General features: G+C 46.9%; 2 protein-coding genes across 5 annotated transcripts in view; both read left to right on the top strand.

Moving 5' to 3' along the window:
* Positions 1–42,864, top strand: part of TRIP11 (thyroid hormone receptor interactor 11) — a 62,588-nt gene extending 19,724 nt beyond the window's left edge. The window contains exons 6-21 of one of the 3 annotated variants that reach the window (XM_024568319.4): positions 1–110; positions 1,668–2,033; positions 4,893–4,933; positions 5,514–5,597; positions 7,846–8,058; positions 8,652–11,666; positions 14,749–14,889; positions 15,497–15,690; positions 18,855–19,018; positions 20,117–20,220; positions 24,255–24,354; positions 34,867–34,948; positions 35,775–35,889; positions 36,322–36,438; positions 37,681–37,822; positions 40,919–42,864. The exon at positions 1–110 is cut by the window's left edge and continues 56 nt beyond it. In XM_024568319.4, the coding sequence (XP_024424087.2) occupies positions 1–110; positions 1,668–2,033; positions 4,893–4,933; positions 5,514–5,597; positions 7,846–8,058; positions 8,652–11,666; positions 14,749–14,889; positions 15,497–15,690; positions 18,855–19,018; positions 20,117–20,220; positions 24,255–24,354; positions 34,867–34,948; positions 35,775–35,889; positions 36,322–36,438; positions 37,681–37,822; positions 40,919–41,139 (5,209 nt within the window). In that variant the 3' untranslated portion in view covers positions 41,140–42,864. Of the gene's footprint in view, positions 111–1,667; positions 2,034–4,892; positions 4,934–5,513; positions 5,598–7,845; positions 8,059–8,651; positions 11,667–14,748; positions 14,890–15,496; positions 15,691–18,854; positions 19,019–20,116; positions 20,221–24,254; positions 24,355–30,505; positions 34,836–34,866; positions 34,949–35,774; positions 35,890–36,321; positions 36,439–37,680; positions 37,823–40,785 lie in introns of those variants that run through there. The other 2 variants (XM_045201265.3, XM_024568321.4) reach the window with 2 other exon arrangements.
* A 13,537-nt stretch (positions 42,865–56,401) lies between these two features.
* On the top strand, positions 56,402–130,361 carry FBLN5 (fibulin 5). Of its 2 annotated transcripts, none has more exons than XM_024567786.4 (11): positions 56,402–57,043; positions 60,928–60,982; positions 62,154–62,205; positions 64,739–64,996; positions 101,081–101,203; positions 104,279–104,395; positions 108,340–108,459; positions 113,606–113,728; positions 115,025–115,151; positions 120,996–121,191; positions 129,337–130,361. In XM_024567786.4, exons 1-11 carry the CDS (start codon positions 57,027–57,029, stop codon positions 129,496–129,498), a joined length of 1,350 nt encoding a protein of 449 aa, XP_024423554.1. In that variant the 5' UTR covers positions 56,402–57,026; the 3' UTR covers positions 129,499–130,361. The 2 variants fall into 2 exon arrangements, with proteins under 2 accessions (XP_024423554.1, XP_024423553.1); XM_024567785.4 differs by lacking the exon at positions 56,402–57,043 and adding an exon at positions 57,257–57,550.
* Positions 130,362–142,823: the final 12,462 nt, after the last annotated feature.

The following is a 142,823-nucleotide window of genomic DNA, read 5'->3' as shown; positions in this document are numbered from 1 at the left end:
TTTACAAAATGCACATCAACAGAAGTTGACAGAAATAACTCGTCGGCATCGAGAAGAATTAAATGAGTATGAAGAACGAATCGAAGAACTGGAAAACCTGTTACAACAAGGTTACGCATTTCATTAACTTAACATGTGAGGTGAAATGCTAAGTGATGAGCCTGCACTGTGCGGTCAGGGCGCTGATGCAGAGGTGGACAGAGCTCTAGAGAAAGAGTAACCGGCCAGTCCTGCCCCTGCCGGGAACTTGCAGGGGCACCCGGCGCACAAACGGGCAGGTCCTGGTGCCTTTGTGGTGAAGAGTTACCGTACAGAGACTGCTTTTGCACTGTTTGATACAATTTCACTTTCTTTCAAACCCAGATACATAGACTTTTTAGTGTTTGATTCAGATATCTTTCCCCAACTATTTACATTTAAATGCTTTGCTAAGTATATGTAGTTATATGAGTTTTTCAGACTTAAGGTTTTTTAGAGCATTTTTAGTTTCACAACAAAATTATGAAGGGTGAGGTGTCCCTTCTCTCCCCTACTACCCCCTCCCCCCACAGGCATATTCTCTCCTACCATCAACATCACTCTTCAGAAGGGTACTTTTTTTTTAAACCAAGGATGAAACTATATTGACACATCATCAACACCCAAAATCCATAGTTTATTTTAGGGTTCATTCTTGGTGTACATTCTGTGGATTTGGGCAAATGTATAATGACACGTATCTGTCATCATAATGTCATACATAATATTTCCACTACCCTACAATCCTCTGTATTCCACATATTCATCCCCCTCTCTTTATCCCCTATAACTGATCTTTTCTTTTTTTTTAAGATTTTATTTATATTTTTAGGGAGAGTGGAAGGGAGGGAACAAAAGAGGGAGAGAAACATCAGTGTGCGAGAGAAACTGATCGGTTGTCTCTCGCACACCCCCAACTGGGCGCCCAACCTGCAACCCAGGCACGTGCCCTGACTGGGAATCGAACCAGCCACCCTTTGGTTTGTAGGATGGTGCTCAACCCACTGAACCATACCAGTCAGGGCTGCAACTGATTTTTTTATTGCCACCTTAGTTTTGCTTATTCCAGAATTGTCATAGTTGGAATGTTATAGTATGTACCCTCTTCAGATTGGCTTCTTTCACTTAGTTATATGCCTTTAAGTTTCCTCCACATTTTTTCATGGCTTGATAACTCATTTCTTCCTAGCACTGAAAAATATTCCATTGTCTGGATATGTTTCAATTTATTCATTCACCTACTGAAGGACATTTTGATTGCTTCCAAATTTTAGGAACTATGAATCAAACTTCAATAAACATCCTTGTTGGGGTTTTTGTGTGTATATAAGTTTTCAGCTCCTTTGGGTAAATACCGAGGAGCATGGTTGCTGGATCACAAGATAAGAGTGTGTTTAGCTTTGTAAGAAATCACGAAACTGTCTTCCAAAGCAGTGTGCCATTTTGCATTCCCATAAGCAGTGGGTCAGAGTGCCCGCCGCTCCACACCCCCACAAGCGTTTGTTGGTGTCACTGTTCTGGATTTTGACCGTTACAGTAGGAGTGTAGTGTGACATCATTGTTTTAACTTTTTAAGCCTTCCAAATTCCGAAGTCTGTGTTGTATATAACAAGCTATTTAACTCTTGGTACATGTGTTTGTGGTTCTAGGTAGCTCAGGAACTGTGGTAACTGATCACTCTAAAATCCATGAGATGCAAAGAACTATTCAAGTTCTACAAACTGAAAAAGTAGAGTCTACAAAAAAAATAGAAGAACTTGAAAATACAATACAAGACATATGTAAAAAATTATCTTCTTCTGAAAATGACAGAGAAGTTTTGAGGAAGGAACAAGAACGACTAAATGTGGAAAACAGACAAATAATTAAAGAATGTGAAAGCTTGAAACTGGAATGTAGTAAATTGCAACCTTATGCCATGAAGCAAAGTGATGATGTGAGGGAAGAGGACAGAATTCTTCCACAGAATGCGTCACTTGAGGAAGAAGTATTCAGACTGCAGCAAGCATTGTCCGGTATAAAATGTTTGGAGTTCATTGCACACTAGTTGTTTTAGAGACAACCTCTTTCTATACCTGGGTACTTTGTGGAAATGGAATATTCATGGAATTGACTGTGGAATTTGAACGGAATTGTTTGGTTTAGATTCAGTGCCATAATAGGTCACACATAGGAATTTTCTACTAAGAAGGGTTAAGTATTGGCTAGTTGTCTCTTAACCTCCTTTCCTCATCTTTTAAGTATTTACATGGGACTCATTGATTTAGGAGGCCATGTAGATTTCTGAGAAATGTTTGTATAGACATTTCTTGGGAGGAGAAACGGGTCTTTTTCTGTTTATCTATATGGAACCAAATATTTCCTGTATGAGAATTCATGAGCGCCCAGACCCTCCAGTTAGGGAATCAGCCTACCTTCTTCAAAATTTTGTATTGTATTTTGGAATGATCTCTTGAATCTGAGCAAACCTGAGGATGATAAGAGCTGTAGGTCTTCCACCATTGTCCATGATCTAGATACTTCGTTACCATTCCAGTGCTCCATGTCACAAAACGCAGGCAGGAACTGAGCTGGGCCAGGCAGCAGCATGCACTCACGCCGGGGAAGCGCAATGCGAGCTCTTCGGTAGGAACGCTGCACTGTACCCTCTTCTCACAGTGTGAACTCTCACTCCACGAGCTCATTCACTCCTGCTCCGGAGCCCCTACCCCGTCTGTACTCCTCGCCTCGTTTATCATGACTTCCTGACCTGGATGGCCAGCCCTCTATAAATTCAAACCAAGTAAGGTTCAAAGTAAAGCTGCCATGCCCCTGCCCTTGTGTTTTCCCTGCCTTGGTAATTGGTAGCATTTACCAGTCTCCCAAAGTAGGAAATTTGAAGTTACCCTTAGCAAGTTCTGTAGGTTCCGTTTCCTTAGCTTCTCTTGGTTCAGTGACATTTCGGTATTGAATCCCAGAGGGGCTCGAGGGTGTCTCATAGGCACTTTAGTCCTGGGAGCTGCCACAAAGGCAGAGGGCAGGCTGTGCAGTAGGATTCTGCACTTTCTTGTTGGGCTTCCAAGTAGCTCTGGTCTTTTCAAAATAAATGTATCTATTTATTGAACGTATTGGGTGATCCATATGAATCTACTGCCCTAGGCCTTTCCCTATTTTTCCATTTTTACTGCCACTGAAGAACTTCAGCCAATCATTATATATAAACATATATATATATATTTTTTTTTGGCCTGGTTAACTTTCATAGTCTGAATGAAGCAGGATAGCATGGTGGTTAAAAACATGATGGAGCTGGGATCCAGTTTTATCACTAACCAGCTGACCTTTTCTTTTTTTTTTTTTTTAACGATTTTATTTATTTTTAGAGAGGGAAAGAAACATCAATGTGTGGTTGTTCCTCACATGCCCCCTACTGGGGACCTGGCCCATAACCCAGGCATGTGCCCTGACTGGGAATTGAACCAGCGCCCCTTTGGTTCACAGGCCGGTGCTCAATCCACTGAGCCACACCACCTAGGGCCTAACTAGCTGACTTTGAGCAAGTTAATTAGCATCTCTGTTTAGGTTTTTTCATCTATATGGTTGTGATAATATTCTTCATAGTTATGATAGTAGTAATAAGGGTTTTATGAGTTACTAGCTGCAAGGTTCTCTTTAGAGTAGTGTGTAGCCCATAGTAAGCATTATAAAAGTGTTAGTTGTTACTATTCTCTGTTCTTGATCCCTTTTCAAACAGTTTTTTTTTCTGCAGCCAGAATGATTTTTCAGAAATGCAAAGCTGGTTACTTTCCTGACTTTAGTACTTTGCGGCTCCCTGTGAATTTCAGGATAAAGTTTAAACTTCTTAATCAGTTATATAATGTTGTAATGATTTGTTCCCTGTCTACCTCTTCAGTTTCAATTCTTCCTTTTCTAACAGTCTTGAGTTTCAGCCATTTTGAACTTTCTACATAGCTCTTGAAGCTGGCAATGTTGTCCCTTAGTTCTGTTGCCTTTGCATGTACTGCTTTCTCTGTGTAGAGTGTTTCTCTTTTCACTGACTCTTTGCATATTAAGATTCGGTACAGGTGTTTTATTCCCTCGGAGGCACCTAGAGCCGCTGCTTCCCTGGCCACACCAGCACCCCCGACTCCCCACCAGCCTGGATTAAGAGTTTGCCCTCTCTGGTCCCTTAGCACCTCGTGCTCCCTGATTCGCCCTGCAGTTGCTTGTCTTTCCCTCCTGCTCCTCGAGAGCCAGCACGAACTAAATTTCCCCATTTTGTTGTCTAGCAGCTGACCTCATATTAAATGTTCAGTGTTTCCTGTGTAAACATTGAATGAATTACTTCAGCTGAACTCTTGGTATTCTGTCTTTGGGTTCTCCTAGAACCCGTTCTACTTATGAATACATCTGGAATACCATATTGAGTGGTCTTTTTATTAGTAGTCATGTTTAAGTCACTTCAGAGAATTGGTAGATTATTGTATTGTTGTATAAATATAAATTTGTATTTTTAAGTATTCCCCCCCCCCCCAGGTCTTAGTCCTTATGCTGTTCCTTCTACACAAACTAATCAGCTCACTTTGGAACAGTTGTAATTGTTTTTATCAGGGCAGTAACTCACGATTCACTCAGAATACAATTATAATTCTGCCTTACGTTGTTTCATAAAATTGGATTTTGACATTGTTTTAACTGGCATTTATATTATGATTTCTTGGAATGGTAAAATACAAATGCAAAATAAAAATACACTTCATCTAAGAACACTGAGGGCTTACAAATTGTTCTTAAAATATACTTTATTTGGGTCTCATTTCTGAGTTTAATTTTAGGAGATAAGTATTAAGTTATTTTAAAGAATTTTAATGTCAGATCCATTGTTTTGTTTACAGATGCTGGAAATGAAATAACAAGACTGAGTAATTTAAACCAGGTAAACTCATTTTAAGAGAGAAAGCTTTTGGCATTGGCTTACCAAAAAATAAGTATTTTGATTATTATAGTTGCTTATTTTGTATTTTGTATTTTTATTTTTTTATAAATTCATGTGACTTTATCCTAAGAACGCTTGTCTTAGTAACTTTATGTTTGCTCATTCATAACACATTTTTTGCGTCATATATTGACAATTTTAAAGGTTGCATAATTGGAAAATGCAAGTATATTTCTTTGAAGATTAATTTGACTAATGTTATATTTGAAGCAACAATGGAAGCCAATCCTCTATCAAAGTGAGGAATGCGTTTTGATTTTCCTTTATGATAATCAGAGAGTTGTTTCTTTTTCTCATGATTACAGGTTATTTTGTAAATGTATTTATATGTATTTTTTCAAATGTAATAAAGAAATCTTCTTTACAAATGTCTATAAAGTGAGTGACCTGCTTTTGCTTATAATTCTTGTATATCACTAAAGAAATGCTGAGGAGAAATGCACAGTTGTATAGCTTGCCCGCTTTCTTGTAAACTTGAAATTTCCTGTTATTTGAAACACTGTTTTTAACATGTTTATAGGATAATCTTGCTGAAGACAATCTGAAACTTAAAATGCGTGTGCAAGTTTTAGAAAAAGAGAATTCCCTGTTGAGTGAAGAAAAGGTGGGTGTGATGAAAATGGGGGCAGCGTTGCAATGGTGTGTGTATTCTGAGTCAGTCTCAGCTACGGGCCCGTTTCTACCAAAACGAGTGTTTAGTTCTTAAGAGTCCTGAGGATAAAGCTGATCTCATTGATGATTGCGAGGCCAGGTTGAAGTTCAGAGTATGAGAGGCTGGCCAGAGTTAATGTTTAGAGATAAGCCAGTAGGCATGCAGATATGAGCAGAAAGGTAGGTGAAGGTTCTTTTTTGGTTTCAGACGAAGACCTGACAGCAGCAACACACACAGGTGGGTCGGGAGTCTGGGGCGGCTTACCTGGCCCAGAGTGTGTCTGGTGTGGTGCACAGGGCTTTCTTAGGGGGAGGGGCAAAGAGGGACATTCTCAGTGGTGGAAATAGGGTCTCTGACATATATTGGTAGCAAGGATAGAGTAAGATTCTGTAATGCGGTGTTTGGGTGTGGGGAAAGGTAATTTTATGTTTGTACCACTTGGGGAGCTAATTCCTTGACTAAGGCAGATGATAGGACAGTGGTAAGCTGGTATTTATTACAGACAAGTGTCTCAATTCAATTTAAGATCTTAATTTTTTTTTTTAAAGTAACATAGTTACTGATGTACATATTCAGTAATTCATTCTGAAAAACTTCAGACAGTGCAGGCGGACTATCCATACTTCTGTTGGCTGCCTCCTTCCCGAGGCCTTCTCTCTCACCAGTTTCTTATATATCCTGCCAGACTGTAGCTATGCATGTATGATTGCTGTGTAATTGTTTAAACACAAATACTAACATACTGTCCATACAGTTCATATGTGCGTTAACATACGTAACATAGCCTGGGACAATTCTTAGTTGCGTGAGCTGTCCTGTTCGTCGTAGTGTCCTTGTGCCCACTTTGTATGCCCCTGACACGCCAGCCCTGTCTTGCAGTCCTCTTTTATTACTGCATTTTAGGTGTTTCCTCTGTCCTTTTCCGCCCCCAGTGCACTCTGCTCCCTTCGGTTATTTCTTTCTGTGACTGGCCCAGGACTGTTGGGTAGTGCGCAGGTCTCCACACATATCTGATAGGGCTCGTAACTGTCTCGTGGTATTTTGGGGTTCTGTAGCTATTTCTGATTGCTGTTTCTCCTTTCTTTTGATGTCGAGTGCTCCATTGTAACTCTTCCTTGAGTTGTGTCTGCTCACTGGTTAAAAATGCTGAAAGGCTGTATGTAATCTTAAGATCCACCTGAAAAAAAAGTTTTCTCGTTCTCCTAACTTTACAAATAGCTCTAAAAAGACATAGGACAGTGCTGTTTGCATCGTTCAGTTGGAATTCAGAATGGACTCTTGTGTTGGGAGAAGAATGAGAACTGGGAGGCAGATGTTCTAATACAGTTTCCATTTGTCTCTTTTCTAAGGCTTATATTCAACTATAGAAATTTGAGATTCTTATTCACTTTAATGTACATTCCATAGAAATTTGATTTTTAAAAATAGAGTAATGAAAGAAGGCATTGCAGCACTATCACAAACATAGAGGTTGGAATAATATTGAAGCATTGAGAACTGTCCTGCTTCTTGGACTTTGGAGGGAAAGCATTAAATACCAATAGAAGAGAACATAAATGCACTAAAAAACACATGTAGTATATCTTTACAAATGTTGTTTGGGAAAGGAGAACCTCGTATGTGCTCAGGTTAGAAGGGAAGGAAAAGAAGGAGGTTACTTTCTTGGGTGAAGAAAAGGTTTCATGTTGTGACAGAAGCCCGTTAATACAGGAAATTCCTTTAATGAGGGAAAAGAAGCCTTTATATTCTAATTAGAGAGAACAAACTTCAGAATGAACGGGTGTTGATTTTTCATGTTTCTGTCGGTGGCTGCTGGTGGCTGGCTGTTGGGAAGTGGAAGCTGAGAGAGCCAGGAGGCTTGGCTGTGTTGGGAAGCACGTTGTGGCCGGAGGGGCGGGAACAAGAGTAGCAGCGGTGGGGGTGGGCTGGGGGGTCTTGGATGCCAGAGTGTCTCTGTGGAGAAGCCGGAGTCAGAAGGCGAAGTTAATAGTCGTCGACTCCTGCCTAGGGTTGTAGAAATGTTTTGCATATGGATGAAGGCTGTGGTTTGTGAATTTGATATGTAATTGCTGCAGTGTTATTCAATACTGTTTCTGACACAGCATTTAAAATTGATTCCCAAGTTGTGTTTATGTTTTTACTCTCAGTGTCTCTTCCTCCAAATGATAGTATATGTTGTTTTCTTCCTTTTTCATTTAAGGAAGAACTTCAAATATCACTTTTCAAACTAAACAGTGAACCTGAGGAAATTAAAAGTACAGCTGTAGAAGACATGGATTTGGAATCGAAATTACATGACTTAAGACATGATTTGGAGGCCAAGGAACGAGAACTCAATCAGAGTCTTGCGGAGAAGGAGATCCTGGCAGCCGAGTTGGAGGAACTGGATAAGCAGAACCAGGAAGCTACAAAGGTAAGAGTGCTGTGCTAGAGACAGCGCCGCAGGACGTCTACTCCGTAGTCCGAGTGCCAGATTAACCAGCAGGGGTGATGGGTGTGATTTAACTTTGTGTTTTAATGATGCTTTAGTTCACTGATGCTCTGGTTGTAGAGGTTGGCGAACTTTTTCTGTAAAGTGTTAGAGAGTAAATTTTTTCACCTTTGCAAGCCATACAGTCTCAGTTGCAGCTGCTCAACTTTGTTGTTATAATATGTAAACAAATGCGCGTGATGCTCTTCCAATAAAACTTTATTTACTACAACAGGCGGCAGGCCTGATTAGTCCATTAACTATGGTTTGTTGACTCCTGCCCCATGTTTAACAGTTGAAATAAACAATGTATATCTTTTACCTTCTTTAGTTTAAATGCTCATCTCTAAAATGATAAAATAGATTTGCTGTAAAGCATAGTAGTTTTGTGGGGATTTTTTGAAAAAGAGTTTAAGAAGGATTAGAAATATCTGAGGATTACTATTTTATTGCGTCTGAAATTTTATAAAATTTTCTTTAGGTACTAAAATGAGAGAATGTTTTAAAGTTAACATGCTAATTAATTTTTCTTTCAGCACATGATTTTGATAAAAGATCAGCTATCAAAACAACAAAATGAGGGAGATAACATCATCAGTAACCTGAAAAAAGGTCTAAATGATGAAAAAAAGAGAGTTCATCAACTAGAAGATGATAAAATGAACATTACTAAAGAGTTAGATGTGCAGAAAGAGAAGTTAATTCAAAGTGAACTGGCCCTGAATTACATGCATTTAACTAAGCAGGAGCTAGAGGATAAAATAGAAAACTTAGTCGATCAACTAAGTAAATCACAAAACAATAATTTAAATATCCAGAAGGAGAACCTTGAACTTAAAGAACACATTAAACAAAAGGAGGAGGAACTTTCTAGGGTCAGGTATGAGTTTACTCAGCCTCTTAATCAAGACTCTGACAGTAATTTTAAGGATGACTTACTTAAAGAAAGGGAAGCTGACATTAGAAACTTAAAGCAAAATCTTTTGGAAGTAGAACAGCTCAATGAAAATTTAAAGAAAGCTGCTTTTGATCTCAAAATGGAGAATGAAAAGTTGGTTTTAGCATGTGAAGAGGTAAGACATCAGTTGGAAGAATCTGTTGCTGGTAACAGTCAGACTTCTCTAGAAAAAACCACTGTTTTGGAGGCTCTGAAAATGGAGAAAGGACAGTTGGAGGCAGAACTGAGTCGGGCTGAGAGGAGGCTGTTGGAAGAAGCACACAAGCACGAGCAAACCATTGAAGAGCTGGAGCGTGCGCGCCGCTCGAGCGCTGCTCTGCAGCTGGAGCAGGGGCGCCTGGTGCAGCTCAGCCAAGAGAAGGACTCTGAAATAGCAGCTCTCAGAAAGGGCATTGAGCAGATAGACAGCGATCATAGAGCGACCCAGAGCATTTTGTCTTCTAGTTTAGAAGAGCGGAAGCAATTGGCACAACTCATGGACGAGAAAGAAATTGCTATTGAAAAACTTAAAGAGAGAAGTTCGGAGCTCCAGGAGCAATTAGATAAATATACTGAGGCCTTAAGAAAAAATGAAATTTTGAAGCAAACCTTAGAGGAAAAAGACAGAATTCTCGGATCTATGAAAGAGGAAAACAGTCACCTAAAAGAGGAACTGGAACGACTCAGGGAGCAGCAGAGCCGAGCCGTGCCTGTGGCAGAGCCTAAAACCCTGGACTGCATTACAGAGCTGGAATCTGAGGTGTCGCAACTGACTATAATAAAGGATAACCTTGAAGAGAAAATAAAACATCATCAAAAGGTAATTGAAGATCAAAACCAGAGTAAAATGCAACTACTTCAGTCTTTACAGGAGCAGAAGAAGGAAATGGATGCGTTTAAATACCAGCATGAGCAAATGAACGTCACGCACAACCAGCTCTTTTTAGAGAAAGATGAGGAAATTAAGACCTTGCAAAAAACAATTGAAGAAATCAAAACCCAGTTGCATGAAGAAAGGCAGGGTGTTCAAACAGAGAATTCTGATATTTTTCAGGAAACAAAAGTTCAGAATCTTAACATAGAAAACGGAAGTGAAAAGCATGATTTGTCTAAAGCTGAAACTGAAAGGTTAGTAAAAGGAATAAAAGAGCGTGAATTGGAGATTAAACTTCTAAATGAAAAGAATATATCTTTAACTAAACAGATTGATCAGCTGTCCAAGGATGAGGTTGGGAAACTAACTCAGATTATCCAGCAGAAAGATTTGGAGATACAGGCTCTTCACGCTAGAATTTCTTCAACTCCCTACACACAGGATATCATGTACCTTCAACAGCAGCTGCAGGCCTTTGCTCTGGAAAGAGAGCAACTGTTAGCTGTTCTGAATGAGAAGACTAGGGAAAATAGCCATCTAAAAACAGAGTATCACAAAGTGATAGATATAGTTGCTGCCAAAGAAGCTGCCCTCATTAAGCTGCAAGATGAAAATAAAAAATTTTCCACTAAATTTGAAAGTACAGGCCAAGATATGTTTCGAGAAACTGTTCAGAATTTATCACGTATCATTCGAGAAAAAGACATTGAAATAGATGCATTAAGTCAGAAATGTCAGACCTTGTTGACAGTTTTACAGACGTCCGGCACTGGTGACCAGGTCGGCGGCATTAACAGCAATCAGTTTGAGGAGCTTCTGCAGGAACGAGACAAATTAAAACAACAAGTAAAGAAAATGGAAGAGTGGAAACAGCAGGTGATGACCACAGTGCAAAATATGCAACACGAGTCAGCCCAGCTTCAGGAAGAACTTCATCAACTTCACGCACAAGTTTTGGTTGACAGTGACAGTAACTCAAAGTTGCAAGTGGACTATACTGGTCTGATCCAAAGTTACGAGCAGAATGAAACCAAACTCAAAAATTTTGGGCAGGAACTAGCACAAGTCCAACACAGTATAGGGCAGCTCTGTAATACCAAAGATCTTCTTTTAGGAAAACTCGACATTATTTCCCCTCAGTTTGCTTCTGGATCATCGCTTACTCCCCAGTCGGCAGAGTCTCTTAGAACGGTTAAGTCTGAAACGTTGAGTGACTCTTCTCAGCAAGAGATAGAAGAGCTCAGAAAGTCGCTGGAGGAAAAGGACGCAACTATTCAAACTCTCCAGGAAAATAATCACAGATTGTCTGATTCAGTGGCTGCCACCTCAGAGCTGGGGAAAAAAGAACACGAACAAGCAGGTGCAGAAATTAAGGAGCTGAAGGACAAACTGGAGGTTCTACAAAAGTCACTGAAGGAGAAAGACCTCCTAATCAAAGCCCAAAGTGATCAGTTACTTTCCTTAAATGAAAACCACACTAACAAGGTAAATGAAAATGAGCTGCTGAGGCAGGCGGTAACGAACCTAAAGGAGAGAATACTAAATTTAGAAATGGACATTTGTAAATTAAAAGAGGAAAATGAAAAAATAGTAGAAAGAAACAAGGAAAAGGAAACAGAGTACCAAGCTTTACAAGAGACAAATATGAAGTTTTCTGTGATGCTGCAAGAAAAAGAGTTTGAGTGCCACTCCGTGAAAGAGAAGGCTCTTGCCTTTGAGCAGCTACTGAAAGAAAAGGAGGTAGGTCCTGGATGGCGTGTTGTGTGTAGAGGGTGACGGGGGGTGGGGGGGCTTGTTAGTGCTACTTTATGGATGTTGTCTTTGAAGGGGATATGAATTTGTTCATTTAGAAGTACTTGTTTCAGGTATTGTGTTTCATTCTAAATAAATATTCTTCAGAGGCACCTGCAAGTTTCTTTTCCCAGTTATTAGGTACTTCCAAATATTTTTAAGTACTGGGTTAATTTTTTCAGCCTGTGAAGTAGAAAAGGTTAGCAATGAATATTTTCCTTCAAAAAATAGAAATGTGTTACAAGAGGAGAATTTGAAGTTAGTACCAAATTTTAGGCATATTTCAATAGGTGCTAATAATGGTTAACATTGGAGAAGTTTTTAATAAGAACGTAATGTAACGAGAAGCTCTGTGAAACAAATACACACAAGTCTTCAACAATCTGCGGTAAGAAATACAGCCCTGGCCAGGTGTCTCGGTTGGAACATTGTTCTGTACACCGAAAGGATGCCGGGTATGTACCTCGGTTACGGGTTTGATTCCCAGCTGGGGCGTGAACAGGAGGCAACGGATTGATGTTTCTCTGTCTGTCTCTGCCTCTCCCTCTCCCTCTCCCCCTCCCTCCCACCCTCTCTCCCTTCTACTCTCTCTAAAATCAATAAGCATGTCCTCAGATGAGGATTGCAATAAAAGGATTTTAAAAATATATATGTTTTACCCTGTGACATAGTAAGCACTTGTGTGCGTGTAAAACTGAAAAGTTTCAGGAATCAGAAATTACCCTTACTATATGTGATGCTCTATTTAAAAAAAAGGAAGTGCTGGATGGCCCATTAAATTGACTTCTGTGAATCAGTGAGTCATAACCTGGTATTAGCCCAAAGTTAGCCACAAGAAGTGCTTTTCATGTGGTAGACTTGTTAAATACTGTAATCCCAGCTCTGTCCCTGGTGTGACTTTGGGTGTATTTTGACCTTGTTGGTTTGTTTCTTCAATCATAAAATGGAGGGTTGTAGTAGCAGTTACATATTTAAAGTACCAGGAGTTTGGGCATATTTAAGTCTTTACATGCGGTTGATTTTGATTGTAATAAGAATATATTGAAGACCTCGTAGTACATCACACTCTGGTAATGCTTATTACTCTGACTTCTTATGGTATTAGTAATAGAAGTTTGGAAAAGAAATGAGAATATTGAACAAGAGCTTCTTGAATGCTTAAGTGCTGCCGGGCACAAGATACAAAATGTTTCACTTCTTTTGCCAGTTAAGTTCTCTCTCAGAGTCTTGGATGGAAGTTTGGGAACACTTCATGTGCTGTTCACTTTGTAAGGGAGGTCATTTTCCCCTTTGCCATCTGACTGAGTAGGTACGCTGATAGTGTCGAGGTGTTCTCCCTTAGGTGCAACTTCCTGGCTTCTTGTGGCACTGGTCTGCAGTTGGCGTGACAAAGATCTTTCTGATGCTCTCTAACCAAGACGGGGCATGGTGTCTTAGGGCTGCAGGTTGTAATGGAGGAGTGTGGGGCAGTGAAGTGTTCTTTTTTAATACGCTTTTTCCTTGTGTGGTTTTAGCCTCTTGTACAATTTAGTTCTATTTCATTGACATTTATAGATCTAAAGTGTACGGGTTTAATTAAGACTCACCTTTCAGGAAGGTCCCTAAATTGAAATTAAGTACTGTGTGACTTGAAGGTAATTAGTGTAAATTTTTCCCAATACCCTATGTAGCTGAAAAGTACCTTTATTATATTTTGAATATAATAAATAACATCTCTTTTTTTTTAGGGTGAAAGGGATGTTCTCAATAGGAATCTTTAACTCTTTAATTTTTCAATCATTTGTTCTTTCTCTGTAATATGGAAAAAATTTTAATTGAAAAACTACTTGGAAACTGCTGGCCTCCCTATCGAAGAGGGAGTGTTGAGATAAAAGGAACAGATGGTTTTATGTTTTGGTTTAGCTTAATTTATCTTGGGGGACACATTATATATTAAAGAAGTGGAAAGTTTCCATGAAAATTTGAAATAATACCTAACTATAAATAGATTCATATGATAAGCATATTTAAATAGCCTGTCACTTTCTTGTGCTTTTCAGAAATCCAGCTATCATCTTAATTTCATGGCCCTACTTTTGCAATGGTTATCTTTTTTTTTTAAAGGTTTTATTTATTTTACTTTTAGAGAGAAGGGAAGGGAGGGAAAGAGAGAGGGAGAGAAACATCTATGTGAGAAACATTGATTGGTTGCCTCTCACTTGCCCCCAACTGGGGACCTGGCCTGCAACCCAGGCACGTGCCCTGAGCGGAAATTGAACCGGAGACGTTTTGGTTCTCACTGGTGTACAGTCCACTGACCCACACCAGCCAGGGTGCAGTGATTGTCTTTTTTCTGCTGTCTTTAATAGATTATACGTGTGTGGAATGCAGTCGAGAATAAATTTCCCCATACAGCAAGATAATGTTCCAGAGTTGCTTTCGTTCATTAACTTGTTGCCAAAGTATTCTTTAGGGTAGGCCGCGCCTGTGAAATGACTGGCCTGCGCTCCTTGGCCAGCACGCCGACACTTTCTCCAACAGCAGCTGCGGATGCCCGAGTGACGAGTGGGGGACACGCACTCTCACACTTTTTTCAGTGGTTTTGGGTTCGTGAGCACTGCTGTTTAGGGGAACTCTGAAGAGAGTGGGTCTTTTGAGTTCTTTAAAAAATATTTCTAATAAACTTTAAGAATTGTTTGAGATTATTAGAAAAGTTACAAAGACAATGTAGAGTTTTCATGTACCTCACACCACATTTCCTTTATTACATTACACTTGTGACAACTACTGAACCAGTGTTGATACATTACTGTTAGCTGAAGTTCACACGTCATTGGAATTTCCCGGATTCTCACGGAACAGCCCCCTGCTCCGGGAGGCGCCCAGTACATCGCAGCGTGGTGTGGCGTCTAGAGTCTTCGGGCCCCTAGACTGACCGCTTCTCAGACTTCCCTTTTTTGATGACTTTGACATGGTTAGCTATGTTTTAAAAATAATTAATTGCCTTTTTAAAATGTATTTTATTTAAAGCTGAACTTATTCTTTCCTAAAGGGTGAGACTGGGGAGTTAAACCAGCTTTTGAATGCAGTTGAGTCAATGCAGGAGAAGACGGCTGCGTTTCAGCAGGAGAGAGACCGCGTCACGCTGGCCCTGAAACAGAAGCAGATGGAGAACGGCGCGCTGCAGAAGGAGGTGCGCTCTCCCTCTAGGGAAACAGTGCTTTCAGCACTAGCTCTACCAACGTGAAGTCAGAAAACTGTAAAGATTATCGCTGAAAATGAATTTCCTTCATAGAGGACTTCTGCTGAGTCTTCCTCTCGTGTGCTATGGTAGAATTTGGAACTCCCAGAATGCATTTTATTTCATTTTTCAAAGTGAGAGTCGTGATCTAATCGTTCATGTTGTACACCTGAACCTAAAATACACCTTGACTTTTTAAAATAAAAGAGTGAAAACCATGACATATCTTAGATATAAAAAAAAAATTCCCAATCATAAAATATGGGAAAACTGAGACTTACTGAAAAAGTGGCTCTGTGACAAGAAGCCTAGTGCTTTGTATTACCCCGTTTTCCATTATAGCCACGGGACTGAGGCCTTCCAAAGTGAGCCTTCCAAATGAATATTCAGGATGACCTCGGGAGACTTCTTTCCTAGCATAAATACATCTTCCAGTATGAGAAATTAATATACAGTTAATATACTTCAATAATGGGGAAATTTTTGATAACAGTGGCTTGTGGGATAGAGGGGTGGGAGCATTTTATAGAAGAAAAATAAAGCAATGTCCTCTATCCAGGTTCAGCATTTACGTGACAAAGAACTACGCTTAAATCAGGAGCTAGAGAGACTGCGTAACCATCTTTTAGAAACAGAAGATTCTTATACCCGTGAAGCTTTGGCTGCAGAAGACAGAGAGGCTAAGCTAAGAAAGAAAGTCACAGTGTTGGAGGAGAAGCTAGTCTCGTCCTCTAATGCAATGGAAAATGCAAGGTAACTTTCTCGTTTGCTTAGCCTTAGCGTTAACCCTGCGCTTCTTGAGTTTAAGACTCAATAAGCATTTTTCATATTTTACCTCATTTTATTCTCACAAAATGTATGATCTCTGTTTTACAGATGAATAAACTTAAAGAGGTTTACTAACCTTCCCAGGGCCAGGCACACAGCGTGCCTGGGGGTTTCACACTCAGGGTTAGCTCTTAACCAGATCTGGCATTCAGAGTGAGGGCCTCTGAGTCTTAACCATCACCCTGGGTAATTGCTTCTCATAGTTTTAGAAGTTTAGACTTCAATACCAACTGATTTAACTGGCTTTTCTGACTCTAAAAGAAGTAGTGTAATTAAATTGGCATCATTTTATTTTTAATCAAGTGATCTAAGGTTGAACAAGGTTTGGCTCTAAGAAGGGAGAGAGTAAAGGAAGTAGCAAGGTAAAGACCTAGGTTAGTGTGAATTAACTCTTGGTTTATTAGAACTTTTGAGTAGCCAGGTCCCTACTTATATAGTTAAAATTTTTATTTCTCTCAAGAAAATGTCTTTTTCCTTATTACAAAACGTATTTTTCACTTAAGGAAAAGCACATAAACCAAAAGGATACAAAGCCACAGTCCCACCCACCCAGAAATAATCTTTCTCTTTGTGTCTTTATGTGCTTTGATATATTTGTGTATATATTATATTTTTTTAAAGCAAACTAGAGGTCATATATTCATACTGTTTTGTAACCTGCTTCTGTTAACATGACTGCCAGTATACATTAAGCCACATGTTTCTGCCGTATCATTTTATGGCTACATAGTGTACCATTTTGGGGATTGCCACAATTTCTTTAATCCAGTCATTTATTATTGGACATGTGGAGTATTTCAACTTTTCAGAATTACTAAGAGTGCTGTCATATTTTAAGATAGGTATTTTTTGTTACGATGACAGGTTATTTCCTTGGTACAAAGTTTTAGAAATGGGAACTTGGTTCAAAGGGTATTTTTAAAACTTTTGAAATATATTTCTAAATAATCTTACAGAAAAATCATGTCTACTTTTATTTCCATTACTGATATGCACGTATTTTTACTTATGCATTTACTGTGCATCACGCTAAAGGAGCAATGAGAAGAGAATAGATACGTCTGTCTGCAAAGAGCTGTGGGCCCACAGAGACCATACTTCAGAGGGTGGACCGCTCCCTCACATTGTAGGGAGCGTCCTCACTGCCTCACACTCAGACGGCAAACTTGTGTAAGATGAGAGCAGCGGAGGATCGTTTTGTATGCGTTCCACATAGACAGAAATGCCAAGGCGTCCTCGGGCTGTGACATTGCTGTCTCACTTTTCGGGCGCTCTTTGCTCTGCCCTCTTTCATTTGCCCGTCATAGTAGTTGCCAGAGAAACCGTCGGTATTGGAAGAGCTGTGATCTTGGTACTCTCCTTTGTAAAAGCCCGGGTGGACCCATGGTTTGGTTCCGGGCCGTGTTCCAGCTCAGCCTTATTTCTTACTGTAGTCCACCTCCAACCAAACAGCATACTCAGTCCTCCAGATACAGCTGCTGTTTTTCTATTTCCTTTTCATTTCCTATTCTTTCTTCTACCTTAAAGTGGGCCTGATCTCGAACAGTTTGTCTGTTAATCTCACCTAGTCTTCCAGTAGCATTTCCTGCATAAAGAATGCTTTGTGTAGCACCCCGCTCCTCAAGTCCAAAACCAAACCCTGGGGTGTTTTTTTTTCCTTTGACCCTGCATAATATTTTGCGTCTTTGATAAGGCGCTTACATTTTACAGGTAATTGTTGACTCATCTTACACTTTCTTCCACCCAATGGAATGTAAGGTCACTGAGGGGAGGAAGGATGCCATTTATTTTGTGCCCTTCCCACAAGCATATATTCTTACGCATAGATTAATAGATTGTCAGCAAATACTTGTTTTGTAAGTAACACAAACCAGATCATGGTGTTTGAGTCTTTCCCTAACAACAGTACCGGGTGGTAAACTGTTAACCTCCTGAGTGGCATCACAGCTCATTTCATCTCTACAAAAGCCCTTTCAAAAAGCCCTTTGAGGGCTTTTCTAGCCAGCAAAGTTGAATAAAACTCAGGGACATTTGAGGGCAGTTGTCTGCTGTTTACCAACTTACTGCTCTTTCCACCAGAGGGTGCTATTGGGTAACATTTCTTCAAAGTACTAATAGCTGTTCTAAATGGGCTTTGACGGGCTGCCCTTGAGGAAGAATTTCACTGGATTATTAAAAACTCAGGAAAGACCTGCAGTCTTTTGTATGTAATAATTATACATTAAGGAAGTACATCAGTGACATAAGCCTGCATAGGTATATCTCTTAGGGAACTTTATCATTTGGGGCAGTTGTAGGGGTTATTTAATGTACAAGAAAGTTAATGGTAAAAAATAATTAACTAGTAATCAGAGCAGTTAATCAGTGCTCTCACCTTAGGAAGGCTGTGATTTCACATGTTAAAAGCAAGGGGGTGTCAGAATTCATTGCTCATTGGATTTGGAAGCTGGATAAAATGATTTGCGAGGTTTCTTAAGACTTACACTTTGATGATAAGTTACATTCTAGAGTTTTAGCCTGGAAACAGGAAAGTTGCGGGCTATTTGTAAATTTTTCTTACGGTGACATTTCTTGTCTAGCCCTGCACTGTCTTTAAAGTGATTGACATTAAGTCACATTCACAGGAAGGAGGGTTGCGTTAACAAAAATAGGGAGCACAAAGATCAGAGGCACTCCAAGTTTCTTTGAAATCTGACTTCAATGTAATGTAATAGAAATAGGGGAGGTCAGATTCACGGAGACAGAAAGTAGGATTGTGGTTGCCGGGGGAAGTGGAGTTACTGTTTATTGAGTGTGGTGTTTCGGCTGGGAGGAGGCCAGGAGTTCTGGCGGTGGATGGTGGAGAGGGTTGTGCAATAATGTGAATGTCCTCAGTGCCACTGAACTCTGCACTTAAAAGTGATTAAAACAGTGAATATTGTGTGTATTTTACCACAATAATAGAAAACTAGGGAAGAGACTTCATCTCATTGAAGTTATCTAAATAGTGTGAAATCTAATTTGCATTTAATCCAAAAGTGCAGGGAAGATGTTTCGTCTTGTAAAGTGCCTAAATAAAAGCAGTTTGATTGTTACTCTTTTGTTTGAAGCCATCAAGCCAATTTGCAGGTAGAGTCACTGCAGGAACAGTTGAATGTCGTCTCCAAGCAAAGGGATGAAACTGCCCTGCAGCTTACTATGTCTCGGGAGCAAGTGAAGCAGTATGCTCTGTCGCTGTCCAACCTGCAGATGGTACTGGAGCACTTCCAGCAAGGTAAGCGTGTGGTCAGTCTTCCGGTGAGGTTATCGGGAGGTTTGGCTTGTTCCAGTGATGTTTCAGACTAGAATTGGGGAAATGGGCGTCTTTGAAAGGTTGCCCAGTTGTACAGGGGAGGATATGTAGCCATTAACCAGTTAATTTAGACTGTTTACAGTTAAGACTAGAGAACGTAAGCTGTATATAGTAATTACTAAAATTTGTCTTAGTATCACATGACCAGTTAAGCGTGGGGAGGCTGTAAGGGTAACGTAAAGAGGATGCTCCTGCAGTCATGCGTGGAATGCAAAGGAAGAGAGTCACATGCAGGAAAGATGGTTCAGTTTTGAGATCCCAGGTGGAGGTTGAACCTACTTAAAGAGTTGATTATCAGTAATTGTTCTCCTTTGAAAAATTGCGGAACCTGTTCTTAGCTCTTCATCTATATTTTGAGGTAACTGTTTTCTAGTCCCAGTGGAAAATAATTTTTTGGAGACACAATAACGATAACCAAATATGCTTTTTCACATCTACTTCCCCTCCTCAGAGTTACTCCCCTCTGAGATCATTTACGCATCCATTTGTTTATTCATACATTTAGTAATTTTTGGCAGTGAATTACCTGCTGGTGGGGAGCAGGAGGGTGATTAGGGGATGTGAGGCTAGGAAGTAACAGGAGTTTCAGCTTTGCGCCCAAGTTAAACTCTGAACTTGAACACTGTGGACCTTCAGGGTTACTCATATGGTTGAAATCTTGAATTTCAAGTTTAAGTGTTTTCTAGATCCACTCTACATAATACCGAAGTGAACATGTGTACGAAATAGTGTGGGACTGAGGCCGTAGGGAAAGCTTTGCTCCAACTATTTCCTCCAACGAGGAAATACTTGAGTGGAGTTCTGGAGGGAGGGAAGAGTTTGTGAGAAGGCCCAGGTGGGGAAGGGTTTAGGCAGAGGAGACTGACCTTGTTACCTTAATTCCAGTTAAGACCGTCACTGAGGCATGCATAATTGTTGAGACATATGAACTGTTTCTGTTGAATTATTAAAATTTCAAGTGGTGTAAAACTCTAATTTTATCACGATTGCAAAATACTATGTAACTTTTTTCCTCTTTAGAAGAAAAAGCTGTGTATTCTGCTGAACTAGAAAAGCACAAACAGCTGGTAGCTGAATGGAAGAAAAAGGCAGACAGTCTGGAAGGGAAACTGATGTCCGTACAGGTGCGTTGAAATAATTTTCCCTGTTACATTATTATTTATGAAGCAATTACTTGTAGAATCGTCATCCTGAAAATAATTTCCCGAACAGTTACTTTAGTTTGAGTGACTGATCTGTCCCCCGTGCCGTGGCATCCTAGTGAACAAGGTACTCAGGATTTTCCTCGTGTGACTAACAGCAAATAGGAGGTGGTAGGGTACCATATTGTAATTTGGGGGCACAGGTGAGTATTTTAGAGATCAATGAAGAAAAAACAAATTAATCTACAATTTTAACTTTATAATTTTCTTTTTTCAACAAAATATATTGGGTACTTTATTTCACATGGATTGAAATAATATATGTTACCCCATTAGATCTTTTTGGCAGCATAATCCTTTAAAATATGTTTTCTCTTTATTCTACATTTTATACATACAAAAATTTATATATAAGATAGAAACAAAATGAACCCTTATGGAGAGATATGACACGAAGTGACTTGCTTTTACATTTAGGATAAACTTTTCTAAGTTTGATTAGATTCTGGTGATAACCGGTGGAAAATAAAATTTGTGTACCTGTCATTGGTGATGCATATGCTATTCAGGTGCATTAATATTCCAAATAAGTGAAGGCATAGTTCCTATAAAGTTTTGAAATTGTTAAATATTGCAGAACTGTCTGCAGAACAGTATGTAAGTAATATGTATAAAATACAAGAACAGGAACGCAGCAAACGCCCACACACCCCCTGCCCAGTGTGGGGGACAGAGTGCCGTCCCTTGAGGTTCCTCGTCCCACCCTTCCTTACCGCCGCCGCCTCCGGCATGTTGTTTACCAGCCCTCGTCGTCATGTGTGCTTTCATCGCGCACGTTTGTATCCTCAGACAGTGCGTGGTGTGGTTTTGCAGAGTTGTGAACTCTGTATAAGTGGCACTTTGAACTATATGTACATCGAATAATTTTCCTGAGGCTTGTTTTGCTTAGTAGTCTGTCCATGAGTTTCAGCCATGTTGCTGTGTACAGATTGTTCGTTGTTTTTACTGCTCTATTCATTGCATGAGTATATAATTTATTTACCCATTTTATTGATGAAGACATTTTCATTATCTGCTCTTCAAACAGTGTGGTTATGAACTTCCTCGTTCATATCTTCTGTACGTATTACAGGAGTATCGTCCAGATGTGTGCCTTGATGGGAACTGCTGAGTCGGGATATGTATGAGCAATTTCTACTTCGTTAGGTGGTGGCACACGGTTTTCTAAAGCGGTTGTGCTAGTTTATCCCTGCCAGTGCTACGCAAGAGTTCTCGTTCTATGTCCTTGGCAGCACTTGGCATTATAAGATTTTTTTTTTAAAGATTTTATTTATTTTATTTTTGGACAGAGGGGAAGAGAAGAAGAGAGGGAGAGAAACATCAGTGTGTGGCTGCCTCTCACACTCCCCCCACTGGGGACCTGGCCCGCAACTCAGGCATGTGCCCCGACTGGGAATCAAACCTGCAACCCTTTGGTTTGCAGGCTGGCGCTCAATCCACTGAGCCACACCAGTCAGGGCTATAAGGGTATTTTTAACTTTTTGCCAGTGTGGTAGGGACAGAGGGCTCTCTTCTTCTGGTTTTAGTTTGCATTACTAATGAGGTCATGCATCTTTTTTTTTTTAAGATTTATTTTATTTTTGGAGAGAGGTCGAAGGAGAGAGAAAGAGAGGGAGAGAAACATTAATGTGTAGTTGCTTCTCACACCACCCTCCCCCCCTGCAACTGGGGACCAGGCCTGCAACCCAGGTATGTGCCCTGACTGGGAATCGAACCTGAAACCCTTTGGTTCACAGGCTGACGCTCAATCCACTGAGCCACCCCAGCCAGGGCGAGGTCAAGCATCGTTGAATGTTTATTGGGCATTTATGGTTACTTCCTGGTCAGCTCATTAATACATTAAAAAAAGTATTTTATCCAACACGTTTAGTTGCTTTTATTGGGAGCAGAGTATCTGGTCTGTCATATTGTTCGAATAAAAGTCAGATCTTCTTTTTAAACTAGGTTGTTTTTTTTTTAACTTAAAATGTAATATATTTAGAAAAAGTAAAATTAATCAGAAGAAACAAAAGGCAATTAGTAAAGATAAAAGCTGAGATTAATGAAATAAAAACCAAACAATGGTAGAAAGAGTAACAAAATCTGAATATTAATTTTTGAAAAAGTTTTAGTATAGTTTTAGCTTTAATAATTTATTAAATATAAACAAAATTAGGTTAAAATAGCATTTAAACTTCTTTTTCACAAGGTTTGGTGTTGTGGATTTTGAGTATTAAATCTTCATGTGTGACGCGTGTGTGAAGGCACACGTTGGTACGTACGATACACACACCTCTGAGATCTAGTGTTGTCAGCTCCACGAGGAGCTGACGGTGTGACTGTGGGGCCCGGCCGAGCAAGTCCACACTGTGGTCCTGGCAGTCAGAACACAGAGGTCGCAAGTGTGCCAGCCGGGACTCGCAGGCACAGGCCGAGCTGTCGTCCGCAGGTGCTTCGGAAGGGCCAGCGCCGGTGGGACGGACTCCAAGGGCAGGGGCCAGAGTTGCCGTCCGCAGAAGGAATTCCTTCTGTGTGGGTGGAACCCTCAGGCCTGCTTTCAAGGATTTTCACCTGGTTCAGTCCGTTGAAACTGGTCCGCCCTGGGTATCCAGGATCATGTAGGTGCCTTCCTTAAATTGAGGAGAGGCTTTGATTATATTTACAAATACCTTCACAGCACGATCTAGACTCAGTGTGGTTGAATACTGGGGGCTACAGTCTGTGCGAGATGACACATCGAAAAAGGTACCACATTCTGCTTCAAGATGGCAAAACTTGACCTGAAGTTTTCGTGAGTGAATACTCCAGAATAGCTGAGAAAACTGTGCAGAGGAACAGCACTGAGGAGGGGCTTACTGAGCACTGAAGCAGAGCCATGAAGCAGCACCATGCTGACTGGGTTAGTGGGAGAGATGGGAAATTCAGGAACAGAGCTCAGGATAGATTTGAGAATTTAAAACTAAACCATAAACTGAACTAATTTAAGGGGAAAAGATAGATTATCTAAGGAATGATGTGGGTACAACTGGCTTTCTATATGAAACGAAATAAAACTGGACCCGTTTCACACCGCACACAGAGTTAAATTCCACGCGTAGCAAAGCGAGGGTGCTCAGCTGGAGCGGTGCTGGAAATCGGGGGTGTCTGTGGTCATTTCAGTGACTGCATGGGTTTTCCTGGCATTTGTGGTCAGGGCCAGGACGGTAAAAACACTTCCATTAAGAAACGTTATTTTAAAGATGTAGCTATTTTTAGAAGTAAATTTCTTACAAGCAAATCTGGAAGACCGCACGTGCAGTGTAGGGGCAAGGAGGAGCCTCAGCATGACTCAGCCTCAAAAAGGTGTGAGCGCAAAGGAGAGCACGTTCGCCCGCGTACAGTTCAAACACTTGTGCACGCGAGAATACTCAGTAGGCAAACGGCAGATCGGGCGAGTAGTATTTTAGCACCACTGACGGGCCATCTCTCCCATAAAGTGTGCTCTCACAGACTGACGGGAGGAGGACAGCTCGGTGGGAAGATGGGCAAGGCACGTGAAGAGGTTTCCACAGAAGAGCAGATCCGGCCATTGTGTAATGGTGAAAAAAATGCTCAGCCTCACCGGCAGTTAGGGAAATAAAAAGTACTCACGAAACATCAGTTTATACCCATCAGGCTTACAGAACCTAGAGCATTTGTTGCCGTCATTTTTGACTTTTCGTATCTGCTCTTTGTAACTTTTGTTCTGTACTGTCACTCTTTTTATATTTGTCACCATGTCTTTTTGTATTGCAGCCTCTTTTCCTAATTAGTTCCTCTAAAAAGGGACAGTGCTGTGCTGTGAAGCGTGGGTCCCGTCTTTGCCACTCAGTTGCACGATCTTGCCCAAGTGCACCAGCGGAAATGGGGAGGGTTGACTGACTCCAAGGTGTCTTCCGGCCCTATAGTTTGTGAAATAGTTCTGACATGCTGCATTTCAATTCCCTTCCCTTCCTCAGGAGCGTTTGGATGAAGCAAATGCTGCGTTGGATTCAGCATCAAGACTCACAGAGCAGTTAGATTTAAAGGAAGAACAAATTGAACAACTTAAAAAACAAAGTAGGTTTTTTTCCTTTTCCTTTTTTCCTGCATACTAGTGTTGAATCAAATGCCTTCCCCCATGCATTAGTAAAGTTGAGTGAGACCAACTTCTGTGGGTGGGTGACGTCCATTTCCACCTCCCATAACCGGTGTGCTTCCATTCGAATGTGGTCGTAAGTTAACCTAGCGAAACCAGAGTCATAAGTTGGCCCTGCCTGTCCAGTTAGTTTTCCTTGGCATTGAGGCAGTCAGGCTGTGTTGGCCACCACCCCGCTGACCATCAAGGGGGCTGATATGACTGACCTGACCTCTGAGGTTTATGACCTCTCCCTAATCAGTCTGTGTTCGTCGTCCCTACAGCGGCCTGCTGTGTTAGAGAGTGCAGTGTTGTCTAGTAAAGGGAGCGTCTTGTGTGATGAATGCCAGGGCATGCCTGGCTTTACCTGCAGGCCACTCCTGTCATAAGCCCTGTCACTTCCCTGAGTTGGGTCCTGTGCTTAGGGTTGTCACCTGGGCCTCAGATAAGCAGGTGGCTCATAAGTGCTTTGTTGAATCTAATGTGACAAAGATGGCATGTCCTCATTCAGTCTCTGATTTAAGGGTCCCCAGGGATGTAAAGCTTTCTAGGGCTGCCTTTAGTAGTTAACCATGTAACGCTATCAGAAGGTGTAGGGGAACCTAGAAACGCACCACCTTTTGGTGTCTGGGGTAGTCACAGTCATACCAAGGCACGTGATTAAGGAATTAAGAAATATCACCTAAAATAATACAGAAATTGGAAACAGCGAACCTGGAAGGAGATGACGCAGCAGAGATACTGTCAGACAACAGAAACAGCGACCTGGGCGCTGAGCAGGCAGGAACCTCTGAAACCCGGGTGCCAGAGGACAAGCCAGAGTCCGGCAGGCGGCAGGAGACGAGAGATTTTTAGGAATACAAAAAGATAAGGTTGGTCATGTGAGGTGGTTTTCCTCCAGGAAACTTGAATCTGAGGCAGATTACTGGCCAACTAGAAGTCCTCTGTTCGCTGTGTACGACCTGGCCAGCCTGGCGATCGTGAACCCCGTCGGGGGCCTGGACGCGGGCTGACAATTGCGTATGGGGGGGCCGTGGACGTTTTATGTAACACGTACTGTGTGTTGGGTCTCCTTTCTTTCTTTTTTAAAATTTTTGTTGTTACTCAATTACAGTTGTCTGCCTTTTCTCCCCATCCCTCCACCCCACCCTAGGGTCTCCTTTCTTTTACTCTTCACACGCAATCTAAAGTAGGTGGTGGTAGTTGCATTGTATGAGTCCAAGAAGCTGAGATTTGAACTCTGGTCTTTTACCCTTGGCCAAAGTCATGTTCTCTGCGTGTTTGCCATATTCCTTCCTGTCAGCAAAGGGCACTGTGTAGTCTGAGTTATACTTGCTCTGGGCCTCTCCATCTCCTTTGAAGAGGGACGGTCTCTTCTCTGCTGTGCCCTGAGTGTTGAATGGCTGCCTGTGTCTGGAGGCGGGATGCACTGGGAAACCAGTCTAGGTAGGTCTTGAAGGCCAGTGCGGCCGCAGCGTTATCTGGAAGACTTAGGGACAGCCCAGAGCGGACCCCCGGGCCCCGAGGGGTTAGCCCGAGGACCGCTGCAGCACAGCGCTACACTCGCGGAGCTGAAAAGGCAGTGTTCTGAAGCAGCCCCTCGGTCTGTGGCAGCGCAGGGCCGAATGTCATGCTGTTGCAGTGTCTGAGGCCACATCCCCTTTTGGACATCTACCCGCGTCATTCCCGGTGGGTAGTGGTAAGAACAAATTCTGTGACTTACTGGGCTTGATAAACATGACCAGTGGCCCTTCGCTACTTAGGGCTTTCTCAGGCACCCATTTCAGCACCCAGTCGCAGTGGGGCATTTTCAGATTTGGTTATAAATGACAAGGCTTAGGTGGCCTAGACCCCTATTCATATAAAAAAATTACAATTAATATTCATTGTAAGTGTATAGTAACATTGAGAGTCGATGTTCGCTACAGAAAAAGCCCTAATGATGCTTTTCCACTGGTGCTCGGAAGGGCAGGCGAAAGGCCAGTGCCACACAGACGGGAAGGGGAGCAGATAGGCTCTGTTATGTCTTCAGCCCTTCTTGCCCTTTGCAGCTCTTAACAGTCTGCTCTTTTATTACCTAAGTGCTTGATATTGCTTTTGTATCTCCGAACACTGGTGTGATTTTATTTTCTCAAAGCTACACTCTTGATTTGATAATATAAATAACACTTTGATTGGCTTGGTTGTTTCAAAAGAATCACTGTATATTTTCTTTCATAGATCATTAAGTACTTTAAATGTTGATTGATGCTGTAATACTGTACTTTATTTTTAACACAAAACTTGGCCAGACAGCAAAAATATTTGCCAGGAGAAACAATTTTGAAAAGGACAGATTGGCTTTTGTTGCAAGAAAGTACATAGAGACTTGAATCGTAGAGGCAAAGTATTGTTTTATTCCTAAGCATCTGTAGACTGATGATTAGTTGATATGCAGTTTCAACATTTAAACAATATTAGGAAACTCATTTTAAAAAGTGATATTTTATTGGAAATGCTGATTATGTCATTGCTACCAGAAATGAGCTGATTCAGTCTGGTCAAACATGAAAAGGGAGCTGTTGCGTATAACACCAGTGTTAAAACAGCAAATTGTTGGTGATTTCAGTCATTCTTAGAAGACATCATTGTTGGTGCCGTGTACGTGCAACTGTGCGCATGAGCTCAGGGTGTTTGCAGGCTCTGCATGGAAAGTAGGAAGGTGCCTTATCAGGCGTTAAATAATTAATGAGAACCAAGTACTTGGCTTCATTTTCAGTGTTGCATGAGATACTGGATAGGATCCCTTTTATTCAAGGAAAAAAAATACAGAACAGAATGTAGAAACACCACAGGTTCATAATTTAAGGCAAGGGTGCACAACACTGCTTATAAGACAATGCATATTTAATTCCTCAAGAATCCCATGGGGTCAGGAACAGTCCAAGGGCGGGAGGAGCTGGAGCAGAGCCCTACATCGGTAATTTCAGGGCTTTCACCCCCAAAATGTAAGAACTTTCTCTCTCTTCATCCCCTGCCCCCTGTGGGAAATAACAATGAAAGAAAACCCCAAGATGATATAGGTGCTATGTTTAATAGATAATGTTGGCTAGTAGAAGAATTACTGCTTTCCTTCCTTTTAGAAATTATTCTTGCAAAGTTTTACCTGAAAGTACTCTTTTTTGAATAGCTCCAAAGACTTATTTCACATATCATCCCATACTTTTACTGATTTTTCTATGAAACAGATAGGACAGTGTCTTTCATTAACTATTCTGAGTTGTTCAGAGTTCATAATTTCTATGGAATTGTCACTCACGGGAAAATATGCCCCCTGGGGAAACCTAGACCACACCCGAGCCATTGACAGGCGCGTCACCTTGCTGCATTTGTGGCCAGCTTTTCCCTCTTTCACCTCCTGTTCTTTGTCATCATTCTTAAGATAAAGTCCTGTTTAAATGAAGGCAACGGGATAAAACTGAAATAGTACAAAATACTTTTTGTTTTGATAACTATTATTCAAAAGAGCGAATTTTGTGGTACACAAAGAAAAATAAGTTTCATAAACAAGTTCAGATTCTAGCATTGGGAAAATCTTTTGGCCTGTCTGCTGGTTTATACCCATATCTTCCAGGGCCCCATAACTAATATTTTTTTAAGGAAGGTTTGGTGACTGCTTTTTAAAGTAAGTATGAGTTGAGAATGGAAAGTTTTCTTAGAGTGTTTTTTAAAGAAAATCTAGAATACCGTAAAAATGAGACCTAGTAAACCTGCTGGGGCATTTTAAAACTACAAATATAAAAGAAGTTTAAAATATTTTTCATGGAACTGACTTTCTGGTGTTGGATGGTAGAGTTTTTATTTCAAATAAAGACATTCCGTTTTCCAGGACATGATTTATACAAGAACACATATAATGTCCTATTGAACATAGGCCAAATGCATTCCCAGACGCTTTGTTACCCAAACCTTTTGAGGGATTTCTTTATAGATGTTTTTGGCAGAAGTGGTGATTTTAGAGGAAACATATAAGAAATACCAGATGCAGTTTTCTGAATTGCCATAAATGGTTAAAAAAATTATTTGTGATGTTATAAACATCTGGGTATACTACACAATGCCAAAATTTTAGTTAAGAAAAAAGTTTCTATCAGTTAGATAAATAATTAAGCCCTTTTCAACTTAATGGTTCTATTTTTACATGTGTGTTCTATTAATTCTTCCAAGTATAAAGGCAAAAGGAAGTTCTGTAGAGATGAGAATGTTTTGAATTAATATGTTTTGTGTATTTTCCTTCATATGGTTGAGTAATTCAGAGCATAAATCATTTATTTCTTTTGTCCTGCGTTCTGTTCTTCCTAGATATTCTCCCCTCCCAGAGAGAAATCAGTCATTCTTTCATTTATTTATCAAAAATTCATTGTTTGCTGTGGTGTGTTACCAAGCGCTAAAATAGGCACTAGAGCTACAAAATAGGGGACAGGTTGACAGGCACAAAGGGGAAGACTACCAGTAATTCCATACATGCAACAAATTGTTTCAAGAGGAAGGAGCAATCCCTTCTACGCGGTAATGGTGGTGTGGATGGGTAGAAAGGCTAGTGAAGGTGTACTTGACCTCACTCGACTGAGGAATGGCTATAACCGAGCAGACAGGGAATGGGGGAAGGACATTCTGGATGGAGGGAGGAATTCATGTGAAACTATGTGACCAAATCTGGAAACTGGGACTAGTATGACCAGAGTAACATGCACACATGTGTGCAGTGTTGGTGTGGAGTGCTGAGTGGACGGAGGTCAGAGTGGTTTGCTGTGTGAAGAAACACTGTGAGTGTGGATCACAAACACAGATTGTGAACAACTGGGGCCCAAATTATAATCCGGAAGCGCAGGTAGGACTGAGTAGAGATTGTGGTGAATTGGAGAGTTTCCTACAGGAGCAGCAAATTCTCGGCCCCGCTCAAGTCCTGCCGTAGAGGAAGGTGGGCCCAGTGTTGCCCAGTCTTCAGGTCTTTCAGGAGACCCAGGAGATGTAGACTTTTATGTGAGTTATTCCAAAGTTTTTAAATCCTTGCCTGAGGATTTGTTTATGGATTTTGAGAGAGGGAGAAACATTGATGTGAAAGAGAAACATTGGTTGCCTCCCTCCCATGTGTGCTCCAACCACGGATGGAACCTGGAACCCCCCTGCGTGCCCTGCCCGGGGGCGTGAGTGAAGCTGCAGCCGTGGGGTGCATGGGACAGTGCCCCAACCAACTGTGCTGCCTGGCCGGGGGGACATGCTCCACTTTCTTAATGTGACAAATAATTCAAGGTTTCTAAAAACCTGTGTGGCCTGCACATAACCTTTTGGGGGGCAGATTTCCTCTGCACTGATTTGTAACAGACAGCTTTCAGAAATGAGTTAAGGTCCAGTCTGCAGCCTAGAAAGCCTTTTGTCATTAGTGTGTTTTCTACAGTGATGATGATAGTAAGTGGCAGAGTTATTACAGTGACTTGACTTTCCACTGAAAGATTGCCTTCCTTTTTGAAGGGATATGGCTGGGCTATGTGAACCTTTAAAAATTAAATGTATAACTTGACTCACATTAAAATATTTTTGTTTTGATACAGAAAATGTAGTACAAAATATCAGAATTCATACTAGAGTATTGAAGGGAGAGGGTAGAGAGAAAATAAATTTGATCTGGTTAAATCAAAAATGTATATAGAGCCTCTGCCAGATGCGCACAGTAACTCTGATTGGACTTACGGACAATCCAGTAGACCTCAGCATCGTTATTCAGTTTAATCGCTGGCTCTTATCTGGTAGTAGGTGTGATTATGGAGGACCAGAAAGTGCTCACCATGGACTCTGCACCTTAAAATCCTGTCCGACGGGGTGGAGCGCAGTGAGCTAAAAGACGGAGCAAATAGGGCTTGTCTTCAAGTGTAAATAAGTGTAAGGTGCCTTTAAAAAAATTATTTGGTGTTACAATGACAGTGATCTTGTATAAGTTGAAATTCTCTAATAAAAAGACCATCCGATTTCTTACTTTGATTCTGTTTAATTAAATGAAGAGACTAAATTTTCTTATATCAGACTGGATGTATTAGATTGAAATTTATTTTTTAGGTGGGGAGTTCATGTAAGACACAAGACCCAGCTTATTTACTGACATATCTGTGAGTGGAATCATCTTTCTAACATTTTTCCTGCTTTTGATGCCTTTGCGTTGGTTCATAAAGATGACCAGGCGACATGGAGAAGAGTTGTCCATGTCAATGTTGACCAAGCGATACGTGTTATTGATCATTGGGTAGGGCTAGGTTAAAGATGGTGTTTTAAGAAATCAGATAAATGAGCACCAGCCCTTTATTAGCACTTCCCTGTTTAGAAAAGCTGTGTTTAATCACTCCGACCCTCTGGGAGCCCTTTGAGATAAGCATGCTCGTTTTACAAAACAGGCAGCAGAGGCTGGCCCTGGTGACAGGACCCTGACCCCTCTCCCAGTCTGTGACAGGGCCAGGATTCCTCCAACGCTGTCTTCTGGCTCTGGAGTCCTGCTGCCACCACCATTCTCTTCTGAGTCAGGTGACTGTCACGACTGAGTCCAGTCCACGCGAGCCCAGTCACGAAACAGCCACGTGACTTTGTAAGGAGTGTGACCTAACCTTACGATTTCTCTGAAGACAGTGTTAGAGTGCAGAGTTAATAATCACATTTAAATAAGATCACAAATAAGATGTAAAATTGTGATGGGCTAATCTGTTGCTTGGATTTTAAATCGAGTGAGGACAGTCGTTGCGCCACCCCCAGGCGCTGCAGAGAAGAAGCTCTGATGGGGAGGGGGTGTTTTAGGGTGTCCTGTCTTCAGAGTAACTCTTCCCTCAACTCGACGAAACTGCAGTTGCTTTTGTTGCTCAGCTTTAAAGTGTGCCCCCCGCCTTCTCTCTTTTTTTAACTTCCAAAGTATTTTTTTGGCGTCTTAGATTATTTCACAGGGATATTGTATTTGGCTAAAACCCCATTTGTGAATAACCATATTTTTTCCTGCCCATGTAAATACAGTTCTGATTTCAAATTGCGGTTTGCATTAATGTTCAGTTTTGTGGAGAAATATTTAGAATCTCCGATGGGAGGAAAGTCACGGCGCCTGAAGAGAAGGTCTGCAGGAACTGGACTCACTTTTCTAACCCCTTCCTGGTTAATTCCAGCCTTCCGACCTCTTCCCCCAGAGCCGGAGGGTTTTCTCTAAACTTAGATACCAGAAAGCATTTAGGCACTGCTTGGGTTTGAAACCACCCTGTGCGTGCCCGCAGCTGTGCAGTGACCGCTACTCCATCACATTAGCTCCGGACTAACCTAGTCTGATCGTGGGTGTAAGGAATGTTCACCCTGATATTTTGGCCTTAAGGATGTTTGGACCCTACCTTTCAGAACGCAGTGATTTTTAAAATTTATTTATTTTTAGAGAGAGTGGAAGAGGGGGAGAAAGGGAGGGAGGGAAACATCAATGTGAGAGAGAAATATCAATCAGTTGCCTCTTGCACAAACCCCACCTTAGGACCAAACACAACCCAGGCTTGTGTCCTGACTGGGAATCGAACCTGCAGCCCTCTGGTTTATGGGACAGTGCTTTAACCAACTGAGTCACACTGGCCAGGGCAGAACACAGAGATTTTTAATCAAGTTTATACCCATGTTAATGAATTTTTATCAAGAAAACATTTTGACAAACTTTATTATAAAGACAGATTTCTTGGTCAGTTTTTCATAGAGCAAAGTTATGCTTTTCTGATTTTACTAGAATCAGCTCTTTGTGAATTTTACTCTGAGTATGTCTATCATTCAGTTTTTTCTTTTTAAATAAAAGACAGTATTTGCAGTGGTTATATCCTGGTTATGCTCCAAAGCTGTGCTATCCAATACTACGCAAGTCACACGTATAATTTTAAATTTCTTAGTGATCACCCTAAAAAGGCAAAAAGATACAGGTGAAATTAATTTTAATAATATATTGTATATAACCAACATGTCAGGAATATTATCATTTTGATACATAATCAATATAAAGAATCATTAATTTTACAAGAAAGTGGATAGGAGAAGGGACATCTCAGAGAAGGGAAAGGTAGAATGGGAAAGTTTGACGGCTGTCTCTCCGCTCCCTTTCCGCAGCCTGGGGATGGAGAAAATGAGAAGACTGGGCTCCTGGTTGCTCCGGCTCTGCCTTGAGCTCCTGAGTGGGATGGGCGATTCTGAACGCTTCACTTCCTTGCCACTTTTCCTCCGGGTAGCTGAGTCCTATTTATGTCTGGACTGCGGTGCTTTAGAATAGAACAGGCCCAGCGAGTGCCATGTGTGCGGGGTGTGTGCGCACTGAGAATCTAAAACGTCTGTGACTGACTCCAGCTTTAGTGCTGTTCTCCTCCCACCGCCATCCTTTTTTAATGTCCACGCTTAAATTTCCTACTGGAAAGACAGGAAGGGAAACTGTAGTAGATTTTCCAAACACAAACCTCACTTTTATAATATGGTTATGGCAACCATCTCTATTTTGGTAAATTAGCCCATTATATGAATTACATTTTGTGATTCAGATTTTTGCAATTTAGAAGACCCATAAGCCAAACTGGATCTTTTGTGTATACATTTAGTACTATACATAAGTCAATTTTAGGCATTGTACAGACAAAATGAAAACATAAAGCACATAGACCTGGCTCAGTCTGTCAGCAGAAGCTCCTTGGAGGGAGTGACCTAGGAACTAAGACGCGAAGGGTGACTAGGAGATGATAGGTAGTGCCGATGGAAAAAGAGCTTTGCAAGCAGAAGAAAGATCTTTCACAGAAGTCTTGCAGTGGGACTCGAAAGTCCAGAATAAACCGTGCTTTCATATAAGTCAGTAGATCTTGAGCAAGGGTGCCGTGTGGCGCTGGAACGACTGGATGTCCGTCCGCGGGCACAAGCTCGGGGTAGGGCCCCTGCCTCGCACCGTGCACAGAAAGTAACTCCAGGCGGGTCGTAGACCCACATCTCAGAGTTACAGCTGTACACTTTCAGAACAAAGCGTAGGAGTCAGGCGGCAGTTTCTTAGCTATGACACTAAGAGCACACGTGACAAAAGAAGAAATAAACTGGGACTTCAGCAAAACTAAAAACATTTGTACTTCCAAGGATACCATCAGAAAAGTGAAATGAGCCCTGACCGGAGTGGCCAGTTGGTTCGGCCGTTGTCCGGCAAAGTGAAAGATTGCCAGTTCGATTCCTGGTCGGAGCACATGTCTGGGTCGCCTGTTAGGGCGTGAACAAGGGGCAGCCAGTTGGTGCTTATTGCTCACATCAATGGTTCTCTCCCTCTCTTCCCCTTTCTCTAAAAATAAGTAAATAAAGTCTTTTTAAAGATGGAGAAATGACAGCCCACAGAATAGGGGGAAATATTCGCAAGTCGTATCTGATGAGAGAACTCGTATCCAGCTATGTATAGGAAGTCAAATGTAAATCAAAGAATAAGTTTGTGGGAAGAGGTCAGAGCATCTTGTGTGGGTGTGTTTCTTGATTTAAAAACACAGAGCTCTCCTGCAAAGCAGTCTTCTTCGTTTCTTCCAGAATGAAATTTGGGGTCTGTCTTGAAGTTAATAAGCATCTCCTTCAGCTCACGCTGCCCATGTCTGAGGTACTAGGTGTGAACTCCATGGGTTTGGCTGAGCGCCCCTTAGTCTAGGAATCCCTGGCCCCGAGGCCTGGCTGACTTTGGGAACAGGATATTTCCTGTTGAAATTCTAGACTTTGCTTTTAATATTGCTCAGATTCGAACTATTCCACCAAGATTTTACAGATTTTGCTTCCTTTTTGAGCGAGAATTTTAAAATAGTCCAAACATCCGTCTGAATCAGTCCTAAATTATAGTATCTTGATCAGTACGTTAGAATCAGTGACACAAATTATAATTTGCAATTTACCCGAGAATTTGCCGTATCAGCTACATCCCAAGCCATGGTCTTAGCTGTGATACTTTTCTTAGCTCACTGAAAAGTAGAGTCCAGCCAGGAAAATGGAAAAAGGAAAATCTAAATTTGTCCTTTCTATTTCTTCCCATTTAACATTTCTCTGGAAATGTTTCATGCAAGGAAGCAGTGGTGAAAAATCTCTTCTTTGCTATTAAGGTTCTAAAGACAATGAAAAACTTTGGGGGATTTTTAAAATATCTGCTAGAGAACGGATTACTTTATTGGTTTATGCTAAACCATATGAATTAATGCACACGCTGGCTTCTAGGTACTTTCTGTACCAGCAAACCTAGTTCACTGAAGAGGTGGACTAGAAGGACTAGGTGGTCAAGAAGAGGTGGAATGGAAGTAGTTGAAGATCCCTAATTGGAATAAATGCATATATTCAAAATTCACCGTGAAGATGTCTTAAATCTCATTACATATTCATCCAGACTATTTTAATCAGTTAATGACTGTCTCTACTCACATGTTTTAAAACAGATGAGCTCCGACAAGAAATGCTGGATGATGTACAAAAGAAATTGATGAACTTAGTAAACAGCACAGAAGGAAAAGTAGACAAGTATGTTCTGCCTTTTAACTGTCATATATTTTATGAAGAGTACTTTTATGGTAAAAACCTGTGCATGTAGATGTTTACGTATGATTAGGTTTTTTAAAGACTTTTTCTTACGTAGTGATAAGATGTAGGTAGTTTTAATGAGGGGTCAGTAGAATAACTTCTCTGCTCTTGGCTTTTCAATAGAGTTTTCCAGCTCAAATTATTTTTCTTAAAACCATATGGAAGAGTCAAAATATCACCGCCCTTGTAAATAAAAAAGTGTATTCTTACCATTCTTTTTTTTCTCTTTACTATCCTTAAAGGAACATATTTTGCTCAAATGTACTAGATCTAGATTTCAAATGAATGAAATCTAGGTATATATGTAGTATATCATTAATATTTTAAAGATTTCCATATTATTAGCAAATTTTAAATAAGTGTGAATGGGGAAATATAAGCATAACCACTAAGCACACAAACTGTCATTACCCCCAAAGGTGGGGAGAGAACAATCTAAAGTGTCTCCTTAAGGGTGACACCAGTGCAGACAGTCACGGAGTGGGACTGATGGTGACCATCTCAGCTGGTCATTTGGTCGAAGAATGTGGGTGACTAGTAAGTTACGCTTTGGGAGTATACATTTCGGGCTGTTTGAAATAGTCTTAATTAGAGATGGCAAGACTTTTTTTAAGTGTTACTTCAAAATATATTATTGTTTAGTGCCTTTTATTATTATTTATGTATGATTAAATATTCATGTGTTTAGTGTTTATTACTTCAGTACCCTAAATACTGGGATAGCTTGCTAAGTAAGCTCGAGCTGTTTCTGCCTCCATTTTTGTAGAATCCTGATGAGAAACCTCTTCATCGGACACTTCCACACACCAAAAAATCAGCGTCATGAAGTGTTACGATTAATGGGAAGCATCCTGGGTATCAAAAGGGAGGAACTGGAGCAGGTAACTGAGTAATGAAAACTGTTCCGAATGCGATTATAACGAAAACAGTGGCATCGTACACATTTTCTTTCACTGTACATTGCGTAACTTTTCCTGATGGAGTTTTTTCAATAATGTGAAAATGGAATCATTTCATACTACAGTGAAGGGTGGACTTGTTCGATGTGTATAATATTAGAGTAAATATTCTGTAACTTGTACTCCACCTCGTTTGTCAGACTGCTGAGATTCTGAGCGGTAGTCTCGACCTTCATTCAAGGCGGTGCTGGGGGCCATCCCGTTGCATTTGTAGCCCCTCTCAGTAGGAAACGTTTCCTAGGAACTGGACGTGAAAAGCGTGCTTTGCTACCATCTGAAACCATGTAAAAATGGCTGTTATTTTTTTCTTACTTTGTACTGATGATACTTTTCTGTTTTCAAATAACTTTCCAGTTGTTGAATGAAGATCAGGGCGGCGTCACCAGGTGGGTGACTGGGTGGCTTGGAGGAGGATCGAAGAGTGTTCCCAACACGCCTCTGAGGCCAAACCAGCAGACCGTGTTCAACAGTGTAAGAGCTGCTTTCGTTTTTGCTGAGTAGGAGTGGTAGGGTGCTCGTACGTCACGTTCATTTGCAAAGCGTCAGATTTCTTTTTCAGGCTGTTTTATACTTCCCTTCACTTGAAGTTTTGGAGACTGAGATCCAAAAATGTAATTAGCTTAAGGATAATAAGGCAGCTTCAATAAGTTTATTGCATATAGGTTTTATTTTAGCTTTTTATTTATATAGTACTTCTGTTTTTCAAAATACTATTTTTATTTGTATTTGATATGATCCTGCAGGCACACAGTCATTTGTCTTACTGCTAGATTACGAGATTCGTAAAGACGGAGCTTGTATCTCACGCATGTAGGTGTCTGCCTAGTCACTGAGCCAGTGAGTGTAGCGGGCGTCTGCTTTGTGCCCAGCTGTCCTGAGCTCTCGGGGGGGGGGGGGGGGGGGGGGGGGTGGCGGCAGCAGCAGACCAGACGAAGTGCCTGCCCTCCGGGAGCTTCCACTCTGGAGGGAGGAGGAGGCCGTGGGCAAACGTCGAAAATGGTGCCCGTGGTGTCTGTAGTGGGCCTGAGATGAGTGCCAGTTGCATCGAGCAGCACTGTGAGGTGGAATGTGGTTTCTTTATTTTATTTTTTAATAAAGAGGAAACTGAGGATACGTGACCTACTTACAGGTAGCTAACAACAAAACCCTATTTTAAATTGAACGGCATAAAATTTGTGATTTTTGATAATTTGAAAGAATTTATGTACTTGACTACATAAATATTTATTTTTCTTTACTTAAATCATTTTTTAATTACAATTAATAATTAAGTAGGTAAAATGGAATAGCATAAAATTTAAAGGAAAGGTCAGCACTACAATGTTTTAATCTGATCAAATTACTTGTGAGCTTTTGCTACATTCATTGGTTGGGTGTTACTTTAGAAAAATAGAAGTTTAATATTTGTTCTCTGTCAATATAAGTTTTCATGTCTGTAAACAGTTATTAAAATGATTGTAGCATGTGGCTGATTCTGGTTGTAGGTTTATAAAGTGTTGTCATCAAAGACTAATTAAGTGAAAGGTTTTACTTGATGCCTATGTAACTAAAGTACTAGCACTTTTAATCATTCATAAGGCTTATTTATAAAAAAAATGATTCAGATGCCATGATTGGTTTATAATATTTAATTAGAGTAGTTAGTATATTTTCTGAGTGCTAGTGAATACAATTTTAATATCTGCCTAAAATAAACCAAATGTTTTTTCTTAGTCTTTTTCAGAACTTTTTGTTAAATTTCTAGAAACAGAATCTCATCCGTCCATTCCACCACCAAAGCTTTCTGTTCATGACATGAAACCTTTAGATTCACCAAGGAGAAGACTAGATACAAATGTACCAGAAAGTTACAAAGGTAAAGCTAGATATTTATTTTTTTACCATTTACAAAGTTAACTGTTTATGATTGTTTTACAGTGATACTAACTAAATTTTTGTAGTTTTTTTGAAAATGTACAATGGCTTCTTCCAAAATTCCAGTAAGACATTATATTTTGGCTTCATATAGTCTGTGGTAACCTGATACTTAATTGGTTTAGATTAATTTAAACAATATGAAACATGTTCCCTTTGTATGTTGGTATAATTGTTCTCTGTCTGTATAAGCCACTTCGACTTCCTGGCACTCTTTTTAGAAGAGATGGTGAGGTGGTAAGTCTTCGCTTGGTTACCTGTTTCCTTTTCTCACGAATGGTGCTTTTTTCTAGTCAGGGAAGTGTAGTTTATAGTTAGAGAAAGATTTTTTTTCCCCTCTGAAAATCTAAGTGTTATGCTCAATATCTAAACCTTAGCATGTTAATAATATTTATTATAAGAGTAGTTTAATAAACGGGCTTAGACTTCCAAGAACATTGGGAAACGTTCTTATATGTTGAAAGATCTGCCTAGAAGCAAATGGTTTGGTGGTAAGTATGCACCACATAATTTTTTATTCCACTGTGTATGAGGGTCTTATTTATATTCATATCCCCTATATTAGCATGCAGTAAAATTTCTTAAGTTGAAATTTAAGTATATATCCTTTAGGCTGTAAACAAATTCTTTATTGTAAACTCTTTTTTCCTGAGATCTTTATATTTTAACTCAGACTAACATGTTTGCTAGTTGGACTGTAAAGGTATATGTTAGTATATACTCTTTTAAGTTTTATATCACATCAGTTACTTAAATTTAGATAAAATTTTAAATTTATATTCTGAAATTTAAAAAATTTACTTAGTCATTCAGACAAATAGTTACATTTTCTTGAACTTTTATAGAACGAGAAAGTGGTAAAATTAATTTGTTGTTTAGTTACAAGGTTTGGATGCTAAATTTAGTGAAAAGTCTTAACTTTAACAGGTGTAGATATAAAAAACACTTTTCTTTTTACATTAGGTTCTAGCATCTTAAGGAAGATTCCAAAGGTCATTATGGTAGAACCTCCTCCTCCTTTCCTTGCTTCTCCCCTCTCAGCCCCTTTGCCTCTCCTCCCTCTCTCCTACTCCCCCCTGCATTTACCAAGTCCTGTGTCCAGCTGGGTCTGTATTGGTCAGAGACAGAAGCCACTGTTGTTCTGAGTTGGTCCAAGGTGTGCATGAAGAAAAGTAAGCGTGGTCTCTAATCCTGGGTTTGGAAGTGTGTGGCTGGGCTGGAGCTTCCTCAGCAGCACACAGGCTTTCCCAGAGTTTGGGAAGTTGTTCCCGGAAAGTGCGGCTTGGGACCCCACAGCTGCTCATTGAAAAGTAGATGTGACGAGTTTGTCTCAGTGCTTTCTGCGCTTGCTGTAGAGGTCTTTGATTTGAGTTTCCCATTCCCGAAGTGGGCCCTTCAAGGGATTGCTTTCTCTTTTTTAAAACAATTCTTTTTTTTTTTTTTTAACTTTATTTTTACAGAGAGGGGAGGGAGGGAGAAAGAGAGGGAGACACCGATTGGTTTCTTCTCACACGTGCCCCAACCGAGGGACCAGTTCACAACCCAGGCACGTGCCCTGACGGGGAATAGAACTGGCAACCTTTCGGTTTGCAGTACGACACGCAGCCACCTGAGCCACACCGGTCACGGAGGTTGCTTGCCGCTTAACAATGAAGTTGTTAGAGGTCTTGGGTACTAAAGCAGAATTCAGTACACTAAGACGTTAGGCATAAACTGAATACCTATTCCAGTAAAAACTAATTGTTCAGCCTAACTTTGTAGAGAAATAATGTATTTGAGAATTGTTTTCAAATCTTTGAATGTCTAAAAGACGACAGGGTAGTGCAGCGATTTCCACCCGGCATGCCACAGGAATGGTAAAACGTGCGTTCCCCGACCGCCTTTCCCTGAGGTTGTCAAATAAGAAAATGACAACAGCCAACACAGCGATAGTCATCCAGTGTGAATGAATCAAAATCATACCTATTTTTTGTCAGATCGGCAAAAAAATATTTTTTTTGGTGTGTCGCAGAACTTCAGTAATTAGTGTATACGTGCCCTGAGTGCAAAAGGTTAAAATTGCCGAGCTAATGTAAGAAATGTATTGTTTTTAGTTTGGTAAATTAATATAAAGCTGATTGTTATCATTGTAATGTGGGTGCCAGTTATTTTCATTGTCATCGTAATTATTTGAGGAAAACCAAGTTCTAAAGTCCTTCACCTTTCAGGTGGGTAGTTAAGAGTTTGCCTTCTAACTTAAAAAACACTTTTTAAAAAGTGGTTATAGTGTGGGAGCTAAAAAAAATAACTTTCCTCTCACCTTCTGTGTTCTTTCATCTGGGCCAATCAAATTAACAGACACAGATCAACAGGAGAAAATCAAGTTTCTAATATATGTGCATGGGTATTCGCCTAAGCACGGCAATTCCAAAGACAGGCAAGGCTGGGTACATTCGGAGATTTCGGACAGCAGAGAGGGGATGGCATAGGGCCCGAGATCTCCAGAGTGAGGACGGCCGAGGAGGAGCGGGCACAGTGGCGGGGAACCCTTGCTGGCCACTTGGAGACGTGGAGATGCTGGGGCGTCCAGCTGACAGGCCCCCCGAGCCCGCTGACTCGTGTGCTCCATTCAGAGGGGCTGCTGGGGCGAGGGCCAGACCGCTGTGCCCCTTAGGCGGGAAAGCGGGGAGGCACTCAGCTTCTCTCTGAGTTTTTTCTTAATTACCAGCTTAAAAATCAATGTCCTGAATGGCACAACTTTTGTTGCCCTTTAATAGTAAATGAAATCTATCAGTTCTGTGACTTGTACGTAGATATAAAATGGGGATTAATGTGTTTAATGAAGTATTATTCAGTCAAATATTCTTCTCTCCCCTCTTCTTTCTCCATTCTTTCTCTTGTCCTTCATTCTTCTGTATTTCATAGGCCCTGCTTATTAGACCCAGAACGCAGCGGCATATGAATTACATTTACTTACGGGCCAAGTCCGGGAGCCTAAAACACATGTGTTAATTAAATGGCGTAGAGGAGACTACATAATTCCCATTTTGTCATTCAGATATGACAGAACCCAGGTCTGGCAGAAGAACAGACGTGAATCCGTTCTTGGCAACCCGCTCCGCGGCTGTGCCTCTTCTGAACCCCGCGGGACTCGGGCCTGGCGGGCCCGGGCACCTTCTTCTGAAGCCCATTTCGGACGTGCTGCCCACGTTCACGCCTTTGCCGGTGTCGCCAGACAACAGTGCTGGGGTCGTTTTGAAGGACCTCCTGAAGCAATAGACGGCTCTCAAGCCAGGAGCAGCAGACATAGCACTTTAAAGAAACCATGAGCACTACGTGGATGTACTTTATCACAAAGTGGCCTTTCGGAAAAAGTCATGTATTTGTCCGCACTTGTACTTTCTCTAAACTTAATAAAAATATTCTTAATACTTTTAGAAATTGCAGGTGTCACAGGAGGAAATGTTTGCTATATTACTGCTTTTTTCCTTCTCTGATTTGACCCAATTTAAGCTAGAAACATTTAATTTTTTTTATCTTAACAAAAATAGAAAAATAAAAAGACAAAAATACTAGTAGCTATATATCAGCTTTTAATTTTTTTCTCTGATTTTCAAATTCATTTAAGCTGGTAGAAACCTGTGCTTTGTCTTTTAAAGATAACCAAGAGATTTACCAAAAAAAGAAAAGGAAAGGAAAAGAGCAGCGGCTCACCTGCAGAGCGCAGGAAACTGATGTCAGGTGTGTGTTGGTCGTCTCCAGGGGGCTCGCTGTGGACGGGCCGGGAGCCACGTGGTCCTGGGGCACACAGGTGTCTTGAGGTGGGGTGCTCGTGCACCCTGGGCTCCCTGCAGTTTCATCTCGGGCCAGCCCGCGGGCTGCCCAGCGCTGTGGCCCAGGTGCACTACATGACCCCTCGGGTGGCCTCCTCCCCCGGCCCCCAACCCCTGGCAACCACCAAGCACTGTGCGGTTTCCAGGGCTTTGTCATTTCGACAGTGCTGTGTAAAGGGAATCAAACGGGCTGTGACCTGTTGAGATTGACTTTCTCAGTGTGTCCATTGCCCTTGAGATCCCTCTGAGTGTTGCATGTAGGGTATCAGCAGGTGAATGCTATTGATACCGGTTTGGTTTTAGGAGCTGATGGGTCTTTATAAAGGTATCATCTTAAAGCCAATGGTCTTCTCACACAACTCGCACAGGAGTATAAAATCGTACAGCTGCATTCACGGAACTCCCAGTAGCAATATCACTAAATGTGACCCTCCTGCCCCGTCTGAGGGGTCTCCGTGAGGGCTGCGGTGGTCCAGAAGTCGTCCGTTCTCCCTCGGGATCACCGAACACAGGGACGTTACTTCAACACCGGCAGCAGGTGTTGGGAACCTAAGAATGAAGGAGAACATCTCTAGTTTTTTATAAACCCATCATGGAAAATCCTGACTTGGAACTTAATCAGGATGTTCCCATTTGTATTAGTTGTCGATGTTGCATATTTAAAGACACTTCTTGGAAATTTTGTAAATTTCAACATGCCTTTAAAGTAGAAACATCTGTATAACAAGGAAAGGTGAAATGATGCTAATCCAAACATGTAAATAGTCCTGGCTTCAGCCAGGGCAGATTTGATTATTTGTAAATTTTGCTGTGACTAACTGTACACTTCCTACTGTATTTAGAAGATTGGAGATCTTTGTGTATGGACGGGCAAAACTGGTTTTTCTGACGAATGTGGTAACTGAGGCATTGCTGCTTCACAACATCCTGTCTCCTGAACTAATTTATTTATGCCGCCGTTCTTCAGTGTGCGTTGCAGGAAGTCGTCGCACCGGTTCCACGTTAGAACTGTCAGACTGCCTCCCGTCTGTTTTCCCCGTTATTTCTCTCATGAAATCATGACCCGTGGGTTTTATACGATCCTTTCAAAGACATTTTCACTGATCGTCCTAAATTATTTGCTACTTGCCATTGAAGTTTCATTTCAGTGTGGAGCATCTGAAATAAAAAGTTTCTAAGTTAAAAAAAAAAGACACACGATCCTTCATTTTGGAGAAGTAGAAAATGCAAACATTTTTTCTTTTATTTTGAAAATTAAAATTTAAATAGTGGGTACTTAAGTAGCATGTCATCATATTATAAATGCCTTTTATGACATAGTAAGTATTTCCCTCCCTACTCAAAGCAGCCTGTTCCCCGTTCACCCCGTAGTTTAACACGAGTTTGAAAGCTGTTACGGGCAGATTGCGCATCTGAATGCCACAGCGTGATCTTCCGTGGCTGCTGTGCACTAAGTATGGGTCCTTGGACGGAAGCTGTGGTGCCTCACGTTTCAGCTGTGTCATCGCTGAAACTATAGCTCACCGGTATGCGCACTGTGTGTTGATCTAAACCAGACATAACTCAATCTTTTCTGAAACTAAGTTGTGTAAGAGATGCACCATCTGCATCTGCTCAAGAAACCTTTTTGGTAGCCATAGAGTGATGAAGCATATAATTCTAATGTCAGCAATCGGGCGCTGCTAACGAACTTTCCTGCAATATTGTAGCTACAGTGAGTTCACTGTTTACTTCTCTGCAAACAGGAGACTGTGGTTGAATTTTGCTTTAGCTGCCACAGTTTTTCACAACATTCCTAGTGGCTTTCAATACTGTAATAGAAAATCCAGCCAGACATTGAATGTGATATTTTTAGTGCAATTCTGTATCATATGGTCGGTTGAGTTTTAGTTCCAGCTATTACTGCTCTAAAAGAAAAAACAACAAAGGAGGAAAAGAAAGAACTTCCTTACAATCAGCCAATTAAAATATTTAATACTCCCCTCCCCGCCAAATAAAGCCTCCCGTTCATTTTAACCTTTTAATGGTTAATGGAAAGGGGGGAAAAGACTCAAAATACTTACTTAATCAGTAGGTGGAAAATGAAAAACTCTTCAGGGACAGGGGAGTGATGAAAATTACTGAGCATGTGCTAGGCATCAAACTTTACGCATTTGAATTTGATTGCTAAAGCTAATGAAGGTTTTCCTATGTCCAAGTATCTAAAACATCTTCCACCAAAAAATTAATTTTGTAAGAATCAAGTCAGTTATACTTGATACTTATTTCATAATTCCTATGGAAAAAGTAATGGCACTTTTAATGTTCTGACATTTGTGATGATTTGCCAGTGTTTTTTTTTTTTTTTTAACTTAGGTTTCTGTACTTAAAATTGGTAAGTTGTCTTTTGATTTTTAGGGAAATAACTAAATGAGGGAAATTAACAGCCCATCCGTAAGATCGGGTTGTGTTTTATGGAGCTAAAGTCAATGCATATCTGAATTTCTCAGGAGCACTGCAAGGCAGGAAAAAAACTCCAAGTAAAAATGATATATGTGAGTTGGCCATGTCTTCATCCACAATTAAAAAAAAAAGATTTTTTAGCAAACAGCTGCTGAGTTTTTCTTTAGAAGGGGAGAAATGACTTACACATGTTGTTTATAAGAGCAGTTGATCAACTGCCGAAGCTAATGTCTTCACCGGATGTCTGCTGTGAGGGTGCTCTTTGAGCCTTGGAAGTGTGAAGTACGAACAATTTCATAGATGCTTAACATTAGCCGTAAGCCTTTTCTTTTTTTAACTTCAAAGGTGATATTATGCATCATTGGGCTCTTGGAGTTTCTGCAAGATAATCAAGTCATGTCTTCAGTGTCTTCATTTTTTTCTAAGATGTGGCGCTTGAATGTTTTTAACTATTCATACGATGGCAGCATTGGAAGGAACATGGGTTTTAAAGTTGAGAGGTGGATTTGGTTGACCCTTTCTGTGGGACCTTTAACAAAATTGCTTTGACTATGGGACTGATTTTTGTCATCTCTGAAATAACCTACATAGCAAAATTGGGTTGGAAGGATCCAAAGACACATTCATTCCTGGTACTTGTTAAATGAATACGCGTACCACTCGGGGACAAGTGTCAGGAGTCGAGATTACTGCCAAAAAGTGCGTAACGATGCCACTTCTGCGGCGTGGAGTGTTAATCAAAGCCAAGACCTGTGTCGGGAAGGTAGGGAGAGGTCAAAGTGTGGAGCGCTTGCGGCTCTGGTGGCGAGGAGCTTTAAGAAGGCTCCATTGGATTTAGGGGCCAGGGAGGAGTTGGCTTTGACTCAGAGCCGTGTTGGCGGAATGGTGGGAGAAATAGCGGGACTCTTAAGGGAGCTGAGTTAGGTGATGAGCAATTGGAGACAGTGTCTGTTGGCAAGTCTTCTGAGAGATTAGATGGTGGGGGGAAAGAGGACGTTAAGAGAAGTGGGGTGGGGGAGAATCGGTGTAAGAGGGGGAGGCTTAAGCGTGTGCACATGCAGATGCTGATGGATGGAGAGTGCAGGGGAGAGCTCCCCAGGAGGAGAACGGAGAGACTCCAGACACAGGTGGAGGGGTTGGCCTTCGATAGATCTCCTTGATCAGCACAGGAGTGATGGAAGAAAGGGAGAGGCCCACAGCGGGTGGATCTAGGAGGAGGGAAGTGGGAATTCTCTGTGAGATTGGCAGGGAACTTCATGGGCTAAATGTGAGGAGCCTGGGGAGGGTCCGAGGCTTGAGAAGTTCACAGTGAAGTGGGAGAGACAGGCTTCTGTCCCCATTACTGGAGAAGTGTGGGAGGAGCTAGGGCCCTGACTCGGTCCTGGCAGACAGATGGGAGGAGGGGGTGTGGTGGTTTAAGGAAGTAAAGCTTGCACACTCAAGGAGGAAGCGAGCTAGCAGTTAATGTCCAACGGTTCTTGCCCTAACCAATTCTAAGGGAATACAAAAGGTTATTAACCCGGACTTGTTTTCCTGTCCTTGGGGCTTAGGTCATGTGAATATATGATTTAGCAGAAGGTTTTACTGCATTAAATGACATGCAGTAAATGACAAACAAATATTGGTGTATTTAAAAAGGATCCAGTAAATTAATAGTCCTTTTTAAATACACCAATATTTGTTTTGGAGATGATGAGAACTTCAAGAATGTTAATAAGTGGATCACTTAAGGCAAACATTTGAACCCTTAGTTCTCTGCCTTGGCTACTTGTGCATCAAAATTTTAGCCCTTTGGGGTTAAGAAATTAATCATTTGCACTATGATGATATTTTAACTGTGATGATTTTCAGCTGGGACTGTTTTTACAAGAGCTCTCCTTTTCAGCCCTAACATACTTTAACTTCAGTGAACTATTTCTGACCCTCAAAAATTAAATCCCGATGATTGAAAATATTTGTGAACTTAATGTAGGAGTTTGGTAAACTTGTTTCCTAGCTATCCTTGGACTGTTAAAAACGTGAATATATTATTCTTTTGTTTGTGGAATATAAGGCATTTACATGTCGGGGGCCGTTAAACTGTGAGACGTTTTCCTCTAACAATGGTGAATCGGTGCATATTCTTGAATGAACACATTTCCCAAAGGGCGAGGTCCACGCCAGATGGTGAAGCGAAACATGATTTCTTTTAAAGAAAAGAATTGGAAGCAAAGTAACATAAATTTGCTTCAGGTTTCCTCTGCAGCGACTTCCATTTCGCTGCATTTTAAGAACCATGGTGTCATCTGTGAGTTAACACATTCATCCCTTTATAAAAGGGATTTTCAAGCGCTCCCTGAATGAAAATGGGGTGGTGGTGATAAAGTTACAAATTCTAGACTAATGAGGTAATTTTTTATTTTTGAAAACGTATATGGAATGTGTAGTCTTTGAACAATTTTGGAGTCATTTCAAAGGCATTTCCCTAAAGCATTTAGCAAGCCTCGCGCGCGCACGCTGGCCACCAGAACAGTCTGGATGTGTGCGTTCACCCTGCGTTGCGCTCTCGGGTGGCACTGGCCAACTGCAGCTCCTGTGTTGAAAAATATCGATAGTAAAAGTCCATTCTCCACAGAATTGCTCCTCGAGAAATGGACTTCCATTTTTTTAAATGTTTTCACTCGATTTTTTCTTTTAAACATAGTAGCTTTCCCTGGTGAGGTCATTTCATTTCTGCGGTCAGGCTTTGATTTGTGTGTGTCAGATATTTCCGTCATTCGAGAGTAAACAAGGCGGATATGAGGAGGGACAGACAGCTGGCCACGGCCGCGTAAAGAGGTCAGCCAGTCCCCCCCCGCCAAAAAACAAGTGTTGTAACCAAAATGGTCAAAAACAACCATTTGGGGGTTTTGGTAATTGCCTTTGCAGACAAGACATTGAAAACTGTTCAGTTTTGAAAAACTTCTAGAGCTTCAGGTAAGAACCACTGGAGTTTGCAGCCTTCCTGCCTGAGGCCCCCCAAGCCGCCCCCTCTCCCCCCCCCCCCCAGCATCCTGGTTTATCCAGCACCAAGCCAAGTCTGAAAAGCAACAGCTTTGTTGCCTGAGGGGTGAACTCCACAGCAGGGGACGGGGTGCGAAGGGGGGGGGGCTGTGCAAAAATTATGACTTTGTCAGTCAAAAGTGGTGAGCTTGGAAAGAAATGTGGAGAAAATTCAGCTTTGCTAGCCTGAGGTTGCAATTCCAGGTAGGGCGAATGGCTGACCAGTGGAAATTTAAAGAGGAAGCCCTGGAACTGAGACAGCCATGAAGGGTCCTGGCTGATGGGAAGAACTGACTCATGCGCAGGGGGGAACAGGAAAGCCCACCGGGCAGAACGGCCTCAGCCAACAGCAGCCTGGCTTGTGTACGTTTCTCAGTCAACACGCAGATCCATTGGCAGTGGCCGGAAGCCACGTGGGCTCTCCGTGTTCAATGAGCACAACCTCCTGCTGACCATCAAGCCACAAGGCAGCAACCTCTGGGGGGCCAGAATGAGGGATTAAAATAAGGATATAAAAAGAGCCATGGCTGGATGGCTCAGCTGGTTGGAGCATCAACCCGATATGTCAAGTTTGCTGGTTCGATCCCTGGTCAGGGCACATACAAGACTCAAGGACATGGAACAACAAATCTCTCTCTCTCTCTCTCTCTTTCTCTCTCTCTCACATCAGTAAGAAGGAAAAAAAAAAAAAACAGCACAGACATCAGGAGCCACACTGTCCTGTGGGGAAGATGGCTTCCTCAGTTTAAATCCAAATTTTAAAAATCAGAAAAATATATCAGAATCAATAGTTGCTACATATAATCTAAGTTGTCCAGATTTCAACCAACAACTATGAGTAACGCAAAGAAGAAAGTGTGATCCACACTCAGGAAAAAGCCAACCGAAAAGAAACCAAAAAGAAACCGGGTTGGCCTGAATGCTAGGTTGAGCCCAGAGATGGCAGAGTGGTCTCAACACAAAAGTCAAAGGCAGGTCTGTTCGAAGGGTGCGAATGAACACTTGTGTGTTCCTTACTCAGCTTTATCAAATCTGAGTGTTATGCCATCTTAAAAAATGTTTGACTTTTTATTAGAGAAAATTTTGTACATAGACACAAGTACATGGAACAACACCCACCTCAGCAATTCACAGCTCAGGATTATCAACTGTTATGTCATCCTTACCACCATCCGCTCCCTCTTGTTGTTTGGGAAGCATTTACGCCTATCCTAACACTGCAACCAGGAGCCAGTCTTGCTACATTTTGTGGACAACAGGTACGATCCTGCAAAGGTGTGCATCTCCGGTTCCTGAACTGTCCAGGAATGTTGTTGAAATTTAATGCCCCATCTGGGCACATAGAGAATCTTACATGGTCTCTCCTACATGTGGTGTTAAAAGTCTATTCTTTTGTGCAATATGGCGACATACTATATGATAGTAGCATATATTTTTTATTTTTATTTGGCAGAATTAAGACTGGGCAGCGTAATGTTTCTTCCAATTATGGAGGGTGTTGATTTTACTGGTCTGGTAAATTCAAGAATCTGGGAACCACTGTCGTATGTGGATTGTAAATAGGAAATGAGGTCACTTGAACATCCTACTATTATAAAAGTTCTATTAAATATTAACTTTCCCCCAACCCTCAGTATACATTAAGTGTCAGAAAACTAACAGACAAAAACGAAACAGAGACAGCACATAGAATGCCAGTAGCTGTTTCCTCGGGTGCATCTCTGGGGCTCCACGGCGAGGAGGAGTGTGCTGGCCTGAAGTCTTTGACAGTCGAGCTCTCCCACGTTCCACGTGAGTCTATGTTCAAACCCCAGTTCAAACAAGCCACGCAAAGAGCCCAGGGGTTTTCATGAGTCGCCGAGTTTCCCGAGAATTCCGAGCATGTGCAGCGGATCCTGGCGTCTTGAGCAGGTTGGTTGTGGGGGAGGACAGTCGGGGAGGACAGCTGGGGAGGGTGTGCGATAGGCAGAGATGTCCCCGGGCAGAGGTTCAAACACCTGCTCCGGGTCCCTGTTCTGCCTCTGACGGTACAATCTTCGTTAAATCAGCCCCTCTGGGTCTTCGCTTTCACATCTGTGCAACTGGGTGGCAGTACACAGTTTATCAGTTCAGGGCTCAGTCATTCCTCCAGGCAATGATCTCTGTAACCCCCTGGACTGACGAGGGGGCTCCCTGGACACTCCTTGGCCTGTGCACACCTGCTTGGCTGACAGGCACTCACAGTAACAACAAAAGAGGAAGTTTCCTAACCTTTAGTGAGGACCTACTGTGCCTTGGTACCTGCTAGGTGCTTTATGAACACTATTTCCTTTACAACACCGTGATGTTATTTTTGCCCCCATTTTATAGCTGAAAACCTGAAGCTCAGCAAGGTGAAAAACTTGCTTAGGGTGCTACATCTGCCAGGACTCTCCAGAGAAACAGAGCCGGTATTTTTAAACATTACATGCATTTAACATAAGCATGACACAGAGGGCAGAAACCATCAAGGATGGGATTAAGACATGTAAACATATAGAAATGTAAATGTATGCATTGCCAAAACCGCCATAGATGAAAAGGTAAAAAAAGACAAACTGAGAAAAATATTTGTAACATATTAAATGATAATGGGGACATCTCTTTACTATAGAAACAAAGACAGGCAAAGTAAATAAGGATAATTGGTGTCTCTTGAGGTTTCCAGCGGAACCAGCTGCTTGTTCTCTGATGTCCATTTTCTGCTTGCACAGTAAGAGAACTCCAGATTTTTAGCTAAGTAGGTTCGTGATCTCTCAGACCAGACATCTCCCAGTGTCCCTTGCAGCTAGATGTTGCTACAAGGGACTGCTCCCAAATGTAGGTGCGGTGGCGGTGCACCATTTTGGACCTTGTAGGACATCAACACTTTAGAGACTGCTAGGCAGCAAGATAGAAGGAGCCTGAATCTCTGGAACCTTAAAGGAACAGAGCTGCCCAACTAGCCCTCGATCACCAACCTACAGAATATGAGAACATGAATCATTTTATCCCAAAAAATACCTGTGGAGTTATTTCTATCGAAACACATACCACCATCACCACCACCACCAACCACCACCCAAAACCCCAAACCAAAACCACCACTGGGGAATCCTTTTGACTTTTGTATTCGTTCACAGGGAGTGAATGAGTTACCCTGACTGGGTGCCTGGTAAGTCAGGAGAGGAAGTAGATTTAGGGAAATATCTCAAAAGGAGTTGAGCGTTTGGGTCTGCAAAGAAGGAGGGAAGTCAGGGCTGATGAGAGGGATTCGAGTCATCTGCGCAATGCTGGCAGTTTACGGAAACTATGTCCCACAACACCTGCAGGATCCACGACTATTTCCACAAGAAGACTGTGAGAAGAAGAGAGGCTGGATTTAACTTTGGGGGACTCTTTAGCCAGGGAGGGGGAGAAAGAAAAGAGGCTGGGCAGAGTCGTAGTGAGCAAATCAGGGTACCTTAAAGTCACGGGCATGAGGGGAGAAGATGGATTATCAATGGCGGAGTCCTTCAAAGAGACAAAAAAACAATTAAAGATGAAGGGCATGGTTTTTGGCCACGAGAGCACCAGGAAACTTAGGAAGCATCATTTTGGGTAAATGGTGGCGACATGACCAGATGTCAGAGGATTTGGGTGGGACTAGTTGGTGAGGAGGTGACCGACATATGTACCCATGTGTCAAGGATACTAGCTGTGCAAGCAGGAGGTCAGAGGAAGCAAGTGTTGACTCGGAGAAGGAATACACGCATATCTTCCAAGAACTCCTTGTGGTTGGTTAATTGGGCTCAATTAACCGTTGCTGGCAGAGGCCTCTCACACACTCAGTGTTTTAGTGCAAAGCACAGGCTGAGCCGCTAGCCTCCTGCACAGGGTTCCTGCCATCTGAGCCCACCCTTATGAAGAAGCTCCTGAAATCATCCTTTGACCAATAGGACTGAGACTTGCCCTGTCTAATTGGACATGCAGAACTACATCCTCATTTGCATCTTTACTAACCAATCAGAGCGGCTCCATAATGACCATCAGGATGTGTGATTATGACCAATCAGCAAAGTGCTATTGGATCCATCAGACTGTGCAAATCTGGATTCCTCATTTGCATAAAAATGGACCAATCAGAGACTCAGGTGAGACTTTATAAAAAAAGCAGTCTCCCCTTTATCTCAACAGAACCTACTATGGTTTCCCCTGGAGGCTGCATCTCCCAGGTTTGCAAACTGACTACCTGAATACTTTCTCCCTTACTGCTCCCCGTATTGGGGATTACTGTTGACATTATTGGGTTGGCCAAAAAGTTCGTTTGTTTTTTCTGTAAGATGGCTCCAGTAGCACTTAGTTGTCTTGAGCTTCATTTGAAACAATTTTGTTAGATTGTGTTGTGACAGCTGTCACATCAGTGTGCATTTTAAAAAAAACATCAAAATTGGTGAATTTTTGTGCAGACATTTTAATACTGAAGAGGGAAGAAAATAGGTAACATTTTTGGCAAATTACACTTTATTATTTCAAGAAAGGTAAAAACGTAACTGAAACACAAAAAAGATTTGTGCAGTGTGTGGAGAAGGCGCTGTGACTGATCGAATGAGTCGAAAGTGGTTGGTGAAGTTTCGTGCTGGAGATTTCTCCCTGGATGATCCCCCATGGGTGGGTAGACCAGTTGAAGTTGACAGCAATCACATTGAGACGTTAATTGAGAATAATCAATGTTATACCAGGTGGGAGACAGCCGACATACTCAAAATATCCAAATCAATAAAGTTATTGGTGAAAATGAAAAAATCTGTCTGATATTTTATGGAAAAAACCATACAGACCTTTTGGTCAACCCAATAGATTGGTGCCAGTGAACTTTTGCTGGTACAAGTCATCATAAACTGGAAAAATGAGGGCTCTAGAATCGAAGGGGCTTGGTTTAGGCTAGAGTTTTGATTCCGCACTGTCTGTGTGGCTGTGATGTCCCTCGGTCTGTTTCCTCATGTGCAGAATGGAGGGTGTCCTATTTGGTAGCAGCCTAGTGGGGGTCAGAGGAGAGGCTGTGTGTAGAGTCTAGTGAACTAACGTCCCCTTCCCTGTTTCGCCTTCTCTCCGAGAAAGGCGTTCTGATGTGATTATTTTGGACAGTGAAAAAATAAACAATTTAATATTAATAGTCAAAATATACCATCACATCTATTAATTTTGTGAAATTTGCCTTCAACTTGAGGCACCATATTTAAAAACAATAGCTCATCTGTTTTCCAGCCCATGCCACAGTGGGGAAATGGAGTTTCACTGCGGCCAGGAAAGTCCCGTTCAGCAGACGCTAACCTCCAACATTCACGTTACAATTCACACTTTGTGCAGTCGTTCTGTAGCTGTGATGGTATTTAACTCCAATGGTGGGAGGTGGGGTAGATGTTGGGGTCTCTATGTTGCAAATAAAACATTAAAAAAAATAACACTTAGTAAAGGAAGTGATGATCTCTTGAAGCCAGCAAGGGTCCCTTAGCAGTCCATGCTCTACAAACCTCATTTTCTTTTTTAAAACAGAGTTGCTAGATCAGGAAACGCTATCGATAATGTGCATTTTGATGTTAGCTGGGCATCTGATAAAATCTCCCGCCAAGTCTTTGTGGACAAGACGGGGAAATGCAAGCTGAAGAGAGAAGCTGGTGGCACCCCAACTTAGAACATCAGCACCGGCCCCAAAATGTGGAAGAAAGAGAAGTGGGTCAGTGCCAAGCTGGACGGAGGGCTTCATTCTAGCACCTGACCTGGTAAATTTTTAAAAGTTAACATTAATTTTGAGAGAGAGATCAAGTGCTGTTCCACTTATCTATGCATTTGTTGATGGATTTCCCACAGCTGCCCTGGCCGGGGACTGATCCTGCAACCTTACTCTATCAGGATGACGTTCTGGCCACCCGAGCTGTCCGGTCAGCGCTGTCCGGGCACATTTGTAGTGGTGATTGTGACAAAGTTAAAGACATCATTACCAGCAGATCTGTAGTTGTCAAAGCTGGGAATAATACTTAATACTTTAGATAGTAAAATTCATGTTGAAAAAGATTTGGAACAATGGACAAAAACTTCACAGGGACACATGCAAAACTTTGTTTTCCATTAAAAAAAAATTAGCAATCCAAGTACGGGAATGAGGAGATGATGTTAAGCAGCCTGTGTCCTGTGGACTGTTTTTGTTGGTGCAGGTTCAGTCTGAGCTGAGAGGGTGAGGCAGCCAGTAGAAGGAGAGGCCGTCCGGACTGCAGCAGGGTCGCACGCTCACAGAGGGCCCGTGGGGAGGACTGGGGTATTCAGCTGGGGAAAAGGACACCAGCTCCAGTACGAGGTGGAACTGTTTTCACAAAAAGGAAGCTGGTTTTGCAGCAGAGAGAGTAGCTCATGGCTGCAAGCGGGGCCTGGGGAAGGTGGTTACACACAGGGAAGTAGGTTTGGGTTCAACACACAATTTTCTAACAATTGGAACTGTCCGACAGAGAGTGGGGCTGTCCTACTGAGGCTGTGATTTCCTTGTTCGTGGACGTGGGTAGTGCAGTATGTACTGGCCATTAAAGATGTTTCGGAAAGGGGTGTGTAGGGGTGGGGATGTGGCCACAGTGACGGCCATGAGGATGACTGACTGAGTTTATTCCCTCAACAGCCCTGCAGGTTAGTACTATTTCTATTTGCAGATGAGGAAATGGAGATGCTGAGAGGTTAAGTGACGTGTCCAAGGTCACCTGGCAGGTAAACTCAGACCCCAGTCTTTCACCTCTACCCTTGTTCTTTCCCTTTTATTCCAGCCCTACTGTTTTAGGACGGAAACCGTCTCTGGGGCCGTGGACAGTTCTGCTTTCAAGATACTGTATTTGCTCATGTAGAAAATGGGCACATTGATACCCCTCCCTCTGGCCCCTTAGGAAGGTTGATGGCATGCGTGAGGTGATGGCTTGTACTAAGTCATTTAAAACCCTCTCTGCCCCTCCAAAGAGCCCTGCCTATACAGAGTATATTTTTCAATAAATTAACCTCATATTTTGAATAAGTAATACATGCACATACTACAAAATTCAAATCATACCAAATAGTGAGCAGTGAAGAGCAAATTTCCCTCCCACATCTGCTGCCCAGCCAGCTACCCAGGCTCCTTCCTAGGAGACAGACAATGCTAACAGTGTCTTGTGTTTCTACATACACACAAGCAAGAGCTTGTGTGCCTGTATTTTCTCCAATAACGGCACGCTTTAGACACAGGTCTACAACTTACCTTTACATTTGTTGCCATGGTAGGTTGATTTATATGAACTTACCAATATTCTACCATTTTGACCTACAAAATATATGGGAAATCCTTCAATATCGGCACATACGGAGCTGCTTCAGTGTTTGTTTTTTAATAAAGTATAACAGGCAGAAGATTTCATAAATCCCAACTGTACACTTCCCTGTAGAATGAGCACCCAGAGGCCCCTGGGGCCCCTTCCAGTCACTGCCCCATTTTGATTTCTGTATAAATGGAGTCAACCAACAGGCACTCTTATGCGTCTAACTTGTTTTCATCGGTTGCACAGTCGTCCATTTCTGGAAGTCCCTTACTTTGGTGAACTCTGTCGGTGCCCCAGTGATGGGCGTTAAGGTTGTTTACAACCTTGCGCTATTGCAAGCTTTGGGAACTGTGAACCACCTCGTAAATACAATGCATTTCAGAAACGTTTTATGATGGGAAATTTCCAATATGCACAAAGTAAATAGAATAAATGGACACTCAGTTTGGACAACTATCAACATTCCGCCATTCTTGTTGTTAAAGTAGTTTTAGAGTACCGCAGGGCTAAAAACAATGAATTCTTTTCCTCCCACCTTCTAAAGTCTTTCAGCTGGGCCAATAATCAAATTAACAGAGACACATTAGCAGTAGAAAATCAAAATTTTAATGCATGCGAATGGGGAATTCGCACAATCATGAAACAACCGTTTCGTGTGAGGCAACACTGGGTACACGTGGCGCTTTGGACGAAGGAGAGAAGCAGGGAGCGGAGTTGAGCTTTCAGAAGCCAGACTGTGGTTTAGAGGTAGGTGAGGAAGACTGGAGCACATGTGGCTGATCCATTCTCGCTCTCCCACCCAGAAACAATGAGACGCAGGGGAAATCTAGTAAACAGGCCCCTGGGACCCCCTCTCGCCCACCATACTCAATTCAAATTAGGCGGCTGAGGTGAACCTCCTAAGGTTCCCTTCCTGGAGAGAGAAGTTTTTCCCTCTGGATCTGTCAGGCAGCCAAGGGGGGAGGGTCCACATTTCTGAGTCTTTTCTTAATTAGCAGCTTAAAAACCAAAATCCCCAAAGGCAGCCTCAGGGTGGCAGAACTTTGGTCCCCTTCAGTACAGTTCCATTTACTACCCAGAACTTGCCCTCTGAGAAGGCTTGACATGCAGCCTTCGGAGGCTCAGCTGTGGGCCCTTGGGGGTCACCTGACCCCTCTCCACCGGGCTAATGAGCTTCCTAGGCAGCGGGCCGCTGGCGCTGACCCTCCTCCCGGCTGTTCCAGCTGTAGGTGTGGCTTTGCTGAGGGCCCCGCGGGAAGATGCAGGTGGGGAGGGAGGCGCTTGGACTGCTGCCATCTCGCTCTGGTCTCTTACAGAATAGTGTCTTTGGTAAGATTTCATTTGATGAAAAGGGTTCGAATGCTTTTCTTTTTTTAAGTGAGAAAAAAAGTTTGAAGCCACCGATATAATGAACATGAAGAACTTTGCAGAGCGCTTTTAGGGTATGACGGTCATCCTGCTTTCCTGGCTGGCCTTTTTGTCTCTTTCAAAGCACCTTTTCTGTTATTAAAATCACTTTCCAGCCAAGGAACGCTTTTTTTTTTTTTAATGAAAAAAGTTTTGTTTTGGTTTTAGCTTTATTGGGATATAATTGACACATAACATTGTGTAAGTTTAAGGTGTGCGACGTGTTGATGGGATCCGTGGACACATTTTAATTAAAGCAAGAACGTGCCCGGGAGGCTCTCGGGCTGACGAAGGGCTGACGGCGGGCGCGGCGCGTCCGGGGAAGGTTTGCATTGCACGAGCTGATGTCTTCAGTTAGCGTCAGCCAGATTCCGTCCTCCACCCCTTCTGGAAAATCGTGAGTTCCTGTCGCTTACTCCAAGCCTCTGCCTCATTGGTTCTGGTTTCCTAATAAATCATAAGACTCGAATCCCTGTCGCGGCGTTTGTCATGAGGTCAAGTTATTGGAGAGGCGGCTAACTTTTCGTGGGTGTCCCAAAGCCAAAGGGTGCTGGGGTGCTGGACCCCCTCCCAGGCCGCGGCCGCGACCGCCCAGCCCGGCGGGGATGTCCTCCCTGGGTGGGAAGTAAAGGGTCAAGAGGCCCTCCCAGCACCCCCCCCCCCCCCGCCCCCCACTCTCCGGCACTTGCCCGCCAATCGCCTCCAGCGGAGATGCCGGGACCCGAGTGCGGCTGCTCGGCCCCGGGGAAAGGGCTCTCCTCCCAGCGCTGAGCACTGGGTCCTGGCAGACGCCCCAAGATTGTTGTGAGCGCTGTAATCTGAACCAGCTGCGTCCAGACTGAGGCCCCATTTGCATTGTTTAACATACTTAGAAAATGAAGTGTTCATTTTTAACATTCCTCCTCCAATTGGTTTAATGCTGAATTACTGAAGAGGGCTAAGCAAAACCAGGTGCTCTCGCTGTGGGCTCTCCAGTGGCTGGGAGGACCCAGGCTCTCCCCTCGTCCTCTGCACGGCTCGCTGTCCCCCCTGGAATAAAATAGCAGCGAGCCCCACGGGCCCAGAAGAGGCCGAAGTTCAGGAACTGCTCCGAGGGTCCCGCGCGACGAGCTCTTTTCCTTCCCCGCTTTGCTTCTCCGGCTCACGCATCTTGGACATGCCAGGATTTAAAAGGTAGGCTTTCCCCTCCGGACTTTTTCCTCCAGGGTCTGGAAACCTTCCCGAAAACCTGATGCGTGGAAAATGGCTATGGACTGATTCAGGCGGTGTCAGGATATTGGCAAAGGCATGCGCTAGTGATGCAATGATATTGTTAATTATAAAAAGCTGCGCCTCTGTAATTTTCATCTTGAAGCCTTCTTTTGGGAGTGGTGTTTTAGAATCCAGTTTCAGAGTCAGCATCCGACAGAGGTCTGCGAAAACCTCAGAGCTGGGTTCCTCTTTCTCTTCGGAAAGGGCAGCAACTTAGTGTGCCGTTTTTCCAAAAATTTATGTATTTTTTCAATCTGGGAGAGCCAGTACTGGTTCCCGAGCAATTATTTTGCTGCATTGGCTATTGGACAAGTGAAGGAGGGGCTGCACATCCCGGGCTGGCTTTGCCCCTTATGTGGGGTCCAGGAAGGGCATGCGACCCAGAAGTCTCAAGCCAATGAAAAGTGGGGACTGCAGACAGAGCTACATGTAAGCAAACATTTTTGCTATTCTTTAAGAAAATTGTAACTCCAGGCAAGGAATCCTCAAACTGTGAAGAACTCTATCTAGATTGTATCTGCCCAGTCTATACTGAGCACTGTCTTGAAAACGTAGCTGCTTTAGACAGATCGTGTGTGGGCACATATGCTGAAAACCAAGCGGTGGTAGTGTCATCCTGGATTGGGGACACATAGCCCTGAGATTCTGCTGGTCTCTCTGGCTTTCCCCACAGTAGCTGGGGTGGTGCACAAGGTGGGGGGACCCACCTGTTTTCCAAAGTCCCAGGGACCAGTTAGGAGCACCAGAGGCTTCCTAGTACTCCTATAGTTAGTTAAGTTTTTGTACTTTGCTAGAGTTTTTCATGACAAGGTGCAATTGTTTCTGACGAGGGAGAGCGGCATGCCTGGGCATTACTTCAGTTTTTAGAAAACCTTCTTAGTTCGCCTAGAGCTGACCTGGCCCCCAGGACCCAGCTGTGGCTTTTTAGGGGGCTGGGCTGGAGGCTGGCCTTCACAGAGGGGACCTGTCTCGGGACCTGTGTCAGGACCGCTCTCCCGCCAAAGGGAACAGGAGAGTCAGGAGTAGGGGGAGCAATGGGGTGAGCGTGCCTTTTCCACTAGCTCTTGAAGTCCATGGCATTCTGGCTACCTGTTCAGTCTCCAACATAAACGAGACAGGGTTTTATAACCAACCAAAAGAAAACCTCATGTGAAGAGACAGGAAAACATTGAAATTCATAATATACAGCCTGGAACATAACCTTGTTATTGTTCTTTCATTCCTTCCAGATATAAATCTGGCTGTCGCAAATATCACAAAGCCCTGGGATTTGGCTCTGTGCTTTATAAGGTCAGAGCCGTCTCCAGCGCCGTAGAACTTTGGCTCATGCACACGCTCAGATGAAATAAAAACTTGTGGGTGCTCAGGGTCTTTAGTCTTTGGATTGGAGACTAGATGAAGGAAGTGGGCTTACATCTTCAGCGCCACATCAGGCTTCTGTTCCCTCTGGATGCCACCTTAATCCCAGGGTACTTAATTTGGGTCCTTGGGTTCCAAGTACCCAAAGCTGTTGATTCAGATGAGCCTTGTTTCATGAACTGGGTGGCTTTGTAGTCTACTGACCACTCTTGTTATGAAAGGAGGGATTATGCAGTGGAGATTTATTTGACAGGAACATGTCACTGAATCTAACTAGGTCCTATGTCCCACTGCTCTGCTGAAGAAGCCTTCAAGATCACCTCCTCCAGGAAGCCTTCCCTGACCTTCCTTTCCCTAACTTCCAGCCTGGCTCTCATGGCACTCAATGGGTATTTCTGTCAGTGTCCTAACCAAAGTGTGTAGATGTTACTGATTCATGTACCTCCCCAACCAGCTCTCCAGGGCAGGGATTGGGTCCTAGTTTTGTAGCTCTTCTGCCTAAGGTCCACACCTGCAAGTAGTTGCTCAATAAATCCCTGTTGAACTGGATAATAAAAGCACCAAATAAAGCTCTATATTTGCATAGATTTTGTTTTTTACCATCTTAGCCATTTTAAGTGTCCAATTCAGTAGTGTTAACATTCACATTGTTGTGCAACCAACCTCCAGAACTTTCATCTTGCAAAACTAAAACTCTATTTCCATTAAACTTCCTAGTCTCTCCTTCTTCCAGCCCCTGACAGCCAGCATCCTACTCTCTGTCTCTATGATTTGGGTGGCTATAGGTGCCTCCTGTAGGTGGAACCCTACAGTATTTGACTTTTAGTGACTGGCTTATTTCACTGAGCACGATGTTTTCAAGGTCCATCCAGTTTGTAGCACATATCAGAATTTCCTTCCTTTTTAAGGTTGCGTAACATCTCATTGCATGTAGATTCCACATTTTGTTCATCTGTTCATCGATCAATGAATGAAAGGTTGCTTTCACCTTTCGGCTGTTGTGAATAATGCTGCGATGAACAAGGGTACATATGTATCTCTTTGAGACCCTGTTTTTTAATTCTTTTGTGTATATACCCAGAATTGGATTACTGGATCATTTGGTAGTTCTATTTTTTTTTTTAAGATTTTTATTTATTTATCTTTCGAGAGACAGGAAGGGAGGGAGAAAGAGAGGGAAAGAAACATCGATGTGTGGTTGCCTCTCACATGCCCCCTACTGGGGACCTGACCCACAACCCAAGCATGTGCCCTGACTGAGAATCGAATCGATGACCCTCTGGTTCACAGGCTGGCACTCAATCCACTGAGCCATGCCAGCCAGGGTTAGTAATTCTATTTTTCATTTTTTTTTAGACACTGTCAATCTGTTTTCCACAGCAGCTACACCATGTTACATTCCCACCAACAGTGCTCCAAGGTTCTAATTTCTCCCGGCCTCGTCAACATTTGCTGTTTTCTGCTCTTTTGATTGTAGCCATCCTGATGGGTGTGAGAGGGTACCGATGTTGTATTTCTTTTTATAAGATTTTATTTATTTACTTTTAGAGAGAGGAGAAGGGAGGGAGAAAGAGAGGGGGAGAAACATCAATGTGAGTACCTCACTTGGTTGCCTCTCACACTCCCCCACTGGGGGCTTGGCCTACAACCCAGGCATGTGCCCTGACTGGGAGTTGAACCAGTGACCTCTCTGTTCACAGGCTGGCATTCGATCCACTGAGCCACACCAGCCAGGGCCCAATGTTTTATTTTTAAAGCATATTGGCAACTACAATTTTTGGCGGGGAAGAAGCTTGTGTGGTCAAAGGGTAGGAATCTCGGGCTCAGAGAGATTTGGTGGCTTGTGAATGTCGGAGTTGGCCTGACTCCCGATTTCATGACACCCCCTAAGTTTTCCCGCTGTGCTTCTTCTCCTGTTACCCAGGTCCCCTCCTCCCCTTCTCCCACAGGGCCAGCGTGAAATGTGCTGTGGGATTGGGTGACTTTCTTGTGACACCTTCCTTCCGTGGGATCCACTTTTCCTTTCCTTTCATCATTGGAGGGCATGCTGGCTCCTTCCGTCTGTCACCATTTCTTAATAAACGTGTTTGAAACGCGGGCCCATCTGTCTGTAAGCAGTGTGATCAGAGCAATTGGCTGATACATTGTTAATACCACAGCAGTGGGTTTTAGGTTTGTTCTCTGAAGTAGCAAAGCCTTTGTAGAAAAAAGGCCATCTAGCAGATTATCCCAACGTATGAAACCAGTAGAAGAGGCCCATTCTGTGTGGGATGGTTGGGGTATCCAGGGTCCTCCTTGGTCACTCCAGAGTCCCCCCTCACCCCCCGCCATAAGCACAAGGTGACATCACCATTGCAAATGCACAGCAGCATGAGATCCGCGTTCACCCTCAGACCTGGACCCAGGAAGCATCTCGGGCACTTACGTCGACTTTTTGCTCTCCACAGGTTACTCACTGTCACCATTCTCGCGTTCTGTCTTCCAAGGCCTGGGAACGCACAGGTAAGCTTTTAGTTCTGTCGATGACCTGGAAGCGTGTTACAAATTGGGATGTCTGGCTGTGCCCTTTGGACTCCTAGGCTTGGCGGGGGCTTTATGGTTTACCTAAGTCAAGCTCTTCCTTATACAGAGATTGCAGCCGAGACTTGACCCAGGTGATGTAGTTCAGAATTGGCGCAGCTGGGACCTTGGTGCCCTGACTCCCAATCCAAGACTTTCATCATTGGAGCATCCCCCTTCATCTGTGTCCCTGTGGGGGGTGTCTTGACTTAAATGTTAACTCAGATGTGCCCTGCAGTTTCTGGGCAGCAGTGCCCCTGTGCATCTGCACTTGGCACTAGCTGCTGAGCCAGGGCTGGCATCCAGCTCTCCTGGTTTCCTGAGCTTTACGGCACAGCCTCCTGGCTCATCCACTCTGTTTCTTTTGCTGCAAGGCTCTGAGACACCTGAACCTGCTCCCAGAAATGTAGGCTAAATCCCTCAGCTCAGGGAAGCTGAACTGCTGACGCCTTCCTCCTCCAAAACGGCAGGCTCCGGGGGCTTCCCAAAAGGCCCACTGACTGTCGATTTTCTAAATGCAGAAACTTGTAACTCATGTTGTACGTGAAGCCTACAACCCTTGGGGACCCTTGGAGATCTATTTTTGGCTGTGTCCTTGGGGAATTGTCTTGCTGAGTTTGAAATGGAGGAATTTCCCCAAACCTACTTTTCTTAGAAAACAGACTGCATCCCTGAGTAGCTTTTATTTTATGTGCAGACTTCAGAATCAGGGAGAGGAGTTCCTAGGGTACAAAGAACTCCTACTGGGCGCTGAGAAGGGGAGGCTGAATAGCACCCAAAGAAAGCGATTGCAGATGGACACAGGACATGCCTTATCAGATGGGTCAGATGCGATCATCGCGCTTCATGACTAGAGCATGAAACAACCCCAAAACCATCTCCTCAAAATGGGGCTTTTGTAGCAACGGTGCAGGGACTTAAAAAGTAAAGCTACGTGTGAAATGAGTGTGCACAAAAAGGACAAGTAGGGGTTGTAACACAGGTGCTGGTGTTACGGATGTTTTATTTTCTTTATTTGCTGAGCTTTCTGTGATGCCATTATAATGCTCTCACAGTTAAACAAGAATATGTCAGTAAAATGACCCCGCCTCCTCCTTCTCTCTCCTTCCTGCAGCAGCAATGCACTAACGGTTTTGACCTGGACCGCCAGTCAGGACGGTGTTTAGGTAAGAGGCCACGGAAGACCCTCTGTGGGGACGGGCTCAGGGGGCGGGGAGGACAGTCAGTGGCAGCCCCAGTGCAGGGCTGTGTCTTCCTTAGCCACTGTCCAATATCGCTGAGTCTGTATGAGCCTTGCCCATGGAAGAAAACAGTGGCACCCTTTCATCCATCACCTTCTCTGTTCCCGTCGTCACCTGTCCCCTTCACCGGGGTAAGCCCTGGGAGGGGGCAAAGATGGGTAAGCATTGATCCCTGACCCCAAGGAGCTCTCCATCTGCATTAGTGTATGCAGGCTGCCATAATCAATGGTCACCGACGTAGCAGCTTAAATAGCACAAATGTATTATCTCACTGGTTGGGCGGTCGAAAGTTCCCAGAGGTCTAACCCAGCTGATCCCAAGGGGCCAGCAGGGCTTTCTTCTGTTCTGGACACTCTCTGGGGGAGAATCCATGTCCTTGTTCATATGTATTGTTGGCAAAATTGAGTTTCTTTCTTTCTGTAAATTGAGATATAATCAACATGTGACATTTTGTAAGTTTAAAGTGTCCAACATACTCATTTGATATACTTATCTATTGAAATATGATTTTCACCACAGCTTTTGCTGGCACCTCCATCACATAACATAATGCTCCCTCCTTTTCTGTGATGAGAACACTTAAGATCTACTCTCTCCACGATTTCCAAGTACATAACACAGCACCATCCGCTGTGACGCCGGTGCTGTGCATTCCATCCCCAGAGCTTGCTCATAGCTTAGCTGGAAATTTCTACCCTTCTACCAGCCTCTCCCAATTTCCTCCAGCCCCCAGCATCCGCCGTTCTACTTGCCATTTTCATAAGTTTGGCTTTCTGAGGTTCCACATATAAACGAGATTATGCAGTATTTGTCTTTCTCTGTCTGACTTGTCTCACTTGGCACGGTACCTCCAAGATCCACCCGTGTCATTGCAAATGGCAGCATTTCTTTCTTGTGTGCCTGGAATAATATCCCACTACGTGAGTGTCATCTCTTCTTTACCCATCCACTCGCCCCTAGACGGGCACATGGGTTGTTTCCGTGCCTTCACAGCTACTGTGGATAATGCTGCGATGAACACAGGGGTGCAGATGTCTCTCTGAGACCCTGTTTTCATTTCCCTTGGATGTACACCCAGAAGTGGGATCGCTGGATTATATGATAGTTCTGTTTTTTAAAAATTTAATCTTTTATTGTGTTTTTTCCCTACTACCATTTAGTCCCCTTCTACCTCCCTTCCCCCAGCAACCATCACACTGTTGTCCATGTCCATGAGTCCTTTTTCCTTTTTGCTCAATCCCTCCACGCCCTAACTCCCCCGCTACTAGCTGTCATCTGTTCTCCATCTACGAGTCTCTCTCTGCTTTGCTTGTTAGTTCAGTTTGTTCATTAGATTCCACATGTGAGTGAAGTCATATGGTACTTGTCTTTCTCTGACTGGCTTACTTCACTTAGCATAATGTTCTCCAGGTCCATCCACACTGTTGCAAAGGGTAAAAATTTTTTTCTTTTTTATGGCCAACTATAATTCCTCCCAGCGCACCAGTTTCATGGATGAGTTCAGGCTGACAGCTACTGAATGGGGCATTCTGAGCCCCCACTTCTCCTTTCCCAAGGTGGGAGCTGGTGAGAGGTTCCCAGGTGAGATGGCCAGATGAGCAGTCAGCATCCTGGCATCCCCGCCAGCCTCCTGTCCCATGTGGAGCAGCCCCTGAGGCTGATGGGAGGGCCCGGTGTGTGACGGGAGGCTGACGGTGGGAGGAGCAGGTCAGCTGCCCTTCTCAGGCTGGGGCCAGAGTTCAGGCTACCCCTGCCCCAGGCCAGGGAGGCTGGTGTTCTAGAAGGCCCACCTCCCCTTCCAGGCAGAACAGGCGGAGCACCAGCCTGGCTGGCAGTGCTCCCAGCTTGCTGGCACAGTGTGAGCTGACTTCCAAGTGGGGCTCTACTTTCTTAACTAGGAACAAGCTCTCAGCCAAGCCTTGTCTTGGAGCAAGAGACTTTCTCCCTGTCTAGCTGTTATTTGGAGCGTAAATGGTTCCCAGGTCGACCCCAGGGTTTCCTGAGTATCCTGTGGGTACAGAAGCGTATCTGAGATGCTGCCCCCGCAGATAAACACTCTTTATTTTAATAGTTATATGTTTATTTTTACTGTTACCTTCTATTTATGCTAACAGATAGTGTTCTTCATTTGCTATAGTCATGTAAAATTTAAAATAAATACATTTACTTGAGTTTCAAATGCGGCCTCATGCTTTAAAAAGTACCAAGCACCTGATAATACAGGTGTTTGTGGGCAAGGCCAAGATCCTGGTGGCGGCATTCAGTGGACGACGTTTGGGGGACATTGGTCATCTTGACTCAACGTGACGAACCTGTGGTACACTTGTCGGCGATGAGCTGGGCGCTGTTTGGGAGCAGATGTGGGTAGAGTGTTTTGGGGTCCTTCTGTTTAACTAAGCCCCCCCCGCACAGTGTGGCCAGGGGGCCGCTCACGCCCGTCTTGTCTGTGGCCTTGCAGATGTCGATGAGTGCCGGACCATCCCCGAGGCCTGCCGAGGAGATATGATGTGTGTTAACCAAAACGGCGGGTACCTGTGCATCCCCCGAACAAACCCGGTGTACCGAGGGCCCTACTTGAACCCCTACTCGAACTCCTACTCAGGTCCTTACCCAGCAGCAGCTGCCCCACCGCTACCAGCTCCAAACTACCCCACGATTTCGAGGCCTCCCATCTGCCGCTTTGGATTCCAGATGGATGAAGGCAACCAGTGTGTGGGTGAGTTGCCCAGTGTCCTGAGCTTCCTGTCCACTGTGCTCTGCTGAAGGCCACGTCCTCGCCCCGTAGGTCCACCCCGATGGGTCATTAGCCGCCCTTCAACGCACCTGTGAAACAATGACTTACTTTTGACATAGATTTTTTGCTCTTCATAGCCTGTGTCTCTGGGCGCCCTCCCACCTTAGGAGGAGTTGGGTTTAGTGGGTCACAACAGTTCTCCAGGAAGCCGATCTGTTTTTCCTTTATTTTCATCTGTCTATCTATTGTCTATCTGTCTATCTTTCACCCATCCATCCACCCATCCATCTGTCTTTCTATCCTATCTATCACCTATCTGTTTAAAGACCAAGCTCATAGTTTCCCTATTCAATGACAAATGCCACTGCCCATACTTAGTGAGCAAATCACAGAATGAGATCGAGAAAGGACCAGCGCTTTCTTTTCAACACCACCCCTCAGCCCTGAATGGGATGTGTGCTCCTGAAATAAAAGAAGCTGTGAGGGCCAAGACCACTGTTCTGGAAAGAGAGTGGTTCCCTGAGTGGGCACCAAGCCCTTTTGGCCAGAAGGAGCCTTGCTGACGGGAGCTCATAGCAAGAGGGGCTCCCTGGGGTGAGAGAGTTTGCCATGAATCCCAAAGGAGTCAGTGAGTGGCGTGACAGGGGCCCTGGGGAGCTTGGTGTTCTGGTGGCCAGCGTGGCCTTGGCGGAGGGTTACCTGGACTCCCCCCGACACCCAGTCACTTGACTATGGTCGGACCAAACCTCTGTATCTGCCTCCAGCTTTGGGAGACGGTCTAGCATGATGATGGCTCCCAACTTTTGTGATCATGTGACTCAGGTACCAAGTTTTTTTGTCCCTGGACCCCCACTATATGCAATGTATAAATTACATACATATCCTGTTACACTAATATGGTTTGAGGAGCATAAAGCATACATAAGAAATGGAAAAATTTAAAGGATATGGTAAAACGAATGTGAATTGAAGTTCTAGTATTTCCTTCTTTTACCCTAGAAGTTTAGGAGAATGTCCCCAGTCCATTTAGTGAGATATTTTTTGGTTCCATTTCAGGGCTCTGGAGTGTTGAGCAGGAACCAACTGTTAGACACTGTGTAGTTATTTTGTAATGTCTTTTGTATGTTCATGCAAATGAGCATGCATTTATATTTGAATGCATGCAAATAATATGCCACCAAGTGTCCTTCAGAGCTACAAGGGAACATTGGATGCACCTGAACCCAAACGTCTCCATTCTTACTGGTCTCGAGAGGTGGGGTGTGGGGGGAAGGGAGGAGGGAAGGGGTGAGATGGTTGAAGGTCACTTTGAATGTAAATGACCGTGCAAAGGGAAAGAGTGTGGGACCCAAAGCTTCATGGCCTGAAGCTTTGGTGGGGAAGAGAAGAACACTCTTTCTTGTAACAAGCAGCAGAGCAATAGACACCGTGACTGGAAGAGACCTTACATGTTGCCTTCAGTGTCTCCCTTCTGTAGGAAAGGGGATGTGGACTGCAGTGGGTTAGATAAGTGCAGAGGTGGATGGGGGTCTGCTCCCCTGACAACCAGTCTGCATTCTCCTAATTCGACCATACAGCCGCTTGCATCTGTAGAGAGATATGACCTCAAAAGCAAATGCAGAGAAAGCAGGGTGGGGGTGGGGGTGCAGCTCTTCCAGGAGCTCCTGCGTGGCCAGACAGGCCCAGTGACCTGTGCGCCTCTTGACGTGGAGAAGGGGGATAATGGCTATTCGAGGCCCTCCAGGTTTGCGGGCGGGGCTGCTCCATCTGATGTCTTGGGCCGACTCCCAGGCCCCGCTGGCACAGCAGCTGGGAAGGGCCACAGGGCTCTCTGAGCACCCCCCTGTCTCCCACGGACCTCTTTCCAGGACCCCAGTGCCTTTGAGAATAAGGACACGGCTGGGAAAGCTATTCGCCTCCTGGTCCCTGAGACAGTGCGCAGTGTTACGGCTCTGACCCTGTCACACGGGAGATGGGGGGCCTTCATAATGGCCCTTTTGTAAGAAAAACACAATCTGGGAACCCTAGTGAGGACTGGCACTGGGCCCGTCCGTTTCCAGAAAGTTCAGCATTATGCATTCATAAGTCTGGAGTTCCTTCTAACTTCCCTTCACTCCACCCGACGGTTTCCTGATTTACAGAGGGTCCTTCTGGGCTTTGAAAGAGGTGGCCTCATGGGGAGGGGTCAAGAGAGGGGGCAGGGAAGGGAGTTTCTCTTTCCAACACTATCTCCTCCAGGAAGAGAGATGAGAGAGGTGGGCCTGGGAACAGGCCACTGGGGAGCAAGGCACGTGGGCGATGGACAGGGGGAAGGACCAACGAGGGGACATTGTTGTCACTGCTCGGAGAAGGAGCACATTGGTGTTTCCCAGAATGTAGGTCCAATCCTACGGAGGAAGCATGGAATGAACTGCAGGCAACTGGGGAGAACTGGGACGTGTTTCTGAAACTTTGATGTTCTAAGAGAGGCAGACCACATCTCCAAATGGGTCTCCTCCCCCTCCTCCTCAAAATAAGAAACAACAAACAACAGTCACAGCAGCGGCAGCAGTAATAGTAGCAAACTCTTACAGAGCGCTGTGTGCCCGGATCTGCACAGGAACGAACACGGTTAATCCTTACGGCAACCCTGCGAGGCAGGACTGCTATCATTCCTACTGTGTGATGATGACCCAGAGCACAGAGAGCTCAGGAAACCGTGGGAGCTCACACAGGATAATGGGGCCAAGCCAGGATTTGAACCCCTTCAGGCTCTGGGTGAAGAGATTGAGGTGCAGTGAGGGAAAGGTGTGCCCAGAGCCTCTCAGAGAGTCAGTAACCGGAGCCACGATTAAACACTGGGACCTTCCTTTTGAAAAGTCTTTTTGGTAATTAACGTTTGTGTTCTGCAAAGCTCTGACCCCTGACAAAAGCAGAACAACGCAGGGAACTCGTAGCTGCCGTCACCCAGCTTCAGCAATAAGCGGCGTAGACCGGTCTCTTTCCTGCATCCCCCTCACTTTATGGGTTTCTTTAAAGCAAATCCCAGGAGTCATATAATCTCATCCTGAACTCCTGCAAAATGTATCTCCCAGAGATAAAGTTCCTTCTTAACAAATACACACAATACTGTCATCAAACCGACAAAAGTCAGCGAGACCTGGGGAGTGTCCGACTTCCTTGGATGCCGCGTAAATGCCTGTGTCTGTTGGCTGGTTTGAATCAGATCCGAACGTTACATTTGGCTGACAACCCTCTGCAGTCCCAGTCCTTGTGTTTCCTTTGCCACTTCCCTGTTGAAGGGTCTGAGCTGTTTGTCCTGTAAAATCGCCTGTGTTGGGGGTTTAGCCCATAGCACCCTTGCGGTGGTATTTCACATGTCCCTTCCTCCCTCTGTCTTCCTGCAAACAGGTACGAGTTCGATCTAGAGACTTCATCCAACTCAGGTCCAATTTTTTTGGCAAACTGCCTCCTAGGGAGCGCCGTTGTTCCTTCGTTCCTTCCATGGCCTGCTTTCTTCTCCCAAGTCTCTGGAAGTCTGTATGAGTTTGCAAAAGCAAGCAGGCATCCCTTTCACTGTGGTTAACTGTTTCTGAGTTTTGGGCCCCTTTCAAGGAAGCAGTTTCCTCCCTTGTGCCCAAATTAGACTATGCCCTGTTTCTGTGGGTCAGGCAGGGCCGGCTCCTCACCTTGGCACCCGGGTCCCTGGGGCCTCTGACCTTCCTTCTCCCCATCTCTGATTTGGGCTCCTCTTTGAAGGTGGCTAGACCCTGCTCCTGCTGGAACAAATTTCGGTTTGCGTCCATAAGCCCCTAGATGTAAATCTGGACCACTCGGGACACTTGCAGGCAGAGTGAAGAGTGACCCAGGAGCCAAGAAAGTTTTGTGTCATTTAGAAAACTGGGCTCTGGCCTGGTGGCTCATTTGGTTGGAGCGTTGTCCCGTACACCAAAATGTTATGGGTTCGATTCCTGGTCAGGGCACATACCTAGGTTGCAGGTTTGATTCCTGGTCAGGGTATATATAGAAGGCAACAGATCAATGCTTCTTTTTCTTCCTTTCTCTCTAAAACCAATACGCATATCCTTGGGTAAGGATTAAAAAAAAGAAAGAAAACTGGCATCTTGGCTTGGGGGTGCTCAGCACCAGGGCCACCTCTACGAGGGTGGTGGGACTCACATCTAGTTAGAATGTTTCCCCTGAATCTTGGACCCCTAGGAGATCTGGAGACCAGCTTCTTGGGATGGAGAGCCAGAAGGACATGGTTAATTGGCAAGGAAGAAAGGGCTGCCAGAAGGAAGCCTTACGTACGTAGAAAACAACCAAGACCCAGACAAAAGGCAAAATTGAACACGTACAAAGAGTTCTGAGTTGGCCCGAAGACATCTTGGGGACAGGGTGGTGTGGGACTGGTTAACGGTGTTGGTGCTGAAGGCTCAGCGAGAGGGGTGAGCTGCACTGAGGGGTTGGGGCATCCTGGATTCGAACCCTCATTCAGGAACCTGCCTGTCACAACTCACTGCCTCAGAGGCTCCTGGTGCAGGTCCCCGAATGTAGATGCCACTTGCTTCTGAGTGTTCATCTCCTCTGGGGCTCAACTGGTCACCTCTCTGGGTGGGCATTCTTAGTTCTGCCTTTGCTAATCAACTTGGCAATGGCAAATTTAGGGACTCCACCAATCACTAATGTTTGTGGCTCAGCAAGCAGCTATTTATTAGAGCCACGCTACCCTGGGGACTGCAGAAATTCTTCTGGCCACTTGTGATAGAGCAGTACCGGTACTCTCCTGGCTCAGGTTTCTCCTTGATCAAAGCTCCTGAGCAGCAGAGAGCAACACATATGGATCCTTTTGGAAGACGGATGGTTGTTGGCCTGAGGTTTTCTCTTGAGTTATTTTTCCTGAAAGCCAGCCAGTATTTACTCAACCAATGTATGTAGAGAACTTCGTCGGTGCCAGGTTCTGGCCTAGGCGCAGAGGGGGCATGGAGTCCGGGCACAGCCGCGGGGCTCTCTCCAGAGTTTACCGGCAAGGAAGGGAGATTAGGCATGAAGCGAGCAGCTGGAACACCAGGAGGCGTCGGAGAGGTTCCTGAGAAGGCGAGGTGTGGAGGAGTGGTGAGGGCTGGGACTCAGGAGTCAGACAGGTCTCGGTTTTCACCTTGGTTTGGCTGCTTCTGAGCTGTGAGAACTGGGTCTCCGTCTTCTCATCTGGGCAATGGGTATAACGATGCCTACCTCACAGATAGCACGTGGAAATGCCTTGTCTAGGGTCTGCATGGAGTATCACGCAGTAAATATTGAAGGGGAAAGATTCGGGGAGGAGACAGCCAGGGTTTAGTGATGACGACCCAGGGAGAGATTCGTGGAGTCTGAAAATGTACTGGAGGCCTAACTCTTTTTTTCTTTTTTAAAGATTGTATTCATTTCTATTTTAGAGAGCGGGAAAGGGAGGGAGAGAAACATCGATGTGATGTGAGATACATCAATCCCTTGCCTCTCATAGGCGCCCTGACTGGGGGTTGAACCCGAAACCCAGTCATGTGCCCTGACCGGGAATCAAACCAGCGACCTTCTGCTTTGCAGGATGATGCCCAAACCCCCAAGCCACGCTGCTGAGGGCTGGAGGCCGACTTCTTTAAAACTTTTAAAATGACCTAAAACTGAACTTGGCACACACCCACCTTGCAGGGCTTTGCCCAGGTCAGCCCTTTACAGAAACGTCAGTCAGATTCTGCTTTGAAATACCAGCAAGTCCTGGGTTTATTTAAACTGTGAAAACAGTGGGAAGTGGTCCCGAGGTGGCATTTGTTCCCAGCACATAACACAAAGGCAGGACACTTAGAAACCTCATTCAGCCCTGACCTCACAGGCTCCGCAGGCTTCCCTTCTGACTTTTTATATAGGCCTGGGCTGTAACTTGAAACCCAGTCCTCAGGAAAATGCAGGAAGTTCCGGCCACTGGGATCTTTGGCTGCTGAGGGCTGTGGTACCAGGAAGGCCTGGGAGGAGGTGGCCCAGGACTGCGGCTTGGGCCCCACAGTTGGGTTCACTTAGGAGCCCTTTGAACTGGGCCTAAGCAAGCTTGTTCAAGTGCACCCCACTTCTTGGGTTGCCCCTCTTGCTTCAGGTCTTTTCCAATCCGTGGCTGGGAGGGTGAGCAAGCAGCACAGCCTCTCTGCACCTCAGTTTTTCCATCTGTGCACGGGGGTCACAGGACCAGCCTCCGTCCGTAGGATAGTGGTGAGAACGGAAGGGGATAGATAATGCCTGTAAAACTGCTGGGTGTGGAGGCTGGCTCGAGTGTGGGGGGACCAGTTATAGTTACTGTAGTTCTGTTTTCTTCCTGTCGGGTCTCACCACCCGTCACAGATTCTCCCCCGGCCAACCCCTGGCCATGTTATTCTGTTAGCGTTTGTTTTCTCCTTCGGGGATTAGCTTTCGCTGGCACGTGCCTTTTAGAGGGTTGAGGGTTGAATTCTTGTTGCTTTTCAGCATTAGGGGCTGGTGACCTATACTTCCAAGGAGATCTCAGCAGAGAAGAGACTCCAGGAATCACGCAGAGCCTCTGTTCTCGGATGGTCATGCACCCAGGCGTCACCTGGGGAAGTGCGGGTTCTGACTCGGTGGGCGTCTGGGGTGGGCCCAAGGCTTTCTCACACGCTCCCTGCAAATGTGAGGCGGCTGGTCCCCTTGAATCAACTAGGCTCTGGTCCATCTGTCTACCGTCACATGGGCCTCTATGTAAAGAACGGTAGAAACTTTATTTTTAAGTGTGATTCCCGTTGTGTTTGAATTTGTTAGAAGAAGGTATTTTGTTTAAAACAAAAAATCGAAAAGAAATGATTGAAAAGCCTACGCTGAGGCAGCAGGCTGTAGTGGTGAAGGACCTGATAGGACAGCAGTAAGAACTGGTCTTTGGTCCCAGATTTGCTGTGTATTGGCTGTGTGACGTTACCAAAGTCACTTGGCCTTTCTGGTCTACATTTTATTATTTGCAAAAAGAAGGGATGGTAGGAAATTAGGGGTCTTAATCTAGGGTCTGTGGATAGAACTTAGAGGATTCATTTTCATGTGTTTTCCCCACTAACTTCTAATGAAATTTAGCATTACCTTCAGTTCTATAGGCAATAAGTTATAGGACTGTTAGCAGTAGCTGGGACAGTATTAACAAGAGAAACACCGATATATTTTTAAAAGATTTTATTTATTTATTTTTAGAGAGGGGAAGGGAGGAAGAGAGAGAGAAACATCAATGTGTGGTTGCCTCTCTAGCGCCCCCTATTGGGGACGTGGCCTGCAACCCAGGCATGTGCCCTGACTGGGAATCGAACCTGTGACCCCTTTGGTTTGCAGGCCAGCATTCAATCCACTAAGCCACACTAGCCAGGGTGAAACACAGATATTTATACATCCCATTACAGCTGTAGAAGTTCTGAAATATTTTGAAGATTTGACATTTTAAAATATTATTTTGAAATATCATTCTCACTTATCCCTACTTCAAACTCGTACAAGACATTAGTCTTGCTGCCAGTCCTGTTTAATGCACCGATGAAGCAGCATCCATATCACCCTAGCACAGGCTGGTTTGTAAAATATTTGGGTAACTATCTTTCGGTATAATTGTTTTCTTTTGTAACCCTATGAATTTAACGTTACGCACTTAGAAGTGTCATTCTGAGAAGGGCCCCCAGCTTTTACCTGTCTGCACAACAGGCTCACAGCAAGTGCACAGAAGGCTTCTGCTCCCTGGACCAGATGATTTCTCAGGTCCTCTCCAGCTCAAGAACGGCCCGCTGCTCCCAATCCTCCCAATCCGCAGGGAAGCTGACACGTGGGTCCAGCCCATCTGGATTTTCTCTTAGCTCATTGTCATCCGCAGTACGAAGTGATGTGGTCTTTCTCCACTTGTGCTTCAACGAGCCCATGTGCTCAGGGACATCTTCTGCCAGGACTGTGCCAGTTCCCCCTGTAGGAGGTGGCCTCTCCCACCCGCCGCTGGAGCTGACTTTGGGAATCGGCCCGGCCTGCGTGAGGTGGGAGCCTGTGGGTGGGGCACGCCCAGCCCTGGTGCCTTTGTGTGGTAGGCACTTCGCCGGTGCCTCATGTGGCAGTTTTCTCAATGACCTACAAATTTTTCTTGGCTCTCACCTTATGTTCCTTGGTCTGGTCCTGTTTCTGTTCATTATGTTCCACTCTGGAATTAGCCAGTTGTGTGTGAAAAGCAAGAGATGTTGCAAGAGGCTGGAAGTGGGGACTTTCGACCGCGGGACAATTCCACTCTGCTCTCCATGGTTCTGGCTCAAGTGGTGCATGGCCTGGTCTCCAGAGAGTGCCTGCTGGAGGGCAGGAGGTCCCAGCTCCCTGCCAGGTCGCAAACAGCCTCGAGTGCCAGGGCCAGGACAGCAGACCGGTCAGCAGACATGTCAGCTGAGTGTGTTTTCATTTACCGGCAGGTGCAGGTTATGGTCCTTCTCAATGAGGCAAGATGGTGCCAAATGGGTTGAAGTGGAGGAAGGTGACTATAGTTTCTCCTTTCTCATCAAGGCTAGGAGATTTCTTTTCGAACGTCCTTTCGATGGAAGTGGATGGAGTACACCACTGGTGAACTCCACAACAGACTGCTCGTGTAGGTCCCGTCCCTACCCTGGTAGCTTCTGCAGATGTTTCTCTGGGTCCTTATGTGCTAGTGTGGATGGCGTCTGCAGGACGTCGGCGGCTCCCTCCCTCCCTCCGCCGTGCGATGCAAGAATGGCGTAATTTGGAAGCTCTTTGTGCTATCTGGAATGGAGTCAGTGAAATAAAGAAGTGAAAATACCACCTGAATGCAATTTATTAGCGTTATGGAGACTATGTGCGTTAGAACAATAAAACTGATTAAAGCCATAAATTAGAGGAGTTACATCTAATGTTGCTGACAACAGCCTCATGTAAATATCATCTGATAAGCCCAGGTCATAATATCTTTATTTTCTCACAGGACCTGGAGGGATGGGTCATCAGCCCAGGGTGTGGAGGGAGATAGTATGATGCCATGAGAAGAGCATGGACTTTAGGTTCAGACATACTGGGGTTCGAATCCCACCCCCGCACAGTTGTCTGACTTGGGGCGTTAGACCCTTAGAGTCCATCTACAAGACCGGACCCTAGTACTTACCTTGTGGGGCTGTTCTGGGGCCTAGCAAAGGGTCTGCGGAGTGTTGGGTGGTCAGGTGTGCATGCCCTCAGTGACTGATCGCTGCTGTCCTGCCACCCGCCCCTCCTCCCCATGGGGGCAGCGATGTACTGCTCCATGTCCACCAATCACTGCCCAGGCACGGGTCAGAGAGTGGGATGCTACTGGCTGCTCATTCCAGGTGGGGAGGTTTGGGGAGGAGAAACCTCCTTTCGGCTTGTGCCATGTGCTGACCTCCCCTCCTCGTTCTGACCCCACTCAGGCAGGTGGCCTTGAGCCTTCCCCGGGACCCTCAGCCCTGGCAAGGCCAAGGAGTACATGGGCACACTCATCCTCTGATCTCTTTGGCTGCCAGCTTCTCTGGACATACGAACACACAGACAGACAGACAGACAGACTCCAGACCACACTGGCCGGGCAGGCTGTGACTGGGGAAGTGCTGGTGGGTTGGGCTGACCCCTTAATGAAGAGTACTCCCCGCCCACCGTTAGGTAACCTCCCCCAGCAGACCAGACCAGGAGTCTCCTTGGTCCTTGAGCATCCCGTGGCCCATACCCAGCATGGGTCCTCACACCGCGGGCACCCCATGAGCAAATTGAATTTACACTGCAGCTGGAGCCTGATGGGAAAAGATGCCTGTGGGGAACCTTGCGGTCAGACTGACTTTACCAAGAGACCCACCTCCCCTGCCCTTTCCCCTTGGGGATGTACCAAAGGGGAATCCCTGGTGGGCTGTGGTCTTCCCACCTTGAAGCCAGCTCTTTGTTTTCTTGCCGGGGGAGGGACTGGCTCCCAAGGATTTACCTCTCTCTAGGGCCAGCTCTTTGCACAACTCCAGGGGGTGCCATTCAATTGTGTAACATGCCATTGGCACCCCCTGGAGCCCAACAGCCAGCCTGAGGCTCTTGTTTGTTTTGGAAACAGAGGAGTGTGCTTGGGGAAGGGTCCCCAGGCCGTCTCCTTGGGGTCTGGCAGGGAAAGGACATTCACAGGATTCCTTCCCTCCAGAGGGCCCCAGACATCAGACTGGATGTCAAGGACTGACCTCCCTTTCCCCTCCAGCTGGCGGAGCCCGGCCAGAGGGGAGACGGGGACAGCCAGCACTGGGCCCTGCCCCAGGAAGCCAGCATGCACAGACTCCTGGGGACTGCGGGCGGGCCCGGGGGCGGGGGAGCAGTGAGACTTGGGGGACTTGTCAGTGCTGTCTGACTTTCCCTCAAATTAAGAGCCGGCAGGAACCCAGCCAGAGTTGATTTATGAGCTCCACATAGTTTGCATGTCTTAACCCCCGCCCCCCAAGGAGTCAATGAGTCAGGCAGAACAGACTTCACATCCGGAACCAGTGCGGATTGGCATTTCCATAGTTCCCATGGGAATCAGGGGGTCATAACTGGAGAGAGGGTGTGTGAAACAATGGAAACACACACACGCATGCACACACATGTGCTCACACACACCCCTACCCACAACTCTGCTTCATTCCTGTTTGGGAGAAAGACGAGTTGTCCGTTTTCTGCTCCTGAGCTGTGTGAGGGGTGGCGCTCCCCGCCCGGCCGCTGTGAGCAGATGGGGCATGACGGACTGGGCCGCTCGGGCAAGCGATGAGCCCAAAGCAGACTCAGCAGTGACCACAGCGTCCCATACCATGTCCTCAGGCGCACGCTCCTTCTCTGTGATAAGTAGGCATTTGTGATTATTTATTTCACATCTCCCCCCGGCTGGTGTGGCTCAGTGGATTGAGTGCCAGACTGCGAACCAAAGGGTCACTGGTTCGATTCCCAGTCAGGGCGCATGCCTGGGTTGCAGGCCAGGTCCCCAGTGGGCAGGGCACGAGAGGCAACCACACACTGATATTTCTCTATCTCTCTTTCCCCCTCCCTCCCCCTCTCTAAAAATAAATAACTAAAATATTTATTTCACATCTCGGTCCCGCAGGAACTTTCTGTCCTGTTTGCTGTTGTATTTTTAGCACCGGATAGGTTTTTGTTGAACAAGCCGAACAGCTACATGGGGTGAATTGTAAGTGTAGGGTTCACAGGCACAAGAGAAATTGATTATGTCTTAGATGTCCAAACAGGTTAATTTAGTATTATTAATGGACTTTATCAATTCATTAATCACGTATGTGCTGGGGTCTGTGTTGTGCACACACACAAAGATAAGTCACGCATCGTGACCGCCCTGGGGAGTTCACACTCTCTTGCCAAGAGTTGGGGTGGGACGGCAGAAAATTGGGAAGCCACCGCTTCCGTAGTTACAGCCCAGTGGGATGGGACGGCCACCGACGCGGTAGGAGGCCCCCGCTGGCGCTGGCCGGCGTGGTCCCAGACACCGTCCACACAGACAGGTGTTTCACATGTGTGCATCACTTGATTGAGCAGATATTCGCGGAGCACATCTCCCCGTCAGACACCGCCAAGAGCTGGAAGGGGTCTAACAATGAATCAGATGCGGTCGCTGCCCTCAGGCCCTCGCAGCTGAGCGGGTATAAGTGGGGGCCCGGGGGAGGGTGTACATAACTGCTCAGCGTCTCGCATGAGTCAGCGTGGGAGAGGCGGTGAGAGCAGTGTTGCCAGGCGCTGTGGGTGTGAGTGCCTACAAGAAATAGGGATTCTGCTCCAGCAATGGATATGACAGCCGTGGTGTGGATTTTGGAGGACTGAGTAGGATTTTTATGTGGGGGATGGAGAAGGGCTGTCTGGATTGAAGGAATAGCGGGGACAAAGCCTTGGAGGCTGGAAATTTCACGGCACATGGAGGAATCAGCCAGCCTTGGTCATGGGCCTGTTGACCGCCTGCCCAGTCAGGAGACCCAGCCTGGGCGTGGACTGGGGGCGGGGCAGCACAGAGTGAGAGACGGGGCCAGGAAGCCTGACTGGACTCTGGGGGCCTGCGATGCTCTGCCAGTGGCTTGGGCTTTATTCTGTGAGCACTGGGTCTGCAGAGGGAGAGTGGTGTGTTGACATCTGTCTGGAGTAGGGGCCCGGGGAACTGGGGTCTTGATCTCATCCTAGTACCGCACACAGCAAGCTCTGTGGGAGGTTGTGGCTCCAGTCCCTTCTCTCTCTGGGCTCCATTTTCTCATAGATACCAGAGGGGCTGGACCACAATCTCTAAGGCACCCTCCACCCTGACCACTCAGGATGTGAAAATTTGGAACTAAGTGGAGGGGACCTTCTGCAGGCAGGTGGATTCTGCACACAGTGTTTTTCCTTTGGGACAGTGATTTGCATCTAGTCCAAGCTCTGGGAGCTGATTACTGGGCCACCTCCTAGTGACACCACTTCCACGTTCTGAGAGTCCCGGTTGGAGCCTTCCTCTGAGCTTGAGGCAGAGACGAGCCCTCTCTGAGTGCCCGTGGGAAAGGGGCATCAGTCAGATGGTGATAACACAGGGCCTGGTTCCATGGGACATCTGGCATTGCCTTTATAGCACCTGGGGGAGTTTGCAAGCAGCTGGAGAAAACACCAACTCCCTACGAAGGCAAGAACCCTCTTAGAGTGACCAGTAGGGTGTTCCACTCTCAGGCTTTTCTGGACAAGCCCCCACCACAGACCTCTTAACAGACCCCTTTGAAAGGATCACCTCAACCTTGTTTAGCTCCAGAGAACAGCTGTTGGCCAGGGGCCAGGTGGCGCTGACCTGTGGTCGGTTGGCTTCCCCTGTGGGAGGCTGGTTTCTGCGGTCACATCCTTAATTGACTGCCTTAATTGTGATAATAATTCCCACTTGCACACTGCCTCTCGCTTTTCCCAACATTTTCACATTCGCTAAGTCACTGACTTCTGGAGCGGCCCAGCAGGCAGGCTCAATATTGTTTCCCTATTCTGGAGAGTACCTGGAAGGGCCGTGGGACCATCCCGTCCCAGCATCCACAGTTTGTCCGTGGGAGCGGCCCACCAGCGTGTAGGCTGGCTGACGTTCAGACCCCACCCCACCCATGAGATGTCCCGATGCTCTTCGTGGCTCACAGGCCCCACTGGCCTCCTTTCTCTTCCTCCAACATATCAGCCCTTCCCCACCTCGGGGCCTTTGCGCGCACTGTTCTCTCTGGAACTGTCTTCCGGCTTTTCCCATCACTGGCTCATTCTCCTCTTTCAGGCGCCAGCTTAGTTTAGATATCACCTTAGTTTAGACGTCACCAACCTGTCCAGAGTAAGCCTGCGGTCACTCTCCGTCACAGCCCTTGTCATCACCCACAAACTTGAGCGTGCGTAAAATCACCTGGAGGAACTCGAACGCAGGTTGCTGACTTCCACCTCCCAGGGTTTCTCATTCAGCAGATTTGGGGTGAGGCCAGGATTTCCAAAGGATGCTGATGTTTCTGGTGTGCGGACCATACTTGGAGAACCACTGAGTGATAATTATCTTTTAATTAATTAATTAATTAATTAATTAATTAATTAAATTAATTAATGCTGAGGTATTTTGACATATAACATTTGAGTTTTTAAAAACTTATTGATTTTAGAGAGAGAGAGAGAGAGAGAGAGGGAGAAACACCGATTCATTGTTCCACTTCCTCATGCATTCATTGGTTGATTCTTGTAGGTGCCCTGACCAGGGATCGAACCTGCAACCTTGCTGTACTGGGATGACACTCTAACCAACCGAGCTACCTGACCAGGGCAACGTAGAACATATTAGTTTCATGTGTACAGCATAATGATTTGATATTTGTGTGCATATACAAACAACCCTAGTTAACATCCATCACCACACACAAAAAAATGTAATCCTGATTAACATCCATTACCACATATCGAAAAATATTTTTTTCTGTGATGAGGACGTGTGAGATTTACTCTCAGCACCTTTCAAATATGCAAAACAGTATTGTCAACTACAGGCAGCAGGCTGTGCGCTGCATCCCCATGACTTATTTTATAACTGGAAGTTTGTACCTTTTGACCCCCTTCACCCTTTTTGCCCACCCCACCCCCCGCCCCACCACGCTGTCCTCTGTATCTGAGTTCGTTTTCTTTTAAGACTCCATGTAAATGAGAGCGTAAGGTATTTGACTTACTTCACTCAGCATAATGCCCTCGAGGTCTACCCATCTCCTTCTTTTTCACGGCTGGGTAACGTTCCATTGTGTATATACACCGCGCTTCCTCTCTTCATTCCTCCATCAGCGGACACTTAGATTGTTTCCATGCGTTTCTGCTGTATTTGTTCACTGTCTGTCTGTCTCTTACCTTGTCTCTGCCGTACTCCCAGCACCTGTCCCTTGCTGGTGCTTGGCGAGTATTTGTTAACGGGCGCTGCCGGAAGACTCGGTCAGGACCCCTCACTTCATGATCATCCCATACGCGAGAAGGGGGAGGGGACTGAACACTGACAGAAACCCCGGGAGTTACTTGGTCCGTTACCTTTTTCTTTAACTTTTCACGCCCAAGCTCTGTCTAGGGCTCACTGTGAATTTCGTGTGTAGACTGCATGGATGATGGTTGTAACATCCCAGGGGAATGAAGTGGACTGTCAGGGTTTGAGCAGGGTTGTCAGAAGATACACCCAGCCAGGTGTGGGTCCCCTGGGCTGCCACGTCTCTGCGCACTCTCACCTTAGCTGCCAGCCGGCGGGGAGGAGCCGCACACACCAACTCTTCTCCCAGGAGACAGATCACGGCAGATCTAGCTGGGGTCAGTGGGGGTGGGGCACCGCAGGCTGAGGCTATGACTCAGGGCCTTCCTCTGTGATGAGCAGACTGGCACAAAGGGAGGAAACCTTGACCGTGGGCTTGTCAGCACCACATTGTAACAAACCGTGTGACCCAGCCCAGCCGCTGCAGCTCTGAGCCTCCTGGGAACCTTCTGGACAAGTGAATTAAAAGTTTATGACTGGCTTGCACAGAACTCTTCTCATAATCGCCAAAGTGGTGCTTTCAGAACTGGCGAGTGTCTGGGGCCTGGTCCTACTCTTTGGGTTCAAAAGAACAACGTTGAGGTTTTTGCCAGACTGGAATTGGGTTTGAACTGTAAAATTTTATCTTCCTTGGCAAGGGGGAGTTGAAGATAGAATCTGGAGTGATTATAGATCCCCTGAAGCTGTTACTGTAGCCAAGGATTGTTGAGGGTGGGCTTAGACCTGGCCAGCTGCCCCTTCGTTCTCCAGATGGGGACAAGGCTCCCCCCACCCCGCCCGGGACTCACAGGAAGTTGTGTGTGTGTGTGTGTGTGTGTGTGTGTGTGTGTGTGTGTGCGTGTGCGTGTGTGTGTGTGAGGTAGGGGGCCATCTCACCTCATGGCTACTGTGGACTAAGTATCAGGGGAGCAACTAATTCTGCCCGAGGCTGTCAAGGAAGTCTATGTGGAGGAAGGACATTCACAGCTCAGTTGGGAAACCTGGAGACCAGGGATGAGATGTAATTTACCTCCAAGGTCATCTCCAAGGTCATTCACAGAGCCAGGGGGAAAGCCCAGAGTCTCTGGATTCTTAATCCTAAGAAAAGACACTGGCTTTGGAAGCTGAGTGACCTTGGGCAAGTCGCTGCTCCCTGTGGGCATCACAGATGAGGGTGATTCACAGAATTAGTTTAGACAGTCATTTGTCACACGGTACTGAGGATGCAAAATACGGGATGTCCGGTGGGCGGTTTGGGGATCTTTGGTTCTCTTACCCGTGTTCATTTCTGTATGTTCTGAGCAGTCTGGTCAGGCTAGTGTTTGTTGGGGAAAGGCAGTGGGCAGGGCAGGAAATGGAACTGTCTTCTTAAAATGGGCTCCTGGCAAAGGCTTACAATCCTTGAAGCAGACTCTGGTTTCACAAGAATTCTCTAACCCAGCTCCACAGAAATGCCACGCTTAGTCTTCTTTTCAGTTATAGGGGACTCTGTTCTTTCCACGTTCAAGCTCCGTCAGGAGTTGTAAATGGAAAAAAGTTGGCTGCCAGCAGGAACTCTTTCTAAAGAGGAAAAACAAACAAACGAAAACCGAGGCAGAAGACCCTGTCACGTCAGCAGACCGATGAGCCACCAAAGGGTTACCGAAGCGGGAAGGGACGGGGCACTAGGAGATGGTGCAACTTGTCTCTTCTCTGTTGATGAGGGGGAGGCTGGCCAGGCCCACATTCCAGCACAGGCTCCTAACCCCACTGAGCTGAGCAGGAACGTGTGGGGTCTGGTCAACAGCACCCCTGAGACCAGACGGGGGACAGAGGAAGGTGACACTGTCACTGCCTTCTGGAAGGCATGCCCCAGCGTGGCAGGTGCTGAGGGGGCACACCAAAGGTCTGAGTCTCCTGGGGCTGCTACAGAAATACCTCAGACAGGGTCTTAAACCACAGACATTTGTTTTCTCGTGGTTCCGGAGGCTGGGCATCCAAGATCAAGGAGTCAGCCAAGTCGGATCCTTCCAAGGGCCACCGTGGTGGGGTCTGTTCTGGGCGTCCTTGGCGTGTAGAGAAGGCTGTCTTCCCACTGTCTTCCCTCTAAGTGTCTCTGTGTCCAAACGCCTTCATCTCTGAAGGATACTAGTCACGCTGGATTAAGATCCACCCTACTCGCCTCATTGTAACTTAATTACCTTTTTAAAGGTATCTAACCGTCTCCAAATAGTCCCATTCTTAGGTACTAGGGATTTGGACTTCAACATAGGAGTTTGGGGAGGGACACAGTTCAGGCCATGACATAAGACACAGCCCTGCTCCTGCAGCAGGGACCCGTCTGAGATCTGAGACATGGGGAACACCATTCTTTTTCTCATCCTTAATGAGCCAGGCCAGATGCGATTTCTTCTTGGAGGCCTTCTTCAATCTCTATTACCCCATCCACTGGAATGCACTCCCCACCCCACACCGAATTCCCCAAACACTCAGCGTGTTCCTCTGCTGGGGCTTCTGTCATCGTCTACCTTGGACTTAATGAGAAGGGTGTCTGTGTTCTGGACGTATAAAGCCTCCTGTCTCACGTCTTCCTGTATGTCTCATCCTCCACCTCCTCTCTGGCACATGGAGCTGGGTCAGTGTTTGCCGCTGGCTTGCTGACAGGTCAGCTGGCCCACAAAGCTGGGTGACACACGCCAACTAAACACGAAGATGTGGCTGTTAAGAAGACAGTGACAGCAACGTGCCTTTCCTTAGATTCTTTGCGCCCCTCATCGATGAAGCTCAGCTCCTGGATTTATAAAGCAAAGAAGCTCTTTTGCCTTTCTGTCCTCGTTTGACCACAGCGGGTCAACAGAGGAATCTGCAGACTGGGCGCCCAGCATTCTCAAACCCCCAGAGTTCAAAGAGAACAACTCCTTTGGCCAGTCTTGAAGAGACTCTTCCATCATTTCTGGAATAATGGCATTCTTTTGGCTCAGCTCTGTGGCTACTCCCCCCTCCACCCCCAGTCCGGTGACCTTCTGTCCCTTTGTTTCTTGGCTGGAAGTCTGGGGCTGCTGCTGAGAGCAAACGCCGTTTCAGCAGAGTGAGGGGTCCTTCCCACGAGTCCAGAGCCACCCGCCCCGGAAAGCCTGACTGTGCAGAAACAGCTGGCCTTGGGCAGACTGCTTGTGAAAAACAGTGCTCACAATTTAAAAGCACTTTGTGCCAGCTCGGTGTTTGGAGGACAAAGAAGGTACCATCGGATACAGCAGGTCTCCCATCTTCGTAAGAGAAGACTGCACTTTTACTTCCTCTCATGAAGCTGCTCACCTGGCACCTGGGTGGGGGAGAGGTGTGCCTGGGGATTGGTTGGCTCTGGGAAGGCTGGCAGAAGCTTGGGATGCCCGAGTCCTTGGACCAATCATATCACCGGTGGGCTCTTCACGGTGCCTTATGCTCTTGTAGAATTTTCTGTGTGTGCCTCAATGTGGAAAAGTTGGGGAAGGACCACTTTAGACTGGTGTGTTCTGCAGAGATTTCTAGGAACACAAAGCAGGTTTCTCAATATTTACCTTTTAAAATGAAACACGTTCACTTATTACTCTTGCTGCTCTGGCTTTTGACAGAGTGAAGGCCAACATCAGAACTCTGCAGACTGGTAAAACTTCAGGTGATTTGCGTACACTCAGTGTATGAAAATCACCAGAACTCTGGGTTGCAAGTAACAGACTCCTAGCTCAAGGTAGCTTAAGCAAACAGTGAAAATAAAACAAGACACAAGAGTTAAGAAAAACTACATGCCCATAAATTTATGGTTTTTTATAATGGAAAAGTCCACGAGTAGACTTAGCTTCAGCTACAGCTGGATCCAAGGGCTCACGTGGCATCATTTGAACCTGGTTTCTCTCTCTCCATCTCCTGTGTCCCATACATAGGCTTCTTCATTCCCAAAGTAGCCTCTCTCGCACAGTGGCCCTGAGAGCTCCGGGCTTTTCTCTGACCAGTTCAGCAACCCACAGAGAGGATGCCCCAGTCGCTAGAGCTCCAGCCAAAGGGCGTGTTCGGGCTCCGGTAGCCAGATTGAGTCGCGTGCCCACCCTTGAGCTCATGACTTCATGAGTGACATATGCAGCTTGGACTCACCCAGCCTATGGCTCAAGTCCAGACCTGGAGCCAGTACTGGGTCTAAAGCTACTGGGAACACATGCACCCCAAGTGGGGGAAGGCGATCCCTCGCAGGGAAATTGGGGTGCTCTTACCAGGTGAAGGGAGTTTAGATGTTGAGAGGGCAAGAGCTGTGCCTGGCATCCCAGCATCCCCATGGAAAGGGGAGAAGCAGAAGGTCCCTGGGTTTGTTCTGAGCCAACAGGGCTGGGTAACAACGGGCACGCTTGCTGGCTGACTCAGTGTGCCCTGCGTGCATTGGTGGACAGCGGCCAGTGAAAGAGGAAGGGGACCAGGGCCTTCATCTACATTGCCCACCTGTCCTCAGGTGTGCAGGTGCCCATACTGCACCTTAAAGACAACTCATGCTCCCTTTCATTACACCTTGTCCGGGAAATAATGCCACGAGTTCTCTCTATAGAAACGTCGGGCTGTTGCAATGTTCCGAGTAGGAAGAAATGTCTAGTGCCTTGCCTGGATCTTCTGGGCCGCTGTCTTTCTCGTCCTGCCCTTAGGAAAAACAAAAACTGGGAGATTGTTACCATGTGTAACTGCCATCACCACCACCATCACCATCACCCACATCAAAGTACCTGTGCGTCTCTGACCCCGTTTTATTTTAATGTGATAGCCCTGGTCATGCACGCTGACTGCCTCCACTCACATGTGCAGAGGTGTTGGTCCTTCTTTACCTCCCATCTCCTTACCATAGTGCATCTTGGGAATGGCCTTTGTTTTCTTATCTGTAATATGAGGATAATGCCTACCAAATGTTTTGGTAAGGATTAAAAGAATGTATACAAAGCATGTGACGTTAGAAGGTGCTCAGTCCGATGCATAGCTATGTATAGCGGTCAGACAGGTTTCACGAGAGCAATTAACTTCTTCCCTTAAATAAAGTCCCACTGGCCACTTACAAAGTGTGCGGCAGCTCGTTCTAAGAGCTTTAGAGCTGGGACGGCGGTCTGGGGTGCGCCACTGCGCGGCACCTGGGAAAGAAAATCGCAAGCAGTTGGATAACACTATTCTGAAAATTGACCAGAATTATTCTAGGAGCTTGGTGCTGAGGTATCAGAAATAGACTAGAATCTTCCCAGCCCAGCCCCTCCCTAGCTGTGTGACCTTGTCCTAAACTCTGCACCTCAGTTTTCTCTTCTGTTAAATGGGATAACAATCCCTGCCCTGCCTGCTTCACAGGATCCTTAGAGATGCGGTAGAGCCTTTAGTGCTGCCAAACTCTGCAGGACTAATTGTTTCCAGAGCATCTTTAAAAAACCGCTCCCCTATAATATTTATGAGTGTGTGGTGCTGTTGTCAGTCTGTCTCGGTGAACCACGAGCTGAACTGTGGAGAGGGCTTGTGCAATATTTGATACGTGCACAAAATTATATGTCACATGTGTAAGCCAGAAGCCTCTTAACTATGCACGTGGGAGAACCCAGCACCCAGCCTCAGCACCTGTGGGCTCCTGCACCAGGGGACCCTCTGAGACTTGCTTATTTCATTCCGCATTATGTTGCTAAAATGCCCATCCACGTGGTTGTACGTAGCTGTAGCCTATTTCTTGCTTTTGTACACTTTTCTACTCTGGGACTTACACTAGAGGACTATGTGTCGATCTATTATTTTGTCAGAAGACATTTGGGTTGTTTCAGGTGTTTGCTATTCGAAGGAGCGGCGCCGTAGAGCATTCTCCCGGCTGCTTCTCGCTGGGCTGCAGGTGTGGGTGATTCGGTTTTCGGGATCCCCAGTCTGCACACTGCTCAGCGGTGATTAAGCTTCCGTTGATCTGCAATCCATCCAGCACGTGGTGTCGACAGACTTTCTAATCTTTTCCAATCTAGGAATTGTAAAATGGTTTTTTCTCATATTCTTAATTGCATTTTCCAGGTTTCTAAGGAGGTTAATCATCTTTTAACATATTTATTGGCCCTTTGCGTTTACTCTTGTGACACAGTCTGGTCGTCCTCTTTGCCCGTTTTTCTATTAAATTTTCTTTTGTTTGTACATGGGACTTGTATGAATTCTTTTAATATCTAGATGCTAAGCCTTTTTCAGGTGTATAAGTTGCAAATACCTTTATGGTGTTTTTGAGCAACAGACATTCCCAGTTCACGTAGTTGAATGTATTCATCTTTTCTTTTGTAGTTAGTGTTTTTGTGGGGACTTATTTGAGAAATCTTTCCCTGTGCTGAGATCATAAATATGTTTTCTTCTAGTGTCTTTTAAGAGTTTTAAGGCTTTGACTTTCACATACAAATCTTGAACCTGTTTGGAATTGATTTGTGTGTGTGGTGAGGCTGGATGCAGTCGTCCTTTTCTTCGCATGGACTGCCGCCCGTCACTCCATCACTTGGTAACTGCATTGTCCCTCCCCTCCCTTGCTCCGAGATGCCCCCAGCTTACCTGCCAGGTGTTCGTACCTCTGCTGTGTCTTCCTGTTCTCTGCTGTCGTTCATTGCCAGTTTCTGCACCGATGCCACGCAGTGTTAATGATTATGGTTCTATGATGTCTTATTAGATAAGCCACTTAAAAAATGTTTTTTTCTTCAAGAGTGTCCTCGCTATTCTTGAGTCAAGTGCCTTAAAAAAAAAAAAAACCAACCCTGTGGAGCTTTAGGTTATAATTCATTGAATCTTTAGATAAATTTGAAGAGAACTGACATTTGTTTTATTGATTTTTTACACCCTTGAACCTCAAGTCTCTTCCCCTTTTAAGGTCTTCTTTAAATATCTTTCAATGAGGTTTTATAATTTTCTCCAAACAAGTCTGGTGGTCTTTGTCTAGATGCATTCCTGGGAAGCTTTTTGATGTTGGTGTTGCTATATTAATAGCATCTTCACAACGTCCAGCGTTTGTTTTGTTGCTGGTATGTGGAAATGCAATTTATTTTTGAATATTGATCTTATATGCAGATGGCTTGTGAAATGCTCCTATTATTTCCAGTACTCAGTCTGTGGAATCTTTTGGGTTATTCTGACAATCACACTGTCTGCGAATAGTGAGATTTGGTTCTCTAGTCTCTACCCCTCTGATTTATTTTTCACGTTCCGCTGCACTGGCCGCTGCCTACACAACAGCGCTGAGTACGGGTGGCGGCAGTGGCTGCTCTTGTCTGTTTCCTGATGGTGAAATCACTCTGTCTAATGTTTTCTCATTAACAGTGAGCTTTGCTAAGTTTTCTCTTTTTCTGAAAGTATTAACTGGTACTGAATTGTATCTAAAGGGTTTTCTACAACTGTTGAGATGAATATATGTTTCAAAATCTGCTCATGTGGGGAATGACATTGATGGATTTTCTAATTAAACTGCCTTTCATTCATTCCTAGGATAACTAGCTTGGTTGTGATATAGTATAATCTGTTTAAAATATACTGTTGGATTTGTTTGGCGAATATTTTAGTTAGGACTTTTTCATCATGTGTATATATTAAAATGCCTGTCACATTCCTTTTTAAAAACTACCCTTCCTGGATTTGGTATCAACATATTAGCTTGCTGGAGTGAGATGATCTTTCTTTTCTATTCTCTGGAAGACTAGAATGATCTGTTCATGAAAAGTTTATTAGAAAAGAGAGTTTATTGGAATGTGCCTATAAGATCGTTGAGGTCTGGGTTTGTGTGTATGTGTGTGTGAGAAGACTTTCAGCTACTGATATAATTTCTTTAAGAGTTATGGGACTATTTGGACATTTTACTCCTTAAGTCAGTTTCATGGTTACGTTTTTCTAAGAATTTGTCCGTTTAAGTTTTCAGATTAATTCACATGAACATTTTCATAGCGTTCTTAGTACCATCTTTAAAAGCTGCTGAGTCTACTTCTGCTGCTATTCTTTCTCCTAACATTGTTGTGCTGACTCTTTTTTTTTAAAATGGTAAAATCAAATCCGTTTTTAAGCCATTTTTAAAGAACCAATTTTTGGCTTTGTCAATCTCTATTTCTTTTTTTTTATGTTTTTGCTGTTTATTTCATTTATTTTGCTCTTTATTATCTTTTCTAATTTTTTGGAGTTCTCTGTTTCTCTCTTAATTTCTGAAGCCAAAGGCAGAGCTTTCTTCTTTCCAAACATTAGCATTTAAGACTATCTATTTCTCTCACTGTCCTACAAGTTTGGATATGTAGTATTTTCACTGTCATTAAGTTCTAGAAATTGTCTGATTTATTGTGATTACTTCTATAGTCTATGATTTATTTAGTGATGAGTTTAAAATTTTACGCATATTTGGAGGTTTATCTTTTCGTTAACTGATTTCTTTTTAATTGCGTTATCACCGGAGAATATGATCTGCATGCTAATGATTCTGTAAAAGTTGTCTGGAACATGATTTGTTCACTTCGGTGTCCCCGCTGCCTAGCACAGTGCCAAGAACGCGGGAGTGTTTGGTAAATGTTTGCTGATGACACGAATGACAGATGAATGGCTGTCTAGTGACCAGGCATTAGAGGAATTGTCTCTTTCTGCTCAGCCAAGTTGTCCAGTCCTGCCAGCTACATCACATTGCAAATTAGCCTTACGAATGAGCACCAGTAATAGAATGGTCCTCCAAGGTTCTCTTCTCGCCTGCTCACTCCTTCCTCCTTTGGCCTGGGAAGTAGACACTGAGTAGGTGGGTGAGAAACTGCTTATAAAACTGGTAGCGTGAGATGGTCAGGCCCAGCCTTGAATGTAATGCAATTAGATCATTACTTTCTATTTATTTCTTCTATGACCTGGAGAACAGTATTTCTTCTCTAATGCTATAGTCTCTAAAAATACATGTAAGGTGGCACTTCCTCCAAAGGAAACTTTAAAAAAAATACAGCATTGTCTTTTTAAAAAATAGTTTATTTCTTTATTTTCAGAGAGAAGGAGGGAGAAAGGGAGAGAAACATCCATCCGTTGCCTCTCACGCACCCCCAACTGGGGTCCTGGCCCGCAGCCCAGGCATGTGCCCTGACTGGGAGTCAACCCAGCAACCTCTTGGTTCGCAGGCTGGCGCTCAGTCCACTGAGCCGCCCCAGCCGGGGCCAAAGGATACTCTTGTCTCACTGAGTCCCTGGGAGTAACCAGCCATGACCCCCCTGGTAAAAAACGGTGGGTTCCTGATCTGTACTTTTCATTCTATGCGGGGACCGTCTCCGCCTCATTTTTATCACTTATCAGAGAGGGGTGGTAACACCTTAGACTTGCCTAAGAGAATGGAAAGGTGTAACAACATTTCACTGAGTTCTGCTGGTAAAGGGTATTTGGAGACAAAGAATGGAAAATATGTCCTCTCTGTACTAGTCAATACATGTTGGTTAAATGAGTCTGTGAACAGATAACTGGTCCGTATTTTGATGAGTTACATTTTAGCCGTTTTGAATCAATACCACCTGGACATATGAGGGAGAAAAGAGTGAATCGTTCGCTTCCCTGTCTTTTCCTAAGCCCCCGAGAAATGCCTTTTGAAGATGCCTGTCCTGAAAGAGGTCCAGAACATTCTTATTTCAGAGTAAACCTCAGGAGGGGTCGCATTGTTTCTGCATTATAATGACATTTGTAAATTACAGCAACATTCATATATATAGTGTAACAATGTTCATATACTGTAGCTGATCATACATTATAGCAATGTTTATATATTGTAATAAACACTGGACATGAGGCTGACCAGACTGTAGAAGATAGTTTAATTGTGCTCCCCAGTACTTTTTAAACTGGCATCAGGTTAGGAGCCCTTCCCATTCAGGTCACCCTCTTACCTTAAGTTTGTTCCCTGCTTTATAATAGTCTGGTCTACAAGGTCATGTCCTCGTTTCGTATGCCAAGGCAAATCGTGAGCATCTCCCAGCCATGCTGTGTCTATTCCTCCTGTGTCCTCCAGAGGGCGTCCTTAGCCCTGCCTAGGTCAGAGGCGGTGGACGGTGAGTGTTGGGGTTAGGGAACTCACCTGGAGCGCAGAGGATTCAGACTTTTCAGACAAGAAAGGTCTGATCAACCTTTCCAGACAAGAGACCTCAGACATCATTTTTCAGAGGTGAAAATGGGCTGAAAAGGACTTGCCTGAAGGTCACCAATGAGCTAGTAGAAGGTTTGGACTAGAACTAGGCTTTCAACCCCCTTTCCTCTTCTTTTAGGGGGTGAGTTTCCCACCCTCTCCCTTCCTCCTCCTCTTCTTCCTCCTGCTTCCCTGACTGAGGGCCATCTATCTGCCAGGCATGATTTAAAGACTTTATTTACACGGGATCCTCACAAAACCCCATGAGGTATGTAGGATCACTGACTCCTTTTACAAAGGAGGAAACCAAGGCTTTTAGTAGTAAAAACAAACATTAATAACAACAAAAATGTGTTTAAAATCACACAGCTAAAAAACATGGGGGCAGTAGGATTTGAAACCGGCCTGATGCCAAAGCCTGTATTCCCACCAACCTGTGTGGCCTTTGAACCACCCCTAGAAGCACAAGATGCCTATGGTCCAGACCTGCTCCTTCCCGTTTCCCTTCCTCCCTCCTCAGCCCTTCACTGCCTTCAGCGTTCTCTCCCTCCATCCCTTTTCTCCCTGGTTCTGCACTCTCACCCTGGGGGATACGCGAGTCTTAATTCCTGTGCAGAGAAGGGGCTGCTGGGGAGTGTGGGCTGTTTGGGCAGAGAGCGAAGCTCCTGGGGAGCTCAGGATGCTGCTGTGCGCTTCTTCGCCAGGACTGTGCTGCAGACCAGAGGCCGATTCTGACTCTGGGCAGGAACATTCATACACTTCAGAATGGAATTCGGTGCGGAAATAGGCTCTGATTTCCAGATGCTAATGTTTTCACTGTGGTAAAAACACACACCGTCTTCATCATTTGTAAGCGTACAGTGCAGTCGCGTTAAGTACGTTCATATTATTGTGCAACCAATCGTAAGAACTTTATCTTCTCGCAAAACGAAAGCCCTGTACCCATTAAACGTCAACTGCCCACTCCCCTCTCCTCCCAGCCTTTGGCAATGGCCATTCTGCTTTCTGTTTCTACGAGTTTGACTACAGTAGACACCTCATATAAGTGAAATCATACAAAATTTGTCTTTTTGTGCCTTATTTCACTTAGTGTAATGTCCTCAGAATTCATCCATATTGTAGTATGTGTCAGAATTTCCTTTCTGTCTAAGGCTGAATAATGTCCCATTGTGAATGTATGTGATTTATACATGCACACACACACACATTTTGTTTATCGACCCGTCTGCTGATGGACATGACAGGGGCTGGGACCATGGGCCACTTTCCACTAAAGACAGTCTGTAAACAAGAAGGGGTAGGTTGACTGGGCCACATGCTGCTGCGAAGTAGCGAAGGGTGGAAACCGAGTCATTGGAGTTGACATTGTGAAGGTCGCTCGTGACCTTGATTAGAGAGGCAACAGTCGAGGGAAAGAGAGGGAAGCCTGACTGGAGTGGGTTAAAGAGAGGTGGGGTGGGGACCCTGGCTGATGTGGCTCAGTGGACTGAGCACCTTCAGCCTGTGAACTGAAGGGTCACTGGTTTGATTCCCAGTCAGGGCACATGCCTGGGTTGCAGGCCAGGTCCCCAGTGGGGGGCGTGGGAGAGGCAGCCGATCCATGTTTCTCTCGCACATCGTTGATGTTTTTCTCCCTCTTTCCCTCCCTTCCCTCTCTCTAAAAGTAAATAAATAAAATCTATAAAAGAGGTGGGGGGCATGCAGAGGCTCAGCAGTGACTGAAGATGACAACCTGTAGGCTGTCTGTGGCAGAGGGGCACAGAGAACTGCGCTGGTCCCTTGGGAGGTACATTGGACCATCTGTTTCCCTTGTTTTTCCTAGAATTCCCATCAATACTGCTACTAATACTTACCAAAAATGCTTCTACTAGGAACCCAGTTGAGCAGACTCTTGACCCAACTGTTTAGAGTCAGGGACTACATTTGGGGGGGCGGCACCTTACTGTGGCTTTTATAAAATATGAAAGTCAAATCATTCTGATTGAAGTTAACCCAGAGAGCTCACAAAAACATAATTTTAGTTTTTGCTAATGTTAGTTTCGTCTCTTCACTTTCTTTCTTTTCTCCTTTCCAGTTCTTTCTGTCCCCTTCTCCATCTCTTCCTTCTCCAGCCTCCGTAGCTTGGCACCCGATGCTTTCACAGATGGGCTCCCCTCCCCATGCCCTCGCTGTGTTCACCCACACGTCTGCTCACGTTAACAGCACTTCACTCTGAATGCGTTCTGCCCCCTGTGCCTTTGCATGCACCGCTCTTACTGCATCTACTTCTCTTGGTTAACTCCTATTCATTTGTATTAGGGGATAAGCTAAGCTGCTATAAAATGACACCTTCAACACACTGGTTTAGGTAAGAGAGAATTTTATACCTGTCTCATGGCATAGTGCAGAGGCAGGTGGTTCAGGACAGGGTAGCTGGGCCACCCTCAATGTGTGGCTTTTACCTCTGGATCCAAGATGGCTGCCCCAGCTCTCACCATCACACCTGCATCCCAGCCAGTGGGAGGAAGAGAAGGGACAATAGGACCCCACACTCGTTCCTTTTACAGCGTGATACAGATGTTGTTTCATGTTACTGTTACTTACAACCCACTGGCCAGAATTTAGTCGCATAGCCACATTTCACTGTAAGTGAAGCCGAAAAGCAATCTTTACATGGGACGATGGATATTAGAGGGCAATATCCAATTGTGGCAGCTGTTGCCACATCATCCATCTAGACTTACCCAAATATCTTCTGTTCCAGGAAGCCTGTTCCTCCTGGGGGGATCCCCCTTCTTCTCTGCAGCATGCACTTACCATGCACAATTGCGATGATCTGCCCTGGCTGGTGTGGCTCAGTGGATTGAGCGCCAGCCTGCAAACCAAAGGGTTGCCAGTTCGATTCCCAGTCAGGGCGCATGCCTGGATTGCAGGCCAGGTCCCCAGTATGGGGTATTCGAGAGGCAGCCACACATTGATGTTTCTCTCCCTCTCATTCTCCCTCCCTTCCCATCTCTCTCAAAATAAATAAATAAAATATTTTAAAAAATATTTTTAAAAATTGGGATGATCTGGTCCCTTATCGGTTCCCTGCCGAACTGTAAACAGACATGGCTCATGTCCCGTTTACCCATGAATCCCTAGCACCTAAAGCAGTGTCGGCTCATAGTGAGTGTCTGCAGCGTAAATGAATCCTGAATAGCTGTGTTGTCAGTGCTGAGACTCGGGCACTGGACTCCGTGGGTAGGAGGGGGGCTAGAGTGGCCCGGCAGGTAAGGTAGTTGGTTGGCCCCACAGGTAGTTCCTTCACCTGTCTGCCTTCCACACTGAAGTCCAGGAGCTGCCAGGGATCACAGGGAGGTAGATGGAAAAGAGCAGTTCAAATATTTATTTTAAATTCAAGTGATATAATCCAACTCTTACCAAGTCCACAGCACAGTAGGGAGCAGGGTGTGGCTGTCTCAGCTCTGTGCTGTGTGGGTGGGGCCCTGGCTTCCAGACTCTTGGGACACCTGACCCCCTCGGGCAGGAGGCATCATCTCCCTACCCCCGTGGCCCCCACTCTTCACTTCTTCTTGCCTCAACAGTTATTCTCTGATGTGCTGGGGTCGTCTGCTAGAGATGGGAGCCAGGAGCTCCAGACCGCGCCAGGGTGGAGGGGTGAGGGCAGGAGAGGAGACCAGCATAGTGGGGGTGGGGGTCTCAGCATGCAACATTCACACCATTCTTCACTGCCTGGCCCATTTCCTGTAACCTGTGATGTCGAAAGAACCATCCACCTGTCACTTCCCTCCGTTTTCCTAGGAGACTTCGGGGTCCAGGAGTGGGTGTTTGTGAAGGAACCGTTCTCCTACGTCACTCTCCAGTGTCCAGACCTGCCCACACCGCCCAGATGGGGACAGCACTGGTTATGTGTCCTCATGGCCCTCTGCAATGCCTTCCACGCTTGCTGGGCCCAACAGCTGTCTTCCCCACCCACCTGCAAGCCCTGGGAGGGCGGGGTGTAGCAGCCTTGTTCAGCAACAAGGAAGCAGATGCAGGAAGTCAGTGACATTGGCCAGGTGACGCTGGTTAGATATTAATGGAGACAGAGGGGGCAGCAGGGTTTCTGATCGATCACAGGGCTGGGGAAGAGAACATGTGCACGGTTGTTATCGGGCTCTGGGAGCGGCCATCAGGGAATGTTCGCTGCTGACGAGGGCCTGACTGGTCCCTTGCGGGGAACGTGTACACCTGGGCGTTCTCACAGCCGGCCCCAGGCTGCGGGGTTTGTCCCGAGCCTGAAGAGTGGGTTGGATTTCCTGGCTGCACCCTAAGAGGTCCTGTGGATGCCCATTCTCAGGCCAGGCGGACGGTGTACCTTTCCCCTCCTCGGAGGTCCCTCCCTCCCTTGATTGTTGTGAATACACTTCTGCCTTGTCTGCGACGTCCAGCTGTCTGGGAAGAAAGAGGGAACACCTCCATCAGGCCAAGCACATGGAGGCCTCAGGGTGGTGAGGACACTCTCACATCAGGCCAAGACTGGGATGGGAGTGAGGCCCCAGACACCACAAGCTGGGGCCTGAGGCTCCGTCGGTCCAGACCTGTGAGCCAGTGTCCGTCAGATGTCCTTCATTCCACGGCAGTGAGACACAGGCCACAAAAGAGGTGGGAGGCCGAGCTGTGTCCTCCGACGTCTGTGACATCCGCCTTTCCCCTCTGGCTGTCAGAAAAGCCTGAGAACAAAGTACCTTTGTTGCCAGTATCCTTCCCTTCCCTTCTCTACCATGCCAGGCACTGTTTATTGCCTAGGATACAAATGTGAATAAGACCCATTTCCTCATGGTTTAGAGGAGAAGACAGAGCTGTCCACAACGAACCACGTCCTACCACGTGACATGCCTGTGCTTAGCACATGTGAGGGTGTCAGGGCAGCCTCGACGTGCTGTGAAGCCGGTGTATGAGAGAACCCTGAGTTCTCCAAGGAGGGGAAGCACAGTTCGGAGTAGCAGAGCCACGCGATCCTTTCTGTGTCTCAGCTGGTTCTGGAAGCTGTGATTATTATACACTCAGCGGGAGACACTGGAGGCCAGAGGACTAGTCACAAAGTTATGACTCTCATTTAGAGAAAAGTCAGTGGTGTAAAGAAAGAGGGCAGTGGGTGAGGTTTCCAGAAGAACTGCAGGACAGTAGGGAGGGGTGGGGGGGTGGGAATTTGAGGGTGACTGAGGTTTCTAGCCTGGGATACAGCATCGGAGAGGAGGGTGTGGGGGTGGGGACAAGGACATCACAGAGAAGGAGGGAAGGAGGAAGTCAGGCTGTCGGGGAGGAACCAGCTCGGAGAGAAGCAGGAGGAGGAACCTGCAGGGAGACGCCAGGATATCAGGGCTGTCGCCTTTATAGACTCTGCCTGTGAACGCTCCCTTCCAGAGCGAATGGTCTGTTTGTTTGCGTTACAGTCAGTTAAGACCAAGCCTCATGCCCTTTAAGGAAAAATACCACATCTAGATTGGCAACGAACAGCCTGTCCTTGTACTCTCGGGGCATCTTGATGCGTGATGCTCGGGGAGGAATCTGTCATCTCCCTCCTGCCACATCCTCGGCAACTGCAGTGACCCTCCGTCCACTGGCGGAGCCTCACGGGCTTGGCCAACTCGCTGCCCGGTTTGAAAGCGGCTGAGGTCAGCTGATGTTTACCAAGCCCTGGGGATGAAAATCATTACTCAAGAACCACGCAATGTGATCCCCATTAGCGGCATAGTTTGTTTCTGGGGAAGGTTAGCGCTGGAAGGGGCCTTGCAGACTCTCCTCCCAGCTCTCACTTTATGGACAGAAAAACAGACTTCACAGAGAGGACGGAACCTGCCTTCCAGCTGGTTTCTTCTAAGAGGAAAGGATTTTCTGTTGCTTGGAAAACGCACCGCATATTTGTTGCCTAACTGGAGATAAAATGAGCGAGCTTTGTATCCTATGCTTAACATCAAGCGTTAGGAAGCGTGCTGTAAACACAGAAAGACCTGGCTCCTTGTGATCGCCCGGGACCCACAGACACATGGAGTGCAGATGTCCTGGGAATTCAGCAAGCGAGTTCTCAAACGCTGAGATCTTTAATTAAGCAGGTGTTTGGGAAGTAGGCCCTGTGGAGCTCCCAGCCTTGGCTGGGCTCGTCTCGCTGAAAAATGGCACCGGCCCAGCTCAGCAGCAGGCCCGAAGCTGGCTTCAGTCGGAGACGCAGGAATGTGCCATTGTTATTTTCTTCTTTCTTATCAAACCCCATTAGCTTGAGCGAGGAAGGAGCAAAAACGGGCTGGGAAAACATGTTGTTTCACCGGGTAAAAATTTACTACCAAGGAAATGATTTTGCTGTGTCCAAAAAAGGACTAGTGGGGGCCTTTGGAAAGGTGTAGTCGTCCAGATGCTTTGGGACAGCGTCTCCCAGTGTCACCCAGTGAGAATGTCTCCTGTTGGCCAACGGTTGTGCTCACACAAGAGCAGAGACCTTCAGCTGAGGCTGTGGACACGGGCTCACAGAGCCAGCCCTCCGCATGCACAGTGCGGGGGAAGAGGAGACGCAGGAAGAGGGAGGAATCATCTGTCGGGCAAACGCTGATCCGACTTGGCTGTGGCATCCAGTGGGACGCGCACACGCTCAGGCTTTCGGACGTCTACCATTCTGGAGTCACATATGGGCCCAGAGATGCCGAAGTGGGGGGGGGAGCTGAGGCCCCATGCAGGAACGCTCCCTGCTTTGTGCGCCTGTCTTCCCTGTCTGCTGGCGCATGCCTGGGGCTCTGGGGGCAGCAGGCTCTCTCTGGCTCTGGCTGAACCTTGGAACTCACCACGCCTTCCAGCCCCAGGGCTGTCACCTTGGTGTCTGTGGTGAATTCCAGAACAGAGCCTGCAGGAGCCAGGAGCCGGGAGCCAAGCTGCCCCAGCCGTTCAAAGATGCCGGAAACAGTGCGGCACCAGGGCCGGGAATGGAGTTCCCTGGCACCTCCCCGATGCCGTGCAGTGGCGAGGGGACCCGTGGGCACGTTCGGTTGTGAAAGCCCCACGCAGCCTCTGAGGCAGGCTGCCTGCGGCTTTACTCTGCACAACACCTGAGGGACTAACAGGGCAATGAACTTGCTCAGTAACAGTCTGTGATCACGGGCAGGAGCCTGTCCGCACACCCAGCTCTGTCTGCCCCCGAAGTTTTTGTTTTACTTTTATTTTTATTTTTTACCCACTAGCCCTTTCTGGGGAGGTTCAGCTCTTTGGTCTTTCCTCCTCTTACACTTTGGTGCTGGGAGAATGTTCTCCCTATGGGCCTGGGGGAACCGTTAGTTTTTGCTTGCTTGCATTTTGTTTTACAGCTTTTGAAGGATACTTTATTTCAATCAGAATTTGTGTTTGGAAAGCAGGTGAAGTATTTCCCCTTTACCATACAGGACTAAATGATGAAATATAAATTCATGTGTGTGTGTGTGTATGTATGTATATATATATATAAATATAAAATATGTACATGCAAATGTAGTAAGTAACTGGCATACATACACGTACAATCTACAGTCACATGTATTTGTATTAGCACATTAGCCTGTTATCCCGACCTGCAGAGATTTGCACACAATGACCTATGAGTTCACGCTAGGCTGGCACTGGCACCGTTAGTTCCGCACGGGACGGAAACATGTGCTGTCTTCGCAGAACCAGCCGCTCCCGGGAAGCCCGTGTCACTGGTATTGACCGACAGTGTGGGACCGCGAGGTCCTGGGTCCGTCTGACAAGGAGACGGCTGTCTGTCTCACCGGCGCCCGTCACAGACGCCTGCTCCTGGGTGTCTCTGTGGCCCATGGCCCTGCTCACACTATCCCTTCAGTGTGAGCTCCTGGGGGGTGTCGAGGATGATTGTGACTGGTTTTGCTGACTTTCCTGCGTCCGCAGTTGTCTTGGACTGTGCCTGTTTTCACTGACGGGACGTCTGCAGGAAGGGGTGGCAGCTCGGACTAGACTGGTGGGCCCGCAGAGCCGTGCTTCTCCGCGTGCAGGGCGATTCCCCACCAGGTGGCAGTGCTGGGCTCTCATCCTGGAGGAGCCTGGGAGCCCTGTCCTCTGGTTGCCAGGGTGCTGGTCATGGGGACAGCTGTGGGCGTTGCCCCACCTCAGGGGGAGGAGCCATAGCTGCTGTGGTGGTGCCATCCTCCCAGTGCACAGGCAGCTGCTCCGGCTGCAGCTCTAGGAGGAGGGGGTTGGACAGGGGGCTGGTGGCAGAGGACTGTCAGTAATGTCTGCTGTGGGGACCGGTGCAGATGCAGGGTGCATGCTCACTGCCAGGTCTCCCAGGTGACCTGAGGTTTGGGAGGACTCGCACACAACCACGGCGGGGTGTGAAGGATGGACAAGAGGATGAGTGAACAAACGTGGCATTCTGTCCTCTCAGGAGACGCTCCCTAAATGCCACACAAAAGGGAAGGAAATCGCAGGCACGGTCTGCATCGAGGGTAATGGCGCTTGCTCAGGTCGCTGTGACTTGTACTTTTCCACTGGTGCAGAGAAGCACGCTTTGCCAAAGAATGTCCTTGGAGGGAGTCGATGTATTTTTCCTTCTGTTATTTAAGTCAAATGTACTTAATGTAAGCGATTCAGTCATGGGCTGGAATGTGGAATGGGTCTCCTTGCCCTGTGGGGAGCCCCCACCGTGAGCGGGTCCAGCGTCAGCTGCCTGCCCGCTGTGTCAGCTGGCCGTGGTTTTCAGTGGGGCGGGTTGCTTTTAGAGTCCACACACTGGGACGGTCTTGTTAGCAGGTAGGCTGGGAATAGCTCGCCTGGGGCATGAAGGCAGGATGCTCGCTATTCACGTGTCCGTTCATTCACTCACCAAGCAGTCCCCGAATGTTTACTATGGCCATGGCTGTGTACCAGCTGCGTTTTGAGGATACAAACTAGGGCACCCCCCAAACTCCAGGGACTTCCATTCTCCAAACATTTAGATTGACAGTCCATTCAGTCAGATGGTACAAGTTGCAAATTTAGTTGTTTTTGAATGCACATCAACAGAAACGCAGTATAACCAAGCAAATTCTTTAACTCCGTAAAAGTGGTGGAGCTTTTTAAACAATGAACTTTAAAGATTTAGGGTGTAGGTTTGACTGTTTTGCGTGTGCCAGTGTATGTGCACACACCAACACATGTGCGCACTTGGGCCCCGCCTGCCCTGCTCAGCCCAGCCTCAGGGCCTGCACGCGTTTGTCCTTCTGTGCGGGACCCCAAGGGCACGTGGTGTGCGTGCAAGTCACCCAGATGGAGCCTTGGGCGCTCGCTGTCACCGAGGCTATCTCTCGGCTCTTCTCACCTTGGGTCCCCCTCACCCTGCGCTCCCCTCAAGGCAGGAAAAAGAGCACAAATTCCTAAGGCAGCGTGGTTCCCAGGGTACAGCTGCCATCCATCACGCTCCTCCGGAAAAATGTAAATATGCTCCCGCCGATAGTGGCATTATTTATTATCCTAGGCTGCCACACAGGCTGGAGCGGGCGCGGCTGCTGGCCAAGCCTTATCCGTGGTTCCCCTGGGAGGCTCCGCTGGGAGGGCAGAGCCGGGGGTGGAAGGGAGGCTGAGGGAGAGGCAGGAGCTCTGGCAGCTGAGCACCAGGCTGGGGCTTTGCCACGGAGGCTGTACATAGTCAACGTGTCGGGGTGGAGTGGGGCTGCCGCCACCTTGGAACCAGGTTCTTGGAGTCGGTCCATGTTTGGAGGACAGAAGGCTGGCTCCACGCGGTGCCCAGACACATGGTTTTTTAGGGGTGGGAATTGATCCATCTCGTTGGTGTTTGACTTGTGGCAGGTGGGTAGTGGATTGTGCTGGCGTCACTCGAACCCGAGAGACCGACCAGCTAGCCTGGCCAACGCTTCAGGGAGCCAGCTGTGCTCACTTCCTGTGCATGCTACAGAGAAGGCCTGTGTTACAGAAGACCCTTGTTCTTGGGGTGCTTACACACTGGGGCTGTGGGTGCCCCACCCCCACCATGCTGCAATATGCAATGTCAAGAGACAGACAATTTTCCGGGAGGGGCAGGAGAAGGCACCCAAAACTCTGTCCGATCTCCTCTGTCAGGTCTGCCAGTTCCCTTGTGAACCGTCTTGGTCCCGGCTGTCACGACCGCTGTCATTCCAGAACAGAGTGGGCTTGTGTCAGGCAGGCCGTGTTCCCATCTGTGAGGTGGGGGCCCGCTGAGCAGGGTGATAGTGAGAACCAATACAGTACCATCCTTGAGGGGTCAGGCACACTCCCCAGGCTCAGGGGCTCACAGCTTTTCATGTTTCCAACCATGTGCACTGCGCTCAGTTGGGGTGGGCGAGGCAGGGAGGGAACTGCAGTGATGTGGGAACAAAAGGTGCAGACAGGTGCAGGCAGACAGATGCCCGGGAGGGACGCTGGAGTCAGGCCAGGTGGGCCCAGGGTGTTGGGTCGACGTGAGAGTAGATTTCAGGAGGTCCCGTGAAAGGATGCTGCATGCTTTCCCTAAAATACACCGTGGCGAGACAGGGAAGAACGGTTCGCCTTAGCGCACAGGTGGCAAACACAAGGCCCGTGGGCGGAATCCGGCCCTCCACCTTGTTTTATCCGGCCTGGCACCTTGTTTCTACCTCGTGGCAGTGATGAGCTCTTGCTTAACTGTTAAAGGGTAGTTACATTTATACAGTCCTAAAATTACATTCGGCCCTTTGAAGGCAACTGCGAGGCTGATACTGTCCCTGGTGAAAATGAGCTTGACACTGCTGCCTTAGCGGAAACGAACCGTTTTGCGTGCTGCCTGTGTGCACCAGATGTCTTGACAAGTGGGACTCCGCTGCAGCTCAGTCTTCGTGCATTGAAGCGCTCTGTTAACACAGGACTGACTCGGGCGCAAGTACCTCCCCACCGCCAGGCAGAGGGTGGTGGGCATGGAGCAGTGTAAACAAGCCTGGCGGTAGCAGAGGGTGCGAGAGACCAGCCACGGGAGTGGAAGGAATGCTAGAAGGCTCAGTGAAGCTTCTCAAAGGGGCAGGAACCCCAGACCCAAAGATTTCTGTGGAGGAATCCAATCCAGCCACCCAATGACAAGCTTCCTTTGGCGGGGGACATTTCTTTGTCTTCTGGTAAGGTCTCAGAGGTGTCATAGCTCTGTGCACACAGTAGATACATAAAAGACCCCCATTTAACAGGCAGAATGGATAAGCATAAACGAAATGCATTTCCAAATCAAGTAACGGTAACTTGGTTTCAGAAAATGATGGGATAGGACGGCGGAAAAGAGCTTATGGACGTGTGTTCTCTTCCTGGCCATTTCCATCAGAAATGGTTTCCGGGGAGCAGACTAGCTCTACCCCCTCGGAAAAGGCCAGTGTCTCCTAGTGATGTTCCGCAAGGAGCTGCATCGTCTTCTTGGCTATAACCCAGGGGCACGATCCACTGCCTGCCAGCAGACAAGCAAGCAGCTGGCACCTTGGTGGCTCTAAGTAGATGTAGGTGACACTCCCTGAAATATGTCTCATTACAGATGTGGACGAGTGTGCGACGGACTCCCACCAGTGCAACCCCACGCAGATCTGCATCAACACCGAAGGCGGGTACACCTGCTCCTGCACTGACGGCTACTGGCTTCTGGAAGGCCAGTGCTTAGGTGACCGCTCTGGGGCTCATGGGGACTCTTGGAGGTCAGGGTGGCCGGGGGGCTGTGAAATGTGGGCCCAGCTGGGGTCCCTAGGGCGGCGGGCTTCTCTTTGCAGGGGGCGGGGATGTACAAGGCTGTCAGCTTACATGTGTCATGCGTCACCACCCTTTCAAATCAGTTGTCATCATCACCATCATGTCACCATTAGAATTTTTTTTTATCTTCACTCAAGGACATTTTTTTAAATTGCTTTTCTCAGAGAGAGAGAGGAAGGGAGAGAGAGAAACATCGATGTGAGAGAAGCATCGATTGGTTGCCTTCATAGGAACCCAGGCCCGGGATCCGTGCTGGGACTGGGAATCGTAGGCGTCTGGACCAGGGGTCGCATGTGCACGTGCCCCGACCGGGAATCGAACCCTCAACCCTTCGGTTACGGGACGACACTCCCACCACGGAGCCACACTGGCCAGGGCCATCAGAATTTTTGAATGCATTTTTAAGACTCCTGTTTGACTTGATCTGCACTGCCTTCCTGCCTTCTGAAAGTCGATATCCAAGGCAGGAAATGGTAGAGGGGAGGGTTACCCTGTCCGAGTTAGAGATCACACTGAGAGCAGAGAACAGTTTGCGCAGTCACAGAGAAGTTTCAGCCTCGAATGTGGATCAGTGGATCCCGAGCTCACACCATCTCCGCTGGCACCCACGGAGCCACGGTCACGCCCATGTGCTGGCTGGTCTGTCCTTTCACTGTGAAGCAGTCAGTCATCCCCAATTTAGAATTTTGTTTCTTGCACTTGGCATCTGCTATATGATCCCTCTGTTTATTTTACTGGAGGGCTATTTTCCTTTCTTTCCCTGTAGCTTCTGGTCCAGCCAAGTGAGTGAATTCATAGCAATCTCGGGCTGTCAGTTCCATTCCTTTTCCTAGGGTACGATTTCTATACTGTGTTCTTGGAGAAGCCCTGCCAGTTTAAATTCTCTAAGACACTGTTCTGTTGCCTGCAAGTCAGTGCTGAAGGAGCTGGGAAACAAACCCCAACCACATCATGGAAACCAAAAAAGAAGGTTCTTTTGTCCAAGTCTGTCTTGCCTGAGACTGAATTTGGGCCGGCTCTAGGGCCCTGTCCGTGGCCTCCTCGGGGCCTGATAAGCCCGCCTAGACTTGGCTTGGCTGTCCTTCCCAGGCTTGCCCCAAAGAGCTGGCTGCACACGGGCATCTTAACCAATCTCAGCTATTATGGAAAATCTGATGCCAGGGCTTTGAACATAAGCAGATCATTGTGAGTGAGTTATTTGTACGGGACCTTAACATGTAGAATTTCAGAACTGGAAGGGGTGTTAGATACTATGTCATTCAACTTTCAGAGAGTTGGAAACTGAGCCTCAAAGAGGAAGGACATTTTGGACAAGGTGAACTGGGTCTAAAGTTTCTCAGTCCAGTTTTTTCCACCACAAGGGGGCACAAGAGAGGATCACAGGGACACAGAGGCTGGATTGCTTATACAAAGGAAAGCCCTCCCGATCTGAGGGGGCCAGCCCCCAGCACATTCCTGCACCTACCTGGGAGGGTGGCTCTGTCCACAGAGTGGGAAGCTCTGGTAGGGATGCTCCTGGAGGCCTAACGTGGTGCCACACGCATGGCCTGCCGACACCACAGGTCCGAAGTGAAGGCCTTTACTCATTGTGGCTGAACTCATACCATCCTCTGGCCAAACTTGTCTTTCTCTTTTTAAAACCCAAGTTCTGTAGCCATCCACCATCGCCTCTATGTACCTCTGGAGGCATTGCTTTTGGAGAAAAACAAGGGGCAGGGGCTGCCTTTCCTCCAGGGTACCCCAGGATGTCCCCTCTTTTCCCTGCCGCCTCCCTGTCCTCAGTGATGTGTCCAGCTGCACCCGGGAAAGAGGTCGGCCAGCAACTGCACAGGACAATGTGCCTTCTAAGCAGGAGCTGCAAAGCTCTCAGTGGGCGGTGGGGTGGGCCAGGTTAGAAGTCGATGGGACTCAGAGACAAAATAGAATCCCAAGGGTGGGATGCAGCCTCCGAGGAAGGTTGAACAACAGGTAGGGTGGCGGTGGGGTCCTTTCTGGCAGCAGATGGTAGGAACTAGGCACAGTGACTGAGGTTCTGAACCGGCATCCAGACTCCGGGGTGAACCTTGGTTCCAAAGGAACTAGGGGACCGGGGAGGGAATGTGGTTAGTATAGGGGGAGGTGAGGATGTGGTAAGAACCAGTTATAGTTCAGTCACATTGGTTGGTGACAGCAGGTGCTTGTAGAGGTGAGGACTCTGTCTCCACCTGTATGCTTCATTCAAGACATCTCAGCCTGCAGCAGTGAATGCTCCAGCCCATCAGCCCGTCAGCCTGCAGGGTTGGGAAGAGCTTTCCCGGGGACATCAGGCTCCCCATTGACGGGTACCTGTCAGCAGGGAGGTCATTGGCCGCTCAGCTAAAAGGACCCGTTTATTCACAGAGCTGCCTGCTCAGCAAAGACCAGCCATGGCTTGGAAGAGGTGTATTTATCCAGAGTGCTGTGTCTGCTCTGGTGCAAGCAGGAGACCCGGGGAGCTCCGGAGTCCTTGTGCCACTGGATTCACGGGTCCCTAGACCATAATGCTACCAGCTCGTCCTCACCTACACTTGCCCTTGTTCCCGACACCTGGACACATTCATTGTTGATGGGGCTGGTGCAGAGCCTGTTGGAGCGAGGCTACATGTTCCTCTTACACTTTGAGCTAACTTGTCCCTTCCCAGAGCAATGAAACATTTACATAGAATCTTAGAATTGACTCTTAATGCAGATAAAAATCTTGCCCACTCTAAGCAGAAATTTCCTCTACAACTTTCAACATAGGTTCAGGTGTTCACAGGACTGAGATGGGTCGAGGAGGGTTATGGGGAGATTAAGCCTTGGAATCCAGAGGGTATCACGATCGCTGACACTTAGCAGGCACTGTCTGCACGCTAGTTCCCCTTGGCTTCCCATTGTGATCTCTCCAGAAGGGATGGGCAGTAAGGACGCTGGGGGGCGGCATCGGTGACTAAGAAGGAGTGTCTCACCTTGTGCGCGTCTCTGTTGCCAGACATCGATGAATGTCGCTATGGCTATTGCCAGCAGCTGTGTGCGAATGTTCCTGGATCCTATTCCTGTACATGCAACCCTGGTTTTACCCTCAACGAGGATGGAAGGTCTTGCCAAGGTACGTGACGTGAACATGCTGTCTCCTCCGCAGGCTGACAGTGTGTGTTGGTGGGAAGCACTGTCGTTAACTGCTTTCTGCTCGTTGTCTCTGCCTGCTCATCCCTGTGCGTGCAGAAACCTGAGACCTGAGCGGAGGTTACATGACACGTGTCGAAAAGTACTCTGGGCACTGCTGAGAGCAGGAACATGGTCATCCGTGGGCTGGGAGCTAAGGGCCGCGTGCATTAGCTTCTCTCTGCTACCTGGGAGGAGTCCTGCGGCTTTCTTGACTACTTAGACATTTTCTTGCATATCCCGTAGCCCAAGTTCAATTCCTGGGGCCAAAGTGGGGCGGTCAGAAAGAGCTTCTGACCCTCGATGAATCACAAAAGGAGCACGTACACTCTCCGCAGGGGTGTTGGGGGCAATTTTGACGCCTGTCACTACAGCTTTTCCCTTCGGCCTGTGCCAGGGGGGCCCACTGCCTTAGCAAAGAGTCTGGTGGTGGCAGCGACTTCCCCTACTGCTCAGCATTCCCCACAGAAACGGAGTGGAGCAAAGGCATTTTCTGGTTTTCACATGATCTCTTCAAACACTGATAAGTAAGACAAACAAGCTGTGTGCTTATTGTAGTTTCCCCTCCGCAGATTTCTTCTCCTCAGGAAATGAATGGGCGACTTAAGGCTCAAGGAATTAGTGTGAGTCCCGCCTGGCCGACGGCACCCTCCCCCAGCCCCCCGCTGGCCAGGCCTCCAGCCCCTGGCAGCTGCTCCCTCCAGGGTGGAGACAGTGCTGGGGACTCAGAATGAGGTCTTTGTCTGGAGCCTGCCACCAGGCTTTGCAGGGCCCATTTCCTCATCACACCATCCGAGGTCTGGCTGGCAGGCTCCCGGCCAGCTACTTGGAGGATATTATGTCTCCATTAGTTTAATCGTATCGAAATCATTGGGTAAACAGGAAGGCATCAGCATTAAAGAGTTTGATTTTGGATTCTTTGGAAGTCTCCTCCAAAGCTGGTTCTGCTGATTGTTCCAAGAAGTCTTGATTGTGTTCCTCTCACCAGGAGAGGTCAATTTCTTCTGTGAGTGGAGACCGGGCTGGGAGGTTGAAGGGGCTGATAGAGCGGGGTGCGTCCTTCCCTGCCCCACCTCCCACCGTCATTGGAGCAGGAGTGGGCTAGTGGGCGCCTGGCTCCCTGGCTGCTGGGATAAGCAGCTTAGGGCAGACACAGGCTTCTCTGTGCCAAGGTTGGGGGCTGGATGTGCCAGTCCAGAGGCTGGCTCGGTGCACCCTATACCTCCTGAGAAACAGCCAAAAAGTCCCATGTGTCCTTGAGGCCTTTCAGGGACGGGCCTGTGACAAGGAGCAGATAATACACCTGGCAGTGCCAATTCCAGCAGCAGGCACGGCACCCAGGCCGCACGGGCACTTGGCTACTAGAACGTTGCATCAGCGGGGCCCGCTGGTGATGTGGAGTGTTCTGAACTCCGTGGAGCTTTTATAATTCTTTTTTTTTTTTTTTAATTTATTTATTGTTATTTAATTACAGTTGTATGCCTTTTCCCCCATCCCTTCACCCCACCCCAGGTGAACCCACTTCCCTCCCCCCTCTCCACCCTCCCCCTTGGATTTGTTCATGTGTCCTTTATAGTAGTTCCTGTAATCCCCTCTGCCCACTGTCCCCGCCCCCACCCCCGCCCTTGCTATTGGGCTTTTATAATTCTAACACCTCGTGCGAGGAAGCGCTTGCTTTGCGCTCTTCCAGGCGTTGTCGCCTCTGTTCGCCTCACTGAGTCCTGACAGCAGCCTCGTGAGGCTTGTGGCTCTGCTCACACATGAGGAGATCAAGGAGCAAAAAGGTTAAGCAATTTGGCCAGAGTCATTCAGCCGGGTGGTGGCAGCGTGGAGAGTAAAACCAGGGGCCTTAGCCTTCCTGTCCAGCAAGTGGGAGTGGGGTGCAGTCTGCTTCCACAGGACTCAGAATTCCAAGGCTAGCAGGGAAGGGTAGCCAGCATTCCTGGGGGCAGAATCCTTTGGGTCAGGGGTCCCCAACCTCCTGGCTGCAGATTGGTACTGGTCTGGGCCTGTTAGGAACCGGGCCGCACAGCAGGAAGTGAGCTTGAATGTAATGCACTTCAATCATCCCCAAACCATCCCCTACCCTGGTCCATGGAAAAATTGTCTTCCACAAAACCAGTCCTTGGTGCCAACAAGGTTGGGGACCGCAGCTTTAGGTCCTGCTGCTCGGCAGAAACAGCTGGGAGCTGAGAGAGTGTGGGACTCAAGCTCATTCATCTCCTTGTGACCCGAGTCTGGCTGGAAGCCGAGCATGCCAGCCCCAGTACTCGCCAGGGCTGTCTTGCCTGAGCCTGCGCTCCGCGGCCTGGCACCGCGACCTCTCCCCCGCCTCCCAGGCAGAGGCCTCCAAGCTCCGTGGGCACCGGCGGAGACCAGTATCTCGCTGGACCCTCCCTGCATGGATGGCTATTATTTTTCTTTCTCCAGATTGCCCCGCATGTGCCCGGAAGCAGGAAGTATGTGGGCACGGGATTAGCCCTCCGCTTTAAGAAAAGCTTCTCAAGCTGCAACTTGTGACAGTGTTTAACTCTGAAAACACTCCCATCTCTATTCAGAGTCTGAAGAGGGTTACTGGGACTTTTGAAGAAGATGGAAACTCACCCAGCTGGAACTGGGGTCACTGGCATAAGGGACATGGGAGACAGTGTGCTTGACGCTGGTCAGCCTACGCTAGTGGAGGAGGGGCTCCCTCCTCCCCACCCCCCACCCCCCACCTTCATGAGCTGTGCGGAATGAGTCTCAGGTTCTACAGAAAGCCCCTGGACTCAGGTCCCAGTTCCACCTGTGCCTTTGTTATGTGTGGGTACCTCTGTCATCCTTAATACAAATGTGAGCACCTTGCTGATGTTAAAGGTACGTGATACCATGAACTTCGGCGTGTCCATACCCCCACGAAAGCATCGCCATGCTCAGATAATGAATATTCCATCCTTTCTAACAGTTTCTTACGCCCTTTTGCGGTCCTCTCCTTAGCCAACTGAACTTGTAACATGGGGCCGTGGTCCTGGGGCAGGGCTGATGTAAGGATTCGGCGAATGGGGGATCCTATTATTATTATCAGTGATGTTATTTATGCATCATTGTCTTAGCTTGGACTGCCCTGACAAAATATCTTAAACTGGGGACTTGAACAACCAAAATTTCTTTTCTAACAGTTCTAGAAACAGAAAGTCCAAGGTCAGGGAGCCAGTGTGGCCAGGCACTTGCGAGGGCTCTCTTTCTGGCTTGTGGGTGGCCAATGTGTCTCTGAATCCTCACATGACAGAAAGAGCAAGAGCAAGCTCTCTGTGTCTCTTTTTATAAGGGCACGAATCCCATCGGGAGGTCCCCAAGCCAGGACCTCACTTAAGCTTAACTACTTCTGAAAGGCCCTGTCTCCAGATATGGTACCATTGGAAATTAGGGCTTCAACATGAAGTGGGGCAGGGGGGACATTCTTGGTATCGTCACAGTTGTTTGTTTGTTTACCTGAACATCAAAGTCAACGGCAGTGAAGGGAGAGTTAATTGTGGGATGTGGTAGGTGAAGGGAAAAAGCAGATACTGGCTAGAAATTCCTGTTGGTGACCTTGGAGAGTGGACTTCCTAGGAGGGGTATATGTATGTGTATGTGCATATATGTTCATGACATGTATACATGCTGCTTCTACCCTTCCCACTTCATGACTCCAGAGGGACATGTGGATGGAGCCCCTGATTCTTCAGTGAACAACTTTTGGGGGCTGACTTCTCAATCCGCTGGGTCCCAGATAGAGATTCTTGGTGCTTGTGAGTGTGGTCTCCCAGCCACGGATTTTGTAGCCGGTGCATTTTCATCTGCCTTGTTACAGCGGATGTTTTGTCGTGGGAATGGTCAATGATGAGCTGTGGCTTTGGCTTTCCACAGATGTGAATGAGTGTGCAACTGAGAACCCCTGCGTGCAAACCTGCGTCAACACCTACGGCTCTTTCATCTGCCGCTGTGACCCAGGATATGAACTTGAGGATGACGGAGTTCGTTGCAGTGGTAATGAGCTTTATTTAGCATTGGAGATTTCCACCTGCACTAGGGACACGGGGGTGGGGGGTGGAGGTCAATGGCTTTCTTCACAGGTGTTTCCTCTCATTTCCCAGAAGCCTCTCCAGTTTGGGACATTTCCCGGTGCAGTGGGGTCACAACCCCACAAAACAGATGAGTCACTGTTTGAAAGGTGGAGTGGGGTCCCTCCTTCCTTGTCACTTGAGCCCAAATGCAAAAACCAATGGAGCTGCCTTTTAGGGTCTGAGATGGTGGTGAAGGAGGAAAGAAGTCACCCAACTAGTTTGAGTTGTCCATCCCCACCCAGCACTAACTGAAGCCCTTGGGATCACAGAGACAGTGCTGGCAGAGGGCAGGGACCCTGGACTCACAGCATACCTCACAGGGTAGGGTGGGGAGAGGTGGGTGTGGGGTGAACGAGGTCAGGTATGTAAACGCAAACACTTGGTGAGCTTCTAAAATCTCTGCGAACACTCAGTGCTCAGCTCCAGGCCCGGCACATGGTGAGCACTCAACAAGCAGTTTCCGAATCTATGAGTGAAGGGTTGAATAGCGAATGGATGAAACCTTAATGTGTTGTGAGAACATAGGTGTGATGGCTCAGCTGACCTTCTATAAATTCCTTTCAAGCCCAAGAGGCTGACTCTCTGCCCATGCTAGAATGTAAATTCTGTTACAATTTTCTTATTAACTCATGTAATAAGAAACTTGTAAACTCCTTGAAAAATAGGGACAGCCTCTCATATTTATTAGCATGCCTCACAGGACCATGTACAGCGCTTTTATTTTCTTCTTCCTTTTTTTCTTTTTTCTCTGTTTTTTTGTTTGTTTGTTTTGTTCTGTTGTTTTGGTAAATGTTGAATTGAGCTCCAGCCCATCCACTTTTGGCATTATCAGCGGTCAGTTGTAAATGAGCACAGTTCAAATGAATAATGCTTGGTTGTACTTTTCAGAGTAAGTGGGCCATGCCCTCGGGTGTGACAATCCTTTTGTCTTGCGGAATGGAAAGTTTCCTAATCCTGGATCTCACTGTGACAGGAACTAACCCTGTCCTGGATGGGGCTGTGTGAGAGGACCGCAGTGCTCTTGGGGACAGGGTTCTCTGCAACAAATGGGCACCTCCCAGGAAAGCCAGAGTGAGGGTGACAGGGCCTCTTACACCAGTTCCACGTCAGTCCCAGAAACCGAAATAAAACACCCTCAGGCATGAAAAGCCACTTCCTTCCTAGATCTCAGCTCCGCGCTTGGCGCTCTTTGGGGACTCTGGGCTCAGGAACCGGTGGGTGGAACGTTTGGATTGGGAGAGGACCGTTTGTGTCTCCAGAATTCCCGGCGCATCCCCAGAGGTTTACTGACCACCCGCAGAGGGGGCGCGGTGGAGTGGCTCTGGAGCCAGAGTTCAATTTTTGGCTCTACTGTTTTGTGCTTTCCCTGGCTGGGTCACTTCCTAAGGCTCAGTTTTCTCATTCATTAAAAACAAATGCACTCCCTCGTGGGGCGGTCACACAGGTAAAGTGAGGTGGTGTACCTTAGTGTCATTACCGGTTCACGCACTTCCTCTAACTGCAGGTAGGAGAGACCTTTAGCTTTTCGAGCAGTTTTCACATCCTCGGAGGTCTGGCAAGGATTTTCAGTTGACTTACCTTCCCCAACATGGCTCACTCCTCCACGTTCACCCCGAGGCCCACTTTCCTTAGATTCAGAGTGACCTTGAGCCCTGGACACTGGGGGCTTCCGGGCTGGCCTCTGACAGCAGTGTGACAACGAGAGAGCTTGTTCCCTGTTCATTCTTACACAGCCCCTTTCTCTGCTGGTCATTTTCCCCAGGGAATGTTACCCTCAGTGTCATCACAGCTCGTGTGGCTCCACCATGCAGCACCGGACTTTTCCTAGACGCGTCCCCTTGTCCCTCAGAGATTTGGGAGGCTGAGCTGATCCCAGAAGCCGTGGTGTGCTTTCATGTGGATGAATGAAAATGGCCTCATGTGAGCTCCTGGCCAGAAACTGGGCTTGTATTATATTGGGTTGGCCAAAAATTGTTTAGTTAGTTGGTTTTTTTTTTAAGATTTTATTTATTTATTTCTAGAGAGATGGGAAGGGAGGGAAAAAGTCAGGGAGAGAAACATCAGTGTGTGGTTGCCTCTCACGTGTCCCCTACTGGGGACCTGGCCTGCAACCCAGGCATGTGCCCTGACTGGGAATCGAACCGGTGACTGTTTCACAGGCCGTCACTCAATCACTAAGCCACACCAGCCAGGGCTGTTTAGTTTTTTTTCTGTAAAATCAAAGACACATTTTTCATTTTCACCAATAACTTTATTGATTTGGATATTTTGAGTATGTCGGCTCTCTCCTGCTATTGGCTTCTAGTGGGGAGAGGCCAGGGGTGCTGCTCAACATCTTCCAGTGCAGGAGACAGCCCCGCAGCAAAGGATTATGTGGTCAAAATGTCAGTAGCACCAAGAAACTTCACAAACCACTTTTGACGCATTCGATCACACACCGCACAAACCTCTTTTTGCACTTCAGCTGCATTTTTACCTTTCTTGAAATAATAAAGCATAATACGCCAAAAATGTTATTTTCTTCCACCTTCAATGTTAAGATGGCTGCACAATTCACCAATTTTGGTGAGTTTTTTTAAATGCACGCTGACATGCAGCCGTTGCAATACAATCTAACAAAATTGTTTTGGATGACGTTGAAGACAACTGAGCACTACTAGAGCCAGGGTAAGGAAAAAACTAAACAAACTTTTTGGCCAGCCCAATATTTCAGCACCTCGGCCTGGGGCTTGCAGACCCTAACTAAGATCAACTGGATGTGTCTGTTAGGGCCCCTTCCTGCCCAGTGGGAGACGGGGGTGGGTGCTACCATGTCTGCCTGCACAGGAGCTCACCCTGCTTTGGGCAGTTACCCCAACCTCAGGACTCCCCAGATCCACCCATTTGAAGTCCTGAATGGGATAGGCTCAGGGAGACATTCCAGCATTGTGTTGAGAAGTGTAGGATCTTTGAGGCTGGCTGTGTTCAAATCCCAGCGTTACTGGTTACCCATTATCTGGGAATGAACAAGTCACCGCACCTCTGTAAGCCTCAGTTTCTTCTCTGTAAAATGTGGCTCCTAATAGCGCCTCCTTCAGAGAGCTGAGGGGAGAATTGGATCAGGTGAGGCAGGCAGAACAGTTAACTCAGGGCTTGGTACCTATCACATCTCAGGAAGTGCCAGGGTTTATGACTGTTCCTACTGACGGCATGAAGGAGTCTACGAACTGGCCCCTTTGCAGCCTCCTTAGACCTGCCCGACCCCACAACAAGCAAGAATTCTCCATAGCAGTGCCAAGCACTAGAAATATACTGGGAGCCACAAACGTGAGCGTATATGTAATCTAGGAGTCGACGAAGAGTGAGGCCCCTCTTTGTTCTGATGGGCTGGAGCCAGAGACATGGACTCCTCATCTTCCCAGGGGAGGGGGGAGGGGAGGTGCAGCAGAAGCAGATCCCACCGTGCATGCTTTCAATCAGCAGCCCAGTTCTGCTGGCCACGACCCATCTCCTGAAGATCCCCGGAGAGCCTGGAAGGAGATTTTCCTCCTGGGATGTGAGAGGCATAGGGCACGTAACTGGAGTTCTCCGATGGTGGAGAAGCCCCCTCCTTTGCTGACACCCACCCTGGGTGATCCTAGCCATCAGTGGGCTGTTAGGGGAATCCGAGGACATGTCACTTGGGGAAACTAGTGGAAGCAAGTTTTCGGGAAACGACAAATGAAATGAAAACATGTTTTCTTTGGCATGTTTACTGAATGACGCTCAAATGGGGGCTTCGTTGCCAGACTCTGAGTGTGATAAAGAGTTGGCTTTGCTGCGGCGCCTGCTTCTGCATCAGCAGCCACAGAGGTTCCCCATCCTGTCCCCACCTCTGCAGCCGGATGGTGGTCCAGCGCCAGGTTCCCGGGTCCCAGAGACCTCCTGAGACAGTCAGGCCACTGCAGGACGCTGTGCCCACCCACCCCACCCCACTCTAGAGATTTCTCCTTCAAGGAGGTTTCTGGACGTAATGAAGTTTTAATATTGGGTTGACCAAAAAGTCCATTTAGTTTTCCTGTAAAATAAAAGACACATTTTTCATTTTCACCAATAACTTTATTGATTTGGATATTTTGAGTATGTCAGCTATCTGCCACTGTTGGCTTCTAGTGGGTAGAGGCCAGGGGTGCTGCTCAACACCTTCCCATGCATATGACAGCCCCACAGCAAAAATTATTTGGCCAAAATGTCAATAGTACCAAGAAACTTTGCAAACTATTTCTGACACATTGGATCAGTCACAGAACCTTATCCATTCACTGCACAAATCTTTCTTTGCATTTCAGTTGCATTTTTACCTTTCTTGAAATAATAAAGCATAACATGCCAAAAATGTGTTATTTTCTTCCATCTTCAATATTAAAATGGCTGCACAGAAATTCACCAATTTGGTAAGTTTTTTTAAATGCATGTTGATGTGACAGCTGTTACAATACAATCTAACAAAATTGTTTTGAAAGAAGTTAAAGACAACTAAGCACTACTACAACTATTGTACAGGAAAAACTAAACAAACTTTTTGGCCAACCCAAATGAAATGGACACCCCTGGCCTTTTGGGTGTGTCCCTTTTAGTTGTGGTTTTAGGAATAATGTTGTTTTTCAACTTGGGACGATTGGTAAAGTTGCCCTTTCAGAAGACCAGGACCAGTGAGTGATTTTTGGATCCAGGGGAAGAGCTCTACCCAGCAGGCAAACAAATCTCACCTCCAGACCCAGGGGGTAGATTTACCTACAGGGCAAAATGAATCTCAATGACTAGATAATGTAGCAGAGCCAGAGGTGGAGGGTGTAGGAAGCCCGGTGGAGATAGGTTTTACCTCCCTGTAGGAAGTAATTTTCTAACAATTAGGGCTGTCCAAATATCCATGGGCTGCCTTGTAGGTAGTGAGCTCCCCATCTTCAGAAGTATTCAAGAAATGAATTGGCAACTTCTCAGCAGTGAAGCTGTCATGTGTATCAGGAGGGTGTGGAAGCTGGAATAGATGGCCACTAAGCTCTCCAAGTGGCCTGTGATTGTAAACAGCAGGCGTAACTTGTCACCCCCAGACATGGATGAGTGCAGCTTCTCCGAGTTCCTCTGCCAACATGAGTGTGTGAACCAGCCCGGCACGTACTTCTGCTCCTGCCCCCCCGGCTACATCCTGCTGGAGGACAACCGAAGCTGCCAGGGTAAGGCTGTCCAGGGGACTCTGGCTGCGGGCGATGTAAGGTGGGGCTGCCTCAGGATGCCGTCCCCTGGGGAGTCCTGTGCAGCTTTGGGAAGGTGATGGGGTGAGAGCATGAGTGGGTGTTGGTGGCTCCCAGAGTGGCAGGCTCTGGGCAGGGGGCCGGGGCCGGGGCCGGGGCCTTCCTGCCCCGTGATTCATCCTCTGGCCCCAGAAAGGACATAACCACTCTCACTCCTGGAAGTGAACTCTGCGGAGAGAGGTGGCTTCCTGAAGTTCCAGCCCTTCTCTCTCCCAGGAAGGTCTCTGTGGGCCCCTGGGGACTGCTCCTGCCCTCACCAGTGGCCTGACCAACCAGGGCCCAGGCTTTCTCACGGCCCCTGGGGGACCCTGGTCCTTCTTTTCCTACTGAGTTCCTAGAGAACGGGTGCCAGGGAGACCTCATGCAGCTGACTGCTCTGCCCCTCAAAGGGTCAGGACCCCAGGCTGTGTAAGGCGTGGGTATTATTCCGATGGGCTGCTTGGCCCAACCTCCAGCCCTATGCTCCAGCCTGACCCCACACCAAGCAAGCATTCTCCGCAGCAGCGCTGAGCGATAGAAATATAATGTGAGCCGCAAAGGGAAGCCACAGACCCAGGGTCCGGCACAAATGACTCCCCTTTTTTATCACAAAATCTGTTACTACAAAATCGTGAGCGTGTAATTCTGTAACGTAACCATATCACCACAAGCACGCATGCACACCAAACACACCATGTAAGATTTTAGGTGAAGTGTTCAAATTAAAAGTATAAGTTGTTACACCCATATCACCACCCTGCCAACCACGCTGCAGCAGGCCTTGCTTCTTCCGGACCCTGTGCAACTTAAATTTTCCTAGTAGTCACGTTAAAGGAATAATTCTTTTTAGGTAAAAAGAATTTTATCTTCTTAATTTCTTTAATTTCTTCTTTCCCTGAACAGGTAAAATTAATTTTAAGCCTATATTTTATTTCATGCAATATATCCAAAATATGATTCCCACATGTACTCAATATAAAAATTATTGATAGATAGTTTACATTCTTCTGTACTAAGTTGCCAAATCTGGTGTATATTTTCCACTGACCGCACGTCTCTGTGGACTAGCCCCCTTCTGAGGGCTCAGCAGGCATGTGGGGCCCACGGCTACTGTATCAGAAAGTGCGGCTCTGCGGCGCATGGCAGGCAGCCCTCACCCCTACCCGCGCAGCCCTGGCGCAGGGCCAGCACCGGGGAAGGACTGCCCTGCCTCAGCCTCTCCTCTACCCTGCCTTTCAGACATCAACGAGTGCGAGCACAGGAACCACACGTGCACCCTGAGTCAGACTTGCTACAATTTGCAAGGGGGGTTCAAGTGCATCGATCCCATCCGCTGTGAGGAGCCTTACATCCAGATCAGCGACAAGTAAGTCATGGCTTCCCTGTGGGAAACAGGAACGTGTGTTAGGGGCCCCGGTCAGGAGGCTGCCAGTGTGGCGTAAAGGAGAGTGCACCTGCCGGGGAGCTGGGAGGCCTGCGCTACTCCCCCCCTCTCCCCCGCCCCCACACACAGGGTTCTCAGTCACTCGCCCACTCATGCCAGAGCTGTATGAAGATTCTCCAGGGGTGTCCAACCTTTTTGGCATCGCTGGGCCACACCAGAAGAAGAGTTGTCTTGGGCCACACATTAAATACATTGCGACACGTAATCACAAAAAAATCTCATAATGTTTTAAGTAAATTGACGACTTTGTGTCGGGCCGCACTCAGAGCCATCCTGGGCTGCATGCGGCCCGGGGGCCGCAGGTCGGGCACCCCTGCGATGGCTAACTGGGAGGGGAGGCCGAGTTCACAAGCCTCCTTTCCCTTCGATAACTTTGGGGGGATACACAGGTCTTTTTAGAGCTGGGCTTCCAGCTGTCCTGGGCACGGGGACCACCCGGTGGTCTTGTCAGAGTCTGATCCAGCGGGTGGCACAAGAACCCGGCTTTCTGACACGTGCCAGGTGAAATGGTGTCTGCCCGTCCCCCTGGGTTGTGCTGTGAGTAGAGAGGAGCAGGAGATGGTATCAGAAAATTCTCAGGACTCGAGGGTACTCAGCTTGCTTTAGTCATTTCTGACACCATTAATGTTCCATGTTGTACTAAATCACCAGATGGCAAATATGAGAGCCAAGGGTGGTGTCCAAGTGAAGACAGCCTCTCCAAAGTGAAAGCACTAGGACTGTGTCTTTCTGTGCGTGGTCTTCTAAGAGCATCTTTTCCTTCTTTTAGTCCCCACTTAACCACCTCGGCTCCTCCTCTCCACTGGGGGCGCACCGACTGCCCAGAGCCCTGGGATGAATTGCACATGCCCATGGTGTCCTCTAGGAATGCAGCCCCCAAGGGGGATCTGTGACTTACCAGTGTGTTTCCCCTCTGACCAAAACTAACAGAAGAAGACAAAGCAGCGACAGGCAGGTCCTGTAGAGACGCCTCTGCTCCTTGCTGAGAGCCCTTTAGAACCAGTTCTTTGATTTCTGGCTCCAGGGCCCTACACGGCAGAGCAGAAGGGCTGTGCTCACAGCTTCCATTCCTGGTTCTCCCTGGGCGTCTCCGGGCTGCCCTTGTCTGTGGCTGGGAAATTGACCTGGTGCAACCCGAAGCACTGAGCTGGCGTTACTGGTGAGGTCCCTGGCACACTGCTGAAAATGCTCAGTGACTCCAGCCACCTCTTCCAGGCCCTTTCCTTGTCCAGATGTCCTGTACTCCCGCCAACATGAATAGCACACGCCGTCACCTTTCCCCATGCCCCCGAGTGTCCAGCCTCCCAGCTTTGGTGCTCACATTTCCTGCCCATGGAAGGCATTGCTGTCATCACCACACGGACAGATCTGCCCTGTCTCGCAGATGTCAGCCCCGCGCCACCTCCCACAGCTATTCGTGATCCTCTGCAGCTGGGGGCCATCACTCCTTCCTCCCACATCTTCTAGGGAACCATGCTTTATGTGACATGGGACATTTTAATGTGGCCATTTGGCACCAGGGACATTTGACTTGGCAATTTTGATGCAGCCTTAAAGAACAAAACTTCACACATTCTTTTCTACATTCACGTAGTCGAGTTCCTGTTATGCACCAGACACTGTGCTAGGTGCTGTGGGTTTTGCTCTCGTGGCAGTGGAGGAGAGAGACATTAAACGTGCTGTCACAGGTGAACACACAGCCATAGGTGGTGATAGGTGCTGCAAACAGGGAGGACAGAATCCACACAATGGAAGACCGGGTTGGACCCCGTCAAGGCTGGGAACTTGTGAGCCCTCCTGAGGAAATGACGTGTGGGCTGGAGTGGGAAGGAGAGTATGGGTTAATGCAGCAGAGAGCAGAAGAGCAAGGGGAGCAGCATGGACGCAGGCTGCGAGGCAGGAGTGACCTTGATGTCTTCAGGGCCCGTGTCACTACAGCCTTGTGAAAGAGTGGGCAGCGACTCAGGAGAGGCTAGAGACGTTGACAGAGGCCAGGACCCAGGGAGGTCTCAGAGACAAAAGTGGATATTCTGTTTCTATTTACATCACAATGGGTGGTGACTGTGGTGTCCTCGAGCAAGGTTGAGACGTAATCCGATTTATGTGACAAAGGGCACTCTGGAATGGGCTGGAGGGGGAGACCCATGAGGGGCCATCATAAGGGTCCGGGTGAGACAGTGAGACAGTACAGTGGCAATGCAGATGGTCAGACAGAAGTGGCTGAATCTGAACAGTATTTTGGAAGTAGAACCAATAGGTTTGAAGATATTCAGAGGTTTTGAAGACTGGGAGTTAGGGGAGGGTGGCAGACACGTGACTAGGTTCCCTCTCACTCTGGCCACCAAGGTTTGTATCCACAGGTGTCCTCATCCTGCCATGAACACTGAGCCCCAAGGGAGCCTCAGGGATGAGGTGAGAGATGGGAGCTGGTTAGGGCTCAGTTAAGGGGTGTCTGCACCAGGCATTCAGTAGGAACCAATGGTTTTGTGTTATGACAGCGCTGCTCCCTGTGCTCCAAAGTCACTGCTCTGTATTAGAGACACTCGTGTCTATGATGTGTGTCCCCTGATAGGAGGTAAAACCATGTGAGGTCAGGGTCTTATTTACCATTACAATTATGAACTGTCTTAGGGTCATGTCTTTCTAAAAATTATAATGTATTGATTATGCTATTACAGTTGTCCCAATTTCCTGCCTTTGCTCCCCTCTACCCAGCACCCCAACTCCCTCAGGCACTCCCTACACCATTGTTCATGTCCATGGGTCATGCGTATAAGCTCTTTGGTTACTCCATTTCCTATACTGTACTGTCCATCCCCATGGCTATTCTGTAACTACCCATTTGTACTTCTTAATGCCCTCACCTCTGCACCCTTTCCCCCACACCATCCTCCCATTTGGCAACCATCAAAACCCTCTCCATATCCATGATTCTGTCTCTGTTCTTCTTGTTTGCTTAGTTTGCTTTTTGGATTCAATTGTTGACAGATTTGTATTTTTTGCCATTTTATTGTTCGTAGTTTTCATCTTCAACTGTTTCTTAAATAAGTCCCTTTAACATTTCATATAATAATGGTTTGGTGATGATGAACTCCTTTATTTTTTTCTTTTCTGGGAACCTCTTTATCTGCCCTTTGATTCTAAGTGATATCTTTGCTGGGTAGAGCAATCTTGTCTATAAGTCCCTGCTTTTCATGACTTGGAATATTTCTCGCCAATCCCTTCTAGCCTGCAACATTTCTTTTCAGAAATCAGCTGACAGTCTTATGGGAACTCCCCTGTAGGTAACTAACTGTTTTTCTCTTGCTGCTTTTAAGATTCTCTCTTTATCTTTAACATTAAGCACTTTAATTATGATGTGTCTTGGTCTGGGCCTCTTTGCATCCATCTTGTTTGGGACTCCTGTGCTTTCTGGGCTTGCATGTCTACTTCCTTCACCAAGTTAGGGGAGTTTTCTTTCATTAATTTTTCAAATAGATTTCCACTTTCTTGAACTTTCTCTTCTCCTTCTGGGACCCCTGTGATGCAAATGTTGGAATGCTTGAAATTGTCTGAGAGGCTGCTTACACTATCCTCATTTTTTTGGATTCTTTTTTCTGCTTGTTGTTCCGATTGGTTGGTTTTTGCTTCCTTATATTCCAAATCATTGATTTGATTCTCGGTTTCATCTACTCTACCATTGTTTCCCTATAAATTCTTCTTTATTTCAACTAGTGTATCCTTTGTTTCTGACTGGATCTTTTTTATGCTGTTGAGGTCCTCACTAAGGACCTTGAGCATCCTTATAATCAGTGTTTTGAACTCTGCATCTGATATATTGCTTCTCTCCATTTTGTTTAGCTGTTTTTCTGTAGTTTTGATCTGTTCTTTCATTTGGGCCTTGTTTCTTTGTCTCCTCACTTTGGCAGCCCCCCAGTGTTTGTTCCTGTATTAGGTAGAGCTACTATGACTCCCTGTCTTGGTATCATGGCCTAATGTAGTAGGTGTCCTATAGGGTCCAGTGGCACAGCCTCCCCTATCACCCAAGCTGGGTGCTTGAGGTGTGCCCTTTGTGTGGGCTAAGTACACCCTCCTCTTGTAGTTGAGCCTTGATTGCTATGAGCAGGTCAGTGAGAGAGATTTACCCAGGCGAGTCTGCCTTTGCCCTCCATGGAGGATCAGTTTTGTAGGGGCTTTGACTTGGTCTGTAGCTGTCCACTGGGTGTGCAGGCTTTGGAGTTTCCAGGGGGGTGCAGGCCAAGGTCAGTCCCCACCTGTGTTCTGCCCAGGGCCACCCTGCCTGAGCTATAAAGCAATCTGAGATGGCTGCTACTTGTGCTGGGCTTGGAGATTCCCCGGGAAAGCCAAGCTGTGAATCTAGGCTCGCTGCTGCTACTGCCAGGCCTGGGGCCACTTAGCAAGATGTAGGGGGGCAGAGGCTCACTGAGGCCAGCTGTTGCTTGTTTAATAGGATTTAGGAAGTTGTGAAGCAGTAGCCAAGAACAGCCATTCATATGGAAAAGTCACTTTTGACAGCTTACTGGGCCTGTAATTTGGGTGGCGTGGAGTCTCAGAGGATCTCCAGGGTGGGGCAAACAGTGGTAGCCAGGTTGATGGAGTCTCAGATATCGTACCTGCCTGCCAGCTCTGTGGCTCTGTTGGGGGAGGGTTAAGACAAGGGACAGTGACCTCTGTCTGCCTTTCTGTCTGTGAGAAAGCTGTCCCTCTCGCCTTGATGCCAGACATTTCAGTTCCTCCCTGTATGCCACTGGTGCCTTTCAAGCTGCTACCCTGGTGCTAGAGCTCAGAGGGAGTGAGTCCGAGTAAGTCCTTGTGTAGGTTCTTTAAGGGGAACTGCTTGGGACTCCAGAAGTTTCTTCCACTGACTCCATCCCTACTGGTTTTTGCAACTAGAAGTTATGGGGACTTATCTTCCTGGCACTGGATCCCTGGGCTTGGGAGGCCTGGTGTGGGGCTGGGACTCCTTGCTCCTGAGATATCCCTGCTGAATGTTTATCTACCACATGTTAATGTGGGACCAACCTGTTCCATGTCTGTGCCCTCCTGCCAGTCTGGATGGATGTGGTTCCTTTAATTCTGTAGATGTTGGACTTCCGTTCAACTCGATTTCTGATGGTGCTGAGTGATGGCAGTTTCATATTTTAGTTGTGATTTTGATGTGGTTGTGCGAGGAGGTGAGCCATGTCTGCCTATGCCGCCATCTTTCCTGGAAGTTTCGTGTCTTATACAGAGTGAATTCTAAGCTCTTGAAAAGGTGAAAGATCACATTGCACACAGACTAAGTTAAGTGTGGCAGAGAACATAAAGGACCACCGAAAACCTGTCAATCTAATGTCACTTTTCACTATGAAAATTTCCTTTTTCCCTTATAAAAATAAGAAATAAAATTTCTTAATGAGCACGTACAGCGGGCGATGGGAAGGGCAGTGCCTCGGCGGCACATTTTACTGACCAAGTACATGACCAATACAAATGTGAGGTGTATAGAGGATGTCCCAGGACTCTGAAAGCCAGACCTCTGAGGTTTACACTCTAGTAACAGGAATATCTGCTTGGCCAGAGCAGGCCGTTCTCTAGGAAACAGCGAGCTCCATTACACGCTAGAGAGTGTTTCAGCGAGAGCCAGGTGCAGAGCGGGTCTACAGTTACAGCTTTGCACACTAACAATGGGGTAGCCTCCTTCTCAGTGCTGAAAAGGGAGAAGTAGGTACGACCAGTGTCCCGAGAGGGTTTTCCATGTGCTCACACAATCTCCTTTCTCAACAGCCGCTGCTTGTGTGCCGCCGAGAATCCTGGCTGCAGAGACCAGCCCTTCACCATCTTGTTCCGGGACATGGACGTGGTGTCAGGACGCTCCGTGCCTGCTGACATCTTCCAAATGCAAGCGACGACTCGCTACCCTGGGGCTTATTATATTTTCCAGATCAAGTCTGGGAATGAGGGCAGAGAATTCTACATGCGGGTAAGAGGGGATGGCGGGCGATGGTCACTCTCCCCAGCGACGATGGGTCATGTTGTCTAGCCTGGCACATGCTTCCAGAAGCACGACAGCGTGCAGCTAGGAGGGGTGGGTGCGAAGAGTGAAGAGAAGAGTGGAGCAGGGTTAGGACTCAAGGTTCTGGTTCCTGTCACTTTCTGTGTGGCCTTGTGAAAGCTGCTTCTGCTCTGTGAGCCTCAGGGTCCTCATCTCCCATCTCTTTCCTCCTACAGTTCTATGGGAGAGGCTTTTGCACAGCCTTTTATCCATCCACTCGTTTGACAGATATTTATAAGTACCCACTATCACAACTGGAAGCTGAGAACATAGCAGCTGATAAAACATCCCCAGCCCTTGCTCTCCTGGCACCTACACTGCAGGGAACACAGAGGTGCGCCTCATGGGGGTGGGCTCTGCCTGTGTTACCCAACACGATAGCTGTTGGGATCTTTAAGTTTAAGCTGATTGAAATTAAATAAAATGATAAATTAGATTTTTCTGTGGCACTAGCCATATCTCGAGTGCTCCATAGCCTCACATGGCTGCTGTACTAGCTCAGACATAGAGCATTTCTATCATCGTTAAAAGTTTGATTGAAAAGAACTGACTTATCCATGTCAGTAAAAATTGTAGAGTACATGCCCTAAAATGCATTTGCTTGTTTGTGAATTCCATGCACATAATACTGTACCATTTATATTACTGAGCTTTATGTCCCGTAACTTCTGGTGTGATGACACCTGTTTTTTTGTTTTAAAGATTTTATTTATTTATTTTTAGAGAAAGGGGCAGGGAGGGAGAGAAACATCGATGTGCGAGAGAAACATGGATTCTACATCCCCGTCTGGGGACCTGGCCTGCAACCCAGGCATGCACCCTGACTGGGAATCGAACCAGTGGCCCTTCGCTTTGTGGGACAACACCCGACCCACTGAGTCACGCTGGTCAGGGCAATGACAGCTCTTTAGAGACCACTGGCTTAGATGTTTTTCACAGTTCAGTGTGAATTTGGGCACTGATCTAAAAAGTGGATTCCAGAGCTTCATCTCCGGAGAATCTGGAATTATCTGAATTACCCAGAATAATTCGCAATATGGTGGCTTTCAGTTTCCTATGGCTGCTGTAAGAAATTACCAAGACATTGGTGGCCTAAGACAGCAGAAGTTTACTCTCACACAGTCCTGGAAGCCAAAAGCCTGACCTCCCTCCCACTGAGCTGCAATCAGCATGTTGGCAGAGCTGTATTCCCTCCGGAGGCTCTAGGCGAGAATCCATTTCCTCTCCTCCTCTAGCTTCTGGTGGCTGCCAGCATTTCTTAGCTTGTGACCACATCACTCCAGCCTCTGCCTCCTTGGTCACTGGCCACCTCCTCTGTGTCTCTTATCTTGACCCCGTGATTGGACGTAGGGTTCACCCAGCTCCAGGAGAATCTCTCTGTGTCAAGACCCTTAGTCACACCTGCAGAAGTTCCCTTTCCTTTTTCTGTGACATTTGTAGGTTCCAGGACATAGGACCTGATATCTTTGGGGGGTGGGGGGGCATAACCCAGGAATCTTCATTTCTAACAATTACAGCGGGGAGTCCCCTTGAGTCACTGTGGGGAGTGATACTCAGAAAGACAGGCTGTGAAAGTTTATCTAGTGTTGGGGCAGATGGCCCTAGGCCTGCACATGACCACATAGCTGAGCTCTCTATCCTTCCTCTCCCAGTCTCCTGGCAGAATCTTCCAGTCCTTGCCTCTGGGGATGGGCCTGCCTGAAAACAGGGAGGTCTCAAAAACAGAGATCAGGACAGATTAGAAAAGGTCCCAGGTGCTGGCAACGTGCCTGTATCCTCACTGGTATGTTTTTGGCAAGACCCTAACAGGGCCAGATCTGCGGGATAGCGTGGCCTGCAGAGCAACATCTGTAGACCAGTGTAGCAGGCTCAAGGGCTTTGGAAGAAGATGGAAGGAGCTGAGGAGTAAGGAGCTCCTGCAAGATGAAAAAGATGGAACTGTGTTTATGTCTTTTCCCCAAACCATAAGCAACAGCTGTCCGGCAGAATCCCACATCTGGGAGCTTCTGTGGGCCTGCTGCCCGTGGGAGCCAAAGGCAGCCTGCTGACACTGCTGGTCTGGTCTCTCTCATCTGTACAGATGCAGCAGGCCCCTCCTGGGGGCTTAAAAATACCATCACTGATACCACCAGCCTCCATTCCCGCAGCACCCCCTCCCCGCCCTCCGCCAGCAAAGTAGCAGATCTACAGAAGGTGGTCTTGGCTAGGTGAGATTTCACCCACCAGGATACCACCTACTAAAATCCCTCAGTGTTCTCTGTGTGGTTGACTTGTAAGAGGCACCCTGTGATGGTGGGGGAAGCAGATGGTTCTACTCATGGAATGGACAGATGTGAGGGCTCCTTCTGGAAGCTTTCTCTACTGCCTGGATTGTCACAGTAACTAGGAGACCCTTGGAACTCACAAAGCTGAGCAGTGTGTGGCTTGTACCCTCTCCGAGAACATTGGGAAAGGCCCCAGTTCTTTAGTATTTATTCAGAGGAGGAGGTCAGGGTGCTGAGGGGTGTGGGGACACAATGCCCACTCTGAGTTTGGCTGCAGGGACTTACAGACGGGAAGGTGGCTGCTGGCTGGGAAGGTCCCATGGGCAGAGTCTGAGCTCAAGGTGGGGAGCCTGTGAAGAGGCCACAGGGTGTGGGAGGAGGAAGACAGACAAGGCAGGATGGCCCCAAGTCCAAGCTGCCCAGAATTGCAGCGCCCTCCTCAGGAGGGCACACACAGTCATTCTCTTTAAAACCTTTTTAATTTTTATTTTTTACACGATTTTTTTTTTTTACATATTGATGGTAGAAAAATGAGAATATACAGATTAACCCAAAAGTTATAGCATAGTCTTCCTAGTGTGGGCTCTGCAGCCAGGCTGTCCCACCTCAGTCGGCCACGTTACCCAACCTCTGCAGCCTCCACTTCCTCATCTGTGCAGACAAGAGGCTGGTGACAGTATTTACTTTAGGCTTAGATGAGATCATGCCCTTGGGCAGTGCCTGGGACACAGAGTGCCTTTTCATCAAACAACTGGGATTGGTTGAGTGGGAAACATTGGATAACTTTCTCTTTCCCACCCTGCTGTCTGGAGCCCCGGCAACCCTGGCGACACCTCAGGTTAAACCCATACGGTTCGCAGGTTCACAGGTACTTTCAGTTATGGTTGAATCATCTCCTCCTCCCACATCGAAAGCCCGAGCTGGTTTAAGTGAGAACTTCAACCTCTCAGTCTCTCATTCAGTGTAAAGGCCCATGAGGGGAGTGGGTTGGTGGTGGGGCGCTTGGCCTCTGTGCACTGTCCTCTTGCCCTGTTCCACTGACTGGTGCTGCCCCTGATTCCTCCTCCAGGGTGGGAGGGGCGGATGGCCGATGGGAGAGGGTGGGGCCCAGGTCTTGGTCATTGCCATGGTAAGCAGGTGTTGCTCTGCTCTCTGGGGCAGAGCCACCCACGCTCTTGCTTTGGCGGATGTTTTGCGGGATGTTTGGAGGTTTCCTTGAGCACTGAGCACTGACCATTCCCTGGTGTGGGCAATAGGGCCTCTAGTCGGCCACTTGCCCCCCCCAACCTCTTGCCCCTCTTTCTGGTGCTATGTCCCACTCAGACTTTCTGGGGGCAGGGGTCGCCCCCTCGCCCTGGCAGGCAGACCTTACACCAGGGCTTCAGGAAGCCAGCAGCCCTGGCGCTGCTGCTATTGACTGGGGTGCGAGGCCACTGTAGGGCTCTCTAGGCTTCCCCAGGAGGGAGCTGGGTACTGCCCTCTGCGTCCTGAAATGTCAGGGGATGTGCACCTCTGAACAGTTCTCTTGAAACCCTCTCTTGCTTGAGGTGGGGGCTGGTACATGTGTTCAGTGCACGTTTATAGGTTGGAGGTGGTCACAGAGGGACAGAAATGGATCTGGCTCGGGGCCTCTGCTCTCCAAGTCCTGTAAAACGGAACAGACACTACACAAGTCTTCCACTGTGCTCAACAGCTGCAGGCACTGTGCCCAGGGTTTTCCATATATCTCTCCTCCCGTTGTCACCACTATCCCAAGTACAGGGTCTGCCTGGCCAGACCAGTGTACAGAGGGGAGCCCTGAGGCCTAAGAGGCTAAGTAATTGCGCAAGATCTCAGCCAGGAAGCCCCAGAGCGGGATTCACACCCGATAGTCTGGCAACAAAACCTCTAGACATACTCTTGTATTTCTCTTTAGGATGTGGGGTATTTTTACTTACTCTTCTAGCTTGGGGGGTCTCAGCAGAAGTTGAGAAGATGAGAAAAGTCTGCTCTAACATCTAGTAATAATAGAGGGAATCCAAGAAGCATCCGTTATTACCGCATTGATGGGGTGGTTTCCGCTGCTGCTGCTCCTGCTGCAGTTAGGAGGCTGTGAGCTCCAGGGTTCTGGAGGAGTCGGCGGTGCTGCCGAAAGGGCCTGGAGCGTCACGTGGGAGGGGGGCTGCTGGCCGCTCAGGCTCTCCCACACTGAGGTTCACCGGTCATGTCACAGACACTCGGGAGAACTTCATCTCACCCAGCAGGCAAACCCCACACGTGTGCACACGCACACACACACACAGGCATGCATGCACATGCAAACATACACCTGTCACTGGCACACCCACTCATGCAAATGTGTGCGCACCCATGTGTGCATGCACACACATGTACACGCACACAGGTCCCTTTCACAAGCCCTAGTGGTGGTCTGTCTCACCCTGAGCCCTAGACAGAGGACTGGTGATTGGCTCTGGCCAGTGATGCAGGGACACGACTGGAACCAGAAGAGGAAGCACGGTCAAGGGGTTCAGACACCAAAGCATGTTCAGCCCACGACACCTGTGGGTCAGGTGGCAGGACTGGGGAAGCCGACTCGCCCTGGCCTGGCTTGTTGCTGCGCGTCAGACAGTGTGGTCCCACAGGCTGGTTCAGAACAAATCCAAGCATGTGGGAGCAGGGCCAAGAAGACATACGCGGGTAGGCTGTTTGCACTGTGGGCAATTCCACGGGCACCCAGTGCTCCCTCCTTCTTCCTTTGCCAACAGTGACCCGGCACCACCCCGTGTGGCTTTGGGTAGGCTCGCGCGCTCAAGAACAAACAGGACACGGCCTCTGCCCTTGAGGAGCCCACACTGTAAGGATGGGTGTGAGGGACAGCCGCACAGACACTTACAGTGCAAAGCAGGGACTCTCAAGTAGAGTTGCTTCTGGGGGTGTCGGGAAATTAGGAGGCGTCAAGACCTCACCGTAGAGTGTGGTGGTCAGAGCAGGACTTTTGGAGTCAGACCCTCCGGTACTGTGTGCTGGTTTGATGACCTGATCAGTGCACTTAACCTACTCACCTTGTGGGGTGACGAGGGTAAAATAAGAGATGTGGGACAGGCTGTAGCCAAATGCCTAGTACCAACCCCTCCGCCACTCTACTCACCTCCACCTCCATTATCATTATCATCACCCACCCCCCCACAACCAGCACCCTCACCCACCACCACCTCCACCTCCACCACCATCACTTTGCACTATGAACACCAAGTCCACCAATGACCAGGGGCTCTCAGGGGCCCATTTCATTAATGCCCTGACTCTCCCTGAAAGCCAAGCGAGCAGTGCGGGGGGCTGCCCTCAGCTCCCTTGGCTGGTGCCCGAGCCCAGTGCTGTGGGCTGGCCTTTCTCAGGCAGCTGCAGATCTGAGCCTGGCAGAGATCGAACTCCCGGGCCTCTAAAGTTACTTCCAAAGGGGAGAGGCAACGATCTTTTCATACCTTGGAGACTTTTACTGGGAAAGCCCAAAGAAACAACCTGGAAGTTTCCAGTTGTTCCACCTCTCTCGGGGCTCTACCGCTCTCCCTCGAGAGGGCCACCCACAACTCAGGGTTCTCAGCCCTCGGCCTTTGTTCATGCCAACAGTGAAAGCTGGTGGGATATTTATATATGTAAATGCTGTATTTCCCTGTGTGGCTGTGCCCTCTGAAGACCTGGCTTGGGGCTCCAGGTTTTGCAAGAGTTGACAAGGAAGTCCGAGAGATCCTCTGTGTGAGCAGGTGCCAGCTGTGTTGATGCTGACGTGAACAGAGGGAGCTGATGCCAACAGGAAATTGTGTCAGTGGACAGTGGAGATCTCAGTACCTGGCTGGCACCTGGCTGCCGGCCCCACCCTTGACATACCTGTGGAGCCCTTGGGGATGTCTAGAGCTTTATAGGGAGTCCTCCCTTGTGGAAATGGATAAAACACCCAGCGTGGCCGAGTTTCTTGATTTGTAGGGCCCATTGCTTTGTTTCTGGGCACAGTACCAGGCTCTGAAGCTTGTAGGAAGCAATTGCCCAGCATGCCCTTGTTCTCTCATGCTGTGTCCTCTCCAGGGGCCCACTGCCTGGCCATCTCACTGAACCCCAAGTATCTCTCATTAAGGGCAGGGCCGGGAAGACAAGTAAAACCCACCAGTCTCCTCTGATAACTGTGCAGTGCGATAGGCCGGGGCTTCGGGTCAGACCGAAGGCCCTGGATGAACTCCCCTTGGCTCTGTCCCTGGCTAGCTGGGTGACCCTAAGCAATTGCTTTACCTCACTGGGCCTCAGTTTGCTTATTTATAAAATCAGAAAATAATGAGACACCTTTAGTATGGCAGCCAGGATCTGTGCTTTTATTTATTTTTAATTTTTTAAATTATTATTTTAATCCTCACCTGAAGTTATGTTCATTGACTTTGGAGACAGAGGAAGGGAGAGAGAGCAACATCAGTGTGAGAAACACTCATCAGTGGCCTCCTGTATGCCCCCACTGGGAATTGAACCCGCCACCTAGGTATGTGTCCTGACCGGGAATCGAACCCACAACCTTTTGGTATAGGGGACGATGCTCCAACCCACTGAGCCACCTGGCCAGGGTGGGGGGGTCTGGGCTTTTAGATGAGCACTTCTATCACCTGGGGATTGTATTAACTACAGATTCTGGCTCAGCAGGTCTCAGGTGGAGCCTGGGCTCCCACATTTCTAACAAGCTCCCTGGTGCTGCCGAGGCTGCTGGGCCGGGGACCACGCTGTGAGTAGCAAGGCCTTCCCAGGTTTTCATGAGGATGAAACAAACACACGTACACGGAAGGGGCCAGAGGAGCACCTCGCGCACGGTGGGCACTCCACTGACATGAGTCTGTGCTCCCTCCCACCTCAGAACTTTCAGGAAAAGATTCATGTTCACATGAAATTAGTAGGACCGCAGCGATAGGGTCACCGAAGGGTGAAGCTGGAGTGGACAACGGTGTCTCTGACGGGAGCCTCAGTGGGGGCTGCCTGTCAGAACCACCTGAAGACTCATCAGCAAATTTCAGTCTCCCCAGGAGTCATCGAAAAATCCTCTGAGGCATAAAATCTTGGAATCGGTGCCTGGAACTGCTAGTTCAAAAACAGTGTCTGAGGCGCTTGGGAGGCTGTTCACCTGGAAACCACTGATCTGGCGCAAACCCTCATTGCAGAGCTGGGGCCCCAAGAGGTGAAGTGACAGTTTTAGGTCACTCAGTTTCATCACTTATTTGTTCTGTCATTCAAGATGTATTTACTGAACACCCGAGTGCCAGGCACCACCGTGGTGTTTAGGGGACCCAGCGGTGACAAACCTAACCCTGGTCCTGGCTCTATGGGCTCATGGTCTAGTGGGGACCCAGCCACTGGGCGTGGGCCAAGTAAATAGTGTGGACAGTGGTACATGGTAATGAATACTTTCCATTCTATGCAGAATAGCAGGTGCAATGGCAGCCGGTCTGGGGGATGGAGGGAGGGGTCACTTCAATTGAGGAAAGCAGGGAAGGCTTCTCTGAGGAAGTGATGTTTCCAGGTGAGACTGAGTGGGCAAAGCCAGGGAGCGTGTGGCATCAAGGGGTGCCAGCATGACCATAGTGGGGAAGCAGGAGCGCCCTGATTGAGGCTGCACAGGTGGGCTGTGGCCAGACCACCCAGGGCTTCTACTTTGGGGATCACGTCGCATGTCCTGATGGACAGCTGTCTGCTTTCCTCACCTTCTCTGCTCTTCTTGACAGCTTCTGGGGTCAAGCTTACTCTTCCCCCTTAGGTTGGTCAGATCTTCTCTAACAAGTGTCCTGGGTTCTGTCCACAGCAAACGGGCCCCATCAGTGCCACTCTGGTGATGACGCGCCCCATCAAAGGGCCCCGGGACATACAGCTGGACTTGGAAATGATCACTGTCAACACTGTCATCAACTTCAGAGGCAGTTCTGTGATCCGACTGCGGATACACGTGTCGCAGTACCCGTTCTGAGAGCCCGGGGCTGGAGCCTCTGACATGCCTCTCAGCAGCGCCAAGGGACAGGAGATGAGAAGAGACGAGAGGGAGAATGAGAGCGAGAATGCGAGCGAGACAGACGTCAACGCCTTTCCTGCTGAACGTTTCCCAAGGAGACAGCCCACTGCCCTGACCCCGCCTGTGTTATCGTAGACCTGGTGTCCCGAAGGGCGCGTTGGCCCCAGTTTCCACAATGCAGTTATCGAAAAGTATTATCTTTGGCACCCTGACCTGAGATCGACGGTGATTTTTCGAGCCCTTCAGTTTATCTTCCTATTTTGTAAAGAAAATAGCTTAGGTTTGCTGGGGCCTGAGTCCATGTTCAAAGACTGTGAACAGCGTCCTCTCACCTCCTCCATGCCTTCTCTCTCTCGCTCGCTGACTGCTGCTTCGCAAAGGCCCAAAGAGCTCATGGGGATGCTGTGTGTAGCTAGTTTGCTTCTTGTATGTACGGAGAAGGCTATGGAAAGAAACCACTGCAGGATCGAAGGGTTTTTAAAGAGTCTATTTCAAAACCATGTCTGGTATTTTCAGCACTAAAAGAAGTTTTAGTTCTCCTGAAATTTGTATAACTATTTAATCCTTTTTTTTTTGTTCATTTGAGGGTTTTGTTGTCGGGTTGTGTTTTTTTTTTTTTTTTTTTTTAAATAACAAGTGGTAGGATTCCTTCAAAAGGCCTTCAGGCACATGTTATGCTCTGTCTTCCCAAACCCAGTCTCCTCTCTCCATTTTGGCCCGGTGTTTTCTTTGAGGACCCCCTTCGTCATGCTTTCTCTGGAATTTTTACCCAACTGGGTTGGAAGGCAGAGGTCTCCAAACTGATTAAATATTTGAAGATATTTTGCGTTTGGTTCATTTCGACATCATAGATGATTCAGCACTTGTGGTTGGTTCTAGCTCTGTTTCAACCTGTTTACTGTGTACTGGCTTGAAAAGCTCTCCTGAGAACTTGACCTACATGACTCAGGCACATGATGGGGACAGGGGAGCAGAAATGGGGGTGGAGAAGTTAGGGGGGAGCATCCATCCTGAGTCCTGTTTCGTTCAATTAGAAAACCGTCAGCTCCTCTGTTATGCGGGTTATTTCCAAGGACTTTTCCAGGGCAGGAATCTATTCAAGTCACTCTCAGTCAGTGGTCCCCCACCTTGCCTGCAGAGTGGGGGGACAAGTGGGGTTTTTAAGATGAAACTGATTTCCTGGGCATCACTCCCAGAGATTCTGATTGAGTTGGTCACAGGTAGGGCCCAGGCATCAGGAATTTTTCAAACTAATAAACAGGCGGAGCCGAGAACACATGGTAATTAGCACCATGCAGAGAGGGAGACAAATGTAGCCCAGGTCCTAGCCACCTTGCCGTCCACATCTTTTTTAGTTATGTGTAGGACGCATCGTTCTTTTCCTGAGCGAGGACTCTTCAAGTGCTAGAACCCCAGGCCAGGGCAAAAGGTCAGCAGTGCAAGGCACGGATTAGAGAACAGGCGTGGGGGGACAGCTGTCTTGCATCCTACGCCAGGAGTTGACCCGAGGCTTCAGAAGGAGGAGGTGCACTCCCTGATGGCCCAAGTTGCTTCTGCAGGACAGGTCTGTTAGGATATATTTATTAAAAACCTACTGTGTGCCAGGAGCTGTGCTGGATTCTTAGGGTGAAGAGGGGTTTCATAGATTTTTCATAGCTGGTTCTTCAGTGGAAGGAACAGCGTGCTTAGCTTCCTTACCCAGAGAGCATGTCTCATAGCCATATCACACACCTAGCTTTGCTGTGGTTATTTTTTTCTCTAAAACTAATCACATCCAAACCATTTCCCATTGTGCTCCTTCAGCAGGTTCAAGTGATGTTCACAATAACATTAACGGCAAATGGCTCCGAACACCTCGTTCCACAGCTGGGAAGAGAAAGGATGATTTCCTAGAGACTTGCCAGCAGAGGGGCCGCGTTAGCCCTCTGCTGAGCAGAGACCAGACGGTGGCTCTGGGCCTGGCTCCCCTCGTGAGGTGGGGGTGAGGCTTCAGGAATGGGCGTGGATTAGGGGTGCTGCGGGTTGATGTGAGCCCCACATGGAGTGGCTCCCAATTACACACTCAGGCTCCACATAGCACACAGGTAAGGTTTCCTTGACCTTCTGGAAGAGAGGGCAGGGAAGCCTGGTCTTGGTGACCTCAGGACCCATCCGTTTCCGCGGTGCCACATTTGGACCCAGGCTCTAGGCCTTGTATTTTATTTGTCCGTGACAGCATGTAGCTTCCCGCTCCTAAGAAAAAAGGCACAGGGACTCGTAAAGCCACTCAGAGAGCTTCTTGGGCCTCAGGTTGCTCTTTCCAAACACGGTCTGATGAATTCAGTGTAAATGAATCAGAAACATGTGGGATCAATTTACCTTAAAATACACTTGGGCCTAAAAATTAAGGAAAAAACACCCAGGGGCAAAATGTGTACAGCAAGGCCAGACCCCAAACACTTGGGAAACAGTTCCAGAGGCTCCCTGAACCTGAAAAGCTGTTTGCTTCACCCACCCCTTGAGAACAGACAGATGTTATTATTTTCACAAGACTGGGGCTAAGCCTGCTCTTTGAATCACACAGCACTGTGCTCCCTCTGCTGAGTCTATGGGGCTGGCTGTACCAGTGAACCCTGAAATATCTGGGCCTTCCACACCTGTCCCTTGTCAGCTTTGTCCCATTTCCCAGGAGGGCCAAGAGCTCGTCTTTTGAATCCTGCTCAGTGCTGCTCCGCCAGGGCCTGAAGAACTATGGGACCTTCGCGGGAGGGGCAGCGGATGAAGAGTGGGGACACCTGCAAAAATCCTGTGTTGCCGCCAGACCTGGGTTCAATATGGATGAAAACTTCCACTCAGCTGCCTCTACTTCTCAAGTTTTGAGATTCCTTGAAACGTTCTCTAGGGACAGCAGCCAGCATTCCCATTAAAGTGCGATTTTAGAGTTTCACAGTGGTGTGCCAATCATAACACTTTCTAATTGGTATGGAATCCACCTACCTGTTGCCCCTCCGGCCTGCGCAGCGTGCTTAGAAGTTTTCTTAGGTAACTGTCTTGGCCCTTGGGGTGTTATTTTTCCAGATGGTGGAAACATTTCACTCGGTCTGATTACTTCATTTTCAGTGGTTTAAATGTATTTTTGTGGCCTGAGTGTTTATTGTAATGTGCGCGAGTTCTTCCTGAAGCAAAAGGCTCACCAGAGACAGAGAACATGACAAAGGAGCAACTCTTCTTTCCTTCCTTCTCACCACCTGGAATCCTGCTGGTGGAGCCAGGCCCTGGATTCAGAGAAGTGAAGGAGACAGATGAGGTCCGCTGATAAGACGTGTTTATCCAGGGGCGGATGCAGCCTGTGAGAGCGAACTAGAACGCAATGTGATGGGAGCGTTTTAGCGGTGTGGAAACAATGGTTTTGGTTGTGTTGACCACGCGGAGTTCTACAATGCAAACTCCTTCCAGACGCTACTTACCTGTGGCTCTTCATTGCACACAGAAGGGCTGGTATGGTGCCTGGCACAGCGCAGGTGGTCAGGGTCATTGAGTGAGGATGATGATGGGACATGACGAGAAAATGGAGAGAAGGGGAAAGACTCCAGAGAGCTGTGGTAGATGGGATCACTAGGTCTGGGGGTTTACCAGGTGTGGAGGCTGAGGGAGCTAAGGAACAGCCTGAAGTGGGCTCAAGGATACCTTAGAAAGAGGAGTTTGGGGAGTGGGGAAAGATGCATTCCATTTCAAACTTGTGTCTCTTAAAACATTTTGTTGTTGTCGTTGAGGTGTCATTCGCATAGAGTGAAATGCATCAATCTCAATGACACCTCAGAGGCCCTTGCACAAATAGAATGTGCTGAATTCGAGGCAATGCTGAGACATCTGGCGGAGGTGCTCAGAAGGTGGTGGCAAGTGTGCATTCGGTGCGAGTGTGGTGCTAGAGACGACGGAACCCGGGGTCCTGTGTGGAGTGGTCCTGGGGGTGCCGCTCAGGGGGCTCTTGGGGGCTGAGAAATGTCAGGATACATTGTTGGGTCTAAATGACCAAGTACATGTGCGAAAGTGGTCCTCCACTCAGAGTGAGCCAGTGAATTGCTTCCTGAGTGAGTGACGGGGCTCCCGTCCGCGGTGGTGATGGTCGGCACACGTGAGGAAAGAATGCTAAGACAAACAAGAACGACTCATAGCCTAATACGAAAACTGAAAATTGCACTAACCATGGGACCTCTGAGCTTCCTCAAACAGCGAAGTCATTTTCTAATGAACCCATTAGGCAAATAAATGTTCTTGGTTGGAGGTCAGCATCCATTCCCCTCAAAAGTATACTGCATTCAATTAAATGTATAGGGAAATTTCCGTTGGCCTTAGGAGGTATGGTGATGTGGTCGGAGGATCTCTAGTCTGGAAGGCTAGACAGCTCTAGTGTTTTTTCCACCTCTCTCTGAAAAAAAGGAAAACATTTTCTAGGTCTCTCTTGATCTGGGGCAAGTCACTTAGCCTCTCTGAACCTCAGATCCTTCTTTTGTAACCTGCAGAAAATTTTAATCCTGAATCTGCTATTTATTCAACTCTGGAACAGGTATTTCTCAAGTTTCTACTCTGTTCCTGGCTCTGGCCTGTTAAGAATCCCTGCTCTAAAAAGTCTTTGCTCTGGCCTGTTTAAACACCCTACTTGGTGCTTCCATTGTGTGCTGGACAAGTCAAAATGTTGCTAGAAACCACAGCCCAGTATGCAGAAAGTGGAGATGAAATGGACCTAACTTCAAGTCCATGAAGTGAGGTGGAGAGAGAAGGAAATTGCTGAGAATGTGCTGAGGGAAGTGGGCCACTCTGGCCCTCCAAGTTGCAGGAACTGTTTATAGACAGGGTCTTGGCTCAGGAGAATGGTTTGTTATTCAGAGTATTTGAGGCAAAGAAAGGCCTGTGGATACTTGCTCCTTGCTAGGATAATAGGGAAGAAAAGCATTCCCACACATCTTATTTCTCAAAACAACAAGGGGCCATCATTATCCCTCTTTCACAGATCAGGAAAGGGAGGCTCAGAGAACCTAAGCATCTTACCCCAGGTCACAGTCTAGGACAGGGCGGAATTAGGACGCAAATCCAGGTCTATTCAACTCCAATCCCAGGGTTCCCTCTGCCTCACCAGACTAGCGTGGATACGTGCAGTTGGCTCGGCCAGAACAAAATTCCTATTTAGCACCTGAGTGGTGCACAGCCCCCTTTTCTGTCCTTGAGCACGGAGAACACGGGCATGCTTTTGAACTGAGGGGGATGGCCTCCATACAGATCAGAGGTGGCTCAGAGGACCTAGATATCATATCATGAGGTCTGGTCACCTGTTTACAATGAGGAATCTGAGGCTAAGGATGGGGGGTTGATTGACCAGTAACCTGGCAGTAGACTAGCCTATGTCTCTTGATTTCTGGTCTAGCTCACTTTTCCCTAAACCATAGAATCTTTCCAATCCTAAAACCTGTTAGCTGCTTGTGTCTCGAGTGGTGTGAGAGCTGTGTGCCTAACTCAGGGCACTCCTTGCCCTTTTGCGTGGAAGGACCTTTGCTAGTTTAGACCGCGTTCATGTTCGTGTGCAGGAATTCAGTAAGGTCAACTCTGGCACTATGAGGGACAGCCGAAACCTCAAAGAAGCCAGAGGTATGTGGCAGCTCAACCTAGAGCTGAGAGAGAAGGTGCATCCTTGGAAAACGGAAGACTTCAGGGACCTTGGGTGGAAAAGGGACTCCCGCCACTTCAGTCTAAAGAACTGGAAGGCAGAGAGAGGCAGAAAGGGTTTCCACATGGTGCTCTGGCCTTGGAGGTTAATTAGGGTCATGAGCAAGCAGCCACAGTATGGACAGCTCTGGGTGACAGTGGGGACAATTTTTGGTGACAGCATGAAGTCTACCATGCACTCTTCTCTCGAGTTTGCTTGGTTCATAGGCCATTTCACCGCCACTGCCCCTTCCCCGGTCCCTTGCCAATTGATTTCTGACATGGAACTGCCTCTTACTTTCATGAAAATAAGATGAAACAGCGCAGGGGCGGGTTGAATAGTGTCCCCGCAAAATCCACGCCTGCAGGAACATCGCAATGTGATCTCTTTGCACGTGTGATTAACCAAGTTAAGATGAGGTCACATTGAAACTGGGTGGGCCCTAACTCCAGTGACTAATGTCCTTATAGGAAGAGGAGGGGACACCCAAAGATACACGACCCAAAGGCCATGTAAGGATGGAGGCAGGGTCAGCATGACGTAGCTACAAGCCAAGGAACACTGAGGATTTCCTGGGGCCGCCATAAGCGAGAGGAGGGATGAGGCACCGTTCTTCCCGAGAGCGTTCAAAGGGAGCACAGTCCTGCTGACTCCTTGATTTGGGACTTCTAGACTCCAGAACTGTGAGAGAACATATTTCTATTGTTTCAGGCCACGTGTGTGGTACTTTGTTACAGCAATCCTAGGAAACTCACGCGAACGTATTTTCATTGGGGCACGCAGTCACCTCTGCTAAGGATCTGCGAGTGGAGAGTGGGACAGGAAAGACTTGCCATTTCGGCTCTCCATCCCACTCTCTCGCTGGCTCTCCTTCTGCGCCCCACTTGCCTCCTGATCCCTCCTTCTTAGGAAGTGCCTGAACTCCAAATCCGTCTGGCTCTGTCGTGCGGAAACCCCACTCTCACCCTCAGCTGCCAGCCAGCCACTCAGGCCAGAAACCCTCTGAGTGCTCAGCTGCGCAAAGATCCTTTGCGGGAAACAGCAGCCCCCTGAGGAGGGAGATGTGGATTTAAAAAGCTATTCCTGTCCCCATGTTGAGAAGACACATTCCTTTTCTACCGCCTGTCCTTCGGCCGGTCAGAGGCAATGGGGTAGACACTGTTGGCCTGTGCCCACCACACCGCTGGGCTGCTCAGGGTATGGACTGTGCAGATCCAGAGGAACCTGTCCGTGTTTCAGTCCAGGGATGCTGCCCTGGACACTTCAGGGAGATACTAAAGGAGGACAAGAGGTTGTCCTGCCCTTGAGGAACATTCCAGAAGACTACCCTTAGCTTGTCTTTTTTTTAAAGCTTTGTTCAGCTCATTTGGTCTTTCCAGTCTTCTAATAACAATCTCCGATGTTCTAATCCTCCTCCTCCCTCCCTGTATTTCCTTTTCTTTATGTGTCTGTAGGTACAGAGTTTTTAAACCTTCTGTTATCCTTATTGTTCTATTTTTATAAATGTTAACTTTTTAAATTAAAAATTCTTTTTAACTTTTTGATTTCAGAGAGGGAGAGGGGTGGGGGAGAGAGAGAGAGAGAGGCAGAGAGAGAGAGGGAGAGAGAGAGATCGACTGTTGTTTCACCCATTTATGCATTCATTGGTTGATTCTTGTAGGTGCCCTGACCGGGAATCGAACTCACAACCTTGGTGTATCAGGGCAATGCTCTAACCAACTGAGCTACCCGGCCAGGACTGTTCTATTGGTTTATCCTTATAAACTTCTAAGACATGTGGAGCAGTATTGTACTTTCCATCTTTTACAGGAAAAAGGCAAGTCTTTTACCCAGAGATAAAAGAAATTGTTCAAGATCACCTGTATTTAAGTGGCAGAGCTCACCCTAAACAGCAGGCCAGGGCCCTTCCTGCAGATGCCAGGGCCTTTTGCCGAGCGGTTGGGAGCTCCAGCCTGCAGCCTGGCAAACGCCACTTAGTTCAGACTGGCCGTCTTGTCGGAGTGAGGGCTCTGGGCACTGCAGCTTGATTCCATTTAGATACCATTCTGCCTTAAAAACTGATTTCTAGACTAGTTTTACATTAAATTTATTAACCAGTTGGAAGAACTCTGGATTTTGACTCTGGCCTCAGAGAAATGTTCTTACTAGGTTACACGAATATTTTGACTCAATAAAAATTTGCGCAAACAATGCATCCCATGGGAGAAACGCATGCCAGATCCCAGATGTTTAACACGTTTGCTTCAGATGTTGGAGGTCATGGCCTCTTGTGCTTGTTAAACCAAAAAATGTTAAACCGTAGAAATGATTTTTCTTATCGAAGAGTGCTGCAAGGTCAGGCTGGATTCTGGGCAACTGTGGCATTTCAACAAGTTTTTTTGATCACAGGTTTTTCATGTGTGTGTGTAATTTAAAAAAAAAGAAAAGAAAAGAAAAGAAAAAACAACCCAAGCAGAGAGTTCATGAGGGGGAGTCTGAACTCTTTAGTTTTGACTCAATTCCAGTTCATTTTGGTTGATCTATGCAAAATGTTCAAAAATTTCTTTTCCAATCCTGACATTGACCATTCAACTTGCAGTCACTCACCCAGGTCTGCCAGTCAATCAACCAACCATTTAGTGAGGAGTCTTGGGGTTCAGAATGCTGTAACACTGGTAACAGCCGGCACCCACTGGGGATGGCTTTCTCTGCCTATGACAGATCCTTTAACCCGTCAGCTTCACCCTCCTCTCTGCCTCCGCTGTGCTCAGTGGGCTTGCCAGCCTCTCTGCTGCCACGTTTGCCCTGCTCCCTGCAGTGTATCCTCAGTGCAACAGCCCCAGTGCAGATGTTAAATCGGTTCATGTCATTCCCCCACTCCATGCCCTCCAAAGGCTTCTCGGCCTGTTTGGGGTAAAAATGAGTAACAATGGCCTGTGCTCTCTCCTCACCCCAACCCCCCGCCCCACACTCCTCTGTCCCCAGTTGCTAACCCTCTCCCACTCTTTCTTTTGCTCCAGTCATCCGACCCTCTCACCGTCCCTCACACATGCCAGGCAGGTTTCTCCTGCATGGTTCACGGGGCCAGCATAGGATGCAGCCCCCATGCTGCATTGTGGGTATTAAGGTAGGAAAGTTTCAAGTGACTGACAACAAGTTAAGGATCTATTGGTGGGGCCAAAAGAAATCCAAAGCCCACGATGATTCATTTTTTCAACAATCTTTCTTATAGGAAATTTGGGCCCCAACAGGTTTCCCTTATAAATCGAAAAAGTCAAAGTGAGGCAAAGTATTTTCATCCTGATAGAATATACAATATTGTTGGGAGATTGGCCATGTTCACTCACTGTGAAATGAAGGGTTAGGATCTTTGCATTATGGGGATCTAGTGCCTGTGATGAACTTACTGAACCATTGAACGAGCAGTGGTGCCCCCAAACTAAGGCCTGGCAGAGTTGAAAAAATGAAACATTCCAGGAAATGTGTTTCAGCTAATGAGGAATACACTTTGTGAAGCACTAAACCTTTAATATAATTTTAGTCATTTTGACGGCTATTAGAAATAAAGTGTTGGCCGTTTTCCTGTCATGGAGGCCATACTGTATATAAGTACAGTTGTACTTGAATCAGGATTATCTTTGTGAACTTTCGTAGCTGTGCGCACTCTGTTGTATCATAATACACTGGTAGGTCTGTTTGCCCCACAGGCGACTATGCTTCTTGAGTCCTCGTGTCTTCTTTGCCTAATTTTGCATGGGAATTTGGGAAGAGAAAAAGGAATACATGGGCAGTGTGCATCCTGAGAGTTTTGTGGGACCCTTAGTCATGTCGATGGTTCAAAAGGAGGTAAATTTATGTGCTAGTTATAAGCAAAAAGCCCTAGATCCTGTTAATACTCTCTTCCTTCACTGCCGTCTCCCACTGATTGCTTCTATGAACAGCATCCAGCAGCTCCAAGACACTGGCCACTTTCAGAGTTTGGGGCCAGAGACACATTGACTCTGTCTGGATCAAACAGAGGGAGCATCACTGGAGAGAGAATGGAGGGGTACTGGGCACAAGTCCCCTTTACTCCCCATCTTGCTAATAGGAAGTTTTGTTCATGGTGCCGATATTGGCGTTCAGCTCAAGACCATCTCAACCGGCTAATGTAAACCATTGCACACACACTCCCCTATTGTGAAGTGGTCGTAATCACATTAACTCACATTGAACAGTGCTTTAAAGTGCACAAAATTCTTTCAGCTTTTAATGTTATTCATCAGACATTTGAATGTTATCTGCACCACCGTCCCAGGCTTTGTGGTAGACATGCAAATGCAAAGATGAATGTGGCCCTGTCCCTTTCCATTTCCTTATTGTGACCATCGTATTAAGAGGTTGCTAGAGCAAAGGTTATCATTGTCCCCACTTTCCTGAAGGAGGGAGTGAGGTTCAGGGCGGCCTTTGCACTGGCACAAAAAATATGTTAAAGCTAGAATTTAAACACAGGCTTTCAGCCTCTAAATCCCATGTTTTTCTCTAGGATCCCATGCCATAAATAAATACTGAGAGGCAAGCACTTAAAGCAAATATAAACATATATAAATCACAATCAATTAAAAATGCCAGACTCAGTTCCAAAGAATCTCGTAGGAACCTAGTTGGGTTTTTTTTTTTCCAGGACTCATATCAAGTCTCATGTGGTTAAGTGATGAAAACTAAACATGTCTCACTGAGCCAAAAGATGTTATTTATCAGGTGTGTCATGGTGCAATGGGAGCCAGAGGGTAGCTTCCCCCAGGACTGACCACAGCCAAGAACTGTAATGTCCTTGGAACCTCTTTAACCACCTCTAGTCTGTACTTCTCTAGGATTATCAGCTTCATCCTCCTTCCTGACACTGACTCCCGCCCAGGGGACCTGGCTGCCAAGGTGTCTTCCGTTGCTGCAAAGAGGGCTGACCGCTCTTGCCTAGTTATTATGGACAAAGAATCCCAGAGGAAGATGCTGGGTGTCCCTTCTGGAGCCAGGTGCCTTTCCATGAGCCAATCCACTCTGAGGAGGGGAATAAAATCTTGGGAAAATATAGTAGCCACAGCTAGAAGTACACATTTGGGAAATTGGTACTTGAGGGAATGCTTCTTAATGATCATCTCATGACATAAAGAGGTGTCTACTCTGAGCATCCTAAATTTAATCTATGAGAAATATTTTTTCAAGAAACACCCCATTCAATTTTGGAAGTGAAATATTTGCAGGACTCCATCACAGCATTTCGTGTGTTTGAAGGGGTCGTCACAATGCCACGAGGAAGGGACAGGAGAAGTCCATGGAGAAAAAGCTAAGGAATCCTCACTACTTTTAGCCAGTGCAGGAAGTGAAGGAGGAAGGTAGAATTTGGAGATGGCCCAGAGCGGTGAAAAAAACCAGCGAAGGGTACAGGGATGGTGACTCTGAAGAAGACTGAGCATAGAGCATGGCTGTCACCAAATGACAGCCATTTGCAGGCATGGCTGTAGTGATCTTGGAGAAGACAGGAGGCGGAGTGCAGCAATTCCTGGAGCTAGAACGCTTAGTAATCTCCTGCTCCATTCTTTTCATTGTGGTATGAGCAGACAGGTGGAAGACATAACCTGCCCAAACCATAAAGCCTTCCTTATTTCATTGGCACGAACAGGGAAGATAATGAGCCCAACCCTTGCCTCTGTCAGGAGTTACTCTTCTGAGGGAAACTGGAGGAAGTTACCAGAATTGAACAGCGCCTTTTTTACCACCAGGCTGGCCTTTGCCCGAGAGCAGGTATAAATATGCAGGTGGCCGATGAAGATGGGACAGATGATAAAAATGGGGTGGGGGGATGAGGGAAAGGTCCCGAGTCAACGGATTCTGAAAGCAGACTTCACCTCCTTCATGACCTGTACAAAGCTCAGTCCTGCACAGCTTAGCCGGGCCAGCACCAGTCCTGTGAATCTCCTCATCATCATGTTCACGCCAGGGCTGCGCACCACCTGAGGCTTTTCCTGCCTGCCTGCCTTTCTTTTCAACTGCTCTCACACCAGTGAAGTCTTTTCCAATCTCTGTGCTATCCCATAAGTACCAGCAGTGTGGTTTGGTACAATACATTGATCTCAATGGTTAGGCCTGATTAGTCAAAACATTATTTTATCCTTTTTGCTAGTTATTTGTTTAAGAATGAGCATGTGACCCAATTCAGGCCAAAGAGATATGAGGAGAGGTTTGCCAGCTTCTCTCAAGAGTGGTGCAGGGGAATTTACTCTGCCCCCTCACCAGAATCGAAAGAGGACGTTCTGAATGCCCTGGCAGGCATTCCATAAACATAAGGCAACTAGATTTAGGATGAAGCTTACAAAACCTGGAACAGAGCAAAGGGGAAGGAAAGCATTCAATGGTGCGTGGCCGAATTGCTGGATCAGTGACTCTGAAGTCCGGTCTACCTTTGGACTTGCTTTTAGGTTAGCCACGTCAGTTACCCATTGCCGTAGAACAAGCCTTCCCAAAACTTAGTGCCTTAAAACAACATGTTATCATTATTCATTTCATAGATCTGCAGTATGGGCAGGGCCCACTGGGGACAGCTGACACCTCCTGGGGTCTCTGTCCCACGAGGTGTCAGCTGGGGGCTGGAGGATCCACTTCCCAGATGGCTCACCGCATAACTGGAAAGTTGGCCCGGGCTCAGTCAGGTTGGAGTGTCTTGACCTTTGGTTCCTTCCCATGTGGTTCCTTCGCCCCAGGCTGCTTAGGCTTCCTCAGACCATGGTGGCTGGATTCCAAGGGCAAGCCTCCAAAGAGAACCAAGTAGAAATGGTATTGCTTTCTGTGACCTAGCCTTGGACATCATATTCCATTCTTCCCACGGTCTGTCATTTGGTGAGGTTAAAGACTTGTGATCACATGCGATATTCTCTCTACAGTTCTGACGGTCTTTCTGTGGGCAAGGGAAGGAATAAAGGCCATGTTCTTGATCATCTGCGCTGTCCTGCCCCGCGGTAAACTCGTTCTAGTAAAACAAATCATTTCTAAGTGCCACTGTGTTCTGAGCACTCTGCCAGGCATTGCAGATATAATGACCTTAAGACATGGTTCTCGTCCTGGCGGGGTGGCTCAGTTGGTTGGACCCTCATCCCATACGCCAAAAGGTTGCAGGTTTGATTCCTGGTCAGGGCATGGGCAGGAGGCAACTGGTCGATGTTTCTCTCTCACATCGATGTTTCTTCCTCTCTCTCTCTCAAATCAATCAACATATCCTCAGGTGAGGATAAAAAAAGATGGTTCTCTACGAACTTAGAAAATAAATAAAATGCAATTGAAAAGCAATAAGGAACTGCCTAAAATTAAGGGCTAAACCAGGCATATAAATCAGCCTTGTACAGAAAAGGGGAGTGAATGAGAGCTGAGCATTTGCTGGATTTCAAGGTGCTTCTCCACCCAGAAGGGGCAGCAGTGGATCACTGATCCTTTCTCTCCCCGCTAACTCCCCAGCTGCCTGTGACTGGAACAGGGTGAACATCTGACGTAGTGGTGCCCAACCGTAGACTAGCTAGCAACCTGCGCCCTGGGCATGGTCCAGCTAAAAAATACCAACTGAGCCCGTCGGATTCCTCTCCTGGGAATCTGGAAA

This window comes from Desmodus rotundus, chromosome 7 (assembly GCF_022682495.2).
Source record: "Desmodus rotundus isolate HL8 chromosome 7, HLdesRot8A.1, whole genome shotgun sequence".
Lineage (NCBI taxonomy): Eukaryota > Metazoa > Chordata > Mammalia > Chiroptera > Phyllostomidae > Desmodus > Desmodus rotundus.
The sequence above is the reverse complement of the archived record's forward strand: the minus strand, read 5'-3'. Positions and strand labels throughout refer to the sequence as shown.

Coding starts and splice junctions, on each gene's coding strand:
- FBLN5 (XM_024567785.4), top strand. CDS start 57,495: ATGCGACCCAGAAGTCTCAAGCCAATGAAAAGTGGGGACTGCAGACAG. Junction 62,206..64,738: donor CCAGTCAGGACGGTGTTTAG/GTAAGAGGCCAC, acceptor GTGGCCTTGCAG/ATGTCGATGAGTGCCGGACC. Junction 115,152..120,995: donor TACATCCAGATCAGCGACAA/GTAAGTCATGGC, acceptor CTTTCTCAACAG/CCGCTGCTTGTGTGCCGCCG.